This window comes from Dendrobium catenatum, unplaced genomic scaffold (assembly GCF_001605985.2).
Source record: "Dendrobium catenatum unplaced genomic scaffold, ASM160598v2 fragScaff_scaffold_1200, whole genome shotgun sequence".
Classification (NCBI taxonomy): Eukaryota; Viridiplantae; Streptophyta; class Magnoliopsida; order Asparagales; family Orchidaceae; genus Dendrobium; species Dendrobium catenatum.
Genome location: NW_021319662.1, coordinates 53,980 through 161,229, shown reverse-complemented (window position 1 = coordinate 161,229; position 107,250 = coordinate 53,980). Strand labels below are relative to the sequence as shown.

General features: G+C 34.2%; 4 protein-coding genes across 6 annotated transcripts; 3 read left to right on the top strand and 1 right to left on the bottom strand.

The window, feature by feature from the left end:
- The first annotated feature begins 9,038 nt into the window (after positions 1–9,038).
- On the top strand, positions 9,039–46,970 carry LOC110102885 (twinkle homolog protein, chloroplastic/mitochondrial). The gene is made up of 21 exons (XM_020831381.2): positions 9,039–9,445; positions 9,597–9,730; positions 9,924–9,979; positions 10,076–10,136; positions 10,234–10,356; positions 12,771–12,854; positions 12,938–13,018; positions 13,175–13,240; positions 13,345–13,458; positions 23,117–23,164; positions 23,259–23,344; positions 23,502–23,562; positions 25,969–26,151; positions 27,108–27,239; positions 27,324–27,385; positions 33,056–33,139; positions 33,298–33,429; positions 34,138–34,234; positions 34,305–34,436; positions 37,879–37,946; positions 46,489–46,970. Exons 1-21 carry the CDS (start codon positions 9,193–9,195, stop codon positions 46,517–46,519), a joined length of 2,088 nt encoding a protein of 695 aa, XP_020687040.1. The 5' UTR covers positions 9,039–9,192; the 3' UTR covers positions 46,520–46,970.
- Positions 46,971–50,358: 3,388 nt separating this feature from the next.
- LOC110102884 (putative germin-like protein 2-1) lies at positions 50,359–51,516 on the top strand. Its single transcript, XM_020831380.2, has 2 exons — positions 50,359–50,553; positions 50,625–51,516. The coding sequence occupies exons 1-2, from the start codon at positions 50,442–50,444 to the stop codon at positions 51,170–51,172; spliced, it is 660 nt and encodes a 219-aa protein (XP_020687039.1). The 5' UTR covers positions 50,359–50,441; the 3' UTR covers positions 51,173–51,516.
- Positions 51,517–54,359: 2,843 nt separating this feature from the next.
- On the bottom strand, positions 54,360–72,130 carry LOC110102886 (imidazoleglycerol-phosphate dehydratase 1, chloroplastic). 3 transcript variants are annotated; one of them, XM_020831382.2, is made up of 8 exons: positions 71,834–72,130; positions 71,541–71,674; positions 66,358–66,462; positions 66,127–66,219; positions 64,340–64,414; positions 57,066–57,128; positions 56,598–56,707; positions 54,360–54,753 (listed from the first exon to the last, which is right to left on the bottom strand). In XM_020831382.2, the coding sequence occupies exons 1-8, from the start codon at positions 72,066–72,068 to the stop codon at positions 54,726–54,728; spliced, it is 843 nt and encodes a 280-aa protein (XP_020687041.1). In that variant the 5' UTR covers positions 72,069–72,130; the 3' UTR covers positions 54,360–54,725. The 3 variants fall into 3 exon arrangements, with proteins under 3 accessions (XP_020687041.1, XP_028554847.1, XP_020687043.1); XM_020831384.2 differs by lacking the exon at positions 54,360–54,753 and adding an exon at positions 60,311–60,360; XM_028699014.1 differs by lacking the exon at positions 57,066–57,128.
- A 20,372-nt stretch (positions 72,131–92,502) lies between these two features.
- LOC110102879 lies at positions 92,503–94,178 on the top strand. The gene is made up of 2 exons (XM_020831369.2): positions 92,503–92,771; positions 93,398–94,178. Exons 1-2 carry the CDS (start codon positions 92,592–92,594, stop codon positions 93,926–93,928), a joined length of 711 nt encoding a protein of 236 aa, XP_020687028.1. The 5' UTR covers positions 92,503–92,591; the 3' UTR covers positions 93,929–94,178.
- Positions 94,179–107,250: the final 13,072 nt, after the last annotated feature.

The following is a 107,250-nucleotide window of genomic DNA, read 5'->3' as shown; positions in this document are numbered from 1 at the left end:
GGATAATTTAGTTAGAGTTGTTTGTATCTTGTTTGTTGAAAAAGGGCAAAGGAAATTTTAGTTAAAATTCAAGTCTTAGTGTTTTAGGGTTGATTTTAGGTATCTTTTATTTTTAATGTTTAATTAACTATCACCTTTGTTTCACACCGAGGCCGTGAGGTTTATTTCACCCTCCTTGGGGCTAACTTAATAGCCTCGTAGGCCTGGGTTACCCAGTGATAATTAATTTTGTTGAATTATTGTAATTTGTTATTAAAAGAAAAGAAAATGTGAATTAGGTATTTTAATTAATCAAATTGGTTAATTAATTTTTAAAGGTTATTCTAAGGTTTGATATTTAGAAGTGCATTATCCTAATGAATTTTAGATTAAGATTTCATCTCCTAATTAAATCTACATTTTAAATTTTAGGATTGGTTAAGAGTTGATTATAAAATTAGTTGAATTGAATTTAGGTTTATAATTTAGACTTAGAATTCAATAATTATGAATGTTAATGTTAACTTGATTAAGAATTAAATATTTTAATAGATTTTAAGAATTAGATTAAAATTAGTTGGTTGATTATTAGTGAATTAAAAGAAAGCCAAACCTAGGAAAACGTGTCACTAAGTTTAAGTTTTAATGTCTCTACCCTATAGGGAGCATGCATCCTAAGTCTATATTTTCTAAGACTCGGTCCTTAATTTTTGTCCTTAAGTGTCGCTAATGTTGTAGGACTAAAAACAGTGTTTTCTAATTCCTAAGACTTCTATACGGATGTCATAGGGTTTAAGGGATCTAATAAAGTAAAACAAGAGCAACCCTAAATATAATTGAAGTTTCTACAAGGCCCTAAGGGTGGGAGTCGTACAATCAATCTAGGCCCCTAAAGGTTTTCTAAGTTTTAGAAAGCTTACAGCACCGGGGGCTATGACCCGGTGGTTCCGCCCGTAGCGCCCCTACTAGATGAGTAGAGACGACTGATGCTTGGATCCCATTGTCCTAGCTCCAGCTCCAAGTGCTCCTTGTCCATTGCTTTCCAAAAGGTTCCTCGCAACACAAAAGAAGGGTGTATTAGAGCAGTTCTATAAACAGTTAATAAAATGAAAGAATGGAAATACAGAGAAGAAAAAGAACGTACCTTTTAGTTATTTGTTGGGCTACTTGTTCTTTGTGTTCTCCTTAGTTTGCAAGTGCGTAGTATCAAAAGCACGAAAGAAACAACGAGGAAAGGTAACGGTGAAGCAAAAGGAGATTAAATGCAAAAAGAAAGAAAGAGAGCGAAAAGTCGAATACGAAAAAGGGATGTAGGCATTGTTGTTATTGGATACACTTCGTAGAAGTCAAGTGCATCCTATTATGTCAACAATACCCTTTGCTGTTCCCACTCCAAATGAGGCACTTGATACGAACCCAACTCTACTAACCAACACATTCTAAACAAATCCTATATCAGCTAAGGGGATACAACTTCCTAACTCTAAATCCAAAATAAGAGTCTCTTTTGTTTTATATCTCTCTCAAAATTCTATGTTTGTTCTTCTTTTTTAGAAACTAACACTAAAGGGGCTCTAACTCAAATAATTAAGGACTGTCTTACTCCCAAAAGGACACTAGAAGCCTTCCAACCTAAAGTTCCCTAATACTTCAAACTCCAAAATCCATCCTATACAAAGAGACTTTAAGGGAATTAAATCTAAAACTTTCTAAAATCTAAACCTCAAGAAAACTCGTCCCTAACCATAACCACTAAGAGATTTTAACTTCAATAGGAAAGCACTAACTACTCCCCCAAAAGATATTAAGAAATCTTTACTAAACGAGTTCAATTATAAAATCACAGATCCCAAAATGATTTGCAAAAACTACCACAAAACCTCCCAAGAGTTATCTACTAAAATCCCCTATCTTGACACAAAATTCTACCCAAACAACCCACGATCAAGTGTCTCACCTTTCGTTTGGAGTGGGGTAGAAAACATAAAGCCTTCCAACGAGGAAGTTTTATAAAGAAAACTTCTCATTGTAAAGCACTCATAAAATTCGTCATATAAAATAAATTCAAAGCCACTAATAAATCATTCAAACTAAAGCAAAACAAGACATCTTTCAATCAAAAGCGACTCTCTAAATTGGCAACACAAAACGACTCGTAAGAAAACTTCAATAAAAACAAAGAGAAACGCTCACAAAGCTCTCTAAATATAAGACAACTCATAAGACTCTTTCAAAAGAAACTCAAATGTCACAACTAGCGACGACGCATAAAACAACTACAATATTTCACACAAATATGGATGAAAGTATGATTCAATTTCATAAGAAGATTTTTTTTTAGACTTATTCGAATCATTTATGTAAAATGTAAAGAGACGATGTCGTGTTCAAAAGTTTTTCCAAATATTTATTGCTAATAACCAAATCCATATAATTTGACTAAGATCTTTTCCAAAATAATAAGAAAAAGAATCTCATTACAATACAAATCTATAAAAAGCTCATTAGGGATGCTTGACATAAGATTAAAAAAAAAAAAAAATGATATTAAACCATTATGTTTCAAACCAACTTACCAAAGTATAACTATAACATTCCAAACTTGAGTCATTTGATACAAACTTCTCAAGATAACGTGACTCAAACAATCATTTTGTAAAGTTCGTTTTGTTCCAAACAAGATCCCATATGTGCTAACATAATAATCTAGAAGCATTCGTTAGTAAAGCCCAATGTAACCACCAATTGCTAGTCATGTAGAATTTAAAACCAAATACAATACTCTACATGTGTATGTAGAAGCTTCACACGGTAATTTCATATGCAAAGTTATAAATCATGCTTAAAAAAGTTATTAATTCATGCTTTTCAGATTTTATACCTAATGGCATGTATAGGTGTATAAAGAGATCTTGCTTGTTCTATTTTCCCTTTGCAAATGTAAATGAAACAATACATGAATAAATTCTCCAATGATTTCCTCTTTCTTAACTAAACGAACTTCCAACCAACAACACATTATAGGAGCCTATGGAAATGTAGATAGATGCTCTTGAAAGTTACAAATGGGATTATAAAGCACATGCTAAGCTTCTCATTAAATCAAGTGAAGCTCACAAATAAATCATTAGGACACATGGAGATTCACTAACGAACTCTTATGGCGATACTAACAAGTTTAAGTATGGATGAAGTTGTATAAATGCAAGCACAAATGTATAAGATTTTCTAATCAAAATCTTCTATTCTAACCATACATGGGAGAAACTCCAAGACATTATGAAACTTGTTGCTCATTCTAAAAGAAAAGTTCGTTCAAGTATCGTCATTGCAAAACATACATTCAACATCTCAAACCTTTCCAAAAGTTTTCAAGACAAAATAAGTCTTCATGAATATATGTAAAAGCTCTCTAATCCTAGTGAAGTATGTCAAATTACCACAAATATATATAAAGTTATAAAGCTTTCATGCCCATTCACCCCTTCGATTCGCATTAAAATAAAGCTCAAGATAACAAATCAACACAAACATATAGCCTTTCCACCAAACTTCCAACCTACACATTGTATACCACCAAATATTTAAGAAATCACTTAACTCAGAACTATAAATTTGCTTTCATATTTTACCAAAAATTTATAATTAATGATGTGTTTATGGCTCATGACAACCCATCAAGCTTACACAATCAAAATTCATAAACTTGACCAATAAATGACATTTAGAATAAAATTTGAGTGTGAAAATGATTCATGCAATTTCTACGGAAGATGCCAACTCGTTGTCTAAGCTCCTTTTTTTTATCTTCAACATGATCTACCATGCATGTACATCACAATAGATAAAACTTTAGCAATTACAATTAATCAAAACTTTCATATCACATGGGTTGATCTCGGCATTAAAATAAAGCTCAAGATAACAAATCAACACAAACATATAACCTTTCCACCAAACTTCCAACCTACACATTGTATGCCATCAAATATTTAAGAAATCACTTAACTCAAAACTATAAATTTGCTTTCATATTTTTCCAAAAATTTATAATCAATGATGTGTTTATGGCTCATGACAACCCATCAAGCCTACACAATCAAATTCATAAACTTGACCAATAAATGACATTTAGAATAAAATTTGAGTGTGAAAATGACTCATGCAATTTCTACGGAAGATGCCAACTCATTGTCTAAGCTCCTTTTTCAACCTTCAACATGATCTACCATGCATGTACATCACAAGAGATAAAACTTTAGCAATTACAATTAATCAAATCTTTCGTATCACATGGGTTGATCTCGGCATAAGTATTTAAACTTTTGAGCATATAACTTATCCAATAAACACATAAATCTACTCGTACATGATGTAGGGAAATATTCTTGAATGTAGATATTCCTTTTAAAAAAAACTTTGCCAAATGTAAACTTTTGCTCATAAGCTACCTTCCAACAAGAAACCACTCTTGAGACTTCTCCGACATGACATAATTTTCAATAATAGATATGCTTTTGAAGCCTTTTCGACATTAAAAAAAAAGAAGAAAACATTCATGGGCCAAGTGCTCAAAATGATCTTTGAACCACAGAAAACATTGCTAATAACATTCCTCTTCTAGATGATTTGAAGTCAAATACATCAAATTATAATTTGAAATCTAAAGGAAGAAGTGCAATGTTACATTTATATCTCAAAGCAAAAACTCCATCTTGCATGGACTTGAAATAAACCAAAGCAAGAAGACAAAATAAGTATTAACCAAAGTCACCGTAAACACCCATTTTCTTTCTTTATGGGCTCAACGAGAGAACACCATTTTAGCTTGCTATCACAAGAACCACCTCGAACTTATCACAATCAAGATAAACCCAATCATTCAAACTTTCTTAAAACAAAACTTCAACGCAAGAAAAAAAAAAAAACTCTTTTGAGGCAATCTATCAAATAATTAACCTACAAAACTTAGGCAAAGAAGGATAAGAAAACAACACTTTTGCATCCATAACACCAATCCCATATCTCATGACAAAACAAAGCCGGTTTTAAGTTAAACATGATATCGGTCTTAAAAGTGTAAAGGCCGCTGTTTCAAATCTATGCATAACATTAAGTGTCAAAATGAAACTTAGCCTTTTCTAAGCATGAACATGGCCCAAATCCTTATATAACATTTGAGACTTAGATATGAGTATGAACACAAAAGAAACATTCAACGACCACAAAAAGAAACTAGGAGTTCTCATTGCTTCACTTTAGGAAATTATATCGAAATGAGATTTGCATGATACATTCAAAATGAGACTTGCCTCACTTTATGTTAAGCATTAAAACAAGTACTTCATATACGCACCTTAAAAGAAGATCAAAATAACATCTTAAGCTTCATGAGTTACTCACAAAATCATACAAGAACTCTTTAAAGGGAATTCTACCGAACACCTTATATGCATGTCTTGCTAGAAGGATCAAAATGGCTTTTACACACTTTTAGAATTTACACCTAAATCTCTTGCAAAGGGGAGGAGCTCGGGTCAGTCGGCCAAAGCACGAAGCCCAGGTCGTCGGGACAGCTGGAGACGGAGCGGCTTCGGGATGAGCCCGATCGGATTTCGCGAACTGGACAGGGAGCAAGGGGTCGGGCTAGGAGAAAGGCGTGCGGTTCGGCCTTCCTTGGCTCACGAGAGAGAGGGAGGCGGATCCGGGACTTTCTTGCTTGTGCGAACAGGGGAGAAGAAACGAGAGAGGGGGAGGTTTTTTTTTCGCGAGAGCTGGGCGAGAGAGCCTGATCGAGAGAGTGAGCGAGAAGGTCTCAATGCTCTGTCCAGGGCAGGCCGAACCAAGAAAAGAAGAGGAAAATCCGTTGCCTGCTGTCCTCGGATGATTTCCCGGTTTCCTTAAGCACAAAAGAAGCTCTGCTCGCTCTGCCTACTTCGACATCTCCCCGAACGCCATTCCAAAATGAGATCGATTCTGCGATCGAGGTGTCTGGCAGCGACAGGCTTAGGCTGAAGAACCGTGGCCGTTGGATCACTTTCTTGATCTAGAAATTAAATTCAAATTATTTTAGAAAGTCAAAAAGGAATTTAGTGGAATTAATTTGAGCTGAATCAGGTCAAATTCGACTAAAATTGGGTCGAATCCAAATTCGACCCGATTCAACTTAATTCAGGCTCGGGTCGGCTCAACAAAACTAATCGTACAAAATCGGATCCGAAATAATGATCGATTTAAAGGAAATTAGGTACGACGCGATGAAAATCAATTAATCGAGTCTAATCGAACATGTTCGAGTCCGATCCGGTTCGGGTCGGGTCGATTCGAGCTCGAATTGGGCTCGACGGTGTTCAATTAGGTTGATCGAAAGCGCTCGAGCATGATCGAGCCAAAATCGAGGTCAACAGGGGGCTATAATCCGTTGAGATTATGTCTGTGTCAAGGAAGGGAGGCATAAGGGGCCAAAATCTATTGAGATTCTGTCTGGGTCAGGAATATCTGATATCTGATGTGTGAAATGTGATTTTATCTGATTTGAAATCTATTCTGTACGCTTCTGTTTGTTCTGTACGATTCTGTTTGTTCTAGAAAAATTGACTTGATTATTTTGTTATGTAAGGTGAATTCAGTCCTTATATATTATGTTCAGTGGTTTGATTTCTGTTTGATCAAGTATATATTGTCTGTTCTACGATTTCTGTATGATTATCTGATTTCTGTACGGCTACTATTCTGATGTATTTTTGGTTGTGAATTTCTGGAGATTTTGATGGGCGATTGTAGTCTTGCTGAGCTGTTAGCTCATTCTTATTTTCTGCTTGATTTTCAGGTTCTGGGGAAGGGAAGGAAGTCTTGGACTAGCGGTTCTGTGTCTGATCAGTGATTAGGTATTTTGTACTTTTGATTTTTGTACAATCATGACTTTTCTGTTCTGTTCTTTTTGTCGGTAGCCATACACTGTATTTTACATAATTATTTTGATGAAATGAAGAAGAAAATGATAGATGAATTTCTGTATATTTGGATGTTTATAGTAGCTCTGTGTTTTCTGTATGTTGGGTTGTTGGAAGAAAGTCTGAAGCAAATTCCAAAACTAGATCATGGATTTTCAACATTTGTCGCGGCCCGACGCGAAGGGATTCGTTCCGGTCGGGTTGGGTCGTGACACTTATACTAAAAAAATTATAATTTTCACCAAACAATAATAAGAAATGTTGATAAGAGGTTTTATTTTAAATTATTTGAGGAATATCTGAAATAGTTGGAGTATAGTGTACACAAAGATGCTGCATTTTGTTAGTGCTGCTATCTATTCAAACTTCAAGAATACACAAATATAAGTCAATGTGATGTTGATTCATTCGTTGGCGAATTATTCAAAAATTGAAAGGAAAAATTATTAGCCATATTAGGGAATATAGTAGTGCTCACAATAAAACAAGGCATAAATGTGAAGATTTTAATTCAGAGATGTCTCAGTAAGGAAGATAGTAACAAAAAAGAATATCGGCTCTTGTTGTATGTAGTTGTTGATTGTGTTAAAGTTCTTCTAAGACAACGTTTTTCATTTCGTGGTCATGATGAGACATCTAATTCAAATAATAAATGTAATTATTTAGAGTTATTTTATTTTCTTTCTAATCACAATGAAGAAATAAAAAAATTTACTTTTAAAAATGTTAGTGCAAAATTAAAGTTGATTTCACCATAAGTTCAAAAAGAAAATTGTTATGTAGTGGCTGCTGAAATGTTGGTTGCCATCATGAATGATATTGACAATTCTTATTTCATCATTCTTGTAGATGAGAGTCATAACGTATCAACAAAGGAGCAATTGATAGTTGCTATGAGATATGTGAATAAGAAATAGCAAGTTACTAAAAAATTTATTGGTATCAAACATATTTTGTCAATTAATGCAATTACACTTGAAGCAGGAGTTGAAGCTATACATGTCAAATATTTCTTGAGCTTACATAGGATACACAGTTAGTGTTATGATTAGGCATCCAATATGCAAGGATAATTTAATGATATGAAGGTTCTTATTATTAATGATAATCCTCAAGTTATACCTGCCAAGAATTCATTGAGCTTACATAGTTATACAGGCATCCAATATGTGATGATTGGCTTAACGACTATCTAATATCTTACATTGAAAAATGTGTTTGATTTGATTCTTAATGAAGTTGTAATACAACATTATCAAAAAATGCAATACATATTAATAAGCTTTTAATACTTTTTAATTTATTTATCGTAATAAAATATAAGTTTTTGCTTTAAATTATGTCATTATTTTATTTTTTTAAATACTAGTATATTTATATTAAAAAAATTTCCCCCTAAAATGAAAGGCAAGTTTCGCCCCTGGCCTACACCACCGTTGCCTCTAACTATTGGCCGCTTATCCCCTCCCCCATACTGACCATTGTCGGCCACCACAGTCCACCATCGGCCACCACCGACCATTGCCGTCGCCATCAGCCGCCACCGTTGTAGCCAATCGTCAACCATTGGTCACCTTTGGCCAGCACCAGCTACCACGCATCATCCACCTCAATCGTCGCCATAGACCATCACCCACCCCCGTCGACCAACACTTATGTTGCACTCAATTTACTTAGAACCAAACAAAAAAAGTTATCTCATGCTTTCATTTTACGCTCAACAAAAAAAGTTATCTCATGCTTTCAATTTACCGTTGTTGTATGAGAAGGGGTTTTTACATAGGAGCCGATTGCATGCTTAATTTCATAATGAGAGGTTAATGTGGCTCACTAACGGAACCATCAACTTGTAAGGAGATAAAATTCATATAATATTTACTGACATAATAGTTGTTGTGCGAGGAGAGGGTTTTTAATAGATTGGCATATTTAAATGAACGTTCAAATCTAATCAAAATTAGTTAATTAAATTTACATTTTAATAAATATTTTATATATACAATAGAAAAATAATTTGATTATAAATAAATTTTCGAATATATTAAAAAAATAAAATACCAGCCTTGTTGGGAAATCGGCAAGGGTGGCCGCACCTAAACGCAACAAAATCGCCACTGACCCAAGCGTTTGGCTGCGTTCTCTTAAACCCAATCCTTTTTATTCTCTTCTGTTTTGTTGTTTTCACCAGCTTCCCACTGCAGCGAAAGCCTGCTTCCTGGTGGCTCTCTTCCGCCATGAGCGTTTGAATCCTCTTCTCACAATGCCCACGCTTTCTAGCCCTCCATTTCACAGAAATCTCCGCTCCATATTCCTGATGTGCAGCTCTCGCCATCTTCTGGAGCTCTTATCCGGCGCCTCGATAACCACCACCGCCTCCTACTACCGACTAATCCATCTTCACGCTTATCCCGTCCTCTCTTCAAACCCAAGAAGAAACACCGCAAGACTTGTTTCGTTCTCTATAAAATCCCGCGGATTTCGTTCTTATACCCCTCTTTCATCCTCCGGAGCTGGTATGCTTTTATCTTATTTTATCTCTTTATTAGGTATTTTATCCGTCTGTTTCTTCTTTGCGTATATGACTTCTTTGTAGAAGTGTAGTGAGTTGGGTAACATATGCCTCGCTGCATTCCCTTTTTGTTTACTGTAAATGTTTACTTGAAGTTCGTCTGGAGCCAAGAGAAGGTGAAGCGGTTAGAGCTGAGAGACTCGAAAAACTGCAAGAGAAGTTGGCTGAAATAGGAATTCAGTGCTATCCCTTTAAAACGGGACAGTATATGCACGCTATATGCCCGCAGGTATTTATTGATGCTCCACATTTGGTTTTCTTAGCTTTCTCTGTGTATCCTTTATTCTGCTATTTTTATATTATTAATTGATGATTTAGTGGGGAAATGACTGGCGTTTGTATGTAGTTGATATGCTGTTAAAAAAGCTGTTTTGCAGTCTTGTATTTTCTAAACCAATTTCAGTTGGTGTTGATTTGTTTAGTGTGACGGAGGAGATTCAAAAGAAAGAAGTTTCTCTCTTTTTATTCGAGAAGATGGGTTAGTTTTCTCTTTTATTGCCTATGTATTGCTAGGTATCTTGTTCCTTGCTTCCTGACTGGCATTTAAATTTGACCTAATTATTTGATGTTTTAGAAAACTTGCCATGTGGTCATGCTTCAGAGTTGATCAATGTGGTTGGAGGGGCCGTATTGAGGTAATTCTGCTATGAAGATTGATCTAGAGTAGAGAACAATTATGCTGCCCTATTTTTTGTTTTTGGGAACGCAAACTTCTATGGTATATATTTTCAGGCTTCTGAGAGTGGAGTGGGTTTTAGTGTCAATCAAAATGGTGTTTCTACTCTGCCCTTCCAAGAAAAGACACATAAAACAATCACAGAAAAGGATCTTCACTTAGAGCCTTTGTGCCCGGAGGTATTATTCCAAACTTTATCATCAGAAGATATACTTTATATATAGGTTTTACCATTCAGTTGCATATTATTTTCTTGGTCTTAACTTACGAATTTTATGCAAATTTGTGCATGTTGAATTCATTATGTGTTAATGTGGTGGGATTTGTCTTTATGAAAGGAGTTTTAATGTGGATAGTCTTTCCAAGAATTTGCTGGATACGAACATCTATTTTTTGGGCCATTTAGAATTTGGGTAAGAAGAGATCGATAAATAGAATAGTTTGAGTTAGAAGAGGCAGACGAAACCATGAGGTCTTGATCTTGTCTACTTCTATCATCCAAACAATTCACCTTTAGTTATATTCAAACCTATTTATCAAACCCAAGCCTAAATTTGATCCCGTATAATTAACTACGGGAGCTTACGTACCATAGGAAGTCTCAAACCTAGGTATAAATAACTTTGACACCAAATTATAAAAATCTAGTAACAAATCTTCTCTAACTCAAGGAAAATTAATCTCAAATTTGCTCTTTTACACTTTGATGAGGAAAAGGATTGGCTTTTCCTTAATGATCATAATCATTTGCAAATTGGTTATGCATTATGTAGACTTATGTAACTATTTTTAGGAGTTAAGGGGTATCAAATCTACATTCTGATGATATCAAAGAATGCTCGAATTAATCTAAATATGCTATGATGATGAAAAGAAGAAAATAAAAATCAATAAAGCATTTGAGCAAGACATACAAAATTTAGTTGAATTGGAGTTATGCATATGTTAATCTGTTTAGTCTCAAATATGATCCTATTTGCATGTTTTTATTTGAAGATTAACAAAGATGTAGTTATTTCTAATTTAACAATTTTGATAAGTATGATTTTTGATTAGATTAAATAATGTGAAAGGTTCTACAATAGATCTCTAAGAGTGTACTAGAGCGTACTTTTATAGCCCCTTTATGTTCTATTAAATATGCTTGCGTGGTTCATGGTAGATTTTTTAGAAGACATTGATTTTTAGATAGATCAATATTTAAAGAGTTCCCAATAATGGTAGAATTTTATGAAATGGTTCAAGGCTTATCCTAGACATAGGCCTCTATGATAATTATTTCTTTCAATCATGAAAGAGCACTTTCAATTAATGCTAGTCTATATACTCTATAATGTTTTGTTTCAGTAGCAACAATTTAGATTGCAGAGATAAAGACATCTATATATTGTCTCATAAATGGTGGTGGGTAAATGACGATAAACCCAATTAAGATCTCATGTTGTATCCGATATTGTTATGGATGCTATTGTGCTTAATTAGTAGAGGTAATCGACTCGACCTTATCACAAGATCCTTTTCATCAATTATGTGTTGTGTCATCCGTTTAGATCTTATAGACTTGTAAGAAGAGCTTATTGAGGGGCCAAGTTTGAGTTGGCTTGGGTTAACAATATTAAGTGCCTATTATGGCTCACAAATTGTAAACTCAACTATCAAAAAATTTGGGCTTAGGTTATAACCATAATATAATGGTGTCATCATAATTAAGCTAACCATCTGATCCACATGCGTGTGCTATACTTTTATTGGCATGAGATTTTGAGTGTTGTCATTTGAACAAATTTGATATAACATAGACTTTTTGTAAGATTGTTGTTGGCTTGAAGATCGATGATGTTGATGACAAGCGACAAGACTTGATTGTCTTTGTTTTAGGTATTGAAGGCAATAAACGATGCAAGAATGAAGGCTGAGAATGCATAGGACAATAAAGGCCAAAAGAGCCTAGTGCTCTAATGCCATGCGGAGAACATGAGAATATGATAGAAATTTTTTTATTTCACGGTATTTGATAGAAGATAATATATGGACTTATTTAGGAATAACTAAAGAATTGTTTGTAGCTATGAAAATAAATATTGACTTTAAAACTACGTATGGAAACTTATTTAGGAATAAAATAAAGAAATGTTTGTAGCTATGAAAATAAATATTGACTTTAAATTACTTATGGATTTTCTTTCTTGCATTAATATGTGAGATCATATTTTACACCTTAGGCATGGTCCATGAAATCTTGATTTCTTTCCTTGCAGTGAATCCATGGGATCCTAATAATAATAGTAATAAAATAACAATCTTAATTAGGAATTTAGAAAATATTTTAGTAATATAATAACAATCTTAATTAGGAATTTTGAAAATATTTAGAAATGATTAGGCTTAGCTTGAAACATGACACAAAATTAACTTTTTTTTGACACAAGTAGAACTTAGCTTGAGCTAAAATAAAAACATTTGATTTTTAGAGTTTGGTCCGACCATGACTCTGCTTGATGCCCTCCCTTATAGGTAGGACATGCCACTATCATGCTAATTTATTCTTCAAATACTTGATATCACATTTTATAACCTTTTTGCATTATCTCAGCTTATTGCATACTTCAATGGAAGAAGCATATCAGCTGAAACCCTGCGAAGAAATGCTGTCATGCAGCGTAGAATTGGTAACGAGGTCTGGTTCGATGCTTCACCATATTGTTCACCTTTTTCTATCTTTGAAAAGAGTTACATTTATATATTGCCTGTTGCGTGCAGATTGTTATTGCTTTTACTTACAGACGAACTGGAAAACTGGTTAGCTGCAAGTATCGTAATATTGAGAAAAAGTTTTGGCAGGTAGATCTATAATCTTGTTCTTTTTATTAATGTAGTTTTAAAGAGAGGGCATCATTCTATTTCAATTAATCTCTTTACCTAACTATTAAAGCAGAAAACTATAGATTTTTTTTTTTTGAGATTCTGACCACTTTTTCATGTTGTTTTCCATGCTAGGAGAAAGACACTGAAAAAATATTTTATGGACTTGATGATATAGTAGCTGGAAGTGATATCATTATTGTAACGTGCCAATCCTTTGCCTGTTTGTTCCATGTTTATTTCAGTGCTTCTATTTTTCATCTCAGTGATGTTAAACTATTTTATAATTTTATCTGGAACTGGAGGTTGAAGGTGAAGTAGATAAGCTTTCTATGGAAGAGGCTGGCTACCGGAACTGTGTAAGTGTTCCAAATGGCGCCATATCAAAAGTTTCTGAGAAAATGCCCTCTGAAGATAAGGTATGGATTTTTTCTTTGATTTTGAAGTGAAGCTAAATTGCTGCTGACTACATTATAAAACTTCTTGGTTTATTTTTTTCTTCTTTGTTTCATGGTTGAACTACCGAGCAACTAAGAACTAAATTATTTGGTAAAAAAAATCAACTTCTAAACAACTGCAATATACTTCTTATTGTGGGTCCAATCTCCAAAAGGTGACAAATTCACTAATCTTTCTCAATGACACAGATGGCATTTGTTTCTAAAGCGAAAGTGAGGGCTGAATCTTCGAGTGGAACTGTTATGAATGAATTAATGGACTAATAATACTTTTGGGAAATTCATTTCTCAAGCCATTCTTTAGAAAGGAAGGAATAGAATGAATGGAGGCACATCAAATTTGGCTGTTTATAAAGAATGTCTTCTAAACTATGCCTGTTAAATGTGAATCTAGCGTGGATTATGGAATAATTTATGCCATGATGAGTTTGGTAGGATATGAACCATTTGTACTAAATTTTGGAAATTGGTTAAATGTAAACTAACATGAAATCTGGAATGCATTTTAAATGTATTTCTCGGAATTTGATTTCTTTTGTGGAAGGCTGGAAGCTAGTTTGATGTTGGTGAATTTCCGCTTGTGTGATGACATTAGCTAGTTGTGGTGAGGCTGGTATTGTTTTGGGCTTGGTGCATTTTGACTCCAGAGTCTACTGCCAACCTTGCCTTAGTACCTAATCCCACTATTCATGGTAGGCCTAGCGCCTATGTAATAAGGCAATTTGAGTCTGATTCTAGTATGATCTGATCATTTTGATTTTATATCTTACATGCCATACTTTGATTTGGGAAGTTCAATGATGCTTAAGACTAGAGGAGGTATAAGAATTCTTGTTTCTGAAAGTAAAGGAGGAATAAATATCTGTATGTTGACCTTTAATCAATCCATGGCCCCACTCGCAACTGCTCACTATCCATGACGCTCTACACATGACCCCACGATCACACAACCGCCATGCTCACAACAAAAACATCCTCATATGAATGAAGAAGGCATTCGAACTCTCGGCTCTCTCTTGCTCAGGACTGGAGACGCACGAAGGAACTACCAAAACTCCCCGGGTCTCTCTCTCCCAACCTAGACTCATGCATACAACCCTAATTAGAACTCCCTTTCATCTCCTTCGGCTCACATGACCGCACCTTGATGCCAGGCTCTGCTTTTGACCTCGATCCCGTGGATGACCTGTTCGATCGACCCATACCACACCTCCTTTTGCCTCAGTCAGCTATCCTCCTCCCTACACCGATCGTCCCTTACCTCTTGCACGCACACATAGGCGAAGCCCGTTCGACTTCTCGACCTTCTGCATCCAAGCACCTACCAGCAGCTTAGGCTTGCTTAGGGGTGCAAACGAGTCGAGTCGAGCTCGAGCTAGAGGGTGTTCGAGTCGAGCTCGACTATCAAAACCCGAGCTCGAGCTAGCTCGAGCTCGAACTCGAGTCGCCCTTACCTCTTGCACGCACACACGGGCGAAGCCCGTTCGACTTCTCGACCTTCCGCATCCAAGCACCTACCAGCAGCTTAGGCTTGCTCGACCCTTGCTTCACATCCGTCTGCGACTCGAGCCCAAGCACCAGTTGCCTCTATTCGTTCGTCTCGTGCGAGCAACCCATGTATCAGATTTATGTTGCTTGAAATGTGAGTGTGAATAAGGAAGAGAGGGAGTATGTGTATATAATAATAATAATAATAATAATAATAATATATGTATACATAAATAATACATACAACAATTAATACACACACGTAATAAAAAAAAGAAGGGAACTCACAATCGCTCAATTAGAGAAGATCGAAGACTAATTCCGGGGTTGATATGTCCACTGAAGCCCTAGGTTATTGATTCGATTCGGCCGAGTGGACCCAAAGGGCAAGTGCCATCCCCTACCTCTCCTCGTGGGGAGGGGACGCTGAAATGGTACCGAAATGTCTAAAAAATGCCGAATAGGTGCTTGAAGATCGATACCGGGGTCAATTCGCTCCCCCGAAGCCCTCGGTTGTTGATTCAATCATGCTGAGCGAACTTGAAAGGGAAAGTGCCCTCCCCAACCTCCCCTCGGTTGTTGATTCAATCACGCCGAAAGATTGTCGAATTTTGAAGGAGATAAAAAAATATATTTTTTTAAATTAAATTAAATCACTTAGTTAATAGGTCGCACAAATTTGAGTACTTGAAGAACGATATTGAGTTGATTTGTCCTCCGAAGCCCTCGATCGTTGATTTGATATGGCCGAACGGATCTGAAAGGGTTGTCCTCCCCAACCTCCCTTTGCGGAATGGGGATGTCGGGAGGCTGTCGAAATTTTGCCAGGAGATTACCGAACGTGCAATCCGAGAGCTTTGATTCAATTTTAATTGAATAATCAATTAAAATTCTAATTTAAAACTTCAATTTAAATTAACCAAATTAACTAATTAACCTAAAACTCTATAACTAAATTTAATTGGTTAATTAAGGTTGGTCCGACCTAGAAATGCATGGGAGTGGAGAGGCGGAAATGCATGGAGTGGAGAGGCGGAAGTGAAAGACTAGCAAAGAATTTTAATCAAATTACAATTTAATAAATACTTAATTAAAATAAAAGTAATTAAAATAAACTTGATATTCTAATTAATTGACTAATTAAATTAACTAACCTAATCCAAAATCTAATTGAATATTTAATTTAAAACTTAATTTAATTTTCTAATTAAAATACAATCAAAACTCTAATTAACTAAACCATTTAATTTAAAGTTAAATCTTTTAACTAATTTAATAATAAATTAATTTAAGAAATCAAATTTAAATGTTCTAATTAAATCTAATTAATTGACTAATGATCTTAGAAATGAAATTAAAACTTTAATATTAGATTTAAATCTTTTGATTAATTAAATTAATTAAGCAATCAATTTAATCTAAATAATTAATAATTTTAAAATACAATTAAAATTTAAAATTAATTAACGAGCCGAGCAATTGGTTTTAAATTAAAATTTAAACTATAATTTAATTTAATTAAAATTATTAATTATTGTAAATGCTTTGAAATAATAAAAGAACAATAATCACACTAAATAACCTAAAACAATTGACACCTACTAAAATCTAAACTACCAAAACACTAAAGAAAACATTAAACAAAAAGAAAAGCTCTAAAATCCTAAACTAAACCTCTCTAGCTCCTGGCAAGCTCTATCTCTTCGTAAACCTTGTAGGTGCAAGCTCCAGCTCCTATAATTGTTGTTAGCTACGAATACCTGCAAACAAGTAGACGAAAGTCAGCACAGGATAAATAAAACTAGTACTGAAAAGAATAGAAACGATACTAAAACAAGCAGATACTAAAACTAGCTTGTACTAAAACAAATAGGTACTGAACAAACAAGTAGGTAAAGGTACCATTACTACAGGTAAAACTAGTGTTGAAAGAAAACTAGGACTATAGGCAAAACAAAGTGCTGGAACAAGATACTGAATTCGGAAGCTAAAACAACGGTACTAAAGCAAAAGACAAGCTACTAAAGTAGGAAAGCTACAACACTAATACAAGAAAAACCAAAATAAACTATTGAAAGCTAGGATATAAGGCACTAGTGTCGGATGGTATGGTATGTAACTACTCTAAAGCCAACCTAATAGGCAATTACTAGCTAAAGCAGGGTAAGTCCCAATTAAATTAATACACACAACCTCCCAAGGGGAGCAATAAATCCTCCCAAGGGAGTAATTAACCCCATTCCAAACAAACTAAAGGAAGCTTCTAATTGAAACATTTGGCTACCTCTAATAGAGGTCGTAAGACCTCTTACACGAGCTACTTCTAGTAGAAGTAATATGACCCACTCAAATGCAACATTACATGTCTGCTACTAAATCCCCCGCTAACTTGTTCGACTGACAACTTCTAATAGAAGTCGTAAGTTCAACTTTAGGGAAAATCTCTAGGAAAAAAGTAATCTAATCCTAAACCCTATGGGCCACTTCTAAGCGAAGCTGTAAGACCTGCATGCTAGGGAAATTTCTAAGTGAATAGCACTAAACCCAAACCTATGGGCTACTTCTAAATGAAGCCATCGATCCCTTATATTGGGCCACCTATAATAGTGGTCGTAAGTCCTACTTTAATCAGGGTGATAAGAAAAAAATTTCCAAAACAAATAACACATACCTGATAACCTTGGCAACCTTTAATAGAGGTCGTAAACCTGTTGCATGAGCTACTTTCAATGAAAACAGTAAGATCCAACTTCTCAAACTTACGGGCAACTCCTAAACGGGATCGTAATACCTATTCTAAGTCTAAATTACAGGCAACTCCTAAATAAGGTCATAAGACCTAACCTAAATCTAAACTTTGGGCAACTCTTAAGTGGAACCGCAAGTCCTAGCCTAAATTAAAACATCCAACATTGATTTATTTTAGTTTACTTGGGATCCCTAAGAAGAGGTAACCCATGAATGTGAATCAGATTTTCTGGACATTACAAACAACGGTTGCTAGTGTTGGTAGACTGAAACCTACGGTATACCCGGAATGACGGAACCATGAGATCTTGATCGGGTTTACCTCCATCCACCACAACCAAAATTTAAAATTGTTGCACGTCTAAACATCGATTCATCCTTAATCGAGAGTTCTCTTCTACGCGTTAGGAGGGGTAATTAAATATGAGGGCTTGTGGTCATAGGAAGTGGATGTAAGAACTAAATAAACTCTAATGCCGATCATCAGGAGAAATCTGGTTAATTAAAATTCTAATTTACATGGGGGAAAATGGGACCTTAGGCTTGCAAAATCGGGGTTCATGCCGCAACGCCATCTTTTGCTGAGCAAACACTGTAGTTGTTAGCATATTGAGGGCAGGCGTGGTGGTGGTTGAGCAGCCTTTAGTATTAGTTGGAGGTCTCATGTTTAAGTCTTGGCTAGGTGTAGGTAAGATTAAGGCTACATGTAGGTAAGATTAGGGCTAAATGTATCTGATGCAGGACTACTTAGATGAAGTGCTTATGGATTCATTTGGGCATTGCACAACTATTAGATTAGAACAATTTCAGAATAAAATTACGAGCAATTTTCAGCGAAGAATAAAACAAATGAGGAGATCTCTTGTGTAGGCTAAATCACATGTTTCAAGTTTTGAACTCTCAAGATAATTAAGAAAATAAAAACAATACAGAATAGTAGCTTTCAAGTTAATCCCTAATCTAACAACGAGATTTAGGATGCAGAGAAAGCACGCTCAATTCCTATGAATTACTAAGCTTAGCAAGAGCACTTGGAGGAGACTTTCGCGATTACCACCAAACCAATGAGAATTTAGATTTCAAAGAAATAAGATGCAATTGAAAGAAGAAACCTTTGTTAAGGAGACGTGGAGATCCTCCACTCAAGGCCTTCGAAGTGTTCGTTAATGGCCTCCGTCAAAGCAAACAAGATGCGATCCACGTAGTCTTCGACAGTATGATCAATCTCCGGATTCACGTCGAAGAAGGTGGACCCAAGAATGTCGGTGAAGCCGTCGTCGTCCCAAGTGATGCCGTAATCAGTCTCCGGATCTGCCATTCATAGGGATTAATGGTTGAAATTCCCACGGTAGCGAATACTCTTGAAGAAGGTCACGGGCAATGAGATACGAAGCTTTCTTCAAATTGTGATAAGGAACAATCTCAGATTTCCTTCTCAAAATCTGAGAGAAATCTCAAATTTTTGTGCTTAGGAGATAGAGGAAACAGTGGAAGAAATAAGGTTAGAAGTTGTGTGAGGAATAAAAGAAAAAAAGGGGGTTTGGTAGAGAGAAGAGGGGGCGGGTGAGAGAGGGAGACGGGTGTAGGAGGCGGCAATACAAAGAAGAGAAAAGGGAAGAATTACTTTATTTCCAAAAGTGAAATTACCACTTAGGCAACAAATTAATCCAATCCAGGTGAGGGGGAATTTCGGTCCAGAGGAATTAAGGGGATTTCAAATTATTTCCTAAGTATGGTGTGAGAGTTAGGAAATAAATTGAGAGGGAATTAGTGGGTGGGGCTATGGGGCCGGCGGCATGCATGGATGAGGGAGTTAATTAAAGGAGGAATTAGAGATTCCTAATTTAGGTCTTTGATTTAGGAAGGAATTAACTTAAATCCTCTTGAATTTTAAATTCAAAATAGATTTAAATCAAATACTTTCCTAAAATAGAATAACTAATTTAGGAAATATTTTGAATTCAAATTAGATTGAATTTGAATTTCCAATTATTTCCAATTAGTCTCAACCCAATTAGGAAACAAGATAAGAGAAACAAAGGGGTGGGGGCCGGCGGCTAAGAGCTAGGGCCGGTGATCAAGTGGGGTCGGGTGGAGGTGGCCGGCGACTATGGGTGAGGATTTTTTTTTGTGGAGCTTGATGTGGGGAGGAAGATGAGGAGTTTGGTGGAGTTGAGCGTATTGAAGATGAATGAGAGAAGGTGACAAAGGAAAACAAAGTACAAAGAGAAAACCATGAACCCGGCCGTATCCAAGGTTGGTGGGTAATGCGCCGATCTCCCTCTCCAAGGGATCTCTCCGAAAGCTCTCCAAGAACTCTCAAATACTCTCAAACACAAGTGCAGGAAAAATCTTGATCATCATTCATTAACTTGAAATAGAACAAAGTAGGGCTTTAAATAGCCTCATACAAATGACTCAAAACAAAAAAGACACAAATGCCCTTTGGGCTTACATACGACAACTCCCATAAGACTGGTACAACAGGAAATAATAAAACCACATAAGCAAATAACAAAATACATGAAAATAAAAAATACATTAATGACTCAAAAATATAAAGACTCGATCGTGGCCGTAGATCGGCGGCCACGTCTCTGATAAACCTTCCATGATGATCTGATGTCCCCATCAGTATCAACCCATCCTCCCAAGCATTTGGTATGATACCTATGGTTGTTATCATTCTATTGTATCCTTCAAGCCCAAGACAGAATGAATGCAATTTGGTCTATTTGCATTTCTAGCATTAATAAAAACTAAGCTGTAAAATTAACTTGAGCCTAGGTATTATAAGATTCAAATAGCTTAGACATACAAATGTAAAATATTTGAATTTGAACGTCATCTTATTTGCTATCTGTAAGAGTAAATAGCCAAGATTTTGTATGCTATTGTGAGCGAACTTCACCTTTTATATAATCCAACTAAAACCACTATTTGACAGTTTATGTGTGGTTAATAGAATCCATGAAACTAATATTTATGTTTTAAATGAAGGTTATCTACTAATGCGAGATGTGTTTTATCTCTCTTAAGTAATTTGGTAGATCATTTTTTATGTCCTAATGTAGAATATACAACACCATGTTGGAATGTAGATAAGTAATTATAAGAAACTCTTGCAGCATAAAAGCTAAACTACAAGTTACATGCTATGCAATTTGATATATTTATTCAAATAAAATAAACTCAACAAAAATATGTTTATACTTCAGAAAAATAGTTATAACAAAGTGACGAGCAAACCACAACTTAGGAGTTATCTTACCTCCAATCATTAAAAGAAAGGACAAGCTCACAAATGTGCTTCTTGCATTCTATCTCTATAACTAAATTTTATATATGAAAGATTTATGGGTATATGTATTAAATCTAAGTATGAATAACTTGCTCAACTAGAGATCTCATGATACTAGCATGCACTTTTAATGAATCATCTAGTCATCATTGTTAAGTATGCATAATCATAAGGCCACATGAGTTGACGTCGTATTCATAAGATTTCCTCATAATATTATAATTTATTTATGAGGTTGGGGAATCAAGTTTTCAATCAATGGTGCGTTTGTCATGGGTACTCATAGCTTTGGATTGCTTAATAGCTTTCTAAGTAGTGGCATTACAATGTGCACTCGCTTCTAGAGTGTTGTTTCTACTTGCTGCAATGGAAACACTACTCTTCTTTGCAACTACCAGGAGTGCGGTTGCAAATGGGTTACCTGTGCCTATTTAAACCCATTTCTGTAAGTCATTCAATGCCATCAGAGGCCTATGCTAGACTTAATTTATGAAGGGTTTGCAAGATTATCAATTAAAGGCTCGTTTAAGCCCATATAGCATACAATCATTTTATCTTGTAGAGATGAAAATATTATGGTTTACTTGGATGTGAAATGCTAGTGGACTAACAAAACAAAGACAACATTAATGATAGACGGTGGTAGTGGCGAGTGGCCATCATTGTAGAATATGGGTAGTAAATTGCGAATGAATTTTTTAATTTTAAATAGTCTTATGACTGATTCTATGATTATTAGGTTGTTTTTTTGAGCTCATGCTTATTTAACCAAACACATTATGACTTTTAACATACTGGATTATGAACTAAATGGTTTGTTTGCCTTTTAGCACACCTATTAGGGTGCAATGCGATAAGGTTTGATGGCCTGGTAATAATACTTGAAGGGAAATATTATCAAATATTGACCCCAATCTCAACTTCAGTAATTGCATTGTCAAACTTTCTTATAACTCAATTGTTCAACATGCCTCAGTGTGTCAGAATGGAAATTTCAATGGGAAATTCCGCATTACACTAGTTCAGTAACCCTCCCTCTCCTTGATGGAGTCAACTCTAATGCATTCCAACTATCTAATAAAAAAATGTATTAAAAAAAGCATTTCTTCTCAAGACAGGAATGACCATTTTAGAGATTTCATATAATCATCCATCATTCATTTTTGTATCATCCTCGTCATTCACAAAATAAATATTTAAATGCAATGCATGGGTCATGCTAAGAGATCACAAATGATATAATGAAACTGGAGATCAAGAAGATGGAAAATCATGGAGATGCATTGCGAGTTCCTTAATTCTTTTGTCATGTGTTTATTTTGTGTTGGTCTTTATCTGTATTCAAATTAATTACTTGCAGGCATCACACATGTTCATTTTGTTTAAACAGATTTCTTTTATCTAATAAGATATTATATTTCCTTTTGTATCAGGCTTAATTTATCCTAGCAAGCTTTATGAGTCCCGAGTTTGTATAATGGACTCTATTTTTGTTTTGAGGATTATGGGATGATGAATTGTAGAAAGTGCCTCTTGCAGTCTTTCCTATGGAGATTCTCCCCTTCTAGAATTTCTCCTTGCTACTTCATCCGCATTTCTTGCCTCTCACCCTTTGAGGTATTCATTCATCTACCCTCTTAAACTATTTCTTCTCTCCACCACTTTGGTTCTCTTCCTATTCTAGATTCTTTCGAAACTTGTTGTGCCTCTTTGCTATCAAACGTGTTGGGATTATTTTCAACAAAATTATCCCTACCTTTGGCTGTTTTCATATTTCTCCATTAATTCTTAGGTAATCATCATGATACATCTTATGGTTTAACAATATGCCCATTTATAGATGAGTAGTTTAACAAATTAGCAAATATGGTTATCATCAAAATTAAAACCAGTTAAATACTATCATTGCTATTTGATAAATCTGGATATTACATTTTTTGCTTCAAATCTAGCGAAATATGTCCATGCTTTGATTTCTTTTTCTGTGGTAATTCCAGCAATTTGTATCTTCTAAATAAACGTATGTACATCTTGCATAGATGAATTGTGAACTAACTTTCCAATGTGTATTTTTATGGCCAGGACAAAGGTTTTCAATACTTGTGGACCTGCAAGGAATATCTCAGTAAGGTACTTATAGCTGGAAAAATTCAATCAAATGACCTATAGCTAGAACTTGCTTTCTTTAGTTGAATTATTGACTAAATATATTTTACAATTCTAGGCACCTCGCATAATATTAGCAACTGATGGAGACACTCCTGGACAAGCACTAGCTGAAGAACTAGCGCGACGTCTTGGTAAAGAAAGGTTTTTTTAATCCTCATACTTATTGTAGTTTTCTTTAGGAACTATCTTTTTGTTCATGCCAACGGCCCAACGCTTGAACATGGTCGTACTTTCTGAAGGCAGAGTTCTTTAGTTGTACAAAAAAGTTGATAAATTTTTTTTTTTTCAATTGGATTAGATGCTGGAGAGTCAAGTGGCCAATGAAAAGTAGTACTGAGGTTTGCAAGGATGCAAATGAGGTGATGCCCTCTTACTAAATATGTTGTCTGCATCATAAATCTTGGTTTCGTAAGCTACATTCATAGTAGTTTTTTTGCATTTGTAAATTAATGATCTAGATTGATCACTGTGCACTTGCTTCCGGCAATAATGAATTATTTATTATAATCTTCTTCATCATTATCTGCTTGGAGTTGGCTCTTTGAAACCTCTGCTATTTAGAACAGCTAGGATTGTCAAGTCATATTTTACCCTACTTGTTGCTTATTTCAGGACCATGGATGGGGAAGAAGATTGGACTTACTAAGGAGAGAGATGGACTGTACTACCTAGATGAGATGAACAAATCTAATATTATCAATAATGACTATTCTATGTTAGCCCTATTTGATAAAAAATCTACTATTTGGATTCACCATTTTAGATTAGGACATCTATCGTTTAATTTCTTAAAAAATGTACCCTAAATTTTTTTATAAGTTGAAAAATGAATCTTTTTATTATGAAACCTGTGAGTTATTCAAATATAAACGAGTTTCTTTTCCAAACAAACATGAGAGATGTATTACTCCACTTTATCATATTCATAGTAATATATGGGGACCCTAAAAATTCCCTAACATCTTAGGGGCCTGATGGTTTGTATCATTCATTAATTACTGCACTCGAGTCTCTTATATTTTTCTCTTCAAAAATAAATCTTATGTTAGCACTATCCTTCCCATTTTTCATATCATGATTCAGAACTAATTTGGGGTAAAAATAAAAAAAATTTCGTTATGATAATGCTAAATATTACTTTAATCAAATCATATCATCCTACTTTAAAAAAGAAGGTATCATTCATGAGTCTTCCTGTATTTAAACACCACAACAAAACGGGGTTGCAGAAAGAAAAAATGATCATTTTTTAGCCTCCACCCGTGCACTTTTATTCCACATGTACCAAAATCCTATTGGGGGAAGCCATTCTAACTGTTACATATCTCATAAATCGAGTACCTTCAAACATCTTGAGACTAAAAACACCAATAGATATTCTATCCTCTTTTTATCCTAAATTCAGAACTAAAATAATAAAATTTCGTTATGATAATGCTAAATATTACTTTAATCAAATCATATCATCCTACTTTCAAAAAGACACTGACACGGCGAAGTTAGTGGCAAGATCTAGTGTAGAAGTAGAATCTATGATGCACAGACACTGACACGGCGACACGACACGGACACAGGACATGCCAATTATTGAAAATATTGGACATGGACACGGGTTGGACACAGTTTAATTTTTATATTTTAAAAATAGTGTTATACCTTGGTCTTTTGATCCTAGCTATACCAATTATTAAAAATCCTAGCTATACCTTGGTCTTTTGATCCCATGGCTAGGAAGGGGATCCATGGGAGGCTCACTTGGATTGCGCTGATCTCCACTGTCCCTTGACATTTTGATCCCACAACTAGGATTGAGATCCATGAGAGGCTCATTTGGAATGTGCCGATCTCCTTCCATATTCAGGTGGCTGATTTAGGAAGGATTATATTAGAGCAGTTATGTATGATTCTGTAATTATTTATTTCTTTATTAAGATATCTTGTATAGATTTATAAATAGGGACAAGTTTGAGCAATAAAATTAAGCCTTTTCTTTCTCCAATTCTCTGAATTTAACAAAGACTAATGATGATATGATGACAAATGATATCTTTAAGTATATCGAATCCATTGAATGGAGGAATGCGGATATACAAGAGGTTATAATTTCTAGAGTTAAAGTTAGCTGATTATTATTCAGAAGTGCCTTAAAAATATTATGCAATAAGAGAATAATGGAAGCCTTAAAGGTAACTTTTATAAAATTGCTTTAGGATTTTTAATTCATTTATACACCATTGATAGAAAATACACCCATTAGATGTGTGAAAAAAATTAGCATTAAAGGATTATGAAGAATAGCAGTAGAAATTAAGGTAACATAGGCCAAAATACAAAAACATTTGTACAAAATATGGTTTGTATGTCATGAAACAAACTACATAATGAGTGAAAAATAAGGATTGATAATGCCGACCCAAATAGCTTGGATAAAGTGATTTAATGATGAAAAATCTAGATTTAAATTCGTTCTTAAATTATCAGCTTTTTTGAACATGTTGAGCTTATTTGTTAACTCGTTGCCTGATGCTTTTGAATGTGGAAGAAAGTTGCTTGTGACCATTGAAGCTCGTGAAAAAGTGTCTTGCCACTAAGACACTTAAAAAAGCTCAATTCTATGATTTGTACTGAATATTGCTAAGCCAAGGATTGAGATAATTGGCTTAATCCGTTTGTTACTTCGGAGGGTATGCGTGAACAGATTTTGAAAAAGAAATATTGTATTGCTGTGCATCTTACGAAACATTTTTCTGTCTTTTTCTGTGCAGGTGCTGAGCATTTTGGGAAAAAATGCACTGAAGGAAGTTATAGAGACAGCTGAATTGTTTCCCATAAGGGGTCTATTTAACTTCAACAATTTCTTCACTGAGATCAATGATTATTATAATTGTAATCAAGGGTTTGAAATGGGTGTCTCAACAGGATGGAGAGCATTGAATGATTTATACAATGTAAGTCTTCTGATGCTTCATAACTTTATTTTTGTTTTTTGATGCAACACTAATTCTAATGGAAAATTTTATCAGTTCAACCTTTTTATAATATAGGATATGGTGGGAACTAGACATTATTTTATGATCCTACTTCTTTTTGGATTGGTAGTTAAGATAAAATCATTTTCCCTTAATAAAGTATCTTATTGAATAGGAACATGCACATTTCCTTACTTCTGAATAGGGGCGGATCCAGCCTTAATTTTAGAAACTTAATAAAATCCGGAGGCAAAAGTTTTTTCCCTTATTGTTCTTTTGTTCTTCTACTTTTTGATAATCAAAATTTCAATGTTTAAAAGGATCTACTATTTGCCTCCTGGTAACATGAAATATAAATTTGAACTGTATTGTTTGATTTGTATCTTTTTGTACGATCTAACAGAGAATGGTTTGGTTAGGTATTATGGTTCAGTTAACTTTGCTAATCATATGAATTGTCCTAACTCGATGTTCAAATGCGTATGTCTAAGCAAGGTCATCCTAATGGGCCGTGAAGTAGAACCATTTTGCAATTACAGATTATTGAAAATAAAAATTATAGCAACATTACATTCTACACTACTCGATACACTTAGATCTTCACTTGAGTGTTCAATGTGTATTCTCTTTTTCTTGTGCTTGCTAAATCAATATTCTTCTAATTTGATCAATTTCGTCACCTCGATCCTTGAAACGTCTCAGTCCTAAAACTTGATAAATAATTAATATTTCCAATCATAAATTTGTTATGATCAAAATTAAGCTCAATCAAACTTTGGGCTCATAAGGTTAACAATTGTTACCTATACATGTCATAGATGGTTTTTGAAGTTATATGAAGTAGCTTTGTTTCGTAGTTGATGGTAAGATAAGGAGGCTATCCATAGTAAAAGTTTTATTTTATTAGAAGATGACTGTTGACTAATATTTGGCAGGTTGTTCCTGGAGAGTTGACTGTCATAACAGGTGTTCCTAATTCTGGTAAGAGTGAGTGGATTGACGCCTTGATGTGCAATATCAATGAAAATTATGGTTGGACTTTTGCTCTTTGCTCTATGGAAAACAAAGTAAGATAAAACGAATTTGTTATTACAATCAAGCAATTCACTGGTTTCTTCATTCATTAGAAGTATATCTTTGCTGGTCTTTAGGTTCAGGAGCATGCTAGAAAGCTTTTGGAAAAGCATATTAAGAAGCCATTCTTCAATATTAGGTAATAATTTTTGCTAGTTCATGTTCATGATCAATGTTTACAGCAATAAGCTTCTATTCTCTATGATTTCTTCTGAAAATGTTCTAATGTACATATTTCCTGTCAAGCTCGATGACTTTAACCTGTAAAACAGCTATCATAAAAAATATTATTTAACCATATCTTTATTCCATGCAAAGAAAAACCCAAAAAGAGCAGCTAATTTTATGCTTGGCCAAATGAAGAGTACAGGGGAGTAGATCAATTTAACACTGCCTTTGGCATGACCTTAAAAACGCTAAATATTTTGCTCAATATTTTTTTGAAGGATTTCGTTGGCTCAGCAACACTGTTATGAGTGAGGTGGTATGTTGTGCTATTTTACTCTTATTGATCTCATTTTTATATGAGGCCATAAGGGCCTTTCTAAACCTCCACTTATTGATATGATGATTGATATTCATCCAAGTGTTAATCATCTAGAGCTTTAGTTCAATCAAAATCCAGAATTCAATCCAGCTCAAAATCAAGACTTCCATTCAAACCTCAATCCAACCTTCAAACCAGTCTCCAATCTAGCTTCAACCCTATCCAATCAATATTAATCTTTTAAATGATTATGGTTGGTTAAAAAAAAAATAAAAAAATGATTATGACAGGTTTGGATAATTCAAATATAATCAATCAACTCCAAAATCCAGATCAGATCCGAAAATCCAGATCAAATCCAAGGCTAAAAGGCTGTCCTGAAAGTTTTTTTCAGTGATTTTTCAAATATTTTAAATCTCAGTTAAATGACCTTCAAATCATGATCTATCAATTGCATATTGATTAGACATGTCCCTAGGGTTAACCCTCCAAATTTAAGCTCAATCTGAGGTCTCTAACCACAAACTAAATTGAAATCTAAAGACTATGAAACTTTCAAATATTTACGGCCTATGCGACTAGACCCTCTACCTTGTGGAATTTGACCTTGGAGCCTCTTCCAAAGCCTTTGATCATGTCCAGACCTTTGATTATGATATGCTAAGCATTAATCTGCATTTTGGTGGACCCACTTTGAATCCCCAGTTGACTAGGGGTCAAAATGACCAAATTTTCCTTAAGGGCAAAATTGAAGTTTCCTTTAAACTTCAATATAGCCCAGTCAAATCAAACCATGGAACCTCCTCTAATGCATTCTAAACATTATTAGGAGTGCATTAAACTCAAACCCAGACCCTAGGTCAACCTGGTTGACCAAGTCAACTAGGATTGACCTAACAGCCCCTTAAGGGTCTAAATGGTCATACCATTATGACCCTTGGGACCACCTCTACCAAATTCCATTTATCATTTCAATTATGTTGAGACCAAACTAAGCTCTTGGGTCAACCTAGTTGACCAAGTCTTGACTTGGTTGGGCACCTAGTTGACCAAGTCAACCTAGATACCTTTGCAATCCCCATTTTATGTTATTATTTGTAATTAACTTTGTGGTTATTGTTAGTTATTATAATGATAATAATAACAAGAGTATCATTATTAGTATTGTTATTTATGATAATGATAGTAATAGTGATGGTGGCTATTATTATTCCTATTATTACTGTTGAAAAAAAAGAGAAAAAAAAAGAGAAAATAACAAAATAGGGAGAGAGGGAGCAAGGTGAAATTAAGAAAAAGGAGGATGATAAAAGATTATGATAAAAGAAGTGAGGGATCTTGCACATCATCGTTGACGTTGGCATTGAGCCTCTCGAATATATAATATTCCGAACTTAAATCCCGTTTTCGATGTTTGCAGCGAGCCAAAAAATCACTTATACATGGTTTTCTTAGTGTGGTGGGAGGAAATTCAGTGTGATGCTTACAACAAAACGAGTAGTGTACACGCTTTTCTTAGCATGACGAAGACAACTTCTAAGTACCTGTAGATGCCTTATTGCCTATGGGGAAAGAATTGCGTATTTCAAACAGGTACCCCGGAAGACCCATATATGCCTTTCTTGGTGTGGTGGGATTGAAGACTATGGTCGTGGTGTCTCCCGACACCTATCATACACGCCATTATACATGCCTTTCTTTTCGTGGTGGGAAGGCCTAGACTCTTGGAATGTTCCCTAAACAGGGAGATGTCTGGAGGTTGCCGAAATTTGAACTGAACAGGGGACCTAAATGAACTATAAAGGACTTGAATTTGGACAATTAAAAAAGGGGGAGGACCAAACTTGAACTAAACAAATTATATGAAACTCAAACGAAATGCACAGGAACCTAGATTTGAATAAATGCATAAAATAAATCTATAATTCATACAATAACAAGTAATTAAGTACGAATGAATGAAAGAGAAACTTGCAAACATAATGTGCTTACAAGAAATAAGGAGATTGTGGGAAATATGACTTGATTTCTACAAGACGCGACATGGGACTTTTGAATCATGATAGTTAACTTGTAGTATCTATCTCAACCAAACATACAAATAAATAGACATAATTGTGATGAATGGTGTATTTATTGGTAACCTACAATGAGTGCGTTGACCTAATCGCAAGCAACAAAAACAAATCTGTTACAAGCGTGAGGCATTTAACATGCTATAAGCAAAAATCAAGAACTCGCCTTGACCATGTGCTATCATGAATGTATGAAGGAGACAAGTAATGAATAAGATAACTAGCTTACGAGCATATGACACATCCAAAAGTCCATTTACTAGTCGCCACAAAGATCCTTGAATGTTGCAATGTTCTTCCAACCAACATCAACTATTTGACAAATGAAAGCTATAGTTTTTGACAAATGAAAGCTTCAGTTCCCTGCAAATATTGAAATTTAATATGTGATGAATGTAATTCAATCAAAATATTCAACATCAAGATGCAAGCAAACACATTGAATCCTACAAGCAATAAAAATCATAAGGGATGTGTAATTTGATCGTAGACAAACATACAAAATCTTTGACGAGCATTTCATTTGTGAATGGTGGTAATCGATATACAATGCTAATGCTATTCATGTTTATGAAAGAACTGAATAGTCGTAGCAAACACATTACACTCATGGGTAGAGTATGGAGGATGTGCAACGAATACAATAGCTTGCTAACCGACAAGCATGAAGAGATTGTCGGCGAATGTTGCCCAACAGGTAGCCAACATCAAGTTACAAGTGAGCATATTGATTTACATGCAAGTGAGGACAGAGGATATGATGAATCTCCTTTACATATAGATATTAATGCGAGGTGTCATTTGCAAGTAAAGACGAAAATCTACAATGTGTATAGTAGATGCCGATTCGTCCTCGTAGTTAATGATGAGTGATTATCAAGGAAATATGCTGATTCGTTGCAAGCAGAGACAAAAGATATGCAGTAGATGTAAGCTCCTACAAGCTGCTGTAGAAGACCCGTTATACATCCAATGTGTTGTCCACACGAAAAATGCAAAGTGATTACATCAAATGCAAATGCTTATGAGCTGCTATAGGAAACTCGTTGTGCATACAATAGGCTATATGTGAGCGAGTACAAGAAAACTGCGGTGAATGAAGTTATCTACTAGCAATAGTAGAAGAATAGTTAGTGCACAACAATCTACATGTACAAAGCAATGGGCCAACCATAGTGTAATAACACCCCATCGGATATGCAACACTCATACAAGAAGATAGAAGGCGTTTGCAAATTCTCAAGTGAAGTCCTATGTGTTTCTCAATAACAACCCATCTTCATAAAGCAACAAACAACTTATGATGTAGCGTTACACCACCAGATTCTCAACATTCATACAAGCGGACAAAAGTCATTTACGGATTTCTACATAGAGCGCTGTGCACATCCAAATATTGATCATTTGCATAGCTGATCAGCACTAAATATTTTAAAATGCCCATGCCCCTCACACATGCACTACAACATGTGCATATGCAAATATGAATGTATACATACAAGCATATTAACATGTATACATATAAGAATATACACCCGTATGAGCTCCAGTGAGCGTGTTGTACATATGTGACGTCTGAGGATGCTGCACGGGTCAAACAATAAATCTAAGTTCAAATTCGATTCTCCTATGCGAGCAGATATGAGTCGACATGGCTCGAGCTATCAAACAAAGGTATGGTCATGATATCAACCGAGACATTTGTTTTATACGTTCATATTAGACCTTCAAGGTCTATAACAAGAAAATATCACTAATAAAGGCTTGAAGCCCACAATGAACCCGATCATCTGTCGGCAACTGACAGAGTCGACAAGGTTCAACTAGATAAAAGTGCACATGAATACCCCGATGATGGTCGTGTTGAATGTTTATATCAACCGGAGGGGGCTCTACGCCTTCAAATGCCTATGAAAACTCAAAACTCTAAAAAATGTCAAAACATGAAATATTTAAAATTGAAATTATTTGTCAAATTGCTTAATCAAAACTCATTCACCCTCCGCAATAGTTTGTCGAGGTGGATAATTTGAAAAATACTTTAGCTCACAAAGAGCTCATGACTGGTCCAGAATATCACTAGGATTCATTCTCAATACGCCCTTACCAGTAAGGACATGACATTTGTCTTCTAATCGACGATTTGGCCAGAGGGCTCCGCAAAAAACCTGTGGTTTGGCAAGATGACCCCATGTGGTCAATGATTATGAGTGCGACTCTCTGACTTAGTGGCTTGGTCCAATGACTCCGCTATATTACGGTTACGGTCATATAACCCATATGCTCCCCAATGGCTTCAAATTCGTGAGATATGAATCAATATGATATAATCAATAGGGCATAAAGTCCTTCGTTAGCTGAGTTGGATTCAGATTTATCCCCTTAGACAAATATTCACCCAAAGTCTATAAGGTACCCTTGGACGAAGCAACTCATGACTACCTCCTCTGACTAAGTAGACCAGTGACCATGATGACTCGGGACGACGAAACCATGAGATTTTGATCGGGCCCATCGTCACTTCCCTCACAATTCGCTTTAAGTGTAAAATTGTGAAATTTTTAATTTTAAATATTAATTCTCCCAAATTCCTAAGCCCATGTTGCTACTATACATCAGATACTGTGACGTATCTATTTGATGACTAGCCTTAATCGAAAATTCTCTCTCGTTATTGGGATGGTTAATTAACTATATAGGGGCTTGCGCCTATAGAAAACCTGAGCTCACTGAAGTCCTCGCAAAATGTGGGCGAAATCTCTGTGTAGTGTCTTAATGACAATCCAATTTGCCTTTTGAAAATTTACCTTGGAACTTAATTCGTTAAAACTCTTCTGAAAGCAGGGGAGGCCAGGGCATGAATTTTCGGAGCCCACAATATGCCAATGGGTGCTTTTTGCTTGCAAATAACTACCTCTATGGGCAAGGATCAGTGTGGTTCTGTATGCATTAGCTGGCAGTTTGTCCTTCTACCTGTCCATATATAATTCCGCTGTCTCATTGACGCAAGAAGGATTGCTATTACTTAGTAGTTTAATGAGGATTGCTATTACTTAGTAGTTTAATGAGGATTGCTATTAATTAGTAGTTTGTACTTTCATTCTTTCACGAATCTTATAGTCTATTTGCTTGGCTTTGGCTTTTCACATCAGTAAGGTTTTGTGCGAAAGCATACATATTGTACTCGTCTAACCTGCCAAAAGTTTCTATGCTGAAGTTCTTTATATTGGTTTCTCTTTAAGCATAGATATGGGGAATCTGTTGAGCGAATGAGCCCTGAAGAGTTAGAAGAAGGGAAAAAATGGCTTAGTGATACGTTTCACCTTATTCGGTGAGTCCTTTTGTAATGCTTATTGCAGCCCTTCAGCCTTGAAAAATTACGAAGTAAATATTAATTTCGTTGATTTCTGGGGCATGATGGATATCTCACGCATCGTTTTTATACTTGCATTTGGTTATTCTTGCTGATCTGTTCGCTTTATGAAGCAGCTGTGATGATGATGCTATTCCATCTGTTAGTTGGGTTCTAACATTGGCTAAAGCTGCAGTTCTAAGATATGGGGTACGTGGGCTTGTTATTGACCCATATAATGAACTGGATCACCAACGTCCTGTTCATCAGTGAGAATTCTACTTCCATCTAATTTACTCTCCTTTCTATTTGCTTATGTTTTGAGCATTGGATATTAAGTTTATTTTCCCCTGTATCAAATGCAAGCAATCTCTGAAATTGTACTATTTCTATGAGTAAATGATCAAAATGATCTCCTATCTTTCTTGATGTGCCCATTTTACTATTATACCTTTTTAGATGTTCAATTTAGTCCTTTGACTTGTTAAATTTGAACTAATTTGGTTATACTTTAAACTGTCATTTCTCTGGATGAAAATTAGTGGAGAGAAGTTTTCCATTGCGGCATTTTAGATTTTTTTAGGGTCAATTGAGATACTTAATATCTATTCAAATCAATGAGATTGATCCTAAAAATTAAATTTCTCTCACAAAAGCTTTCCTTCACTCTTTTCTGTCAAAAGAAATGTCAAAGTTGACTGAATTAGTTCATCTTTATTGAGATAAGGATTAAATTGAACTTTTAAACCGGTTGGAGGCCAAAATGGACATACTTAAAAAGTTTAGGGATTATTTAGATCGCTTACTCTTATTTACATTTGTTGTAGTTTCCCTATAGCTAGATTTATGGCTTTATGATAATTACTGAGATTTTAATCCAGAAAGCCAGAAGTTCCCCACTTCACCTTGGTCTTTTATTGCTTCTGTACACCCGAGCCCTGCTCTGATGTTTTCTTAATGTGGCATTTGGGTAACAGGACAGAAACGGAGTATGTCAGTCAGATGCTTACTAAAATCAAACGTTTTGCACAGCACCATGCATGCCATGTGTGGTTTGTCGCACATCCAAGACAAGTATATCCATTGTCTTCAAGCTCTTCAATTATTTCATTTTATTCATTTGCATTCTTTTTCTTTCTAACAGTTACAAAACTGGGGAGGCAACCCGCCAAATTTGTATGATATAAGTGGTAGTGCGCATTTCATAAACAAATGTGACAATGGCATTATTGTTCATCGCCGTCGAGATGAAAATGGACCCGTTGATGGTGTTCAGGTAGATGTTCCGCTTTTCAGTGAGATTCTTGAATTTTCTAAGTAAAAAAATCCCCAATAAATGTTGATTTAGAGATATTCAAGTCATGCCAAGTCACATCAATGATAAACATGTTTTGATTGACTTAAATCCTCCGGAAGATACAGTTTCCCTTGATTTGACAGAAATATTGTGGTCTTTTAAATTTTAATGATGCGTTTATTTATTAGATTGTTTTATGTTTTAATTTACACAGTAACTTTTAAGTGTATAAAAAGGCCATATAATGTTTTTCACAAAAAAATAACATATTTCAGCTTGTATCGTATCTTCTTGTTATCTCAACATTACAAGCTTGAGCCTTTTGTCGTCTTTGGAAACAAATTTTGTTGAGGTTATGTAAATGTTAAGAAAGCGTCTTTTCTCACCAAAAACTTGAAATTTTTGGAGTTTACATTTGGCATTTGGTTAACATAATCAAAAGAGAAGAAAAATCAATCCACATTTCACGCTTATTACGATATCTACAATTGATTGGGAGGGGATTAATTATGAAATGTTTCCTAATTGAATAGGGCATATTTAGGGGCTGATTTGGGGGCTGATTTGGAGGGGATTAATTTAGAAATATTTTCTAATTGAAGAGGACATATTTGGGGGTTGATTTGAGTGCTGATTTGTGAGGGAAATAATTAAGAAAATAGAACAGATTTTGGAGAAAATTGGGGGAGGGTTGTTTGGATATTTGTTGTTTATTATTTTCTTAAAGTAGGTGATTTTCCTAGGGCTAGTGTATATAGTGTTTTGCTGAATTTAGATTGTTCTTAGGTTGAGTGGGCTCTAGCTGGTGGCTAGGGATTTGAGAGAGCCGGATCGTCTTCTCCAAATTGAAGATCCACTTGTATCTTGCAATTTCCTTCATAAATCTTTCAATAAAATGTGTCTTGAGTGTTTATGTTCCTAGTTTTTCTTGTTGTATGTTCGCTGGTTTTGCTGAAATCAATTTTCAGCCAGAGTTTTCTAAAATTTTTATCCACTTCCTATTAGTAAAACTTGTGAGATTCTCTTCCTATATTTAGCATTTTGTATTGAAATTGTATTGTACTTCGAGGAACTTATGTTGGGATTCACTAGTTGGGTTTTAGGTAGAGATGTATGTTCAACTCTAAGATTTAGGCATTAAAATCACAATCCTTTGGCTCAGCAGGAGCATGTTGAGTCTCTTTGATGGGTTTAGAGTTTAAAGATCCCTTCTATCTTAGTTTTGTGCTTTAACAAACTTGGTTAAGAAATTGGCTTGAATTATCTTTATTGTCTTGCCAGGAGATTAGCACAACTTTTGCCCTGTGCTTTTTATTTTTGCGGACTTAGTGAAGGATGCATGCCAATTACCTAGTCCCCATGGCTTATATTAGATTGGTGAAGAATAGTTGTCAATCGTATGCATGTTGTTTTAGTGGACTTGTTGATGATAACTTTCCCTTAGTTTAGCTTCAAATTTTGTACACACTTTTGGATAACTTCTTCAGTTTTGTGTATTATGGTTTGTTGAACTTATTGAAGAAGAGAAGTTCTTTTGGTCTTCTCTTTGTGCTCGGTAGACTTGTTTTGATGTTGTCTTGACCCTCCGACTAATTGAGTAGATCTTCTTCATTTGGACTACTTAAACTTATCAAGTTGGACAGGCATGGAACTTGATGGTTCTTGTTATTAGACTAATGAAGTGTAGGTAGGGTTCCTTTACTATGACATTTTTTGTGGCTTATTGAGTAACTAGAGTTGTCAGTTTCATAAAAAGTGGAAAATTTTATTTCTGCATACCTTAATCATTTAAAATGCAAAATATATTATATGATATATGAAATTGTGTATGAAAACTCAAAAAATTAATTAAATAAAAAATTAAGCACAAAATTCTTTATAAAAATAATTATAATTAATTAGTAATTAATCTTTATTTAGAAAATTTAAAGGTTAAAATTTGACATTTATGATCAGATAAGTTTGCTAAAATAAATGTGACATAATTAAAAACTGTTTATTTGTATATATAAATTTAACCTAATATTTTTTAATTGAGAAAATAAAATACAATTAGTTAATTAATCATAACTAGCACAATATAAGTATGGTAAGCTATGTTGCACCGATACGGATACGGTGACACAGATACGACACGGTACGGATACGGGACACGTCAATTCTTAAAATTCAGGATACGGGTACGACGCGGACACGACATCATAATTTATAAATCATACATAAAAAATAAGAAAGCAATCAAAGCATAATATTTGAAATTACAAAAAAAAATGACAACAACATCATTTGTAGCCTTGTAGCTTATAATATCAAAATATAAGTAAGCATTAAATGTCTAGTACAACAACAAAAGCATAAACATAAATTATCTAGCACATAAAGTTTCAACTATTCAATAGAAGGAATGATATGATTAGCTTCTTCAGTGGTTTGTCTTTGAACTTCTATATCATCTTCATTAAATATCATAGCTTTTAATCCAGGCTCATCAAGTGAAAGAGTAGTAATTTCTAATATTCTCATATCATCAAGAGACTCAATTCCATCTCGGAAATGAGAGAACTTTGCTCGCAGCTGCGGAAGTAAATACAACACATCTTTTTCTTTTCGGATTTCTTTTTGTTTTTCAACGGACACGTGTATCGGATACGCGTGTCCTTTTGAAATTAAATAGTATTTTAATTGGATACGTCTTTGGCGTATCCAATACGTATCGGTGGAGTATCGGAGGCGTGTCCGTGTATCCGTGTATCGGATACAGCACGTCTTCATAAATAGGTGTATCGATGCAACATAGATGGTAAGCCAATTTAATAGAATTAGAAAAATTAAGGTCACATAAACTTATGAAAAATGTGGGTGATCAAAATCATAATGTTGCATAAATTATGCACACAATCACTAATTATATAGTTAATAAAATAAATAACATATTAATATTTAATTAGCAAAACTGTAAATAAATAGAATAAATCTAAATAACTTATGAATATGAAATGATATAGAATTATTTGTAATAATTAAAAAAATAATTTTGAATACTTATAGATAATTCAATCAATTTAACTTTTTTTATCATCCTTGAATCCTTGGTTTGAGTAAAAGTCAATCAATTTATACTGGAAAACCCTGAACACATACCTTGTATCTTCACTTTGCAATTGAATCTCCTTACACCAAATTGAGTCCATCTCTCGTTGATCAAAGCTCCAAGAAAGCTCAGTAAAATCAGTCATCATCTTTAATCTTTTTAGTAAATGATTTACCTGAAAGAAAACACTTAGCATATCGTTATATGTATTTCTTTTTAGGCTAATTTAACTTAACTTTTTAGGATCATTATTATGATTTTACCTATTTTGCACTTAGCGTTTGCTTGCCATGTAATAATTATACTTTTTGCTATTTTTCTATTGAGAAGATTTTTGTAAGAAAGGTGCGGAACAAAGTTATTGGACGCATTGGAGATGCACAATTATTATATGACAGGTATGCAAATTGCTTCTTTTTTCTTTTGAAAAGTTTCATTATTTTGATCCATGATGTGATACTTTGACATGCTGTCAATCTGTTAAGATTTCATCTGAACAAAGTTTTGTAGGATTTTTAATGTTCAATACATTTTCCATTCTTATCCAAATTTTTGTCGTATGAAGCTTCTATTCAAATCAGTGCTTTTGAAGCTTCAAAAGTGTATGGGAGTGAGCGAGTTCCAACTGATGATTTCTCTCTTTCTTAAATTAAGAACCTTGTGGACAGAAAAGTAACTTTGATCAGTGAATTATGAAGTCAGTATTAAATTAGCTTTATATTAAGTTTGATTTTGTTTGACTGGAATCATTCCTTTTTGCTTTTGTGCGATGTGCTAGCTTGTATTTTGATGCAATTCCCAATATTCCGATAATGCCATGCTCCTATTTTCCAGTCATGTCATAAAGTTTTCTTGCCTGAGATATGACATGCTTCTCATCAAAACCGTTCTAAGGAAATGATTGATTTTAGCTTATTGGATCTATTTACAGCAATACACATTGGGATTCAAAGAAACGATTGAAAAATGAATTTAGGAATATAAGATTTCACAATTTAATGAATCCTTTACAATATGAAGTTATTCATGCTCCTGATAAGCTTTCAGAAAATTCTAGCAACATTGGGGTTTAGAAATAAAATATAAAATAATTAGAATAATAAGAATGCAATAATCTAATTTGAATCAGTAGGAGTTCAATGGTATTCTACCAGTTAAGGACACACATATATATGTCATGATCAATTCCGGATGTTCGAATTAATGATGTGGGAATATATGGTCAAACGAGTAAATTTTCATTTGCTAAAACTATCACCAATAAAAAAACCTCTAAAAACTTTGAAACATTTAAAATAAAAATGATATTGTTAAAAATCCCAACCGTCCCTTGACACTTGTTCCAACGGCTAGGATGGGAATTCGTGGGAGGCTCACCTAAATAACGCCGATCTCTATTAAATCCTAGTCGTCCCTTGACACTTGATCCCAAGGCCAGGATAGGAATCTGTGGGAGGCTGACCTGTATCACACCGATCTCCTTCCATATTTGGGTGGCTGATTTAGGAAGGATTATATTAGCAAAATTATGCATGATTATGTAATTATTTGTTTCTTTATTAAGATATCATGTATAGATCTATTAATAGGGATAGTTTTGTATAATAAAATGAAAGCTTTTCCCTCTCAAATTCTCTAAAGTTAACATGGTATCTGAGCCTTCATTGCCTTGGTCGGAATTCTGAGTTTTTTTTTTACTAGTGGACTTCTTGAAGGGAAGGCCCTTGCCTTCAGGAAGGAAAGGGAGTGGGTTCCCAACTTGTTCATTCCTACTACGTTCAACAGAGAGGACGGAGAGTGCTTGATGTATTTAGATTTTTGCATTATTTTTGTTTTGAACAATATTAGTTATATTTTCTATTTTTTGTTTTATTTTTATGCTATCCAACGATGGTGGTAAATCCAATGATCATGGTAGGAAAAGGTTTGGGTTATGCTTACCTTGAGTTTTCTGGCTTTGGGGTCCACCTTGTCCTTTGGGTTGTTTTTTGGTTTCAAGAGGGCCTTGGCTGTTTTCGGTTTGAGCTTTAGCTGTTGAAATTCTAGTGGTGCCAGCTCATTAATATCTAGTGGAGGTGTAGCTCATTATGAGCTGATGTTTAGCTCTGAAATTAGAGAAGTGTGCAAGCTTTTGGGTGTGTGGAACTTGTCTTTTCCTCTTCTTGTTGCCTCTTTGGCTGCTGCAGTTTTCTGCTGGTTTTTCCTCCCACGGCTGCTTTGGTTTCTCTGTCCCGTGGTCCCCTTTCTCTCATTAAAAGTGATGGCTGTTTGGTTGCTGAAAACCCGATACTTACCTGTTGGATTCCTGTGCTTGACTGTTGAAACCGTGGCCTCCTCCTTGAGAATTGTTGTGCCGTTTGGGATTTCTATAACAAAAAACTCCTGGTTTTCTGTGCTGAAACCGTGGCATTGGCTCTGTATTTGGCTGGTTCCGTGGCCTTGTTCTGTTTGGAAATGGCCGTGACTCTTGGGATATCATGCAAGGTGACTTTTGTCCTTTCATTTCTATTATTTTATATGGGATTTGAGGGGTTTTTGGGCTGTTAAGTTTCTCCCCTATTGCCTATATATATGAGATGCTTGGAGATGAATTGGGTGGTGAATTATTGTGAGCAAAATTGCTATTGACTTGCGGGTTATTGGAAAAGCTTGCGAGCTTTGTCCGTCTTCTTTCTCATCCCCTCCGGAAATCCTACGGGCTCTTTCCAATCTTTCTTCTCGGGCTTCTAATCTCTTCGTCTCTCCGCAAGTTCCACTCCACCTGTATCTTTCTTCTAGTTCCGTTGGTAAAGTTTGTTGGCTGTTTTAGTGGATTTGTTGGCTGTTTTGGTGGTATTTACTGGAGGAGTTTGGTATGACGTTGGACCCCTTTGCAGTGGTGGACCCTTTGGTTTGCATATCTAAACATTATCTGAAATATATATTCCTACAATCGGTGCATGTGAGAGTTTTGTATAATAAAATGAAAGCTTTTCCCTCTCAAATTCTCTAAAGTTAACATGGTATCTGAGCCTTCATTGCCTTGGTCGGAATTCTGAGTTTTTTTTTTACTAGTGGACTTCTTGAAGGGAAGGCCCTTGCCTTCAGGAAGGAAAGGGAGTGGGTTCCCAACTTGTTCATTCCTACTACGTTCAACAGAGAGGACGGAGAATGCTTCATACTGCGGTCTCTGTGTTCGATCGAGAAAGACGAACATCTCGTGCGTCTCGTCTGGAGGAGTCGAGCGAGAACCCCACGACCTTTGTATTCAATTAAGAGAGACGAACGTCTTGTGAACCTCTCTCGCATGCATCCAAACAGGATGAGAGAGGAGTCCGACCATAAAATTATGCCCTTGTGTTTGGGGTGGAACCAAGCGGGAACGTGCGTCCCTGAAGCTTGTAGAATGTGGTAGCCTCCTCTCGTGTGCGCAAGGGCGGAACCTAGAGGAGCCAAGCATGAGCTTGCATCTGGATGAGAAACTGTGAGGCTGCACGGGATGAGAGATCGTGCGTCTTGACCGAGCGGGTGTATGCTTCTGGGCGGAATCTCTTGACACTGTATCCAACGGCCAGGATGGGAATTCGTGGGAGGCTCACCTGAATCACGCCGATCTCCTTCCATATTTGGGTGGCTGATTTAGGAAGGATTATATTAAGGCAATTATGCATGATTCTGTAATGATTTGTTTCTTTATTAAGATATCATGCATAGACCTATTAATAGGGATAGTTTTGTATAATAAAATGAAAGCTTTTCCCTCTCCAATTCTCTGAATTTAACAGATATAAATATCTTTCTCTCGAAGTATCTCGCTTACGATATGCATTCTCTTCTCTTCTACTCATTTTAAGTTAATCAAATAATACAAGTGAATGTTATCAGAAATAAAAGTATATTAAAAAGAATTCAATGAGTAAATTATGTTTCTAAATTACAGGAACACAAGGACTTTGAAATAATATGTATGCTCATTCCAAACATAAATTAATTCCATTTAAATTATTTTAAACATGATCATCAATGTTATACATATATCATATATTTATTCTTTTTCGTAAATAATACAACCATCATAAGAGTCACCGTCTAAAATAATATCAATGAAATTACTCATTTTCCATTTCTTTTTCTTTTCCTTTTCAATAACCTTTTTCATTTACTTGCACGAGTATCTTTCGTCCCCAGCTAGTAGCATAAGCGAGTGTGCTCCATCAGTCAATCATGCACATACAAACATATTTTATCTAGTCATTATTCATATAATATTTATTAACTTTGTATGATATAACAACAACAACATCAAACCTTTGTCCCACTACGTTGTGGAATCCAAATGTGTAATATAACTTTGTATGATAATTTGAAACAAAACATATTAATTTTCATTTGACTTAACATGATCAATCATTGTATATAAGTGACAAATCATGATCTAGCTTGCAATAAAGAGTTAATAAAGAGGTATTATTATCTTTCAATGCATTTAATTTGAGAGAGAACAAAATTATTACTGTAATTAAAAAGACATGAGTACTCACCTTGAATTTAGGTGTTGCACTGTTTTATTCTTACACCTTACTTCGAGGTCGATAAATTTAACACTTATATAAAAAATATTATTATTTAATTTATGGATTGCCTGCTAATCCTTAACATTTAAATTTATTTATATTTTATTAAAATATACTCTTATTTTTCTTTCTATACAAATTATGCTTAGCTCATAAATTCATTATTTGTCTAAATCTAATTTACAATTTAATGTGATATAAATTTAATTTATTCCTTATCTAGTTTAAAATATCATATACGAATTTAATTATGGTCTCTTTACATGTATATACATATACTCAAAATATATACATATATATTATAATTAACAAATAAAATTTTCAACTAAATTACTTGCAAAGTAAATTTTAGATTACACTTTCTTAATAGTATTTACTATTTTCATTCTTAAGAAATTCATAAATTAATAATTTAATAAATAATATTTAGGCATTAGATAAGATCTTAAGTTTATTTTAAAATTTAATCAACATTAGTTAAACATACAACAACAACAACAACAACATCAAGCCTTTATCCCACTACGTGGGGTCGGCTACATGAATCCTTTGTCTCCATTGTGTCCTATTAAAAGTCAAATTCTCGTTTAAATCTAATAAAGAAAGGTCATTCCTAATATTTTCTAACCAAGTCTTTTTAGGTCTACCCCTACCTTTCTTAACATAAGTCAAATCTAATACCTCTACTCTCCTAACCGGGTCATCGCAAGGCCGCCGTTTTATGTGACCAAACCATCTAAGGCGACTTTCTCTAATCTTATCTTCTACTGGAGCTACTCCAACCTTTTCACATATATGCTCATTTCGTATCCTATCTCTAAGGGTAAAGCCACTCATCCACCTGAGCATCCTCATCTCTGCCACACTTAACTTAGTATTATGCTTCTCTTTTAAAGGCCAACATTCGGCACCATAAAGCATTGCAGGCCTCACTATCATACACTTAACATTAGTTAAACATACAATCTAAAAAAAATACTTTACCTTTTTTCCTAGTTGATGTCAATCTCAAGCCCTAACCCTCACGCAAGCATTTTCCTCCTCAGTAGCTTGCTTGTAGGTTCTATCCCCCTTGCTCCTCTCTTGATTTCTCTCATTTAACGATGCTGGACGGAGCGGAACAGAGTTATTTTGCACGAGTCGCTGCTTTTCACTTCCGTATGCATTTCCTTACTCCATTACATGATAGGAAAGACAAACATATTCATATTTTAGATTTGTATGAAAATCCTACTTGCAAATAGATGGAAGAATGTTAGGAGTGGCAATATTGTTTATGCAAAAAATTTAGAAAGAAAAAAACCACAAGGCTTTATGAAATGATTCAACTTGCGTATCGTATCAGTTACAAGTGATGCCCTTACAATAAGGAAAGATATTGATATGATATAGAAGACATGAATAGTAGAGAACGGATTCCATGGTGGAGGTTCGAAGAGTCTTAATGCATTTGAGTTATCTTCAAGACAACATTATTTATGGTATGTTCGATCGTTCTTCTTTGAGGAAAGGAAACAATAAATTAAGAAGCCCAATGTAATTCTTATTGTTAATGTTGTTAGTTAGAGTTCACATCGAAGGCTTGCATCAGCTTTGTAGATGATATCATGAGTTGCTGTTGGTGGTGATAGCGGGTGATAAAGTTAGTGGATGTAGACTTTTGTGTCGACGGTGTGCATCAACAACCTTATAAGTAATTCATGTCACGATATTATTGGTGATGGTTGACAATGAAGTTAGCAGGCATTGGCGCTGATGTCGAAGACATGCATTAGCCTTTTAGGTGATGACATGCATTGACGTTATTGATGATGGTGGGTGATGAAGTCAATTGGCTTCAATGTTTTTCCACATCGTGTGTTATTTTTATAGGCGATGATGTTTATTAATGTTGTTGATGATAACGAGCGATGAAGTTGATGGACATTAATATTTGCGTCAACAATGTGTATCACTTTTATAAGCGATGGTGTTTGTCAACAAATGTTGATGACTAAATCAGCGGACATCGACATTAGTTCAACAATATGAATTAGCCTCCTAGGAGATGGTGTGAGTTGATGTTGTTGATAATGACGGGCAAATTGAATTATTAATAATAATTTTCATATAATATGGATTTTTGCACGAATAAAAAACTCAAATTTGACCAGTGCCAGGCGATGACATGCAAATCGAGATGCACGATGAACGAGAAATGACACTTTCACATATAATTATAATTCATCCTTGTACCATGCCAACACTTTCCCCTCCAAGCACATCCCATCCGCTATTAGTCTCTCCTCCGTCAACTTATTGACAGTAAAATACCTTTCTACCCTTTATATCCACCCATGTGCATCATCTAAAAAATAGGCATCTTCAGTTTCCTCACCCTGGGATCTCCTATGTTCCACTTGTTTCTTCTATAATTTCCCATTTTCCAAGAGGGTGATTCTCCCCAAGTATCCCAATCATCTCTTCTATGCTCGTGCCCAAACCTTTCGTCAAAATCTCACATTTTTCTTTCAAATTAGCACCCCTTGGATCATAATCAGTCATTCTACTTTCAAATTCAGCTCCCTTCTTTCAAATTCAGCTCCCCTTCGGTCATAATCAGCCCCTGTCCTTTCAAATTCTGCCCCTCTTCTCAAATTCAACAAGCCTTTCGTTTATGTCCCACCCTCTCACACCTCTCCCCATATCCTCTTCCTAACTCTTCCCTAGGAATAGGCTCTAGGTGAGGCATCTTTCTTCTCCCTCTAAAATCTCCACATTCTGATCTTTCTTTTTTCTTATTGGATTAGAGTTTTCCCCATTTTCTTAGGTACTAGTGGCTTTTCTAGCCTCTGATAACGCTGTCTTGGGTTGGTCCTCGAGCTGCTTTTTCAACATCTCCTCTATAGAAAAATTTCCATCGATTTTCTCATAGACGGTTGAAATTTGACCTTTGAAATATGAAAATTGAGTTTGGAAATATTAAATTTCATATTTTAATTGTTCCATTTCCCCCTCCAACATTTCTACCTTTCTTCCAGCAATAGGTACCCGGATCAAGGCTCCAAACTGTCAAAAATAATTAATTCTGGTCTTCAAACAGCAGAAATCAATACTTTGAAAGGAAAAACGTAGCAGAAATTGGAAAGCAAAAGGCCTTAATCTTAGCCTAGGACACCACTTTGATAACAATTTGATAGGAACTTGATACAATTTACTCGAAATCAGTGAACGACAATAAGAAATTAGGAATTAGAACATACTAAAACTATTTTATTGCAAGATATATAAAGAAAATAGCAAGATATAGTTGGATCTTTAATTGGAGAGGAAGATCCGGCTCTCCCAAATGCGTAGCTGGCTGCTAGAGCCTTCACAATTTAAGAAATTCTAATTTCAGCAAACTCAAAATATAATCCTGAAATCACTCTATTGCACCCCTAATTACCTCATAAATTTGAATTCATATCAGTCATCTTTCCCTAAATAATTTCATCCCAAATTTAAATTTAAATCAACCCACTTTCCTTTCCCTAAATAAATCTTCCTAATTTCCTTTCAGTCAAATCAACCCTCTTACCCTAAATATATATGCATATCCCAATCAAATCAACCCGTTTTCTCTAAATAAAACTTCCTCCCAATCAAATCAAACGATCCATCATTGTCCTAATGATATAAAACCCATTTTAAATCGGGATGGAGCATAATGCTTGATGTTGAGCTGAATGGTTTGCTTACCAAGTCATATTCTTGCTTTTCAAGGAGGATGGATGAAAAGTAATAAAAATGAAGTTAGATTATGATTTCTTTTGTAAAGGTTAACACACGAGAAACTCATTAAGAATTTAGCAAATAAGTTTAAACTCTTTAGTTTAAAATTAATGATTCATATAATGTTGGACTTTATTTTGAAATAAGGTTCATGAATATTATTTAAATATAATTCAATTCGAACTTAATATTTAGATCTGTACTCTAATTTAAAGACAATGCCTCATGTTATTTCATAAATATAAAGTATCTTTAAGTTTTATGTTAGAAGTAGATGTGAACTAAAAAAAAAATCACTTCTATGCATCATACGGTGGTTATAGTGCCATATAAACTACTTAAAGCATATATAAATAGACTTGAAGTTTTAAGAGAGTTTATAATCTCCCTTAACGGCTCATTTGGTCCCTTGTAGATGAAAACAAATATTTTATGAAGTTACGATTTTGTTTTCACTTACTATGCGTATGAAAATGAATTCCTGATTTTTAAGAAATTTCTTAAAACTTTTTTTCGACCCCATAATGGGTTTGTTTGAATGTTTTCCAAATTCTAGTAACCAAAGGCAACCCTATCTAGTATTCTCTTCCTTGTAAAGGATTTCATTATTTTATGGATCATGAACTTTGTGCAGGGTTACTGGACGGTTTCATGACATCCAGTGATGTTCCATAGCAACAATCATTGAACGTGCCAAAAAATAGAAGCTATTCCACATACAAAGCCACAACAAAGCAATGGAAGTGTTTTCAGACTGTTTTTGTTCGGGACGGCTTTATTACTGCTTCGTAAAGCAGCTTTCTAGTATAAAAATTAAATTTTTTATGTTAAAAAGTTGCTTTAAGAAGCAGAAAGAAAGTCATCCAAAATGAAGCCTGAAATGGCACCTCTGCAAAATGCTCATCCGAATTTTCTCAGGATTTAGGTATTCAGTTCTTTAATCCATTTGTACTTGTAGTTGGCTTGCTGATTTTACACGCTGTTGGGACTGTCCTGGTTTATGTGTATATGCAATTGATATGTAGCATCATATGTTGCTTTGTTTGAGTCGATACTGATGCATTGTATCAGCTTTACTTCAATTCTAAGAGGAGTATTAGTTAGCTTGAAGCTCAATTTTTGTTTAGGGTTTAGCATTGTTTTTAATATATTTGATTTGCTATGTGACAGATAATTTGTTGAAGTTATTTCTGTTTGCATGGGAGAATTATTACGTTCGGTGACCGAACATCTGGACACCCAATCCAGACGCGTCACCTGAGTACTCTAGATCCTAATGTATTTTGGTGATGTGGTGCGTTTGGATTGATTTCCGGACGAATCCGGACACCGGACATAATAATTTGCCATTTGCATGATGCTATCTTTCTAATTGTTAGGTGGAGAATAGTCTCTCTTCCTAAGAAGGGACAAATACATCACGTATAAATGGTATTCAACTTCTCTCTCTCTCTCTTATAAAAGAAATTAAAATAGTCTCATGGTGAGATTATTCCATGAGATTATTTTGGAGATTATTTTTGTTCATCTTTAAAGATTTGAATAATCAAAATAATTTTTTAATATAAATGGAGATTATTTTGATATTTAATAAAGAGTCAAAATAGTTTTGATTATTTCTCATATATATATATATATATATAATTATATTATATATATAAAAATTATAAATTAAAATAAAAAAATAAAATTTTAGTTTCAAATTAAGAAATTGAGTTTAATGAGTTAAGTTTGAGCTTTTCAAATGAGCTTGAACTTATAAATAAATTTTTTAAAGAGCTGAGTTCGAATTTAGTAAGAATTAAACAAATTTAGCTCAATTAGGCAGATAGAAGACTCGACTCCACTCCTATTAATGGATCGACTCGTATACACTCCTAGTAACGGCTATGCAAATCTTTCAATTTTGGTTAAATTACAATATTGATCAACATATTATATTAATATATTAAAATTATTAAATTTAAAAATATTTCATGATATCTATTTTTGAGTATGATTAACCAAATAATGGGTATTATTCAAAAATAATTTCTATGATGGGGAGAACTATAAACAACATAAAGAAGTCTAAAAATTTGAGTTGAGCATGTGAAGAACTATCAACATAGAAACATGTTCAAACTTACAGCTAGATAACTAAGAAGCTTTTGAAAGATAATTCCAAAATTAATATTTTATATTATGAATCCACCAAATGTCTTTTACCAGCAAAGATAAAAATATTAATTATTTATTGGTAGTTAGAGACAATTAGTCAGTAGAGTGAAGCAAATCTACTTCTAGAATTTATAGACTCATTCTAAGGTGATAAATTAGTAAGAATTTTATTTGGGATAATTTTTTTTATTATTTTATAAAATAAATTTTCAATACAAAATTTGAACTAAAAAATTATTTCAAAAAACAGTAAGAAAACTGTTCCAAATAAAGCCTAAGTTAATTTGGGATGTCTGATCACAACTTTGATTTGCGAGGTATTCAAATTGCTTTAAGACGAGTGCAATTTATGATCATATAGAAGCACTAATCTCCATGCAAATATTAGGGATTTTAAGCCTATCCTAATACAAATTTCATTAAGATATTCTTACATAATCATTTTTTGTCATTCGAAGCATCAAATATTATAAATATAAGAGTAGAGAGTTCATTGATACTTGTTGATCTTCTAGACTTACCTACTATTTGTAGGTTTGAATTAATATACAATGCTATATAAAAATGATGCATTTAAATTAAATTACATAACAAATGTTATAAAATGAATTAATTTAGTAGCATATAATTTCTAATTATATAGAGAATTCATGATGGGATCTAATAAAATTTTGATGAAGTCTCCAATGAGTGGCTTTAAAACTTGGACAAACGATTTGGACCAACTTCAGACTCGGAGGCAAACATGAAGGAAGATCTCAATTGGAGCTCAAAGGATGGCTTAAAATAATAATAATTATTATTATTATATTTCTATTTCCATCGATGAAATTTCTAAATAACTCATCACTTTGATGATAGCAATGCTGAACGTAGATCTCAACCGGAGGAGTTAATTTCAAACACTTCAAATACAACCCAAATGCCCATGAAATTCAAAACTCCAAAAAATATGAAGATTCCAAAATGTTTAAAATTTGAAATGAACTATCAAAATGATTAAAGCAAAAACTCATCCACCATCCGCAACAGTTTTTCGAGGTAGACAAATTTGAAAATGTACTTCAGCTCATAAAGAGCTATTGTCTGATCGAGATTATCACTATTATTCATTTTCAAACAATCTCTTGCTAGCAAGGACGTGGCATGTGTCCTCTAACCAGCAGTTTTGCCGTCAAATGGCATTGTAGGTAAATGGTTATGATTGGGGCCCTTTGAATTGTGTGGTTTGCCGACAAATGGCACCACTAAATTACGATCATGGTCAGAGCCCGTATACTCCCAAATAGCACTAAATCATTGAGATATGAAATTATGAATCAATATGATATAATCGATAGGGCTCAAAATCCTCTATTAGCTAAGGCGAATTCAAATTTGTCCCCTTGGACGACGCAACTCATGGCTGCCGACAAGGATCCTTCTCTTAGGTTGGGTCGACTACCTCCTTTGACTAAGTAAACCAGGGACCATGATGGTCTGGGATGACGGAACCACGAGATCTTGATCGAGTCCATCATCCATTCCCCCACCAACCGCTTTAAGTGCAAGGTGGTTAAATTTCTATTTTAAATATCAAATCTTCCAATACTTAAGTTTGTGCTGCTACTATACACCAGATATCGCGTATCTCTATGTACCTGATAGATGACTAGCCTTAATCAAAAGTTCTCTCTCATTGTCAGGAGCGGTAAGTAATTATAGGGGCTTGCACCTATAGGAAACCGGAGCTCATATCTAAAATCCACACAAAATGAGGGCGAAATCTCTGGGCATTGTCTTATCTACAAACCCATGCCTTCCCAAAATCTATCCCGGAACTTAATCTGCAAAAACTCCCCTGAAAAGCAACCGGGACGCCGGGGCGTGAATTTTCGGAGCCCACACATGATTTCTAATTATATAGAGAATTCATGATGGGTTTTAATAAAATATGAATTTTGATGAAGTCTCTAATGAGTGGCTTTGAAACTTCGACAACTTCTTTGTTGATTTGGACAACTTCAGACTCGGAGGCAAATACCGAGCAGCTATGATAGTATTGAAGGAATAGTATGAGGAATAGCTTTGTTGACTAGAGCTTTCTTGTAAGATCAAGCATGCTTTATCCTAATGAATCATATGGCGGTTTATTTGTGTCATTTTCAGATATCCTAGAAAGGGGAGCAGGTGATTCTTCAGTTAACCATGAAAGAAGAAGCCATTAGAGAAAAGCAAATACAACCTGCTCCTAAAGACTTTTGATCTTTTTGAACCATGAAGGCTTGACTGTTTCAACTTCCATTGCCTTGCAGCTATGGAATTTTCTAATGTTTTGAACTCTATATATACTACCCATCAGGCATCAGCCATATATATCACAGTTTAATCATATAAACCAATTGTTATTATATTAAAGCTAACGAGTAGAGCTTCAGATATCTATCCATGGCTTCTCACTTCCTCCTCCTTGCCCTCCTTGCCATGGCTGCCTCGCTTGCAATGGCCACAGACCCTACTCAGCTCCAAGACTTCTGCGTTGCAGACATTACATCTAACGGTATCTAGCCATCTGTAAACATATTTACTTCTATCATATACCAATGTTAAACAAGTTGTTTGCTTCTGCAGTTTTTGTGAATGGCTTCGTCTGCAAGAATCCGAACCTCGTCACTGAGAATGACTTCTTCTTCCCCGGACTCAACCACCCCAGAAACACAGCTAACCAGCTCGGCGTAAATGTGACAGCCGTGAGTGTTACAAACCTCCCTGGTCTGAATACGCTTGGCATCTCCATAGCTCGCATAGACTTTGCGCCTTACGGCCTCAACCCTCCTCACACTCATCCAAGAGCCACAGAGATCTTGGTTGTGCTGGAGGGAACTCTCTCTGTTGGCTTCGTCACCTCGAACCCTGATAATAAATTGTTTGCTAAGGTTCTTTACAAAGGTGATGTTTTTGTTTTCCCTCAGGGGCTTATTCACTTCCAGTTCAATGCTGGTCATGAGAGTGCTGTGGCACTTTCTGGGCTAAGTAGTCAGAATCCAGGGGTGATCACCATTGCAAATTCTGTGTTTGGATCGAAGCCACCGATTTCAGATGAGATTTTGGCGAAGGCGTTCCAGCTTGATAAGAAGACGGTGGATTTGTTGCAAGCTAAGTTCTGGATGAACAACTAGTAATTAAAGATCAAATGGATTTGTTTCTTGCGTGGATGTATGATTTCCTTTGGATTTGTGAACTTCTTTATGTATGTGTGTTATTGTTTTTGTTTCCTTATTGTTGGTACAATAAAGAATGTGTGTTTTGTTTCTATATAAAATTTGTAGGGTCTGTGTAAGTTCGTGGAATATATAATAAATTATTTGAAGAGAATGAGTCTCTAATAGTAATCAAATTGTCTCTACTTAGTTCTCAAAGTTATAGAACACATGGAAAAAAAATAGTTTCAACTCCCAAATCTTCTTATGGTGGTTCATTCTTTTATCCACCACTTGATTGATTGCTTCCTCATCTCAAGAAGGCATCTAGCAAAACAAAATGATAAACTTGAAATTTTATCATCTTTCATCATACTAGTAAGTCTATAATGATTTGTAGAAAAAATATTAATATTTATAAACGGTTAGTTTTTGGCTAGTTAGCTAACTAGCTCGAATTCAACTCGTTTCATATGTAAATGAGTCATATTTCAAAATCCTATAACCTTTGTTAATGCGATCATAAATCAAATGGATGTCTGACGGATTTCTCACTCCGAAACTTTGTGATTGTGTGGGGTTATAGAATAGATGGTTCTTAATTAATCAATGGAGGTAACATGTCACCTAGCTCTATCAAGGCTCCTATAGCTAGTTCTTTGATCATGATTTGTAGAGCTCACTCCATGATATTAGTGTTATAGCTTATTTGAGGATTTTAAAAATGACTTTGTAGTTGTATTTTTGAAGATAATTGTAGTTACAAGTTTTAGTCACATCAACTATAATTATATTTCTTCAAGAAAAATGAAAATGACCAAAGATAATGATTTCACTAACAAAGTTTGATTAAATTATGGTATTAATTAGTCATAATCTTTCTGGAAAAATCGTTATTTTACCTTAACTTTATGATAGCATAATTATTGAAGAATAATTTTCCAAACGGTTTATTATTTTATATTATGAATCCATCGGATACCATTTCCCAGCAAGGTTAATTGTTTTAGTTGTTTTAATTAGTTAATGAGAGTGATTAGTCAATTATTAAGGATATCAACTTCTAGAATTTAGAAACTCATTCTTAAACCATGGAAGATTAAGGATATTAACTTCTAGAATTTAGAAACTCATTCTTAAACCATGGAAGATTAACAACTAAGAAATGTTGAATTTTCAAAATAAATGAATTTGGAGTCATAACAATTCTGGTTTTCAATTCAAAAAAGTAAGGAGACCAACTGAACATCATTACTCACTTTGGGTTGCTTTTCCAAATTCATTGTATTAATTTGAAGTATCTCTTCGGTCTTCTGTGAGTGAGATCACCAATTGACTTGGCAACAAGGCCATTGATTGCTAGGGTTGTACTGAAATTTGATCTCTCTCTCTCTCTCTCTCATATTTGAACTTTTAAATCAATTTAGACAAACTCACACACACATCACATACGCAAGACTCGAACCCAAGACGTCCTGGTTGATACTTAAAGCTCCCAATCAATAGACCAAGATGAGCTGCTTAGCTGCCACTCTCAATATCAATTTATTGGGCCTGATATTTATGTTCGTAGAAAATATTCGAATGAGCGCTCTCATCATCAACCAAATAATACTATTTATGAGGACTTTTCCTCACTACAAATAGTTGCTATTCCCCAAGTTCAACTCAACAACACTAGGCAAATTCACCCTCATCCTTATTAACTGCTAATTAGTCAATTAGTCACAAAGATGATGAACTCAATACCCATGATGATCCAAACTTTCTCATCCATTGTCCTCAAACAGATTTTCAACTTCAACATATGACCTAATTCAATTAACATATAGTCATTGTTGGCAATGGGTTGGCTGTTATTGCCCTCAATATTTCTCTTGAGGATAACTTCACTCTTAAAGTTGTTCGTCCACCATTTAGGGGTGGGCATGTGAGTTAAGTCGGCTTAAACTCAACTTGTTGACAAGTTCATGAGTTGAGTTACCAAACAACGAGCTCAGGCTCGGGCTCAGATTATAGGTCATATAATGTATGAGCTTGAGCTCAAGCTTGGCCTAGCTTGACATATTGTTATGCGTGTTAACTTGATTAAAAAAAAATTGCAATAGTTCAATTTAGGAAAACAGTCGTCTTCTTCAAAAGTCACTGGTCTCGTTGCCTCCTTCAGTGAGCTCATGTTGCAACTTCCTTAACATCATGAATCCCATTGTTGCCTTCTCTTGTGAGCTCTCATTATGACTTCTCCTAAAATTGTTGCACATTATTGCTTTCTCTAATAAGCTCTCATTGTAACCTCTTCTAACACCACTAGTCTCCATCGCTATCTTTTTCCATAAACTCCTGGCAATTCTATCTCCACCGAGCTCCCATCCTGTAATGAAATTTTTGCAAAGTTGAGCTCAAACTTGAACCCACTATTATTCTAGTCAAGTCAAGCTCAAGCATTTCTTTAGAGCACAGCTCAAGCTTGAACTCTAATTGAGCCTAACATTGTGTAGGAAAGCAAAGCTCGAATTATCCTAACTTGAGCTCAACTTGACTCATTTATCCCATTATCTCCTGCATCTCCTTAACAAATCCAAGAAACATCTAATGTCACTGCCAATTCAAACTAATGGTGTGCAAAAAAAAAAGAAGATTAAACTTATTATCTCATTTTCTTTTTATGTGGTCATATTGGACCTCAACAGAATTAAGATTAGAGCCAATTAACTTTTGCAACCACATTTATTAAAGATGAGGATGACATTCATGCAGAGAATTCTGACTCTGAACTCAAACTTCCAACATATATCTGTAGTGGCCTTATTTCCTATTTTCCATTTCTATTAATACTACTTATTTTGCTTACTAAAAGTTCTTGAAGAAGACAGCATTAGAAAAACTAACATATTTTTATTGAGAAAGAACTACCGAAAAAAAAAAGTTGAATAATCTATATCTTGAAAATTGCATGAATGAGACAAGAATACAAAAGATTATGAAATGTGCATCAAATTTAAATGAGAATTTAACTCTTAATAGGATATAATGGAGAAAAAAGACTCATATTAATGACCTCTAAAAATTTAATATTATTGTTGTTGAAGCCAAACATTATTTTTGGGAGCCGCATGGAAAATAGTATAGATTATCATTGAAAGGTCAGTCATCAGTAACACCATAATTTTCAAGAAAATATTTATAATGTATTAAAATAGTTCATTTTTCTAATAATTATTTCTGGACATACATCATAGAAGGTGATGTGCCTATTTGTAAAATCTATTAAACAAACAACTCTCTACTATATAAATTGATAAGAACTTATCATATATAACTTTAGATTGTATGGATATTAAGTAATTCCAAGTAGCTGAAGATAAAGCCGATGATGAGGAAGATGACGATCAGGCTGCCCAATAAACTAAGCTTCGAAGATGCTTGACAAAATCTTAAGTATTGAGCAAACTTTTCGAGCCAAGCTTTAAACTAAGCTTAATCTGTTGAAGAGGTTTTTACCTGCAACTTCTATAATGCTAGATTCCAGGCTTTATGAACGAGATAGGATTCCTTTAGAGCTGTAGTAAAAGCAAACAAAATACAAGAGTAAAGGGTATATCCAAAGCATAGCATCAATGTAAAACCAGATCTTCATGGGCACAAATTAGAAAATAAGAAAAAAAAAAAAGAAAAAAAGAAAAAAAAAACATATGTATTTTTAAAAAATTATTTGAGGACTTCAAACAGAGTTCCCGATTTCAATCCCTCACCCATTTTCATAAATCATCGATATTTATGAATTTTCTAGAAATGAACATGAATGTAGCAATTATTTGGTATAAGATAAAATCATAGGAGAGGATATAACATAGTATATACATTGAAAAAAAAATAATTTTGAAAAAGCATGAAGCAAAAAAATCAAATCAAATGATTTTTATCGATCTCGAGAAGACATGCGTGAGTGCATAATAAATGATTTGGTGGACATTACAAGGTTGTTTGATTTGAAGTAAAAATATTGCAAATATAGGAATTTGGAGAATATTGGTGTTTGGTTTGAAGTAAATCAGATGAAGTGTAAAATTTTAGCATATTTGGAATTCACCATTTAGTTCACTTTTGGTGTATTTGGATTCCTCCAATTTGGGCAATTTTCAAATATAGTGGAAGTTCATTGCCTGTTGTCGCTCGCCCACCGCCACCACCGCCAGCTTCCACCACCATCGGTGGCCAACCCCGACTGCCACCACCACCGGCCATCCCAACAGCCAGTCGGCGCCACCGCACCCGACCATTCCCGCTGCTGGTCGCCCACCATCGGTTGTCCCCGACGATGCCGACCACCAATGGCATCGACTACCACCACCACTGGCCACCCATACTTTGGACTTTACACTATATTTATTTTACTTCAAGTCAATCAAAAAAATAATTCCCCGCATTTATTTTACACTAATCCAAACAAGCTCAAACTATTTCAAATACACTGCATTACTTTTACACTACATTCTTTTTTCAGCTAACCAAACAACCTGAACGACTCATAAATGCCACATAAGCAAATAACAAACTACATGAAAATGAAATACATCAACGACTCAAAAATATAAAGACTCGATCGTGGCCGTAGATCGGCGGCCACGTCTCTGATAAACTCTCCATGACGATCTGATGTCCCCATCACAACCACTAAGGGAAAAAAATACTTCAAGAAATGTTGATGTTAATAAAGATGATGGACCATTGAATAGCATTAGAAGAAACCATGTAAAGATGAAGAGTTAGTAATAATTGTAACATTACATCAAGGATTAAGTTTGTATTTTTTAGACAATTATGAGATGCCTATAAAGGAATTCAATGTGAGATAACTTGGGTGCAATTTATGGATAACGAGGTCCTAATGTATGAGACTATGTGGGAAAAAAAAAACCGAAAAAATGGAGAAAGGACTCGAAATTAGTTAAATAAAGGTCAAATATATAATATATAATTTTACTCAGTGTGAAATTGATAATTATTACTACCAATTATCGGAAGAATAGAAAGATCAAATCATATTTTGGTGTGTAAATATCTTCCATACAACAAGACTGCAATGTTTGACAAATAAAATGAATAGATTCATATATGATTATATATGAAAGATGGTAGCAGTAGCACATATCGAAATTAACATAATGGAAGATGAAATCATCAAGTGGTTTGGGTGAGTATTAAAAAAGAAAGAAGATTCACCGATTAGATGAGAAGAAGAAATTAATTTAGAGGAACTAAAAAAAAGAATAAAAAGACCAAATATCACATAATTAGAATTTTCGTTAAAAAATGCAAAATACAGTTGAAACCTTTAAGATCAGCAGGTTGAAACTAAGCAGAAATACCAAAAAAAAGATCTGAATTAGGGTTCAGAACAAACCTAGGCACAGTACCACTTCTACGGATGTCGTGCTCTATTGCCTGTCGAAGAGCTCTTGCAAAGGCCTTGAATGTTGCCTCAATGATATGGTGTGAGTTCTTCCCAGAACGCTGTTCAAATACCAACAAACACTAAATATTTAATAAGAAATAGATCAAGAAACAAGAGTAAACCATAAAAATTCTACAATAAAAGAAATTCATTAATGTCAATATTTAACTATAAAGCATAGGAATTTATAATAAATAATGAATAAATGTAAATTTTAGTAGTGAAAGAAAGATTACCAGGACTCTCAAATTTTATTTAGCTCAAACAGTTAGAGAAGACCAACTATGCTTTATCCAAAATAAAAGCCGTATTCTCAATGATGGGTTTATATGATAAGGAAATGTAAAACGAAAGTTAAAAAAGTATTTGATTGTTAGGTGATCATAATCAAGTTTAGGAAAGAATTACTGCCGTTACCTGCTGGATATGAAGGGTCATGCCAGAAGTGTTCACCAGGGATTGAAAGAAATGTTCCACAAGCTAAAATGTATAAAAATTATTGAATATTTATTAGAGAGGCTCACGTTTACAAATTCACAAGAAATAAAACAATGCAAAAAAAAAAAAAAAACAGAAATCAATAATTTAACACAACACTATATAATAAATCCAACGCAAATAAACATATCAATACAAACTAACTTCTCCAGGGAGAAATATGTCATCGATTACATAGACATTAAAACAACAACAGCAAGAAGGCATTAATATAGAACCCATTTTACATTAGAGATTAACAATGACAGTTTTTTAAGTGATAAAAATGTCGAGATTTATTGGTAATTACATATGCAACCGAAGTCACTTTGGCATCAATCATTTAGGCTTTGTTTGTGATGACTTTCTTACTGTTTCTTGAAACAGTTTTTTAGTACAAAAATTTTAATTTTTATACTAAAAAACTGCTTCAAGAAGCAATAAAAAAGTCGTCCCAAACGAAGTCTTAGTCTTTTTAGCTCACATCAACATCAGTTGTCAGTAAAAATACACCCAACTGCCAAAGAACATAAATTCAGCAGCATATCTTATCAATGCTGACCCTTCATTTGAATCATTCCACAAATAACAGTGCTATGACAAATTTGTAAGGGATAAATGGTGGGGAAAGGATTTGAACCCGAGAGAAATGACATGATGAGATTTAGGGGAATGAATGAAGCCTACAAGAAAACAAACTAGAAGAAATAGGACATGATTGAATTAGATGATCTGATGAGGTTCACCTACGTCAACACCACATAGGGAGAGAATTCCACTAGCTCAGATATAACTAAATATTTCTTGCTTCATCTCACTAGATAATATTTCTTTCTCACTCTTCTCTTACAATTCACCCTTCCCTTGTCTCTCTTTTCCTTTGCTAAACCCAAATAAAGAATTCAAAGCACGTTCCAAGCAACCTAATTCTCCACACCAATAAAGAGTGAGAAATAAACATATAATACATATGATTAATTATACTTATCTCTCATGCAAGTAGCTAATGTTACACTAGATTCTATTAGTTTTCGAAAATTAACATCCCATTTCTAAAGTTCCAAGCTAATGGATTGGGAATGTGATATTTAATAGCAAGAGGGACAAGTATCACTCCAGAAAATACAGAAAAGGTATATATAATATTAACTATCTATAAAAGAAATAAATATAATTAACCCAAATATATAATATATACTATAAATAACGCCATTTATTCATTCTATTCATCTCTTCTTATTTTCAAAAGCTTTACAGCCAAGCTTTTATTCATCTCTATAAAGAAAATTTGCTACATAACAATCATAGCTCTTTACCACCTCCTGCCCACCCAAGTGCAACACCTGGCTACAATTTCCTCATTCGTCGCCGCAACACAGATGACTACAATCCCATACCTGATTGGTTGAGATTGCCGCTTGCAATGAGTTGTGCTTTCTACGGCTTCCTTTTCGAAAATTGGCACCGCTCTCAATGTATCTCACTATCAATAACCTTTTGTCGTCACAATGCTTTTGTCGGTAAAGGACTACAGATGAAAACCTTATCACCAAGCTTTGTCGTTCTTGACCTCTAACAGCCACCAGTCATCCACTTTCTCCTCAGCACACCACATGTTTATTGTTGTTAACTCGCCTAGCTCAAGCACTCCAAGTAATGCGATCTCACTTAAAAAGTTAATTGCTGCTACAGCAAACTCATCCATAGGCCCCTCACGTCGTCAACCTCTTTGTACCTCCTCACTGGCAACCAAGCCTTCACGGTTGACAACTTTGATTCATAATCAACACCTGATAAACAAAGAAGCCAGTTGAATCCTCCTAACAGTATTCAAGAGAGCTTTTGGAGGTCGTCTCTTTAAGCCTTGAGATACACTTCTTTTATAAAGTATTACAAGTGTTAGGATGAGTTTAAATTGGGAAACAAGTATATTAGAGGCAAAGTAAATGTAGAAAGAATATACAATATGATTAAATCTAAGGGTTCTAGATTTGATTACAAACAAAGGAGAAAAAGTAGGAGAGAATTAAGCACTTAATGAAGAAATTATTCTCCCCGTCAACTTTATAATCTTATAAATGCGATAGTAACTCTTTATGTCCAATTTTGAGAGAATCATCAACTGCACTCAATTTTGAGGGTTAACTAAAGCTTCAAGCATGTCAGTCCTTCATCACAATACTTACTTTGTCATCCTGTTGCACCATAATTCTAAAATATTGTTTACCTTGCAATAACCTCCTATTCTTTGGAAGCTCCCACTTAGCAAAAAATTTATCCATCACTGCATACCAAGAATCACCAACAATAAATTTCACAATGGTTCCCACTCTCGTGGTATTTGAAATCATTAGCATAGAACCACCTTGCTTCTATGTGCTATTACCACGACACCATTGGTCACCTTAAAAAAGCAATACAATAGGTAGATACAACCTTCTGCATCTAGATACCTTTTTTTTATGACAGTAAAGAGTTAAATTTATCTAGCTGCCTAATTAGAATACAATTTATCTTCAAACAAGAAATGTCTTAAAATATAAAGCTTCAATATCGACCAAGGATTCTTGAATTTAACTAACACAGCACTCTATAGTTCATCATTGGTAAGAAGAATTTTTTGCAATCTCATGCATCATAGATCTTTACTTGTAGCATTCATAGATTCTATCATCTAATTTCATCTTTGCCCACCTTATCTAGAAGCCAATCTCTTTTTATGTAGCCAGTTAAGTTACATGACTAACATGCGCCACTGTGAAGTTTGAATCTATTCCTTTAATGAGTATTAGATATGTTTCTATGAGTATTAGATATGTTTCTATTGTTTTCCCTGTTTGCATGTCTCCATATGTTCTCAAGTTTCTATATTTATTTGTACATGCATTTCTATATTTATTAAGGTACAGAATGGCAGGCAAGTGATCAAATTACTTCCAATAAAAATATAATATCTTGAAGTAGATCTCCTAACTTCAACAGATCTAGCAATGACAACATTAGAAAATGCTTCAATATTCAAAAGGAAACTTTTTTATTTATCTGACAATTCAAACGGAAGCTTCATAATGCGACTGTTTTGAATTTTGCATGTGCTAGCTAACAACTACAGAAGTGACTGAGATGATATAACAGGTAATGGTCAAATAAATTAACTTGCCCACTAATGAGATGATATAACTAACCTTCGATACTGAGACCAGTCATCCAATAGCTCTTCATTATCAAATGTGATCTAAATGTTCATAGAGTTATCAATCCGTTTGCAACTAACTAGATCAATTTCTTTAAGATGATAAGTAGCGTACTTTCTTTGAGACAATAATATCCTATTTTATTGTAAACAAATTAAACATCAAGAAAATATTTATGCTGTCTCAAATCTTTAGTGATAAAATATTTTTGTAGGTAATATTTTACCTCGGAGATGTCATTTTCTCCGAAGACAATTTTCAAAAAGGTCCTTGCAAAATTTGTCAAATTAGGCTTGTGGATATTGTTTTAAGCCATCTATAATCTTCGTGAGTAAAAATATGCATTTCACCTTCTAAGTAACATACCTAGGAAGTTGTTCCATATAAACGGCCTCCTTAAGATCATCATATAGAAAGGCATTACTCACATCTATTTGCAACAAAATCCAACCATATAGGAGAATTATGACAAAATTAGAATTTAAAAATAGAGAGAATGTATCAAAATAGTCCATCTTATATGTTTGAGTGAATCTTTTAGCAACCAACTAAGCATTGAATCAAAAGATTGTCCAAGTAAAATAAGAGCCATCAAAAAGCATTTGGTTTAATCCTAGAAGGGAGTAATCAAATTTAATATATGTCAATTGAATAGAGCACCCATCTCATCATCTATCGCCTCTTTCTAGAGTGGATTTTATAGCTTTCTGATATGTCCTGAGAATACATGCAAAGAATAGAAACAAGAAAAAAATATGAAAAAAGAGGTAGATGATTAAATGTAATATAAGAGTGATTAGGATGACCAGTATGATGTATTTAACCATTTCTTAAGACGAAGGATAAGTGTTGATCAAAGAATTCATCAGTAACTGAATGCTCAGCCAAATATGATAGTGTTGTGAGATGTCGTGTTACACTGGTAGGGCTCGATTCCCTCGTGCAGGTGGCGAGCATTCAAGTGCTCAAACTCCATATATATATATATATATATATATATATATATATATATATATGGGATTGCATGTAGGCCCTGTTATTGGTGGAGTTTAATATCATCAAACATATAAACATGTAGTGGGGTAGACATAGGAAGAGGCATTTCAAAAGGCGAAGATAACTCTGAGAAAGGAGAGAAAAAAAGTGGGGTGAAAAGTAACATTGATCAAAGTATATAAATGTTGAACAAGATGATCATATGTAAGAACATTTGAGGAACATACATTGAATGGCACAAGGATAGACTTTCTCAACATAATAAAAAATATAAATCAAATATATGTGGCGTTAGAGAAAACAAAGGTCATTCATGATTAATTCAACAAAAAGAAGGGTGAAAAGCTATCTAATTAAGATAATGGAATCTGATGGATGAGATACCATATAATCAAGACTACATCTCAAAAATTATCTAAGAACATTATAATAAACATAAAGTTTGAGCAATATCTAGCAAATGACAATTTTTTCATTTATCTGCACCATTCCATTAAGATATATACGAGCAATATGTTTGATTAATAGTATCATCATTAGAACATAAAGATTAAAATTGAGATTTTTTTAAATTCTAGGGCATTGCCAGAACTTAAAGTTTTAATTAATATAAAGAATTAGATTTTTATTTCTTGATAAAAGGATAGAAATACATGTAGAATTTTTTAGCAATACTTAAGTAGATCCAACTAAATCTAGAATAATCATTGATCAATATGCCAAAATTTCGAAATCCAAAGTCGGAACTAGGCCAAGGCCTCAAATGTTTTATTGGAAAATATCACAAGAAAAATCTAGATGACTAATGGAATAAGGAAAAGACACAAAGGTGCTTACCTTATTTGTGAGCATAGCTCTCAAAACTGGAGAGCGAGAGGAGATAAATATAATCTCAAAGTCTATCGGGAGGATGATGTCCCAATCGATGGTGATAATGATATATAGTTGTGAATGAGAGGGCTCAAGTAGCATTGCTAATCAAGTTGTATATGTTTTCGACATCAACACCTCCACCAATTGCTTCTCAAGTTGACTACCACACATCCATGTGACTACAATGAAGCACTTCATTTAAAAAGGCAATTTTTATGTTTAATCTTTGTTTGATTTCTATGGCATGAAATTAAAAAAAATAAGGATTAGACAGCCATTTATAAATGTAGATTGTATCTTATGTTCCACCATAGAAATTTGAGATAAGCCTACCGATTGGATTTTTAGGGTAAAACCTATAAACCATCACCTTCAAGAAAAAAATATTCTTCAAAAATGTTGTTGATGACCCCAATCGCTCACCTCACTGCCCTTTACATCTAATTCTATGATGATAATGATATCATCTAAATAAAGTTTTGGAACACCTAATCGATGGCATACATTTCGTACCTATGCCCACTTCATCAACATCCTCCTTGCAAACCCATACATCGTCTCCTACCAGCATTCTACATTATGTGTGGCCTTGATTATGCCGACATATCATCAAAGACTCGATTGCAACCCTCACCTTCCCTTGGAATATAATGATGTCCTTATACCTCTGGAAAAAGATACTATCAAGATGCAATTTTTACCTACACAATGATGCTAGAGAGGGGCATCAGACAATATGATTCTAGTAATTCCTCCCTTTAGAAAGCTTGGGTTGTGGCAAGAAAGTCACCACCATATAAATCCTAGCAGTTTGGAGTGCAATTTATTTATTTACAAATTACAATGCTTTATTGGCTATGTGAGCTAATTGTGATTTGTGGACCATTGAATCGAAGGTAGATTTAGTCAATTCAAAGTCCGTGGTTGTGGGATGTACAACCTAGGGAAGGTGGGAAAATGCCTCTAAAATAATACCTTTAGGGGGTTTTGATCTCAATTCTATGGCTTTGAATGCCTGTTATTTGTGGTTTTGTACTCTGCAATCACAGAGAAGCACTTACATTAATGTCTTATGTGGGACAAAGAACATACATTTAGGCTCCAGATTCTACAGTTTGGTGCTCGGTTTGAAAGCTTGCTCCAAGACAGGATATCCAAAGCAAAGAATGAAAATTCATGGCATGGTGATTTGCAACAAGTTCTATAAGATGATTTACCTTGTTTTTTATTTCATTTTTGTTTTTCCAAAATCTTTATGATATAAATGAATGTTTTTTAATAATAAGAGAATGAAATAGTTTAATTTTAAATCATCTATTAAAAAATATTATTTATTTTTTAAATAAAATTGTAATTTTCTTGATTTGTAAGTTCATTGTGGTCTTCTTAGTTTTTTCTACAGCACATATAAAATGCTGCAATCAAATAGGCAAAACCAGCTTCTGAATCAGAAACAGCAACTCAACCATAAATCTTGAAAATTGAAATCAACAAATTACAGCAACAAAATTTCACCATAGTTTTTCCAGCATCAACTTTCCATCAAACTTTTTCAAGTAGCAATAGTTGTAACAAACAAAGCCTTAATGAACTCTACCACATGCAAATATTAAATATTAAAGGCATATCACCTTGGTATTCTAACCCGTCCAAATATGTCACAATGGCTGAGACTCTGAAATTTCTTGAAGTTTGATTGTGGTTAGAAATGGACATGAGCGCACATGGCCAACTACAACAAAAAGTTGTAGCGGTGAGAAGGTTGGTAGGTAAAAAATAGTAGCAAGAGGCTTGAGGTGGTAATGGTGGCAATATAGGGTGTGATGTGGAAATTGAGCTAATAAGGATTATTCATAAGACATGGTTAGAAGATGGGTGGAAAAAAGGTTATGATTGGTCAATCAAATAAGATGAGAAAATTTTAATGATATAATAGTATTACTGAAAAATTGTTTATAGTACAAGTAAATATGCCAGGTTTAAGCGGTATCTTAGTAAAAATCCTCAAAATAATTACATGACTGTTCATGTGTTCACCTGTTATAACATAAAGGTAATGCAAATGCCAAATTAAACAAAAAATCGCTTAGTTTGTATTTCAAAGGAAAGTAATAATAAAGAATTTAAATAGCAGCGATGGTGCTCTACAACCTGTGTATCATATGTCCCAACTCGCTCTGTCGGGATTTGCAAATCACAACTCAAATGTGGGCGACCTGATAAATCCTGAAGTAATAACAAGATTTTTTATACCAAAATATTTCAAATTTCAAGTAAAATATGGCATGAAGAATTAGCAAAGTAATGAAATATGAATAAATGCTAATAAGAATAGGGTCCAATACTTGATGAAAATTATTCATTTATTCAAGGCGTTTCAATAATACATTTCTAGTCTTTTGTTACCGTTATCAATACAAAAACACCATTGTCAGAAAAGTGACTAGCAACGAGTGATAAGTTCACAGAGGATTACAAAACAAAACATCACAGCTAACAAAAAGTAATGAGGAAATCAGCTTTTACTCTGAGAAGGGTTCATCACCTCTCCATAATATACCACTGAAGCATGGCATCCGAGTATTGTAAAAAAGTTACAAACATGCCATATAAACGAACTGATTGCGATAACACAAAGCTCCTCAACGATGCAAACAGGCCATCAGAATTTAGAGAAATTTAAGATTTATGGATGAAGAGGGAGACGAAAGGAGCCAGGGAAGAAAGGCAACAACAACAACAACAACAACATCAAGCCTTTATCCCACTACGTGGGGTCGGCTACATGAATCCTTTTTCTCCATTGTGTTCTATTAAAAGTCAAACTCTCATTTAAACCTAATAAAGAAAGGTCATTCCTAATATTTTCTAACCAAGTCTTTTTAGGTCTACCCCTACCTTTCTTAACATAAGTCAAATCTAATACCTCTACTCTCCTAACCGGGTCATCGAAAGGCCGTCGTTTTATGTGACCAAACCATCTAAGCCAGGGAAGAAAGGCAAATGAAAAAAAAAAATCTATCAAGGGGAGTTCGACTTGGCACTTTGATTTTGGAAAGTTTCAAAGGAAGGCATGCACCAATCTCCAGAAAGAATGCAACTAGTATATAGAGAATCTGAAATGCTTAGTTGGGCTAAGTTGGAGCATAATTGAACCACAGTCATCATTATCATTAGTCTATAATATAAACTATTTGGGGTCTGCTTTAAGAAAGGCATCGAAAATAGTAACAAAAAATTGTAGTTTGCATAAAGTCAAATGAAAATAGAAAAAATACAAACATATTGTAGTTTGCATTAAGTCAATGAAAAATCATGGGATAAATGGGGTGCAAGACCCCTCATTTAGGGCTTGTTAAGATCATTTTTGTTTTTTGTTTTTATTTTTGCTTTTAATTTAAAAATATATTTGTTTAGGGGTTTTTTTTTGTAGTTTTATATTTTGTATTTGAAAATAAATAAACTTATTTTATAAAACACTAAAAATAAAATTTAGGTGTTTTGAATGCTTTAAAGACAACTATAATTGCCACGATCACCGTTGACATCATCGACTATGACCAAGCCGCTACAGGTGATCGCATAAATCAACCGTTGATATCACCAATTATCACTGAGCCGCTACAGGTGATCCCATAAATCAATTTATTTAATATTAAAAAAAAACATATTCTTAAGATATCAAATATATTATATTTTAAATCAAAATATAGACAAAATAAAATTAAGTTAAAAATTAAAAATAAAGATGACCCCAAACGACCCATAGCTTCGTGTTTAGGTTAAGAAGTATATTTTGGGCTTTGCAATAGAAATAAATTTTGCATAACTGTAAGAAGTTAAATGGCTTTGTTTTTCAAAGTGAATGTGACATTTTGAAGGCCAAACCACATACAAAAAAGACTAATATATGTTACACTAAAATTTCATAACCGTACCAATATGACCTCCACAGCAGCTTCATCAAGAGGGGCTGCAAAATGTCCAAATCGATTGATACCCTTTCTATCACCAAGTGCCTGAAGAAGGGCCTGTAAGTGCAAAAAACAATTAACCATAGAAGAAAGAATAATCCATACAAGCTTGATAAAAAATTAACTATTAATAATTAATGTAAACTGAACATAGTCAAGGAAAGAAATTAGGGAAGATAAACAAGTCTTATCCACCGTTCCAAGTGCAAGAGCAATGTCTTCATTCGTGTGATGGTCATCAATATGGATGTCACCAGAAGCCCTCACGAAGATATCTAACACTCCATGTGAAGCTAATTGCTGAAATATTCACAGAAAATTTTACATTAATCACTTCTAATTATTGTCTAATATTGTTACGAAGGCTTTGAAAATATTTTGTATAAGTGAATGCTTAAAGAGAAAATAAATGTGAATGAATGTTAGCATATTTTATAGGAGCGGAAAAAACAAATTAAAAAAAATTAAATAAGAATATTTTATTGGCATTTTTAAATGTTAAATTTAATGAAACTACAAAGAAAATTTTGGCAATTTTTTTGTGGAATTGACAACATAATTAATAAGAAAAGGATTCATGAAATAGGGCCAATTTACCATCTTTCGTCTAGCACATAAAAAGATTGAAAATCCCAATCAATTACCTAGACAAAATTGTGACGCTTATAAACTAAAGGATGGTGAAACATAAGAATTCAGCATTGCTCTAAGAAGATCGTGATAGGAAATACTTGAGTTCGCAAGTAACCCTAAGGTAATACTTGAGTTTGCAAGCAAACCTAACCCAAATCGGTGAACAAACAGCAGCCAAATGGCTGTCCACAGCAGGAAAAACACAGCAAACTGCTGTGTACAGCAGTCAAACAGCAGAAATTTAGAGGAAAACTGAAGGAAAACTCAAAGTACAACTTTTATTCCACTAGACGATGAATAAAATAGCAAGATACAATTGATCCTCAATTTGAGAGGAGGATCGAACTCTCCCAAATCTCTGGCAACGCCAAGAGCCCAAAGAAAACCTAAATCTAAGAGATCTCAAATTTCAGGCAAATTCAAGATGATCAAACCGTAGGAAAATCAACTATTTAATGCATACAAATCAAAAGGAAATCCCTAAACAGTCCCTACATTCAAATTACCCTCTCAAAACCCTCAAAAACGCTTCCTAAAATACTCTAATGGGGCGGTCGGGCCACTCGATCTCCGCGGGAGGCGGAGATCCTGCGCTCTTTGCAAACTGTTGGTCCTGTTTGGACCGGCTCGACTCCATTGGACCGGTCTAACAGATCGATGATCAAATATTTGCTACAGTGAAACATGACACCCATTTATGCAAATATAAAGATAAATATGTTATTATAAAACAAAAGCATGTGGAGACATGTATCATAGTGTATCAACTTGGTAGCTCTATGTAGCAAAAGGTTTTGGCATTCCTGTGGATAAAATTTGCAACCTTCAATTACACTAGGCATAAACAAGCTAGTAACCAAGGTTTAAATTTGCACAATTGGGTATTGATGCATTTTTTGTTCATGAGGCGAGACATAATCCTCAAAATAAAATAAAAAATTTATGTAAAATAAAAAATAAAGGTTATAAGTGATTTTTTTTGCATGATAACCAAATAATCTATATTATTTTTTGCATATTAAAACTGAGAATTCAGAAAAGCATGCTACATGTAAGTGACGATGAAGCTATAACTCTCACTTTTTGTCAATAATATTCTCAATTTTCCTATAGTTGTCCTCTGCTCCTATGTTAATGGTAATCAGCTCCTTTGTTTCATACATAGCATTATATATGAAACTTATTACAGGCTTGCTCTCAACATCTAACATCCTCAAAACTTGCACTAGTGATCTAATTGTTATAATCGTATAAACTACACTTTACCAGAATCTATCATTTAAAATAAACTTCCTAACTTCTTTTCCCTTAGGCTTTCTTGTCCAAGCATAACTCAACCACTATGTTGAAGTGTGTTAGACCGGTCCAAGGAGGACCGGTCCAGCCGGCCCAGCCCCTTGGGCCGGCTTTGTTCGTCTATGCCAGGAGGGCCGGCGGACACAAGAAGAAGGGAGAGGGGTGGGGTCCACTTGAAGTTTGAATTGTTTCTTGGAGCCAAAAGGAGGGGAAGCAAGGGTAATTAGGTCCTTTTGTTTTAGATTTGAATTGAATGCATTAAGTAGGGGAGAAAAGGGGGGATTAGGGTTATGAGATATTTTGTGAAAGTTTCTCGTTCTTCTTTGGTGGCTAGGGCTCTAGATTGAATTCTAGAGATTGGGAGAGTGCGATCCTCCTCTCGAATAGAGGATCCTTGTATCTTTGCTATTTTCCTTTCATCTTCTAGTAAAATACAATTTCTTACTTCGTGTTTCTATCGTTTTTCTCGCGTTTTCCCACTGTTTTGGCTGATTTCCTGCTGTGGACAGCAGTTCGCTGTGAAATCTTTGGCTAAAGTGATTAGGAAATACTTGGAATCAAGTATTTCCTATCAAAGTGATATAACCTCAAAAGACTACCTTACCTCCAACATGCTTTACAAATTCAAATAGATAGTGGTAAATCTTGTTACTGTAAGCATCAATAATTTTTTCTTTGAAAATTTTCTCACTAGTGTCAAAATCCAAATTTACTAATATTTTTTTTTTCTTTTAAGTCAGTACATTCTTATATTGTCGCAACTTCTCAAGCTTTTTAAGGAACAGGTCTATGCAATGTAGCACAAGGAATCCAATATAAGTGATACCTGTTATCTATAAGTTTTGTACCTGCAACATATAAGCACTAGCATTATATGCCACCACTTGAACCACTAAGTGCTCCTCAATCTCATCATCAACACTATCAAGGAGCTCAAAAAGAAACGCATCATCTTTTACCTTATTAGATGTTTCAATGGACTTAAAAAAAATTGTGCTATAAGAGTTATTGATCAATACATTTATCAAGCCTATATTATTTAAATATAATCATTCATCTGACATGATAATTACCCCTATCTAGCTCCAGTTCCTCCTGATTTTCTAAATGTCTTTCTCACTGTTAACAAGCTCCTTCAAAATCATGTCCTCAAACCATCAATGAACAAAGGTTTTAATCCTCGCCCATAAGCTCAAACTAGAATCATTTTATATTAAGCAGAGGAGGTTGCAAAATTAACAGACATATCATTCTCATAAAAAAATCTTCATGTATCTAAGATGTAAAGGGTCTATCTCCCTGTCAATCCTTACTGTGTCTATCATGTAGTGATCTATGGGACCCCTTATACTACTACAGGATATCAGTTACAATGAAGATGATGAGTCCCGACCACTATGCTTGCTTCTATAGTATGAGCCACCACCAACTCTGTCATCAAACTATTGTTGTGCCGGATGTTTTTACACTATTAACTTATTCATACATGCTTTGATCTCCTCCACCATAACAGGCGATTAAGCGCTTGGTGTCACATTTTTATGGGTTCCGAATAGGTGCTCTTTCATACTAATTACACCACCATTCACCACTTTCTCATAATAATTGCATTTCAAGTAAATATACGTCTTACCACCGCCTCCCATATCAGCTTAACAATTATTTTTTCACGTCGGGTCCTTTCCTATGGGTGATTTTATCTGTGCTTCTAATTATTCTCTACAAAATCCTACAATAACAAGTTGAGAACCAGAGCCCTACATGGGGTCCTAGTTAGGTACCCATTGGATACCCACACTCTGCGCTGGCAGGCTTTGCCCACCCACACCCACCTATGATGACTTTCCGGATGTCATACCCACCCACACCCACCCACTTTCCAAGCTTATTGAATGCAGTCTGCCATAGAATAATGGCATTGAGATTCTTTGCCATTTTCTCTGAGTGCAAACTTTCAAGCCACATATCAAAATTTATCATGGTCGTGATGCGATTCAGTGTTGCGCACTGTGTAGTAAGGATTATTATAATATAATGCATGTATATGATGATTAGTAATATAAATTGGTTCTCCTCTGATGTTGAGTACCCACCCATACTCACCCACGAGGCTATGAGCGTACCCATACCCACCCATGCCCATTGGGTATGGGTGGGTACGTGGGTGGGTGTGGGTATGGGTACCCAATGCAGGGCTCTGTTGAGAACTAAAAAAATTTAAATAAAGATACATTAGGATTTCAATTCAATCAAAAAATTTGAAAGAAAAAAGTAAATAAAATGGATAAATAAATTTTGGGGTTTAAAAAAGATTAAAAAAAAAAGAAAACTTTTTGTTATTAAATTTTCTGATAAAAAAATCATATTATAAGGCATATGCCTCAGCCAAATCGAGGTGTATGCCCTTAAAACACAAGCTTTAGGCATGCGCCTCGAAGCATTTTGCTTCAAAATTATGCTAAGGCGTGTAAAAAGGAAATGCATTAAGGAGTTATTAGGTTACTAGTAAAATGAGTGTAGAACATTCTTTTTTGTGTTTAGTTTATCTTTTTGATGTTATGTTTGAAGCAAAAAAAAAAAAAAGTATAATGTTGAAGTACTTGATCTGCCACAAAAATATGGACAAATTGGTCACATTTAAGTTTCCTCAACATGCCACATGTGGCTTCATGTTTGTCAATCAATCACGAAATAATGCCCCAATTACATTGATCAGCTACAAAAAAGCAAGAACCTCACTATGCCCTCCATCTCTCGAATCATGATCCACTCTACTTCACAAATTAAGGATGTCATATATATACACTACTGCCAATCCTCTGAGGAATTCGCTAGTAGCAACATCGATGTTTTGAAGCGATACCACAAATTCAGTAGGAAGGTGAACCTGCAAATAGTGATTGGCTTTGTGGTCAAAAGATTTGTGAGCTTGTTATGCAGCTAACCTATATCACAATCTACATCATTGTCGAGGCACTTAAGTAATAACGGTTCTAGGCTTGGTGCAAAGGTGCTTAGGAAGATGGATAGGCAAAGTTAGAGAGGAAGTGGCAGTTGCGGTGGGTCATTGGGGTCAAGTGTCATGGTTGTATAAAAATAAAAAAATTACATTTACAGCTGATCCAACTGAAATAGCACAACAATGTTTCACTTGTAGATACTTATATTTCTTCTGGGTTAATGCTGATCGTTGCTTTACATGTTAGTATATCAGGTTTTCTCGTTATTTATTACTTGAAACACATAGAGAAACCAGTTTTTAATACTAAAAAATGATTAATCAGAATAAAGCTTTAACCGAGAAGGCAAGCCTATATGTTTGTACCATGCGTTTCACTGAGTGAAATGAAGGGCAGTGGTGCCCCAACCCTTTTGCTCAGAAATGCTATTTACCAAAAAGAATTCTATCAACATAATATATCAGAAAAAAGCAGTCAACGATTACTCACATCAAGCATATGGTCCAAGAATGGTATCCCTGTGCTGCAGTCAGCAATTCCAGAGCCATCCAAGTTCAGCTTTACATGGACATTTGTTTCCTTTGTGACTCTCTTAACTTCTCCAATCCGACCTTCATGTGGCACTGAATTTAGACAGAATTAAATCAAAGTAACGAACAGGGAAATAATCCTAAACAGAGCAAAAGACAGCCAGAACTAACAGAAAACAATAATCAGAGCATTCGAGTACAGGGTCAAAAAACAAAGAAATTTACAAATTTTAGAAGTTATAAGGGGTTTACTTGCTGTGGAAATAGCAGGAAGAACGCCGTTTCCTCCATCGTCCAGGCGAGAGAAGTGAGCGGCTTGACTGGTGCAAAGATGGAGGCGGCTCCGTCGAAACTCAGAAAGGAGGAAACTTGTGTTCGAAAAATCGAAGCGTAGGGCGGCGGAAATCCTAAACCTAGAATTTTGAGGGATTCTGTCAAGTAGAAGGGAAAAGCGAGAGGAAGCCGAAGGCAAGAAGCCAGTACCCATGTGAAGGAAAGTTAGAGTTGGAAATGCTAGCGAATCATCTGTGCAATTAGGAAAAAAAAAAAAAGTCACTGCAAACCTTTTTTTATGCCTCATTTTAGAAATGCTAGCGAATAATCTGTGCAATTAGAAAAAAAAAAAAAAAAAGTCACTGCAAACCTTTTTTATACCTCATTTTAACGTTTTTTTTTTATATAAATAGCATGATGTTAATTTAAATTAATAATATGAGTAAAATATGAAAAAAAAAAAATTAAAAAGAAGTAAATTAGCCAAATCATTTGGCGCAAATGATTACCAAATCATTTGACGCATTTAGAATGCGCCAAATTATTTGGAGTATTCTCTGCAATCAGCCGAATTAAAGTCTTAAATTATTGTAGTAATGTGCTAAACAATTTGATGCATTCAATGGGACGCGCCATTCTTCAATGGGATGCACCATTCTATTTGGTTAGTTTACTTCTTTTATTTTTTTTTTAATACTCTACTTCTATTCTTAATTTAAATTATACATCATGCTCCTATTTATAATATTCCATTTTACATATAACATGCTATCTCTTAAATAAAAATTTTAATTTAATATTTTATAATAAAATAAATTAAAAATATACATCTATTACTTATTTTTTTTAAATATTATTTTGGTCCAAATTACAAGTATATCTGGGTGCAACTTTATTTATAAAAAATAGGAATATTTTTGTCCAAATAATTGTCATCATATTCTCAATTTTATGAACATATTTATTTAAATTCTATCATTATAAAACATATATATAAAGAAGTGATGTGAATCTTACTAATAAGAATATTTTGAGAATATAAGATATAAAAGAGGAGCAAAAATAATGCTTAAGAGATAAAAGTTTTGGGATTTCCATTAAACTATTAGAAGGTACAAATGTTGAGTTCATTAAAGATATCATCTAACGACGACTTCTAAGGATGGATTTAAACATTTACTTGATTTGATCTAGAGTTAACCAATGTACTTCAAGGCAACTTATACAATTTGAAGAAGGTATAAAAATTTCACTATAAGATTTGAGTGACCTATGAATTTCAAGTTTAGGCATATCGACTTCAAAGTTGTTTGATGATTTCTCCGCTCAAACTTACTTTTATGGTTAAATAAGACTAATTTTTGGATGTCTAGAAAGTATTTGAGTAAACTATGAGTTTTAAGGTATAACTTTTGATTTTAAGGTTGTTTAAGGATTTTCTAACTCATGAATTTCAAGATAGGCTAAAATATGAATAATGACTTTCAAGATTCAACTTATGTATTTTATGGTTGTCTATAAGATTGTAGTCTAACCTATGATTTTTAAGGTAGGTTATGGATATAATAATAATAATAATAATAATAATAATAATAATAATAATAAAGAAAGATTAATTTGATAATTTGGCCCCAATATTAAAAAAAAAAACTAAGCTAGAGAAGCTCAAAGGTTGATTAGATTTCGGTTTCATTTGTGACAGCTTTTTTATTTTTTTTTAAAACGGAGTTTTAGTACAAAAATTTGTACTAAAACTCTATTTTAAGAAGCAATAAAAAATTCGTCCCAAATGAAGCCTTAATTTATTTTTACTTTTCCCTTTTTATGAGTTTGATTTGAAATTTAGATTCAAAAGGAAAGAAATTGTATTTTGAAACATTAGAGAATTTCATATAATCATAACAACCGAAAATTATAGCTCAACAAGTTCTTAGATATAGAGTTCTATTCACGTACATATGGAGAGAATTAAGTATGTAATAATCTTTAATTAGAAATCCCACAAGGGTTACTAGTTTTAACTAGAATAAATGATTTTTTGTAATATTTTTTTTTTAAAAAAAAAAACTTATTTGGGTTTGATGACCTAATCCTATTCATGAAGTGCACCTAGGAAATGAAACTTCAAGAACTTAAGTGTTCATAAATGCAAAATCTAAGATCATTGCATGTAACCTTAAAAAAGTCCTCATGAGAATTTTACTTTTACAAAAGTTATCAATAGACAAAAGAAGAGTTGTTGAACATCCTCCAAAGTTATCATCCAATAGATATATCAAAGACTTGTCATAGAATTCAATTTCACATCAACTTTGAATATTTCTATTGAGAGAAGGATAATTTATATCAATTTACGCATTTAATATTAAGAGGAAACGAATGTTGAGAATACATATAAACTTTTATGAAGGGTTTACAAATTGAATATTTATTGAAATTTTGATTTGAGAAAAATATTTATGTATAATATTTTTATTAACACCCATTTATAAGTTACATATGTCATTCACCTTTAAAATCAATGAGCTAATTATACTTTGATATGTTTACTCTACAACAAAGGTGCTTTCTACATAAGCTCAAATTTATCCCTAATTATTTTTGATGGGCCAAGATAGATCTATGTAGGGCTAGAACCAAGTCTCTGGTATATCCATTTTTCATAGTTTAGTACCATACAAACTCTACACAACTCAAGGTTATGTTGAACTTATAGATGCATCTTTTTCAGACATCAAGAACTTTCACCTAAATTGCATATTCTCTAATTAAGTAATTTGATTTTGAATGACAAGGCATAATGAGTCAAGCTTCACTTATAACTGAAAAGACAATCTCAACCCCAAAACTACAGAAATGGATTGAAGTCAATTGATGTTTTATATAAAATCCCATCACAAAGTTTCAACTAACTTCTCATGTCATTCACTCTTATTTTCATTTAAAAGTTTCTTCATAAGTTGAACTAAGACTTTAGCTTTAGCATGGTTGATTGCCGAGTATCTCCAATCTTCGTTATGACATTCACATGCATATAAAATATTCCCATACATATAAAATTTAGCGGGTTATCTTTTACATGTAAAACTGTACATGGATTCCGTAGATGTTATAGTTATAGCTAGTTAAGTAGTATGAAGATGAATAGTTAAACTACATCGTCAAAGAGACCCTAGTGAGATTGTGGTAAAAGAACTTTAGCATGATGATGAGGGGGTAAAAGGATTCTTGTATACATACATAAAATAAGTTTAAGAGAGATGCCATATTATTTAGTTTTGACTTCAATTCAAAATTAAATTTGGTTATTTCTTCTGAAATAAACTTATTCTCACCTACAATGGTGGCGGGTGGCTGGCATAGATGGCAAATGTGATACAGTGTATTGAAAAATCTCCTGAATTGGATGTTTCTTGAATAGATAAAATAAACTAAATGTTGAATTCAAATATCTCAATAAATTACTTTGGATTTATTTTTCATCCAACTAAATACCGAAATTTTGAAAATCATTGTATTCATTTACTTCTACACTCAAAATTGTTCAAATCAAATAGCCCCTACACAAATGGCTCTTGTAAAGAAATATGTAAGTAATAATATCTTTATGAAATGCTGCTTCTTTGACGAGGTATCTAACTACTTAACTTTAAGCTTGATCAAATAAAAATGAGATGTGTGGAATAGTCTTTGACAAATGACTCTTGTAGATAAATATATGACAAATTGAGACGTAGAGCTACGTTCGGCCGCCAATAACATGTCGGCACGTGCTCTTACTCTTTACCCAACGACTTGACCCGGAGTGGAACCCGGGAATGCTATGTTCGCGATTTTCTCGGTATTGCTCGGTATTTGCTAGGTATTGCTTTGAAAAAATGAGAAATACCGCTCTGTGAAGACCAATACCATGCAAATACCGAGTTGTACCGAGTTTTTTTACAACTCGGTACAATTCAGTATTTGCTCGGGATTGTTAGGGATTTGCTCGGTATTGCTAGGGATTTGCTCGGTATTGCTAGAAAAAACTCGGTACAACTCGGTATTTGCTCGGTATTGCTAGGTATTTGCTCGGTATTGGTTATTACCGAGCAAAATCGACCCATACATAGCAATATCGAGCAATACCGAGCAATCTTGGATCCGTTCCAGGTCGAGTTGTCAGGGCGCGCGGTAAATAATGAAAACGCGTGGCGCAATTCTACTGGCGGCCGAACGTAGAGTTGCGTACGTTCACCGGACCAAATAAAAGTTCTTTTTGAGGACCTCTCTCATTGATGTGCCATGCACCCCTAAACTCTTCCTTTCATACATAAGTTGTTCACACACATCTTGACCAAGCTTGCACTCCCTCCCTCTTGCTCGTCTCCTTGGCATATCACCACTTAGAGCTCGCACGCCCTTAGTAGCTTATGCTACATAAGCTGATTCCACTTCTCGATACAATTATGCATGAAGAATCCCCACATCGCATATGTGCATAACACATTAACAAATGATGCTCCTCGTTACTTTGCTCTTTGTAAGTAATAAAACACGTGTTGAAGCCTACTTTTTAATAACAATGTGCTTGTCTCTCACAAACATGCACTAAAACTGTCCAATAATAATAGTGTTTGTTATCCCTTCACCATGCATGCTTATATATTCTTACATGTATTCCTCCTCGCCATTAAAATGCATCACACTCATCACCATGTTTCCCAAGACATGCATGTTGTTACATTTTGTACACACTTACTATCCTAGGTTGCCTTTACTCTAAGCTCTAAGTTATAACTCCCCAATCATCTCAACTCTTCATCACTATACCTATCCTCATTATGTGCAACATTCCTTCTAAAATGAGTATAATATACAAAGATTTGAGAACATTTTTCTCTATATGTTTCAATGATATATAATGCGTCTCCTCTTGTTAATTTGTATATGTTCTGAGTCTGTTATCATTAATAGAGGCTCACTAATGTATTAACCCCTCTAAGTTAGTCTAGATGTGCCTACTGCTAGTAGTTTCTTGCCCATGCACTTGGCCTCAATATGTGCATCCCAACTAACTTTGTATATCATTTTTATACTTTATATTATACATGAACATCTCCCATTTTCTATGTCTTGTCAACCCCTTTACATTCTCTATGCCTCAAGCACTCCTTATTTGTAAAATAGTCATGTTGCATGCACTCTATGCGCCTATCATACATAATATATTTGATGAACCTCACAAACATGTGCCCATTATTTGATTATCTTGCATGCACAGACACACTTATTATTGTGTGTAGTCCTACACTCAACACTCCATTAGCCATGCTATACAATTTTAACTATTTCTCCACTAGCAATCATTTTGCTCTACTTTTCATTGCTCAATCATGCTTCACTTCGCTGGCTACTATTATGTTTATAGCACTAGTTTCTAGTATGCTTCACTAGCAATCATTCCACTCTATTAGCAAATGCTCTACCCCACCAGTCATATTTATGCTTTTGCAACCACTGCTTCACTTCATTAGCTACCAGTTTACTTTGATAACCACCACTTTGTTCACTAATTGTAGCTCCATTAGTGTCCACTTTATTAGTTTCCATAAGTACCCCTAAACCCACTACTCTATTCCTAGCACATGTGAACCACACGCACACACATTTGATCATCCATGCTATAAGTCATCATTGTTGATGTGCAAATGAGTTCAGTTGAGGGTCATTATCGTGTTGATTGGGAAAATATCATAGCCAACCTTACTATTAAGTGAGGTTATTCTAAGTTTCATACCTTATAATTATAGTTTAAGGGCGGCACATTTTCTCTCTCCTTATTTCTTCCTTTGAAGCATAAATCTTTTTAACCATCGTTAAGCCCTTTGCTTAATGACCCTTCTTTACTCGCCCTTCTAAGGTAGTAACAAAGAGTAGGCCACACCTTAGGATAAGCCTTATGTTCTTACATGAGCACCTTAAAATCCCATCTTGAAGGTAGACCATAGTGTTCATTTAAGAAGCTAATATACCTTATTTCCTAATAAATACTTTGCTTTCCCTTCATTACAAGATCATGAGTTCATCATCCTTGTAGCTTCATTATTATACCTCCTAGCTACAAACTTGGGACAATTTGTTGTCTCATATAGGAGTATATATTATTAATGATCAAGAAATGATATATTATTATCCCACACTAGGATAACTTCTCATGTATCACAAAATTAAGTGTTATTCCTCTATGATATGACTTTCTTACCATATTTTGACCCACTAGCTTCTTTATATACCACATATAATAACCTGCATTCTCCTAAAATGAATTTGTTTGAAAAATGAAAATTATGAAGTGCAACACTATGGCAATGTGCTTGTGAGCATGGCGACATTGAGAGTATGACGACATGCTGCATCATTGGAGGGTCTTTTCTATAGTAATTTTGGATCCAACATGTAATGCAATAGTGTTGGGGCTTGGGTGTCATGGTGGTTGGCACTAAAATGAATGTTTAATATATTTAGTATAAATATCCCTCAGCACCTAAGCCATCTCCCCTCATTTCATTTGGCTTGTCCGGGAAGGAAAGAAAGGAGAAGGAGAGGAGAAGGAAGAGATGAGAGGAAAGAGAGAGGAGAGAGACAAAGATATCTTAGGCTTTTTCATCTGTCGTCCCTATTACAAAAGTTACTTCACTCACAGTAAGTGGCCTCCACTCTACATCTATTTTCAAAGATCTTGGATAGTCTTAGCCACAAATTACCCCCAAACATGACCCGACAACTAAAACTATCAACTGGCTGGTGGGTAAAATGGTCGGTCAGCCGGTGGCAGTACCAGCTATGGCCTATGCAGCGTGCATGCACGCATACAAGCTAGTGATTAGCGCTTGATTTTTTTTATATTATTTAATTATTATTTTTTATTTTCTAAAAAATTGAAAAAAATTATGAAAATTTTTATAGAAATTTAAAAAAAAATTAGATATTAAAATAATTAAATACCTACTTCTTATGTAGATATATTTATTTTAGTGTAATATCCTTCCTTTTTATTTATTTTAAAAATAGAAAGAATTGATTTTAGGTATTTAATTTTTTAAAAAATTTGTAAAAAGTTCTAAAAATGTATAAAATATACAAAAAAATTAAAAAAACATTTTTCAAATCCCCCCCACCCCCTCATGGATCCATAAATATCCCCCTTGGGGATGAAGGAAAAAGACACGTTTCTTTTAAGACATTTAGAAGTTTCTCTTACAAATTGTATGGACTAGCAAAATTTTGGGGATCATCAATCTTTGGCAAAGGCCCGATCCTATGTGCAGGCTCCAGTCTTCCTCCTTAATCGGGGTGAAGACTGTCCTAGATAAGTCTAAAAACCATCAATCTCTGGTAAAGGCCCGATCCACTACGTAGGCTCTGATCTTCTTCAATAACAGTGGAGAAGACTATCTTAGAGGAGGAGTCTAAAGACCATCAATCTCTGGTAAAGCTTAGCCCTCTGCCTAGGCTCCAATTTTTCTCCGTAATAGGGGCGAAGACTGTCCTAGAGTAGTCTAAAGATTGTTAATCTTTGATAAATGTCTAGTCCTTTGCGTAGGCTTCGATCTTCCTCCCTAACTTGGGAGAATACTATCCTGAAGGAGACTAAAGATTGTTAATCTCTGGTAAAATCCTAGTCCTTTGCATAGGCACCAATCTTTTTTCGTAACATGGGTGAAGATCATCCTAGAGGAGTTTACTCATCAGCAGTGGAGACGAACAATACTAGATAATCTTATGAAGGTCCCCTATAGAGGTGTATTGATGGTGGTAGTCAGGCGAAGGGCCAATGATGACTATGGATGAGTTGTATTTTATTAAGGTAATGTGTATCTGTGCTGACGGGGGGCAGGCAATGAATAATCCAATGAGAGAGGTCAAGGAAATGCACCATGATAGTAGTCTAGCCACACATTAATGATGCTAATTGAGTGGAGGCTTAATGGTGATGAGGATATAATCTTTTCTTGAAGAAGGGGTTGAAGAGAAATGCTTTAAAGTGTTATACAAAAGAGGTCATGGGAATCCACAGAGGATGTTTATTCTATCTGAGGTTGCTTGCTAAAGCATTTCTTGATGACGCTAACCTGTATGGAAGGGGTTGAGTGAATTCATCAAGGATGTTTGACCTTTCTATTTTTTTTTTTTTTGTCAGACCATTGCTCAATGACATTAACATGTATATAAGAGGTTAAGAGAATCCACCCAGAATGTTTAATCAATCTAAGGTTGTTGGTTAGAGTATTTTTCGATGACATTAACCTGTATGGAAGAAGTCTAAAGAATCCCCCAAGAAAATTTGACTTATCCAATATTATTTATCAGAGCGTTGCTCTATGACATTAACCTGTGTGGAAGAGATTGAATTGAATACCCCTAGGATCGATTATGACTTTATTGGGAGGGGGTGAATGTCGTGTGTAGATGTCCCGAATCAAAGGTAAAGAATTGTCTATCTTTAGACTATTATTATCTTTTTGATGTTGATAATATTATCTTTCCCAATGAGTAGAAGTCTAGTTTTTTATACAAAAAGTATTGTAGGGACTTTCTTGACCACAAACACATTTGAGATTACAACCAAGGTTTCCCCCCGATCCAAATATATTTCCCATGGAATTGAATTGACGTAGTGATGGCTTATAGTTGACAGGATATAATGCATATTTTCTTCTCTTTGAGATTGCCTTTAGTATTGCAGGACTTTTTTTAAACGTGATGATATTTTAATATAAGGGTACTACCTAGCTTCAACCATGCCAATGACTTTGATGTAGACGACCTTTTGAGGTTGCAACAAAGGTTTCCACCAGCCAGGAATTATTTCCCATGGACGGTACCAAGTGTTATGGACTGGAACATTCATAGTGGTAGAAAGATATAGCATTTAATATCCAAGCTTTATACGATGATCTAATACATAGACATGAGACACCAAGATTTTAACATGGAAATTCTTGAAAAGAGGAAAAACCATGGAGCTTGGCCCAACAAAAATGATTTTACTAGTGTTTATTGTTAATTTCAAATGAGTCCCTTCCTTATGGGGAAGGCAAAAGCTCATTGTAGTAAATATACATCATATAGATCACATTACATGGTGTGAGTTGGAAGAATATATTGATATAAGAGTTGTTCTCAAGAGAGCATTGATGGTAGGAGTTGGAAGAATATAGTGATGTCAGAGTTATTCATAAGAACCCGAGGGTCCCATTTGAATTGTTGTCTTCCTTCAATTACAGCCACACGTTTCGGCATTAATGGCCTCTCCTTCACAACCATTAATCACGCTGTTAATTGCACCGGGGTTGTAATGAAAAATTGTCATACTTTGTGAAAGGAATTTTTATTATAAATAAATTTATAGAACTATATACATAAGTAGTTTCATAATAAAATAATAATAATGATAAAAATAATAATTCTAAAATATTTAATGCCATCTCCAGCTCTCTTTTTCTCTTATTATGATTGTCCACATTCATCCTTATCATTCTCATGCAAATAAAGAAATTAAGAAACAATTTTTTTTCATGCAACTTCTTTTCTCTTATCTTTTTTTTTCTCTCCTCACAAGAAGTTTATCTTTTATTTAGGACCTCTCTCATTGGAAAAATTATTAGGTGCGGAGTGTGGACTGTCCGCACACCATCCCCACAAGTACAAGGTACCAAGCAGTACCCAGCAGTATCGAGTGGTACTGGGTACCCTATACTTGTGTGGGGACGGTTTTCCCCGTCCGCACTCCACACCTAATAATCTCTCCTCTCATTGATGTGCCATGCACCCCTAAACTCTTCCTTCCATACATAAGTTGTTCACACACATCTTGCCCAAGCCCGCACTACCTCCCTCTAGCTCCTCTTTGTTGGCATGTCACCACTTAGAGCTCATACGCCTTTAGTACGTAGCTTATGCTACATAAGCTGATTCCACCTCTCGATACAATCATGCATGAAGAATCCCCACATCACATATGTATATATAATATATTAATAAATAATGCTCCTCATTATTTAGCTCAATTTGTAAGTGATAAAGCATGTGGTGAAGCCTACTTTTTAACAGCAATGTGCTTATCTCTCACAAACATGCATCAAAACTAACCATTAATAATAGTGTTTGCTAGCCCTTCTCCATGCATGCTTATATATATTCTTATGTATATTCCTTTTCACTATTAAAATGCACGACACTCATACCCATGCTTCCCAAGACATGCATGCTGTTACATTTTGTACACACTTACTAGCCTAGGCTGCCTTTACTCAAAGCTCTAAGCTATAACTCCCCAATCATCTCAACTCTTCATCACTATACCAAGCCCCATTATGTGCAACACTCCTTCTAAATTGTGTATACTATACAAAGATTTGAGCACCTTTTTCTCTCTATGTTTCAACCATGTATAATGCAAGCATGCTCATGTTAGTTTGTATATAGTCTGAGCCTGTTATCATCAATAGAGGCTCACCAATGTATTGGCCCTTCTACGTTAGTCTAAATGTGCCTACTATTGCTAGCAGGTTCTTGCCCATGCACTTGGGCTCAATAAGTGCATACCAACTAGCTTTGTATATCATTTTTATTCTTTATATTATACACGCACATCTCTCATTCTCTATGTCTTGTCAACCCCTTTACATTCTCTATGCCTCAAGCACTCCTCATTTGTAAAATAGTCATGTTGCATGCACTCTATGTGCCTATCATACATAATATATTTGATGAACCTCACAAACATTTGCCCATCATTTGATTATCTTGCATGCACAGACACACTTTATTTTTTAATTTTTTTCCGGTCGAAAAAATTTGCTGGAAAATATTTTTGACGGTGTTTTTTTTATAGAAAAATTTTCTGACGAGCCTTTTACTATCGAAAAAATATTCGCCGTAAATCCGCATGAAAATTTTAAATCCGCTGGAAACTCGATAATTTTTCGTCGGAAAATCTTCCAAACCTTGATGATTTTCCTGTAGTGAGAGATCACTTGATTATCCAATTAATGCTTTAAACCTTTCAAATATGTTTCGGCCCCTTGATTTGAACCCATTTTTGGCTCGGATTGGACTGATTTTGGCGTGTGTGGTTCGTCTCATTGAGATGTTCAATTTGACTATAAGTTTACTAAAATTCGAGTTTGAATGACACTGCATTTAATTTTATAGATTTGAAACTTGAATATACCTCGAGATTCTTGTATGATCAAGATGATCTTTGATGACATATCAATTATAATCAATTTTATTCGATAGATAGTTAGGGCCATGAAACCAATAAAAATAGAAAACTAGAAACTAGCTAGAGATAAAGCTTTAAGTAATTTGGTCCATTGATTTAAGTTTATTATAGTAATATTGTGGATGTTATGTCTTATTGATATTCGATAAGTACTACTATAAGAGCAAGTGTAGCTTATACAACAAAGAGTACTATAACATCAAGTATCCAAAAGCTCAGAGTAAGGAATTTATGATCTCCAGGTTTCCAATAGAATATCTTAGTAAGCTTTCAAATGACAAGGAAATCCCAATTTCCAAATATGCCTTTACGAGTTTTTTATTTTATTTTATTTTGGATGATGATGAAATATAGAGAGTTAGGTATTATTGCATGAGTTGTGATTAATGGATTACAATATTTATGTGATAATAAATAGCATGGTTTTAATTTTTTAATATAGTGATAACATTATTGTTAGTAATAAGTTAAAACATAATAAAAAAATATCCTTAATAACGAGGATATATAATGATAATAACAAATATAGATGTCTAATATAAATGTTAGACACATGTCTTAACATTTATAAGTCGGTGAATAATTCTAATTAACTATAATGTCTCACACAAACTCATGATGTTATTGCTAGAATCGTTAAGAACTTGCCTATCAGGAAATGAAAACATGAAACCGACGGGACTTTATAAACCAATTTGTAATATATAGAGAAGAAGAAATAAGCGGTAAGATAAGAGTTCCAAACTAAAGGTGATTATGAGTGAGAAGATAGTCAATCTCAATATGCTTAGTTTGCTCATGAAAAACTAAGTTATGAGCAATCTAAATATATTTTATATTATCATAGTACAGAGATGACAGAGAACAAAATGCATATTTTCTTGTAACCATTGCAATCAAATTATCTCAGTGGCAGTAGCGGCTATAACTTGATAAATCTATGGATGATTGAAGAATATTTAATGCTTTCTAAAGTTATGCGAAAATCTAGGAGGGGGAACATGTAAATGTATAAGGAGGGGAAAATAAATTATGATAATTTGTTTAGCTTAAGAGTGCACTGAGAATGCCAAGGCATATGATCAACAATCTCAAGAGGTATTGGAGTAGTTATAGGAGTGGATGTAATGGCAATATTGTGAAGAATCAAAATATTAGTATTAGAGGGGTGTCAATTTCGGGTCACGGGTCGGGTTCGGGTGGAACCCGAACTGACCCGGGTAGAGAAATGGGTCAAAAATTCGAACCCGGACCCGACCCGGCGGGTTGCTAGGTTGACCCGACCTGGCGGGTTGATGGGTTGACCTGACCAGACACAGAACACGGGGGCGAAGCCGGCGAAGCGGGCGAGCGCGCGGGCGAAGCAGGTGCGTCGGCAGGCGAGCGCGGGTGCTCAGGCGAGCATATGCTCATGTTTTCTTTTAGTAACAAATTTTTTTCTTCAGGAGTCTCTCTATTAAAATTTTGATATATTATACAATAAAAGACAACTAGGTTATAAAATTTATTAGAGGTATTTGACCCCTTAAATTATAACTAAAATATTTTATAAAATTAAAATATTTGATTTTGATGGATGCATGAAATGTGTTATAAATATTGAAAAAATATGAATAATATTCTATAAGATGAACCCAACAATAATGCATTTAGTCATCAATGAAGGAAATATAGTATTAAGTAGGGGCGTCAATATTTGACATGACCCGAAAATTCGACTCAAACTCGACCCAAAAATCTTGAGTTAGGGTCAATCTGTTTCACAAACTGGTCGGGTTCAGGTTCCATGATTCACCTGCTTGAAAAAAGGGACGGTCCAAGTTAACCCGCTAACCACAAATTGACCTGTCCGCCTCAAGTCCGTCGTCTCGCGTCCGCGTGCCCTTAGTCGGAGCTTGTTGTGTCGCATCAACTTTATCGTCCGTTGTCCGTGTCCGTATTTCCTCAGCCGGAGGTTGCAAAGTTGCATCAACTATGTCGTTCGTCGTTCATATGCCATCAGTCGGAGGTTGCCACGTCGAATAAGCTCCATCGTCCGCCATCACAGCCTCTGCCATCTGCAGCCTCCGCCGTCACTGCCGCCTCTGACTCTGTCAGCAGAGGTTGAAGACAAGTCCGAGACCCGAGTTGACTGGTCGTGTCGGGTTGACCTGGGTCCGATGCGGGTCAGGTTTGCGTCCAAAAAAGTGACCCATTTGCAAAAATGTATCGGGTTCAGGTCAGGTCAATTTGTGTCAGATTAGTTCTAGATTCGACCCAAACCTAACCAGTGACGGGATTTTGACAGCCCTCGTATTAAGAGCCTTGTTTTGTGGCAATTGGGAAAGACTCCATACATCAAAAAGAAGTAAATCAAATGGTGTAGTAGAGGTGAAAATATTTTTTTTAAAGATAACGCTTACAACTTTCCTACCTTATAACCACTACAGTCATAAATATTATTAGTTTGTAAATTTCTTAATGCTTATGTAAAAGCTAAATATCTCAAACAAAAAGGTGACACATGATCCAAACGAGAATACCAAGAATATAAACTAGATTAGAAAGGGTCTTAAGAAAAAAAAAAAAAACTTTGAACGCTGTAATATCTTATAATTTCAGTTCATATAATACATATTAACCCTCCATGCCTATGACTTATCCTAATCAATCTTTAAGGGCACAAATCCTACACATTATAAGAAGGAAAAAAAAAAAAAAGATTGAATAACTAAAATCACAAATATGAGCAATATTAGGAGTAAATGCTTGAAGCTCTGCTGGTTTTGTAAGAGTCAACTAATTTTAAAAATTGATCATGGCAAAATAAAACTCTTGAATACTCCTAATCTCTAGTGGTTATTATTTTATGAAATTAGAATATATATATATATATATATATGGATCTTCAAAGTATTTAATTTTCCTATAGAAATTCGTATAATTTTAGTTCATTGGTTTACAATGAATTCTCAAAATATAAATCCATACCTTTTTCCCTTCCAAAAAAATTTCATCTCAAAACTCCAATTTCAATAATTTTTCCATCCAATTTCACATTGAGAGATTACGGTTTCGTTTGGGACTGCTTTTTTATTGCTTCTTAAAACAGCTTTTTATTTTTAAAATTAAAAATTTTATACTAAAAATCTGCTCTAAGAAGCAATGAGAAAATCGTCCCAAATGAATCCAACAATGAAACAACTCTATCATAAATTATGATGAACAAAATAATATTATAATGAGTTGGAAAGGAAAACAATGAATTGAAATCAAATTAAGAAGGAAAAATGCACACATTATAATTCCTTTCAAGTAATGAATCAAATAGTACTCATACAAAATAGTGAGTAGATTAGTGAGTCATGGATATCTCATAAAACAATGAGCATGATCTATGGCTGAGGATGAAAGCAGGTTATTAGCAAATTCATGAAATATGCATAACAAAAATCAAGGGACGAATGCGATCCAAAGGAATCGAATGAAGATGATTCAGAGGAAATAGAGTGATAAAGACGATCCAGATCTGCACAACAAGATGGATCCATGAAATTTGTGTAAGATGTTGAAATTTCTCTAACCTAAGCTCTGATATGCTATTAGAAAATGTAAAAGGCTATATTTTATTGATAACATAAAAAATACAGAAAAATAGAACAAAAAAACTAAAACATTCCAAACCTAACAACACGACAATAACAAAGAAGGTAGACTGCTAACAATTACAATAGAACTTCTATAAAAATAAAGACTGCTACAACTGTCACAACTAAACATTGAATCGTAGACAGAGGAATAGATCAGACAGAAAAACTGTCTGGCTGGGACTCAGAAATACACTGGCTTCATAAATCGGATATTTCTTTCTTCTTTGGTTGCCTGTAGACCGTCCAGAAAGAAGATAGCAGGTTGTCACCATTGTCCACAAACAACAACAACAACAACAACATCAAGCCTTTATCCCACTACGTGGGGTCGGCTACATGAATCCTTTTTCTCCATTGTGTCCTATTAAAAGCCAAATTCTCGTTTAAATCTAATAAAGAAAGGTCATTCCTAATATTTTCTAACCAAGTCTTTTTAGGTCTACCCCTACCTTTCTTAACACAAGTCAAATCTAATACCTCTACTCTCCTAACTGGGTCGTCGGAAGGCCGCCTTTTTATGTGACCAAACCATCTAAGGCGACTCTCTCTAATCTTATCTTCTACTGGAGCTACTCCAACCTTTTCACGTATATGCTCATTTCGTATCCTTTCTCTAAGGGTAAAGCCACTCATCCATCTAAGCATCCTCATCTCTGCCACACTTAACTTAGTATTATGCTTCTCTTTTAATGGCCAACATTCGGCACCATAAAGCATTGCAGGCCTCACTACCATCTTATAAAATTTTCCCTTAAGTTTGAGGGGTACATTTCTATCACATAACAAGCCCGATGCATTCCGCCACTTCAACCATCCAACTTGAATTCTACTGATAATATCCCCATCTATTTCACCATCACTCTGAACAATAGATCCAAGATACCTAAAACGTGTACTCTTATTAATGACTTGATCGCCCAAAGTCACAATCCCCTCACTAGGACTATTACTGCTAAAATTACACTCCATATATTCCGTTTTAGATCTACTCAAGCGAAAACCTTTAGACTCTAAGGTTGACCTCCGTCAATATTTGACATGACCCGAAAATTCGACTCAAACTCAACCCAAAAATCTTGAGTTAGGGTCAATCTGTTTCACAAACTGGTCGGGTTCAGATTCCAGGATTCACCCGCTTGAAAAAAGGGACGGTCCAAGTTAACCCGCTAACCACAAATTGACCTGTCCGCCTCAAGTCCGTCGTCTCGCGTCCGCGTGCCCTTAGTCGGAGCTTGTTGTGTCGCATCAACTTTATCGTCCGTTGTCCGTGTCCATATTTCCTCAGCCGGAGGTTGCAAAGTTGCATCAGCTATGTCGTTCGTCGTTCATATGTCATCAGTCGGAGGTTGCCACGTCGAATAAGCTCCATCGTCCGCCATCACAGCCTCCTCCATCTGCAGCCTCCGCCGTCACTGCCGCCTCTGCCTCCGTCAGAAGAGGTTGAAGACAAGTCCAAGACCCGAGTTGGCTGGTCGTGTCGGGCTGACCTGGGTCCGATGCGTGTCAGGTTTGCGTCCAAAAAAGTGACCCGTTTGCAAAAATGGATCGGGTTCATGAGGTCAGGTCAATTTGTGTCTAGTCAGTTTTAGGTTCGACCCGAACCCAACCTATGTGGCTATTGGGAAAGACCCCATACAACAAAAAGAAGTAAATCAAATGGTGTAGTAGAGGTGAAAATATTTTTTTAATAGATAACGCTTAAAACTTTCCTAACTTGTAACCACTACAGTCATAAATATTATTAGTTTGTAAATTTCTTAATGCTTATGTAAAAGCTAAATATCTCAAACAAAAAGGTGACACATGATCCAAACGAGAATACCAAGAATATAAACTAGATGATAACGGGTCTTATGAAAAAAAAAAAAAGAAATTAACTTTGAACGCTGAAATATCTTATATATATATATGCATGTAAATGACCCCAATCATCTTTGGTCATTTTGTATTTTGTCAATTATATGCCTATTGATGTCTCAATAGAATTTTCGATCACTATGATCTTGAGTTATGTATGGATCTTCAAAATATTGAATTTTCCTTCAAAACTTCGTATCATTTTAGTTCATTCGAAATCCATACCTTTCCCTTCCAAAAAAATTTTCATCGCAAAACTCCAATTTCAATAATTTTTCCATCCAATTTCACATTGAGAGATTACGGTTTCGTTTGGGACGGCTTTTTTATTGCTTCTTAAAGCAGCTTTTTATTTTATAAATTAAATAATTTTATACTAAAAATTTTCTCTAAGAAGCTATGAGAAAATCGTCCCAAATGAATCCAACAATGAAACAAATATATCATAAATTATGATGAACAAAATAATATTATAATGAGTTGAAAAGAAAAACGATGAATAGAAATCAAATTAAGAAGGAAAAATGCACTCATTATAATTCCTTTCAAGTAATGAATCAAATAGTACTAGTACAAAATAGTGAGTGGATCAGTGAATCATGGATATCTCATAAAACAATGAGCATGATCTATGCCTGGGGAAGAAAGCAGGTTATTAGCAAATTCATGAAATATGCATAACAAAAAATTAAGGGACGAATGCGATCCAAAGGAATCGAATGAAGATGATTCAGAGGAAATAGAGTGATAAAGACGATCCAGATCTGCACAACAAGATGGATCCACGAATCGTAGAAAGAGGAATAGATCAGACAGAAAAACTGTATGACTGGGACTCAGAAATACACTGGCTTCATAAATCGGATATTCATTTCTTCTTTGGTTGCCCGTAGACCGTCCAGAAAGAAGATAGCAAGTTGTCACTATCGTCCACAGCCCAAAAAAACCTGCTTATCAAGCTTTAGATAGCCACTGAGATAGCCGAGCATCTCAATCTTTAGATTGTCATAATGCTAATACAAATATGCTTTTATAAAGGCAAGAAAAGAGTATAACATGATAAATACAATATAAGAGAATATGTACTTAATAATAATGATTGTAGATTTTACTATAATAAACATATGCTCTAATATTTAAATGATAGTGAATAACTTCATTAATTTTAACTATGTTTATAAAGGAGAGGAACTCAACAATTGTTTCTCAATATTTAATAATTAAAAAAATGATGATAGAGCAACTAAGGTTACCATTTTGATACCTAATTAATGATATGACAATCTTAGATGTTTCCTTTTAAGAGGCGGCTATAACTAATTGTTTTTAATGAAATTTACTTTAATCATTTTAAAAATTTTCCCTTTGAATCAACAATCATTAAAGATGTTTAAGAGAAACCTAATTTCCTGCCATGATATTTTGAATATTTTTTGTTAATTTGGATATTAAGTTTATTTTTTAGGCAACTTTCTTACTATTTTATTTTTCAAATTGCTATCACACTTCTCTTTGACTATTAATTTATTGTTGCTTTTTAGAAGGGGCGTTAATTTGAGTTAACGGTTAGGTTTGGATCTAATTTAAAATTGGCATGCCTTGAATATGTTTGACCTAGAGTTGATTTATCTATTACTGTTGTGTGCCAAAACATTCGCGGTGGTAGAGAGATATAGGATTTAGCGTCCTAATTTTGTATGAAGATCCATCACACACACTGATAAGAGAGAGAGAGGTACAAGAGTCGTAAGATATAACAAAAATTTTAACATTGAAACCACTAAGAAGAGGAAAAATCATGGGGTCTGACTCAGTTAAAATAGTTTTAGTAGTGCTTGTTGTCGATTACAATTGATGTCCTTCCTTGGGAGAAGGCATTCGCTCAATATAGCAAATATAAATCATATAAAACACATAACAGGCGGGAGTTGAAAGAATCTAGTGATATAAGAGTTATTCTCAAGAGGACATTGGCATATTCATTTAGTTTGTAGGACTATAGTTAGGCGACAACGGTCAAAGGGACAATAGTCAACGGGTGACTATGATTGAAGGGATTGTAGTCAGGCGACGAAGGTTAGAGAGACTGTAGTCGGGTGACGACGATGGTCGTAGGGACCGTAGTCGAGCAATGATGGTCGGAGGGACCGTAGTCAGCATCTCGTTGAGTATGGAGTGTTTATTCAATATTTAAGTGTCTTAATGATGTCAGAATAACGAGATCTTAGCCTCATTGGATTTATCTCGTTGAGTTGCTTGATTCTATTATAAGCATGTCATATTTGGATATTATTTGGTCATCCAATTAATACTTTGAAGTTTCCAAATATGTTATTAGCCCTCGATTTGAGCTCATTTGGGCTCAAATGTAACCGATTTTGATGTGTTGGATTTTTCTCTTTGAGAGGTTCAGTTTTCTAAAATTGGAGTTCATGCAGTCTTGTATTAAATATTAAAAATTTTCAATTCAAATACGGCTCAAGATACGTGCCCGATCAAGACAATTTTTGGCGTTGTACCAATTATGTGGGTCAAAAGATTTAATTAGAACCCAACTAGATCAAAAATCTAACCCGAACTTCTTCCACTTAACCTATTAATTATGGAGGTATTTGGTTTACTAAAAACTAAATGCCAAGTAAAAGTAATGTGGTGTAAAAAGAATGTTGAGTATTTGAAAGGTTTAAAATTGTTTGTATATTAGTGTAAATGAAAGGATGAATTTTTTTATTTGGTTTAAAGTAAAATGAATGCAACTTAAAATTTATAATGATAGTGGACAGTGAAGAGGGCCGGAAGGGAGGTAGTGGTCGACGATGACAGTGGTGGGCAGCGATAACAGCCAGTGGCGCGGAGGTGTTTAGTTGTTGGCTTGTTGCGACGCTGTCAGGCAGCCGGTTAGCAGTGGCGACGGAGATGGTGGCAAGATAGCTTAGTTACGGTGAATATAATTTTCACAAAAAACTAGGCAAGTTATTTTACCTTAAAAATGAACTAACATTTATACTTTACATTACATTTATTTTTCATCCAATTAAACACCGATATTTTCAAAACCCTTTTAAAATGAATGCTTTGCACCCACTTCACTTTCAATCAAACAATCCTATATAATATATGCAATTTTTTTTTAACCAAACATGACCCAATTAATACAAACATGACCCATTAACTCTAAGCCTTTCCATTTAATTCGAGCTCTTGAAGTAATCGGGTCAATTTCAAATAATTTTGGATTTTCGTGTCAACCCAAATCCTCCTCGAAACTAGTTATTTATTAACATTTCATCTTTTTTAGAAATTTTGATAGTGATAACATATTTTTATAAAAATATTAATGTGCAACTTTTAAAAAGAAAAAATATTTATGATACTCATAATTATTTTCTTAAAAAAATAATTTTCTCATAATAATTTTAGAACCACTTTCATAAAAAAAATACACTACCCAATTGGATACTAAATAAGTAAATATTAAAATATAGTAAACATTTAATATTATTTATTGATTAATTTTATTCATATATAACTCTTGCATTGAAGGAGGTATGTGGCTAGTTTAAAATTGTTAAAGCCAACAATAAATACCTGCAGACAGGACTCTCATTAAGGCCTCCCCCACCATTAATTAGAAGGGCCTTTATAAAGCATTAACTGCCCTCTAATTAATTACTTACTTAATCCACATGATCTTGCATTCTTCCCTCACCTCAGTATTAACGTATACTATTAATCACAAACCAATCAGTCTTCGGACAATTAATGAAGAATAATGAACTACCTTTAATCATGCTAATTAATTAATTCCTCCTTTACAAATATCTCATTAATTACATAATTAATTAATCATTTATTAGCCAGGTATAAATTAACTTGTTCTTTTCACCATTTATCAGCCTTGTTTCCTCTGCCTCTCGTCGGCCTTACAGACCGTGGAGCTATTAGAAACCCTAACCCTAGCGGCATCGGAAGGCGGGGGATGGCTGCCGAGGTGAGCTCGATGGTACGAGGGGTCAGCGGGTACAAGGAGGAAGGGGATGGAAAGAGGGATCTTGTCACTATTGACCTACTCGGCGGCGGGAAGGGGCTCGCCGGAAGCGGCGAGCTTGGGGTGGAGCTCGAGGTTGCTGTTGGCTGGGATCGGCGCCTTGATCAAGTGGTAGATTCTTCTTCGCTGAACTTTTCTCTAATCCGAGTAATTGAACTGGAAATCCGTGCTTCTCTTGAAATCAGACGACGAAATTTTCTGCAGATTGTTTGTTCTTCAGTGCTTCCGTTCCTTCTATTTTACTCTTGTTTTCTTTTGATTTTGTTTATTTCATTACTCGAGTTTTTCTAATGAGACCCTGATTGTTCTTACTTGAAGGAGTTATGTTTCATTTCAGTTTTGATATTTTCTTTTGAATCTGAGTAATTATAGTGGAAATCCGTGTTGTTTTCGAATCAGCTGATGAAATTTTATTCTGATCTTCCTTGCGTGCTTGCTCGTTTTCTTGCGATTAGGGTCTATTTTTCAATTGTTTTGTTTATTGCTTTTTTCTAATTTTTCTGCCAAGATTCTGATTATTCTTCCATGAAAGAATCCCTGTGTATTTTTTCTTGTATACTAGCTCCTAAATTCTTTACCTCGAGATCTACATTTGCCATTCCTTCATGAATATTTTATCGATTCTCTCGTTGTACTCTTCTTTTGGGAAAATTTCTCGTTGTACTCTGTTTGCCCCTATAATTAAATAAGTTGATTTTTCCCCCAATTTCGTAATATTTGTATGGTTCCTGTTCCAGAAGACCGGCCCAGATCCGGTGCTTCGCGAGCTGCATGACCTTAACTTACCGCCACCCCCTTCCGGCACCGGCGTCGTCCCGGAGAAATCATCTTCCCTCGACCTCAGCCTCTCGGCGATCTCAGCCACTCGCTGTGCCGCGCCAGCTTCCGCCTATCGCAGCGTGTGCACGCTTGAGAAGGTGAAGTCGGCGTTGGAGAGAGCCGAGCGAGAATCGAGATGGGGTTACCGACGGCGATCGGACTGCGGCAGCTCCGCATCGCCATCGTCTTCGACGACCTCTTCTTCCTTGAAGCGTCGGGCCACGGAAGACACGGATTTGTCTGAAGTCCAGGATTCGCCGCCACCTCCTCCGTCCCCGGCTCCGACTACCGGAGGAATGGTTGCGGCTGGGTGTCCTGCTTGCCTGCTATACGTTCTGATCTCCACCGCGGATCCCCGGTGCCCTAGGTGCGACTCTTACGTGCCGATTCCGGCGTTGAAGAAGAAGCCTCGGATAGATCTAAACTGCTCTTCTTTACAGTTTTACTGATCATTAGTTTGATAAAAACTTCTGGGATCTGAAAAAGAATCGAATTTTCATGTGAAGATGGAACAGAGGTGGGCTGATTATCAGCTCTCCCTTTTCTGAGGTCGAGAACCAAAATGGGGTAGACGTTGTCCTGTTTCACTTGTTGTTGTAGATAAAGATAAGCTTTTTGTATTTTCAAAATTTTGCATTTAGAATATGAATCTTTGTGAGATTTCGGATGCATGAATTGGAATCTGATGGTTGAAGATGACTTTTTTTTTTTATATTCAATTTGAAGTATATTTAACTATTTAAGGGTTTGGAGATTAATCTTAGGCTTTATTTAGGACGATTTTTTACTACTTAAAGAGGTTTTTTAGTACAAGAATTTTAATTTTTGTACTAAAAATTTGTTTTAAGAAATAATAACTTATTTGGAACGGTTTTCTTCGTGCGTCTTAAAACAACTTTTTAATAAAAAATTTAAAAATTTTTGTACTAAAAAATTATTTTAAAAAATATTAAAAAAATCATCCCAAACAAAATCTTAATCATCCAATTTTTCTATTTTTTTAAAGTATTATACAAGAATAGTTTTAAGAGCTATGATACTATAGTAAATTTTGCAGTCTCATAACAAAGCTTTTCCAAAAACAATTTTAAAATTACAATCAAATAGATGTGAACATAAATTCAAATAAATGAAAAAGCTACCCCAACAGGCACATGAGCGCAACATCGTTTTTTTATTGGCCTTTCACGTACATCGATCTCTCTTACTGTACTGTTAGTATAATAATGGCAAATATGTCGGCTTTGCCTGCATATTTATATTTAGAAAAATGGTCTTTTAATTAAAAAAAATTATGGTTTAATCTAGCAAGTAAATTTACGCAAATTTAATTTTTTACATATTAAAATATGAAAGGCTAAAAAAAATGTTTTTTTTGTTCTTTAAAATAATAGTACTGGCTCAGGGTTTTTAATGCAATATCTGAATTATTTTTTTTTTAGGAATTATCTGAAGTAAATTAAAAAATTAACTTTAAAGGCACATAATTTATCAATTATATGATGACAGGTCAAAGATATAAATTATAAATGCAACATTTCAACATAATAATAATAATAAAACGAAGGAAATTAGACTAAGAAAAGTTTATCTCTCATATGTTTGATTGATCATAAGATATTTGATGTAAAGTTAATGGTGTCCCAAATATAAGAAATTATTCTATGTGAATTTTAAACTTATCTTGTGTTTGGACTCTAATCAAAATAGGTCATGCCGTCTACATACAACTTATGTACAAATTTGTATACATGATGTGTATAATATACATCTTGTGTACCGACTAAGTGGTCAATTTTGATTGGAATCCGGACACATTTGGACTCCCTGCACATAATAATTTCTTCACGAATGGTGTAAATTTACAAGAAAATGACATTTTTTTTTATGAAATAGATCACCAAATGACTTAATAATTTAAATGCAACAGTTTTCTTCTCTTTGTTATTTATGACTTTCTATATTTTTGTTTGTCAAATTATTTTTTGTTCAAGTAATAGTCAGTTTTTTTTACATGTTTTTATTTTTTATTTTTTTGCATTTTCCATGTTCTTTTGCATAGATATTGTTGCGTCCAAGAACATTCATGACGGCATAGAGATCTTTGTAAGAAAATCCAACACATAGAAAGATAAAAAGAGTAGGATGTAGTTTTCATACGAGACACAAAAATTTTTACGTGAAAAATCTTAAAAAGGGAAAAAATCATAGGGTTTGACCCAATTTGAATGAATCTACTAGTATTAATGGTTGATTACAAATGATGCTCTTCCTTAGGGGAAGATGTTGGTTCAATGTAGCTAATACACATAATTATATATCACATTACATAGTTGGAGAATGACATGATGATTGTTCTCAAGAGAGTGTTGACATGTCTGTTTGGTCAGCAGGTATGTAGTCAGTAGGCGACGGTGGTCAGAGGGACTGTAGTTGGTGGGCGATGATGGTCAGAGGGATCGTAGTTGACGGGCAATGATGATTGGAGGGATTGTAGTTTAGTGACCGTGGTAGTAGGCACCGTAGTCAGCGGGAGATGGTGGTCAGAGGGATTTTCAACGGAGATGGTTGTCGAAGGGATTGTAGTCGATGGGCGATGATGGTCGAAGGGATCATAGTTGGATGACGGTGGTTAGACGGACCATAGACAGTGGGTAACAGTGGTCGAAGGGACTATAGTCGATGGGTGACGATGGTCAAAGGGACCATAATCGATAGACGACAGTGGTCAAAGGGGTCATAGCCAGACGACGTCAACTCATCCCTTAACTCAAGCTTAGGGAGAAAAAAATATACTAAAGAGATTTTCAAATTTCAAGAGATTGCCCCCCTTGATGTAAATTAAATAATAGAAAATGTTCCATTAATGTCTGGCGATAACTTGAGATTTAGTATTAATCAACAGTTGGGTTGATGTCTAGAAATGTTTGGTTGTTGGGAAAAAAATCCAACAACAACCAATAAATAGTCGGAAGTTTGATGATAGTCGGTTGTCGTAAAGAGATCTGAATTTTGGTGGAAGCTTGAGAATGCAAGGAAGATCCTTAGTTTTTCAAACTTCAGAAGTTAGGTCCCCTTAATGTAGATTGATTAATAAAGAATGTTCCATCAATGTTTGATGATAGTTAGAGATTCAGTATTAATCAACCATTAGGCGGTTGTCTAGAAATGTTTGGTTGTTAGGAAAAAAATCCAACAAAAACTAATGAATAATCAAAAATTTGATGACGGTTGGTGGTCTGGAAGAAATCTAGCTTGTGGTGCAAGCTTGAGAAAGCAAGAGAGATCGTCTCTCTCTCTCTCTCTCTCTCTCTCTCTCTCTCTCTCTCTCTCTCTCTCGCCCCGCCCGATGCCCATGTGAAGAATGAGAGATCTATTTATAATTTTCTCAGATTGACATACCCCGTAAATAAGAAAAAAATCAAGGGGATGTTGGGAGTAATCCAACGACCAGCTCATCATGTTGATCCCCCTGATCATAATGAGCCTGTTGGATTCGTCTTATCAAGCCACCCGATTCAAATGCAAGAATGCTATATTTGGATATCATTTGGTAATCCAATTTATGCTATGAAACTTTCAAATGTACATCGGCCCCCGATTTTGATCGACTAGGGCTTGAATTGGATCGATTTTAGTGTCATTGGGTTCATATTCATGAGATTTTTAATTCAACTATAAGTTTGATAAAATTGAAGTTCATATGGTCCTGTATTTAATTTCGGACATTTCCAACTTGGATTGCCTCGAGATTCATGCTCGACAAAGACAATTTATTGGTGGCGTATCTAATATAATAGCAGTATTAGAGTGGTGTCATGAGCTACTATGTCCGACTTTCATTATATCATGAATGGAAGAAAAATTATAATATATGGAGCACTCGAATGAGAGTTTTATTTGATTATCATGAGATGCCGGATGTCGTGATGGCTAGAGTCACGGACCTCATTAGGAAAACATATTAAGCACAATAGAGCAAACCTCATGGGAACAAGAGGCATGCTTGAAAGGCCTTGTATTTAATTTATTAAGAAATGAATGATGAAGTTCTTGAGTAAATTGTATCATTTAAGTAACTAGGGACATTCTAATGATAAGGTGAGATTCCAATATCTGAGACATCAATATAATCTCTTGCAAATGGAATAATCATAATTTTCACTGAGTATATTGGTTGAGTACTTGCTTTGACAAACCAAATCAAGGCATATAGAGAGGACTGCAAGGACCGTATCAAAAAATCATTAAATGTTACTTATGTATAGGACTAACTGGGCCATTGGTCATGGCTTGAAAGACATTTTAGAGGTTCATAAAGGTCTCTATGAAATCCTAACAACGTCATGGCATGCTCAATTATCTTTGAACCTGACTATGCTAGGCTCTTTAAATGCTATCAGTATACTAGTAATTGATACTAATAATTGTACCTTTTTGGTGCAAGGAAACCCTATACGAGTAAGCCTCAAAAAAATTAGAAGACTAAGGAGACAACTAAAACAATCAATTATCTTAAGAAGTTTTTGAGGTAACATTTGATAATCCTATTAATAATAATGGAGATTTGGCACACTTTGCCATATTTGTAGATAATGAACTAACAATTTTCAAGATTTTAAATGAATGGATGCTATGAATAATGAATTAAAGGCAACTAGAAGGAATAACACATGCAAGCTAACTGCTATTTCACAGGATTATAAAGCCATTGACATACTTTTTTTGTTATATTTTGAATCTAGTTATATTTTACTACTATACATTTTGGTTCATGATTTGATCTCCACAAGTAGTATCTCTAAAATGGCCGCAAAATTTAAGAGGTTTATGATAAATAAATTTGAAATGATAAACCGCGGCCTACGGACATTATTTATTGATGTAGAAATCGTTCAAAGCGAAGACGGTATATTCATTTGCCAAAAGAGAGATGATATTAAGCTTTTAAAGTGATTTTGTGTGTATGATTGTAATTTTATGTGAGCTACTATGGAGATTGAGATCAAGGTATCAGAAGAAATTAATGAATTATTGTATGTTTAAGCAAATTATTGGCGATTTATGCTTCATTTGGAAAGGCTTTCTTACTACTTTATGAAACAGTTTTTTAGTAAAAAATTTTATGCACAACATAAAAGACACTTTTTTATCATGATTTATTCTATTTCTTCATTTGCAATATATACACCAATTTTTAAGTAGAATAATTATTCTCAAAATAATAATTTTTTAATTGAATTGTCTTTTCAACATAAAAATCATGTTAATTTGGAAAATTCAAAATACCTATCATTGCTTTTTGATGTTGATCCCTCTCATTGAGAAAACAATTTTTCTTTATATATATAGATCGTTGGAGCGATTTGAGTGCGACTAATGCACGAGGAATGACTTTTGTCAACCAATGAGCCACTGCTCGAGCCACATTTAAGATATATGCTTAATTTTTTTTAAAAAAGCACTATTCTAACAATATTAAAAAAAAGGGTCAGTCAAATATCTTATCTTGTTTTTTTTCCTATGAATTGGATAATCTATCAAGGAAAGATACATTATAGGAACCACAAAATTTAGTTGAATCAAACAAATCAAATAAAATTGCATTAATTTTATAAAAAGATATAACTGTTTTTTCATAACTATCACATCATTGGCCAAATAATTTCTTTTTTATATTACATTTAAATTTTCTTTTTGAAAAAATTGAAGCCCATATGAATAATAAAAGTTAAAAAAAAAGCAATTAAGAAGTTGCCTATAATTAAAAGAAAAAAAAAGTATGAGCAAATATTATGAAAGTTAAGATGAGTTTATGACTTCGTTTGTGATAGTTTTTTACTGCTTTTTAGAAAAAAAAATTTAGATCAAAATTTTTTTTTCAAAAAATTTTCTGCAAAAAAAATTATTTTAGAAAAACAATTACAAATAAAGCCTAAGAAAAAAAAAGTATGAAGATAGATTAGATAGATAGCTGAAAGTAAATGAAAGCATTGTGTATGGTCAAGCAATTTTTTAAAACTTGTTTAGGCGCCTAATCCAATGTGCGCAAAGGCCAACATTTAATGAATTAAAGACTATATAGAGTATTTAATACAAATTTAATTGGAATAGAAGGCGAATTAAACTATAACTTAAATTTTTTTTTTTGGTGAGACAAAATATTTGAAAATTGATAAATATATTTATATGTCATTGAATTGAGATATAGGCTCAAGCGATTATATCAAATGACGATAAAGATAGGTGGTCGCATAAGCAAATAGAGGGCAGAGGCAGGTGGTAACTAGTTACAATAGGTGATGAAACTATTAATAAATCAAGCTTTCACAATACTTTTTTGTATAAGGCGAAATTTTGAGAAGGAACATGCTTTAAAAATCATTTAAGAGAATGAGCATAATAGTAAATAAATTTAAAAAGGAACATACCCGTTTACAGGAGAAAACGCAAAGTAGGTGTGCGTTTTCTAAGAAAATGCGATCCTCCATCGCGTTTTCCTCTGAAAACGTGATTCTCCACTGCATTTTCAAAGAAAATGCAACCCTCTACCGCGTTTTCCTCATAAAACATGACTTAACTGTATTTCCAAAGAAAATACGATCCTCAATCGCGTTTTCCTCATAAAACGTGACTTCACTGTATTTTCAATGCAAACCCGAACATCCATTGTGTTTTATTTGCATTTTCATGCCGTTGGTTTAAGTGGTGTTGAAAATATTAGAGATATGGTTTAAATTTGATTAATAATACATAATTATTTAAAATCTATTCTATAATATTTAATATCTCCAATTTTTTTTAATTATGCTAAACATGATTTTAAACTTGTAAAAATTATATTATCTATAAATATAACTTATACCAAATTAATTCACTTTTAATATAAATATTACATGGTGTAATTTTTCCTTAACTTCTACATAAATAAAAAATATCTATATTTTTATATATTTATTAACCTTATTTAAATTATATGCTTTCAATTATTACTAATTTAATTTATTCCTAAACTAATAGTTTAATAATTTACTTATTAATAAAAAAATTTATATTCTATATTTCTTATTGACTTTGAATATAATTAAAAAATAAATAATTTAGAGAAATGAAATATTTGGTAACAGATTTTTTAGAAAAGATTATTAAATTGAGTAAGATTTAATATTAAATATAATAATCTATTAATTAAATAAGTATTTTATTAAATCTTTAAAAATACAGTGAAGTCATGTTTTATGAGAAAAAACGTGATTGAGGATCACATTTTCTTTGAAAATGCAGTGAAGTATTACGTTTTCAGAGGAAAACGCGATGGAGGGTCTCATTTTCTTAGAAAACGCACACATGCTTTGCGTTTTTTTTAAAAACGCAATTCATGTACACGGGTATGCTCCTTTTTAAATGTATATATTTGCTATTATGCTCCTTCTTTTAAATGATTTTTAAAGCATGTCTTAAAATTTCGCCTTATTTGTAGCAGTTTAGGAACTATTGTGAATCCGTTGTATATTTACGTTCGTTGGAAAGGCTTTTGCAGTGATTTCATGAGTACTGTTGTAGGAAGGGTTTAACAACAGTGAAGGGGAAATAATATATGAGAATTTAGTAGCGGTGAAACCGCTATCTATATATATTTTTAGTAACGGTTTTTAAACCGCCGCTATAAGCTATTGCAGAAACATCATTTTTTTAATTGTGTGGGAGGGAGCCGGAGCAGAGAATGCGAGGTCTTAGGTTGAGTTTTTTCTTATCTTTGAAACTCATTTGATTTGGATGGCTTCTAAATTCATTAAAAATAAGTTTTTTTGTGATATTTCAAATCTCACTAGATTCTTCCTACTCACAATGTAATGTGCTATATATTATGTATATTTGCTACAACGAGTAAAGGCCTTCCCCGCAAGGAAGAGCCTCATTTGTAATCAATAATAAACACTATTAGAAACATTTTAATTAGGTCAGACCCTGTGAATTTTTCCATTTTCATAATTTTCTATGTAAAATTTTTGGCGTCCTATGAATGTTGCACCTCTCTCTTCTACCACCGTGAATGTTCTAGCCTGCAACAGGAGTAAAAAGAAAAAAAATTCTCCTATGGATCCGTTTGAGATGGAAAGCTCTTCATAGCATAAAAATTTATTAAAAATAACGAAGAAGTAGTGATTAAATAAAAATTATGAAATTGATCTAAAAAAATAAAACGCTCTATACAATCAATTTTAAACTCATAATAACATTCAAAAGTTGAAGTTTATGCAGGTTTTTAGTTTAATTAAAAAAAAAAAAAAATTCCCAACCATTGAACTGAAATTTCTTTTGCCAAATTTTTATATTATAATGAATTGTTAGTTGGTCCACCGTCATCAGCATTCAGCTCTTCGGAAATGCCGGGAAGCTTCTACAGAGATGTAATTTAAATTGATTATTATTTAAATTATCCATACCTTATTAAATGTATATTAAGAAATTGGAGCAACTTATATTATATATATGATACACGTAAATGCTTACTAACATTGACTGAATAATAATAAAGCCATTGTGGAAGTTTAAATTGTGTTATTGAGGACATCCTTTTCGCTAAATTCACGGTGTCAATGAGGATTAATTATTATGTGCAGATACGGAATGTCGTTGGGTTACCAATCAGAATGTGCCACGTCACCCTGTGCTCGATACCGTGGCTCGACATTGCTCAGTACTGCAGCTTGTTACCGTTGATGTGACACATTCTGGTTGGTCTCCGGATGACGTTCTGCGTCCGATCTCCGTACAAAATAATTTCTCGTCAATGAGAAATGTAAGTGATAACTCTAGGAAAGAAAATATATTAGGATGTCTTCATATAAAATATTTATTCAAAAAGATATATATTTTTTGATAAATTAATTTATTAGCATGAAACTCAAGATGGTGGTTGTTTTTTTTTTTTTTTTTGAAATAAATGTCAATACCAGATGCACTCTAATTTCAAGAAACTTATAGCTGAACAGAACGACTCGACAAAACAAATCAAACAAGGTCATAAGTGATTATATTTGAGTTCAAATGAACTCGCATAAAGTAATTCTTGTGGGTTTATATTCAAATCGAGCGGATCAATGAGATCAATACAACGAATTCAAGAAAATTCAATTTTGAGGTCATTAAGGTACTCAAATATTGAATAAAGGATATATGGTCGAGAGGACTAATCAACATACTCCTATATAAAAAAAAAAATCAAATAATACGACTTCATTTCCTACATGGGGGAGGTTCAGAATATGAAAGATTCGAAGAATTCTATTGCATTGTTTGATGATTTCCACCAAAGGCCATCATCAGTAATTGAGATGACTATCGCCTAACTACTAATTTCTACATGAGTGGCATGCGGCAACGACAACTGGCAAGGGCAGCAGCAGGCCGATAGTGGCACACGAGCTCCTCCTGTCTTCATTGTTACTTCCGATATCATGCTGAACTTCCAAAGCCAATTAGCAGTTGTTACTTGTTACTTCCGATCTATTGCTGATCTCGGCACACGGCATCGACAGGCCGGCAGGGCAGCAGCTCTAAGATGAATGGCCGACGCGACCCGAGTCAGACGGACACGACATAATCGATTCCGGGTCAACTTGGGTTGTTTTCAGGTCAACACGAACCCTGCCCTATTTTACAAACCGGTCGAAATCTCCGACCCAAACCTAAAATTTTCGTATCGGATTCCAATCAAACTTTCGGATCATGTAAAATATTAACACCGCTAGATTTTTTGGGTTCTGCTTATCATCCTATTGGTTATTGGTTGTTAGTTTTTGAGCTTGGTTCAGTTTTGTCACAGCTTAGCTTCTTTTATGTCCATGAGTTGTAATTTCAATTTCTTTTACCTCCAATGTAATTGGGCTCTGTCCTAAATTTTTTAATATATATATACATGAAGTGGATGGCAAGAGCTCATTATAGCCATTAATGCAGTCCATTATTTTCCTTAATTCAGCAAACGGAGCTATTGAGTCAAAGATGGATGGAGGGGTATGCACGCGTCTACGCAATTAAGAGGAAAATTAATGAGATTTGTCCTTGGCTTGCATGCTACAGCTACAATGGCTGCTTTCTCCCTCATATTTAATGCTCTGCCGATTGTGTTTTGAAAGGATCTGACTCCTATTTGTCTACGCTACTTTCTTCTATTTATACCGTCATTTGTACGTTTCTGTCATTATGACTGATAATCACTTTTCCTTAAGAGGATTAAATTTAATTAGCTTTGTTAATTGAGATTTTTTCTTAATAAGAAATGAAGTAAAATTATATTCATGTGAATATAGATTGGAGGAAGGTAACTCTTACTTGAGTTTAAACATTTTATTTTAGGGTCTATTTTAGGCATATGTTTTGAAATAGTTTATTCAAGCTGAGGTTTCATTTAGGATAGTTTTTTATCATTGATTTTTTGTTGTTTTTATGAAATTTATGTACTAAAATAGATTATTCTTTCATGTTTTGAAGGTAATTTGATGATTGTTCGAAGATGATTTGATCATGATTCTTTTTTTTTTTATCTTTTTTTTTTTTTTTTTTTTTTGTTCTTTTGGTTTTATTTTCAAAAAACATGTTTTGAAAATTCTACTTATTTCTTAAAATAAGGTTTTGATATGAAAATTGAAAACAAAACTGTTCTATATCTAGTTGTCATAATTTAGCATTTAAGCTAATTATTCTGAATTACCATCATAGTTTTAAATTAATTATTAGTTTCTTATGTTAATAACAACATAAGTAAATACATAATTAGATAGTCAAAATATAGTTTAAAATTGTTTTAATTCTTAATGGTTTATTTAATTATACCATGTTAAATGATCATAAATAAAATTTTCTTATACTATAATGATCATAATTAGAAAGGTAGAGGTAGACCTAAAAAGACTTGGTTAGAAAATATTAGGAATGACCTTTCTTTATTAGATTTAAACGAGAATTTGACTTTTAATAGGACACAATGGAGAAAAAGGATTCATGTAGCCGACCCCACGTAGTGGGATAAAGGCTTGATGTTGTTGTTGTTGTTGATCATTTTCTCTTTTTTATTAGAGGCATTTGAGTTATTTTATTAAAGATGCAAATGTCTATTCTAATTATAACTATACATAGATGTCACTTTACTCAAGTTACGTATAGATCTAGGGTTGTGAAGGAGAAAGTGGTTAAATAAAGATCTTGGATTGTAATGGAGAAAGTAGTTAAAGCAATTTGAGGCTAATGAACTCCCTAACATGGTTAAGAGATCCCCATTTAGTTAGTTTTTTTTTTTTTTTTTAAATTCCCTGAACTAAGTACAATTCTTTAGGGCCTTAATTCATTAACTATTATTGAAAATAGTTGATGATCATAACAATGAGGATTACTTCATTATATTCGACATTGGAGGTAATGACACAAAATTTGGCATTGATAAACTTGCTCTGATCATTGGGCTGGATTCCGAGAATACCCATATGAAGAGGGATTCAATAGGATGAGAAGAAGAATTATGTTATTATATAATTACTTGGGTAGAGAAAAAAAATTCAAGAAGTCAAACCTGAAGAGAGAAACCATGTTACGTAAGATATGATATACGGTGATTGATTGGCCGATGATATGATTGATGGATGAACATGAAAGATTTATTAATATGGTTGATATGTAGTAAACTAATAGGGTATTTCTTTGAACATATGATATATGACAATAATTTGATTGATACACACATATGATAATACTCTATATGAATTACATGATATTTTTTATAATGATTGCTATGTGTTCCTACATTTATATGTTTGCTATTTTTGTTTAATGCATTGACTTTAGTTATATATATTGATAGCTTGTTGGGCTCAGTGCTCATTATGGTGATTTTATACATTTTCAGGTAATAGTAATGATATCGTGGAGTGAGATTAATCTGAGTAGCATACTAGGCTTTTCTTGTATATGCTAGTTTTCTTTATTTTGTAATTATGATATGTTATTTTAGTAATTAATTATTTTGGTTGCATCATGATTATTATATATGTTATTTTGTTAATCTGAATCAAAATGTAAAAATTAGATGAATAGAAATATAATTATATTTTTTACTATTTATATTTTATATATGCAATTAGTAAGCTTTGGTTAATAAGTAGATAATAAAAAGATTTAATTCTTCTAATTTTGATCTATGGATTCATAAAGTGGTATCAGAACAATGACAGTTGGACAATTTTAATTATAACTAGAGTTGTATGATCGATTATGAATGGGGTAGAAATGGGGTTGTCTCATGCATTCATGAATATCTATTACACACATTATATTGAATTGCATTCATGAATATATGTTTCAAACATAAGTGAATATGCAATATATTTTATTGATTTGTTTAATTGATTAGGAAAAAGCAGATGGAGCGAATGAGGAAAGAAATTCAAACTAAAAAATATACATGAGCAATTATAATTACACCTGAGGGTATATTAAAGTTAGTTGACAAGATTGCACATATGACTAATAATAGATTCAAGCAGTCTTAACAAACATATTCTGAATAGAAACCTCTATCATTCAAGAAAATGTGTAAAGATAATGAGGAAAAGATTGGTAAGATTATGAAAGCACCCACTAAAAGCACCCCACAATGTGTTTGGTGTGGGAAAAGGCATGCGGGGCAATGCTATAGAATTACAGGGCAATTCTTTAGGTGTGATAAAATTGTGGTGATGTTATATTTGTTGTACATGTTTAGTTATTTGTTGTTTGAACATATTTTATAATGTAATTGGTGATGTTATTGACTAGAACTGGATGCATGAATGTATACATTGTTGTATTTCTTTTGTATGCAGGTTTAATTGTGGAAATCAATTTTTAAAGGAAAGAAGATTATTATTTTTTTTTATGCTATAGGTTTCTGGCAGATTTTCTGCCAGAAACACTGCCAGTAATATAATACGACAGCATTTTTGGTGGATATTGTGCCGGTCATTTCCGGCAGAGCTTGCGATGGTAATATACGTCGGTAACTGGGCGTCATTTTGTTGCGACGGAATATCCGCCGATATTTTCGGTTGAAATACGTCAGAATATGACAACATAAACACCATCATTTTTTCCAAAGTTTCCTCTGGAATTGCGCCGGAAACTCCGCAGGAAATATTTCAGGCTGAATAATTCCACCGGTGATATTTTTCTAACGCGTGAATTACCGTCGGATCCATTTACATCGGAAATGCGATGGAAACCTAAATTTTTTGACATATTTTCATTGTTACCGACTGATGGAATCCGTCAGTAACATTGAATTTTCCTATATTGGTAGCAATGGGCACAATAGATGAATTGTTTACAGCCTATATATGGTGAATGGTTTGCTCAAATTTGTATTGAAGCTTATGTACATCGGAGTTCACAGGGATTTGTTACTATTTCATTGAATCTATTGACTTTGAGTACTACATTGAATCTATAATTTAGTTACTATTTCATTTGCATTTATATTGTTCATAGAATAGTGTTGGAAATGTTCTGATATGAGAAAAGTGCACTATCTGAGATGCAACAAGGCCATATGTGTTCTTTTATGACTCCATTTTCTTTGTATAGATGTGGGAGGGATTATGACACCACTTATTAAAATATAGTATTGGAGATTATATGGCATTTTTTTGTTTTGATTCTAAGTCTACTTGCTATAGGCATGTGTTGGAGGTTAAAGGGAGACATAAGTGGATGTAGAGTTATAAGTAGGCATCAAGAT

Excerpts from the sequence above, each read along its gene's own strand:
- LOC110102885 (XM_020831381.2), top strand. The coding sequence starts at position 9,193 with ATGCCCACGCTTTCTAGCCCTCCATTTCACAGAAATCTCCGCTCCATA. Across the intron at positions 9,446-9,596 it reads TCTTTCATCCTCCGGAGCTG|TTCGTCTGGAGCCAAGAGAA; the intron begins GTATGCTTTTAT and ends GTTTACTTGAAG. Across the intron at positions 13,459-23,116 it reads AAATGCCCTCTGAAGATAAG|GACAAAGGTTTTCAATACTT; the intron begins GTATGGATTTTT and ends TTTTATGGCCAG.
- LOC110102884 (XM_020831380.2), top strand. The coding sequence starts at position 50,442 with ATGGCTTCTCACTTCCTCCTCCTTGCCCTCCTTGCCATGGCTGCCTCG. Across the intron at positions 50,554-50,624 it reads TGCAGACATTACATCTAACG|TTTTTGTGAATGGCTTCGTC; the intron begins GTATCTAGCCAT and ends TTGCTTCTGCAG.
- LOC110102886 (XM_020831382.2), bottom strand. The coding sequence starts at position 72,068 with ATGGGTACTGGCTTCTTGCCTTCGGCTTCCTCTCGCTTTTCCCTTCTA. Across the intron at positions 56,708-57,065 it reads TGACCCTTCATATCCAGCAG|CGTTCTGGGAAGAACTCACA; the intron begins GTAACGGCAGTA and ends GTATTTGAACAG. Across the intron at positions 54,754-56,597 it reads AGAAGTGGTACTGTGCCTAG|CTCTAAAGGAATCCTATCTC; the intron begins GTTTGTTCTGAA and ends CTTTTACTACAG.
- LOC110102879 (XM_020831369.2), top strand. The coding sequence starts at position 92,592 with ATGGCTGCCGAGGTGAGCTCGATGGTACGAGGGGTCAGCGGGTACAAG. Across the intron at positions 92,772-93,397 it reads ATCGGCGCCTTGATCAAGTG|AAGACCGGCCCAGATCCGGT; the intron begins GTAGATTCTTCT and ends TTCCTGTTCCAG.